This window comes from Mus musculus, chromosome 7 (genome assembly GCF_000001635.26).
Source record: "Mus musculus strain C57BL/6J chromosome 7, GRCm38.p6 C57BL/6J".
Classification (NCBI taxonomy): domain Eukaryota; kingdom Metazoa; phylum Chordata; class Mammalia; order Rodentia; family Muridae; genus Mus; species Mus musculus.
The window spans coordinates 38,365,383-38,486,178 of NC_000073.6; the positions used below are offsets into that span (position 1 = coordinate 38,365,383).

The 120,796-nt window shown below is 41.1% G+C and overlaps 2 protein-coding genes, 1 long non-coding RNA gene, 1 other non-coding gene and 1 pseudogene across 4 annotated transcripts; 2 read left to right on the forward strand and 3 right to left on the reverse strand.

The window, feature by feature from the left end:
- Window positions 1-599: 599 nt before the first annotated feature.
- On the reverse strand, window positions 600-2,492 carry Gm4451 (annotated as a pseudogene).
- An 11,508-nt stretch (window positions 2,493-14,000) lies between these two features.
- On the forward strand, window positions 14,001-77,833 carry Gm28453 (predicted gene 28453). Its single transcript, NR_153827.1, has 6 exons — window positions 14,001-14,071; window positions 19,603-19,802; window positions 43,259-43,405; window positions 51,276-51,484; window positions 76,857-76,926; window positions 77,194-77,833. It is a non-coding gene; the product is annotated as a predicted gene 28453 (long non-coding RNA).
- On the forward strand, window positions 14,967-15,073 carry Gm22638. The gene has a single exon (XR_003946913.1). It is a non-coding gene; the product is annotated as a U6 spliceosomal RNA (small nuclear RNA).
- On the reverse strand, window positions 32,787-42,764 carry Gm6818 (predicted gene 6818). Its single transcript, XM_006540505.4, has 3 exons — window positions 42,496-42,764; window positions 36,632-37,387; window positions 32,787-35,431 (listed from the first exon to the last, which is right to left on the reverse strand). The coding sequence occupies exons 1-3, from the start codon at window positions 42,500-42,502 to the stop codon at window positions 33,627-33,629; spliced, it is 2,568 nt and encodes an 855-aa protein (XP_006540568.1). The 5' UTR covers window positions 42,503-42,764; the 3' UTR covers window positions 32,787-33,626.
- A 3,325-nt stretch (window positions 77,834-81,158) lies between the features above and the next one.
- Window positions 81,159-86,837, reverse strand: Gm6605 (predicted gene 6605). Its single transcript, XM_006540506.3, has 3 exons — window positions 86,629-86,837; window positions 84,277-85,038; window positions 81,159-83,046 (listed from the first exon to the last, which is right to left on the reverse strand). Exons 1-3 carry the CDS (start codon window positions 86,633-86,635, stop codon window positions 81,239-81,241), a joined length of 2,577 nt encoding a protein of 858 aa, XP_006540569.1. The 5' UTR covers window positions 86,636-86,837; the 3' UTR covers window positions 81,159-81,238.
- Between the last annotated feature and the right edge of the window lie 33,959 nt (window positions 86,838-120,796).

Consider the following 120,796-nt stretch of genomic DNA (forward strand, 5'->3'; position numbering starts at 1 on the left):
GTTCAAAAGCCTCATCATGGGTGAGGAAAACATGTTGGACAGAGATAAAGATGTATTTTCAGTCATAAAGAAAATGAAATAGCAGGAAGAGTTCTGTTACAGAATAAAGAGTAAGTGCTGGGATGAGAGGAACTGGTAACAGCTCGAGTGTCTTCAGGTAACAGCATAAATTTTTGGGAAAATACCATGTACAGTGACTAGTACAATGAAAATAAGCTCAAGGAGAATAAATTTATTACCACTATAGCTATTGATGAATTGCTTAATATTAAATATTATCAAAGTTTTATATCATGTGATATATTTATGTAACATATATCACTTGAGCAACCTAGATTTTTAAAAATCAAAGTCATGAGAATAAAAACAAATCCTCTATATACCATAAATTAAAGGATTTACTTAAATTTCTCCAGTAAATATTACTGTTTAAATATTTACAAGTATGATAGAAAATTTGTCTGTCAATTTCTATAAACAAACATTTACATAACTCAGATGTACCCATGTCACTACTACACATTTATATAATACTCATGTATATGTATGTATCAGTGTCTACATTTATCCTTGTCCACACTGAAAGATCTGGGCAGCTCTTACATTGCATAGCCATAGTACCAGGAAATTTCCATATTTTATCCCTCTGGAGAAAAAGCTGCAGTTTCCCAGGAGAGGTGTACTTGGCAGCATTCTCTTGCTCCTGTTGAGCCCTCCTCTTCATGGCCTCCCTCTCTGGCCTCTGCTCTTTTGTGATGGGCTGTGAGACGACTGGTCCCAGAATGTCGACTTTTCTCCATGGAATGGGTTGGCAGCTGAAGTCTTGCAACAGATATTGAGTTTGAGGTTCAAGAGGTGATGGCATCTTCTTCTTGGCAGCAGAAAGAAGCTCCCTCTGGAGGGAAGTCTGAGATGGCTCTCTATAGGATGTAGGCCTCAAGGTGCCTTACTGAGGCACAGTGCTCATGTGGACGATGTTGGTTACATTAGATCATGTGGCACTTGAAGAAATTGGCAGAGCTGGCTTGGCAGAAGCCATCAAAGATTTGCTGATAGAAGGTGGTTGGGATGGCTTGAGTGTAGTAAGCTGAGCTGAGTGAAAATGACACCTCTCAGAGTAAGCTGTAGTGGGCCTGTGTGAAGCCAGATTGAGGGGCTTTCTAGAAACAGGTCTGGTTTGAGGATGGTCCTGGGTTGGGAAAGGCAGAGGTACTAACTTGACCTTCCCAGCTGGGGGCACCTCATACTGAGACTGAGATGGACAGTCCTTGAGAGCACTGCTCTCTGCTCTCTGAACCTTGCCTGGAGTTTTGTCAGGGCCCTGGCTCTCATGTGGCATATCCTGTAGTACTGTTGTGGCTGGGCCTGGCCCAGGATATTTGTTGCTGCTAGAAGTTCCCAGAGCCTGGGAAGAAGTGGTGGCAGGGTTCTTCTCACTCTTCTTCTCAAGAGGGTGGAAGACTTGCACAGACTCCAGCATGTGCATGCCAAGGTGGGTTCTAGGCTTTTTAAAGCTGTTGTGGCTAAGCTCAGGTAGATCCCTCTTTATCTTGGTCTTGGGGATGGTGGGCTTCTCTTCAGCTTTGACTCTGTTCCTTGACTTCTTGAACTCCTCTGTTTTCTTGGAATTATTTTCTCTGATCCATTTGGTCTTGTCTTGCCCTTGTCCCCTAACTCTGCTGGGCATGATGGGTGACACTTTGGGAGCTTTCCCCTCCAAGTCCTTAGCCATGTTGTCAATAGCCCTGTCACTGACCCCAACACTGACCATAGCCCCTTCTTCCTCCATCAGATCCCAGTTTTGGATTTTTGGAATGAGGAGCTCCATCAATCAACTCAGAGGTGTTATGATCTTTCTTTCTCAGCTATTCAGAGAACCCACTGATGACTCTGGAGTTTTCCTGGGCCTGATCCCTCCACATGACTGTGGAGTCTTTGGATTCAGTTACTGTTGAATCTTGGTATTGATCTAGGCCTGTGAGGAAGTTGAAGAGTTGGGGAAGGTGAATATCTGCCACCAATGTAGTGATATCTGCAAAGTCAATAGTGGACACCATCAAAATGTCCAGTGTTCCTTTCTCTTCCAGACCCAGGTGGATGCCCCCCAAGCTGGCATTGTTAGAAGCAAACGTCTGTCTTAGGCTCCCAGTGTCAGTGCAGTGCAGAGGCTGCTGCAAGCCAGGGTGTGAAAAAGGGAGGAATGATGGGTCTTGGTTTTCTTTAGTACCCTCATAGGCATCCCGAGGCATCAAATGCTCAACTTCCATCTCATGCATGTTTTTAATCTCTGTTTGTTCAGAGCTTGGAGTTGGAGGCAAGGCAAGGAATTCTGAAGGGCTAGGGATAGGTGTTGTTAATGGCCCGTCCCCATCAACAGATGGTGTCTTCCTCTGGGAAACCGGGGTGCAAATGATGTAGAATTCTGGACTCTGCAGCAGACAAATTATTTGGGCCCTAGGTGACAATCCCAGGGATGTATCCAGTTCCACCATTGCAAAAGAGGCAAGGAAAAAGTCAGTATATGGTAAATATGATTTTCTCCCTTTGTAGCATTGCAGGAAAATTGGTTCCAGCCTAGTGTGGTATTCCTGTGACAATCTGACCATGTTAATGGAAGGACTTAGGAAGTTTGGGCTAAAAGATCCATTTGGTGTTAAGAGCTCTGTGGGATGTCGTGTAGGAGCTTGGAAGACACTGTTGAGAACAATGCAGAAGATGGAGGCCTGACTTGTAAAATTTCAGTTTTGATTAGCTGGGGCTGGATAATCAGCTGTAAATGTAAATGAGCGAAATACCTAATAAAAAACGGAAAAAAAAAAGAGAATTGACAAATGGGACCTAATGAAACTCCAAAGTTTCTGCAAGGCAAACGACACCGTCAATAAGACAAAAAGACCACCAACAGATTGGGAAAGGATCTTTACCTATCCTAAATCAGATAGGGGACTAATATCCAACATATACAAAGAACTCAAGAAGGTGGACTTCAGAAAATCAAATAACCCCATTAAAAAATGGGGCTCAGAACTGTACAAAGAATTCTCACCTGAGGAATACCGAATGGCAGAGAAGCACCTGAAAAAATGTTCAACATCCTTAATCATCTGGGAAATGCAAATCAAAACAACCCTGAGATTCCACCTCACACCAGTCAGAATGGCTAAGATCAAAAATTCAGGTGACAGCAGATGCTGGCGTGGATGTGGAGAAAGAGGAACACTCCTCCATTGTTGGTGGGATTGCAGGCTTGTACAACCACTCTGGAAATCAGTCTGGCGGTTCCTCAGAAAACTGGATATAGTACTACCGGAGGATCCAGCAATACCTCTCCTGGGCATATATCCAGAAGATGCCCCAACTGGTAAGAAGGACACATGCTCCACTATGTTCATAGCAGCCTTATTTATAATAGCCAGAAGCTGGAAGGAACCCACATGCCCCTCAACAGAGGAATGGATACAGAAAATGTGGTACATCTACACAATGGAGTACTACTCAGCTATTAAAAAGAATGAATTTATGAAATTCCTAGGCAAATGGATGGACCTGGAGGGCATCATCCTGAGTGAGGTAACACATTCACAAAGGAACTCACACAATATGTACTCACTGATAAGTGGATATTAGTCCAAAACCTAGGATATCCAAGATATAAGATACAATTTCCTAAACACATGAAACTGAAGAAAAATGAAGACTGAAGTGTGGACACTATACCCCTTCTTATAAGTGGGAACAAAACACCCTTGGAAGGAGGTACAGAGACAAAGTTTGGAGCTGAGATAAAAAGATGGACCATGTAGAGACTGCCATATCCGGGGATCCATCTCATAATCAGCTTCCAAATGCTGACACCATTGCATACACTAGCAAGATTATGCTGAAAGGGCCCTGATATAGCTGTCTCTTGTCAGAGTATGCCAGGTTCTAGCAAACATAGAAGTGGATGCTCACAGTCGGCTATTGGATGGATCACATGGTCCCCAATGAAGGAGCTAGAGAAAGTACCCAAGAAGCTAAAGGGATCTGCAACCCTATAGGTGGAACAACATTATGAACTAACCAGTACCCCGGAGCTCTTGACTCTAGCTGCATATGTATCAAAAGATGGCCTAGGCAGCCATCACTGGAAAGAGAGGCCCATTGGACACGCAAACTTTATATACCCCAGTACAGGGGAATGCCAGGACCAAAAAAGGGGAGTGGGTGGGTAGGGGAGTGGGGGTGGGTGGGTATGGGGGACTTTTGGTATAGCATTGGAAATGTAAATGAGCTAAATACCTAATAAAAAATGGAAAAAAAAAGAATCTTACTAACAAAAACCAAGACCACTCACCATCATCAGAACGCAGCACTCCAACCCCACCCAGTCCTGGGCAATCCAGCACACCCAAAAAGCTAGACTTGGATTTAAACCATATCTCATGATGATGGTAGAGGACATTACGAAGGACTTCAATAACTCACGTAAAGATATACAGGAGGACACTGCTAAATAGGTAGAAGACCTTAAAGAGGAAGCACAAAAATCCCTCAAAGAACTAGAGGAAAACATGACCAAACAGGTGATGGAACTGAATAAAACCACCCAAGACCTAAGAAGGGAAGTAGACACAATAAAGAAAACCCAAAAAGGCAACTCTGGAGATAGAAAACGTAGGAAAGAGCCATCTTGGTTCCGGGACTCCACTGAAAGTAGTCTGCACAGTTTAGAGTGTGCACTATAGAAGCTCAAATCTCCTGGGGCAGGCAGGAGCCACAGAACTTCTGAGGCAGTGCCCTTTTCGGGCTCCAGACATCGAGCCACCTTCCCGGCCAGAGGACAGGTGTCCGCCCGGCCCGGGAGGCCTTTGTCTGAGGATTGGTGGGAGCCATCTTGGTTCCAGGACTCCTCGGATAGTAGTCTGCACAGGTGAGAGTGTGCACTACAGAAGCTAACAGCTTCTGGGAAAGACGGGAGCCACAGAGCTTCTGAGGTAGCGCCCTTTTCGGCCTCCAGACATCTGGCCACCTTCTCAGCCAGAGGATAGTTGTCTGCCCAGCCCTCGAGGGCTTTGCCTCAGCATTGGCGGAAGATATCTTGGTTCTGAGACTCCTCCGAATGTAGTCTGCACAGAAGAGAGTGTGGACTACAGAAGCTAACAGCGTCTGGACAGGCCAAAGCAACACACCTTGTGGGAAAGGTCCTGTTTTGGGCCTTCGTCTTCAGCTAGGAGGGAGGTCCGAACCCCAGATATCTGTGCACCTTCCCTGTAAGAGGAGAGCTTGCTGCAGAGAGTACTCTGACCACTGAAACTCAGAAGAGAGAGCTAGTCTCCCAGGTCTGCTGATAGAGGGTAACAGAATCACCAGAGGAACAATCTCCAAACAGAGACAACTATAACAACTAACTCCAGAGATTATTAGATGGCGAAAGGCAAACGTACAAACCTACTAACAGAAACCAAGACCACTTACCATCATCAGAACCCAGCTCTCCCGCTTTGCCCAGTCCAGGGCACCCCAACACACCCAAAAAGCTACACCTGGATTTAAAAGCATATCTCATGATGATGGTAGAGGACATCAAGAAGGACTTTAATAACTCACTTAAAGAAATACAGGAGAACACTGCTAAACAGGTAGAAGACATTAAAGAGGAAGCACAAAAATCCCTTAAAGAATTGCAGGAAAACACAACCAAACAGGTGAGGGAATTGAATAAAACCATCCAAGACCTAAAAAGGGAAGTAGACACAATAAAGAAAACGCAAAGTGAGGCAACGCTGGAGATAGAAACCCTAGGAAAGAAATCTGGAAACGTAGAAGCGAGCATCAGCAACAGAATACAAGAGATGAAAGAGAGAATCTTAGGTGCAGAAGATTCTGTAGAGAACATCAGCACAACAATCAAAGAAAATGGAAAATGCAAAAAGATACTAACTCAAAACATCCAGGAAATCCAGGACACAATGAGAAGACCAAACCTTAGGATAATAGGAGTAGATGAGAATGAATATTTTCAACTCAAAGGACCAGCAAATATCTTCAACACAATTATAGAAGAAATCTTCCCAAACCTAAAGAAAGAGATGCCCATGAACATACAAGAAGACTACAGAACTCCAAACAGACTGGACCAGAAAAGAAATTCCTCCTAACACATAATAATTGGAACACCAAATGCACTAAATAAAGATAGAATATTAAAAGCAGTAAGGGAAAAATGTCAAGTAACATATAAAGGCAAGCCTATCAGAATTATACCAGATTTTTTACCAGAGATTATGAAAGCCAGAAGATTCTGGACACATGATATACAGACACTAAGAGAACACAAATGCCAGCCCAGGCTACTATACCCAGCCAAACTTTCAATTACCATAGATGGAGAAGCCAAAGTATTCCACGACAAAACCAGATTCACACATTATCTTCCCACGAATCCAGCCCTTCAAAGGATAATAACAGAAAAAACCAATACAAGGATGGAAACCACATCCTAGAAAAAGCAAGAAGGTAATCCCTCAACTAACCTAAGAGAAGACAGCCACAAGATCAGAATGCCAACTTTAGCAACAAAAATAATAGGAAGCAACAATTACATTACCTTAATATCTCTTAATGTCAACTGACTCAACTCCCCAATAAAAAGACATAGACTAACAGACTGGCTACACAAACAGGACCAAACATTTTGCTGCTTACAGGAAACTCATCTCAGAGAAAAAGATAGAAAGGACCTCAGAATGAAAAGCTGGAAAACAATTTTCCAAGCAAATGGTATGAAGAAACAAGCTGGACTAGCAATTCTAATATCTAACAAAATCGACTTCCAACCCAAAATAATCAAAAAGACAAGGAGGGGCACTTCATACTCATCAAAGGTAAAATCCTCTCAATTCTGAATATCTATGCTCCAAATACAAGGGCAGCCACATTCATTAAAGAAACTTTAGTAAAGCTCAAAGCACACATTTCACCTCACGCAATAATAGTGGGAGACTTCCATACACCACTTTCACCAATGGACAGATCATGGAAACAGAAACTAAACAGGGACACAGTGAAACTAACAGAAGTGATGAAACAAATGGATCTAACATATATCTACGGAACATTTTATCCTAAAACAAAAGGATATACCTTCTTCTCAGCACCTCGTGGTACCTTCTCCAAAATTGACCACATAATTGGTCACAAAACAAGCCTCACCATATACAAAATATTGAAATTGTCTCATGCATCTTATCAGACCACCATGGACTAAGGCTGATCTTCAATAACAAAATAAATAATAGAAAGGCAACATTCACGTGGAAACTGAACAATACTCTTCTCAATGATACCTTGGTCAAGGAAGGAATAAAGAAAGAAATTAAGGACTTTTTGGAGTTTAATGAAAATGAAGCCACAACATTCCCAAACTTATTGGACACAATGAAAGCATTCCTAAGAGGAAAACTCATAGCTCTGAGTGCCTCCAAATAGAAAATGGAGAGAGCACATATTAGCAGCTTGACAACACATCTAAGCGCTCTAGAAAAAAAGAAAGCAAATTCACCCAAGAGGAGTAGACAGTAGGAAATAAACTCAGGGGTGAAATAAACCAAGTGGAAAGAAGAAGAACTACTCAAAGAATCAACCAAATGAGGAGCTGGTTATTTGAGAAAATCAACAAGATAGATAAACCCTTAGCCAGACTCACTTAGGGCACTGGGAAGGCATCCTAATGAACAGAATCAGAAATAAAAGGGAGACATAACAACAGATCCCAAAGAAATCTGAAGCACCGTGAGATCCTTCTACAAAAGGCTATACTCAATAAAACTGGAGAACCTGGATGAAATGGAGAAGTTTCTAGACAGATACCAGGTACCAACGTTAAATCAAGATCAGGTTAATGATCTAAACAGTCCTATATCCCCTAAAGAAAGAGAAGCAGTCATTAATAGTCTCCCAACCAAAAAAAGCCCAGGACCAGATGGGTTTAGTGCAGAGTTCTATCAGACATTCACAGAAGATCTAATCCTAGTTCTTCAGAAACTATTCCACAAAATAGAAACAGAAGGTACTCTACAAACTCATTCTATGAAGCCACAATTACTCTGATAACTAAACCACAAAAAGACCCAACAAAGATTGAGAACTTCAGACAAATCTCCCTTATGAATATCGATGCAAAAATTTTCAATAAAGTTCTCACTAACCGAATCCAAGAAAACATTCAAAGAATCATCCATCCTGACCAACTAGGTTTCATCCCAGGGATGCAGGGATGGTTCAATATACCAAAATCCATCAATGTAATCCAGTATATAAACAAACTCAAAGAGAAAAAAACCACATGATCATCTCGTTAGATGTTGAGAAAGCATTTGACAAAATCCAACACCCATTCATGTTAAAAGTCTTGGAAAGATCAGGAATACAAAGTCCATACCTAACCATGATAAAAGCAATCTACAGCAAACCAGTAGCCAAAATCAAAGTAAATGGTGAGAAGCTGGAAGAAATCCCACTAAAATCAGGAACTAGACAAGGCTGTCCACTTTCTCCCTAAATATTCAACATTGTACTTGAAGTCCTAGCCAGAGAAATTAGACAACAAAAGAAGATCAAGGGAATACAAATTTGAAAGGAAGAAGTCAAAATATCACTTTTTGCAGATGATATGATAGTATATATAAATGACCCTAAAAATTCCACCAGAGAACTCCTAAGCCTGATAAACAGCTTCAGTGAAGTAACTCGATATAAAATTAACTCAAACAATTCAATGGCATTTCTGTACACAAAGGATAAATAGGCTGAGAAAGATTTTTGGGAAACAACACCCTTCTCAATAGTCAAAAATAATATAAAATACCTTGGCGTGACTCTAACTAAGGAAGTGAAAGATCTGTATGATAAGAACTTCAAGTCTCTGACGAAAGAAATTAAAGAAGATCTCAGAAGATGGAAAGATCTCCCATGCTCATGGATTGGCAGGATCAATATAGTAAAATGGCCATCTTGCCAAAAGCAATCTACAGATTCAATGCAATCCCCATCAAAATTCCAACTCAATTCTTCAACTAATTAGAAAGGGCAATCGGCAGATTCTTCTGGAATAACAAAAAACCTAGGATAGCAAAAACTCTTCTTAAGGATAAAAGAACCTGTGGTGGAATCACCATGCCAACCTAAAGCTTTACTACAGAGCAATTGTGATAAAAACTGCATGGTACTGGTATAGTGACAGACAGGTAGACCAATGGAACAGAATTGAAGACCCAGAGATGAACCCACACACCTATGGTCACTTGATCTTTGACATGGGAGCTAAAACCATCCAGTGGAAGAAAGACAGCATTTTCAACAAATGGTGCTGGTACAACTGGTGGTTATCATGTCGAAGAATGCGAATTGATCCATTCCTATCTCCTTGTACTAAGGTCAAATCTAAGTGGATTAAGGAGCTCCACATAAAACCAGATACACTGAAACTTATTGAGGAGAAATTAGGGAAAACTCTCGAAGATATGGGTACAGGGGAAAAATTCCTGAATAGAACAGCAATGGCTTGTGCTGTAAGATTGAGAATCGATAAATGGGACCTCATAAAATTGCAAAGCTTCTGCAAGGCAAAAGACACCATCAATAAGACAAAAAGACCACCAACAGATTGGGAAAGCATCTTTACCTATCCTAAATCAGATACAGGACTAATATCCAATATATATAAAGAACTCAAGAAGGTGGACTCCAGAAAATCAAATAACCCCATTAAAAAATGGGGCTCAGAGGTGAACAAAGAATTCTCACCTGAGGAATACCGAATGGTAGAGAAGCACCTGAAGAAATATTCAACATCTTTAATCATCAGGGAAATACAAATCAAAACAACCCTGAGATTCCACCTCACACCAGTCAGAATGGCTAAGATAAAAAATTCAGGTGACAGTAGATGCTGGGGAGGATGTGGAGAAAGAGGACTACTCCTCCATTGTTGGTGGGATTGCAAGCTTATACAACCACTCTGGAAATCAGTCTGGCAGTTTCTCAGAAAATTGGACATCGTATTACTGTAGGATCCCACAATACCTCTCCTAGACCTATATCCAGAAGATGTCCCAACCGGTAAGGAGGACACATGCTCCACTATGGTCATAGCAGCTTTATTTATAATAGCCAGAAGCTGGAAAGAACCCAGATGCCCCTCAACAGAGGAATGAATACAGAAAATATGGTACATTTACACAATGGAGTACTATTCAACTATTAAAATGAATGAATTTGAAATTCCTAGGCAAATGGATGGACCTGGAGGGCATCATCCTGAGTGAGGTAACCCAATCACAAAGGAACTCAAATGATATGTACTCACTGATAAGTGGATATTATCCCAGAAACTAGAATACCCAAGATATAAGACACAATTTTAAACACATGAAACTCTAGAAGAATGAAGACCAAAGTGCGGACACTTTGCCCCTTCTTAGAATTGGGACAAAGCACCCATGGAAGGAGTTACAGAGACAAAGTTTGGAAGAGAGACAAAAGGATGGACCATCTAGAGAATCCTATATCCAGGGATCCATCCCATAATCAGCCTCCAAACGCTGACACCATTGCATACACCAGAAAGATTTTGCTGAAATAACCCTGATATAGCTGTCTCTTGTGAGACTATTCTGGAGCCTAGCAAACACAGAAGTGGATGCTCACAGTCAGCTATTGGTTGGATCACAGGGCCCCCAATGTAGGAGCTAGAGAAAGTACCCAAGGAGCTAAAGGAATCTGTAACCCTATAGGTGGAACAACAATATGAACTAATCAGTACCCCGGAGCTCTTGTCTCTAGCTGCATATCTATTAAAAAAATGCCTAGTTGGTCATCAGTGGAATGAGAGGCCCATTGGTCATGCAAACTTTATATGCCTCAGTACAGGGGAACGCCAGGGCCAAAAAGTGGGAGAGGGTGGGTAGGGGAGTGGGGGGGGAGGGTTTGGGGGACTTTTGGGATAGCATTGGAAATGTAAATGAGGAAAATACCTAATAAAAATATTATTAAAAAAAAGAAAGAAAGAACGTCCAGTGAGACAGGTCCAACTTGGGATCCATCCTATTGGCCGTTACTAAAACCCGACACTTTTACTGGGGCCATGTTGTACTTTCAGACCGGAGCCTACCATGGCTGCACTCTTAGAGCTTCTACCAGCATTTGACCAAGACAGATGCTTACAACCAACCAGTAAACTGAAATCAGAGACCACTATGAAAGAGTTAGGGGAAGGATTTAAGGTGCTGAAGGGAATGGCAGCCTCATAGGAAGACCAATAGTATCAACTAATACATATAACCCTCAGAGCTCCCAGAAGATAAGCCACCAACCAATAGCATACATGGCTGTTCCATGGCTCCAGTCACATATGTAATAGAGGACTGCCTTGTCTGGCCTCAGTGGGAGAGGATGCACCCAATCCTGCAGAGACTTGACGTCCCAGGGAAGAGAGATGTAGATGTGGGATAGGTGAGAGTTGGTGGGTGAGTAGGTGAGTGTAGAAGTACCCCCTCATAGGCAACATTTGGAATGTAAGTATATATATATATATATATATATATATATACATATGGTTTCGAGAGAAAAATTGGGGGAAGGATATAATTCCTCTTTTTTAGAAACCTAAAAGAAAAATAGCCTGTTGCTATGGGCAGCAGATTCACATATTTTTAAAGGCTAGGACAGATGCTAAATGATTAGAGTCCTTAGTCCCACCAATGTCTGCGTTTTAGAGGCCAAGACCATATACAAGGCAATTGGAAGGGAGAGGCTGCTCCTTTGTGGCAGAAGACAGAGCCCCTGAGACTAAGTAGACATGGATGTCCAGTGAGTCCTGGACTCCCCAGTCCACATTCTGATCAGGAAGACTATGCAATGGTGGATGGCAAGTACTTTGGGAAATATTGGCATAAGAGCAGCATGTCTCTCCTCTGGCAGAGAGGCCTTTGGATTTTTTCTTTTGCATTGTCTTCTGACAAGTAAAAAAATTTCAAGATCACGGCTTTGTGCTGCATATGGCTTAACAGTCTTGTTGGCTCCAGTCCAGAATGCTGCTTCAGGAATGCTGACACAAAGGGCCTAGCCTGCTAGTTTCCCAGTTCCTGCTAAGAGATGTGGTAGTGTGGTTCACAGTTCTGCTCTTAGATCAGGGCCCTCATATTCCATTCCAGAGAGCCACTATTTTTGATGATTTATCTGCCTACCTACTGAGACTCACAAGTCTCTTCTGCCAAGTGTTTTCTATACCCAACTGACAAGATGTAAAAGAAACACTCAAATGCTAATTGTGACAGTGTCCTACACTGCAGCCAGGTCATACACTGACATCCTGTCCTGCTTCTTTGAGGATCCTCTACTGAGGATTCAAAATCATTTGTATTGCAAGATTTTTCTAAGCCTTGTTGGAAGGAAGCTTGAGATATGGATGATATGGGTTATTTAATCAGTCATGACCAGCTTAAAGGGGAAGGGAGCTGGAGTTATTAGGGAAATGAGCCACTCCAGAACTAGAGGAAAGGGGTTTCCAGGAAAGTCAAGTCCTTTGAGGAGGAATTCTGGCAGTGAGCTTCAAAGTCCTCTTTCCTTGGTTTTCAGCCCTGTGGACTCTGTGTGACTGCTCTTGGAGAGGTCTGCACAACCCCATTTGTAGGCAAAAAGTGTGAAGTTTATCTTGGGAGCTACTCACTTTCAGCAACAGACACAGCAATGTCAAGTTACCTGGATTTCTAGGGAAGACTGGGCAAAAACACTTCACAGTTGCATCCTGTCCTGAAAACACTCCAACTTCCTCTTGAGTTGGAGCAGGTACCTCACTGGGCAACAGGTACCTCAATTGTCCTTCATCTGCTGCAGCCCTCTTTCCTGAGGCCCAGTCTCTTCCCTGGGCCATTTGCTGGGTTCTTTTTGCACTATCCAGATAATAAGGAGAAGTCTGAGGCTAACTGCCAACTTTAGGGTAATGTATCAATAGTGGACAGATACCTTCTCTGTGATAATATAAGGGAATCCAAATACAGAACACAGTCTTTGCGGTAGTTTAAAAGCACAGATGGCTGAACGAACCATCATTGATATCAGGACAATTTGTGTTTTTAAAAATATATACGTGTTCTCTCATTTATGGGGAAGTAAATTTAAAGAAGAAAGTGGCCTTTTAAAATTTGGATTTCAAGAATATGTTGTCTTTATGAGCCACAGGTGAAAGCTCTTCCCTACTGCCAAAGCAGAGCTGAAACATCTAAATAGAATTTGTAACATCCATTTATGAAATGGGATGGCAGTGAGAAGAACAGAGAAGCAGCATCAAGACCTGGTTTCAGGTGGGCATAGGCTGTCATTTCCTACACACTCTGATCCTTGATTTCTTTTGTGTACTTTTTATTTATTTATTTATTTATTTATTTATTTATTTATTTATTTATTTATTTATTTACTTACTTATTTCTTATATATATTTTTAAAATTAGGTATTTTCTTCATTTACATTTCAAATGCTATCCCAAAAGTCCTGTGGAAGTTGTCTTGGGACTATGTTGAGATAGGTATCTCTGATCCATTTCACAGATCAGCTTCCAGTTCCCATCGCTCTATACTCTCATCTGGGCCCATTACGAATCTCTCGCCCCATTTATCCTTCGTTATTGGCTAGCTTCTGCAGTACCCTGATGGCATCTTTCTTTTTCAAGGCTCGCTCGTTTTTTGTTTTTTGTTTGTTTGTTTGTTTGTTTTTTGTCCCCCTCCCCCTTTCTTTGCTGTGTTCAGCAACTTTCTTGTTTACATTTCCTTTGGAAAAATCCAATATGCCCAAGAAACAAGGTACGCACAGCACACTGACTTGCTCCAGCCAGCATCAATGAATTGAGATCAGATTTCAGATATGGCGCCTTACTGACGCCACTATATGACGCCATCGATGTGTGTCTGTCTCTGGCAGCACATGCGCCTTGAGGTTACCTCCAGAGCTGATAGAGACCGGTGATTTGACCAGTGGCGGCTGTTCTATGTGGTCAGTTTGCAACTGTCTCTTGCTGGAGCACAAGGGCTGCAGGTCAGAAATAATTAAGTATAGTGAGGCGAGCTGGCATAGGGAGGACGCAAGGGAGATGGGGACGAGGGAGGGCAACATTGGGCCTGCGATATCTGCGGTAACGGCTGTAGTGAGGTCTTGGGATTCTTTTTTTTTTTTTTCCTTAGCAAGAGTGTGACACTGGGTGGCCTAGAATTTACTCCGAAATTATTATTCACACTTTGTTATGGTGGAGTGGGATTTAGTTCTATTTCTGCTACTAAATACTTTTTATGACTTCCTTTAAAGTTTACTTTTCAATGGTAAAAAGAAAGAGTAGGTTTAGTTGGTGTTGCTAGCCAGAAGGTAGACGTGGATTGTTAGTGTAGCTAGTAAAAGTTTATTTTATTATGCTGAGGGTCTTTACACAAGGTTTACACCCTAAATTCTTAACTACAGTCCTAAGCCCATCTCTCCAAGGCTACTTGGTGGTATCATTTATCTTAGCTGAACGTCAGGTCCAGACTCTAGTAGTCTTTGACTCAAGGGTCAGGATCCTGAGGGTGATTCTCCAGTTTCAGGTCAGATCAAGGTGGCATCTCTCCAGATATGCAAAGCAGAGCATATCTTGGTCTCTGCTTATACACTGTCCAGTGGGTATCATGGGATCATAGGAATATGTCTTGTTATCTTGAGTGAGTGATGAAACTGGGTACTGGTTAACAGTTTCAGCCAGAGTTGTGTGTAGTGGGAGTCCTTGACTAAACTGTTTTCAAATGTCTAAAAGGCATTTGTTTTACTGTGCTCACTACAGGTGGCATTGATGGTCCCAGCTCTTCTAAATTTATTTATTTTTTTCACTCTAAAGACAAAGTCTCCTTGTGTCACCCCAAAACCTGCTATGTAGTCAAGGCTGAGCTTGAAAGTGTAATATTCCGTGCTCACTTCGGCCGCACATATACTAAAACTGGAAAGACAGAGAGAAGATTAGCATGGCCTCTGCTCAAGTATGACACGCAAATTCGTGAAGCGTTCCATATTTTTAGACAAGGAGGGGCACTTCATACTCATCAAAGGTAAAATCTTCCAAGAGGAACTCTCAATTCTGAATATCTATGCTCCAAAATCAAGGGCAGCCACATTCATTAAAGAAACTTTAGTAAAGCTCAAAGCACACATTGCACCTCACACAATAATAGTGGGAGACTTCAACACACCACTTTCACCAATGGACAGTTCATGGAAACAGAAACTAAACAGGGACACAGTGAAACTAACAGAAGTTATGAAACAAATGGATCTAACAGATATCTACAGAACATTTTATCCTAAAACAAAAGGATATACCTTCTTCACAGCACCTCATGGTACCTTCTACAAAATTGACCACATAATTGGTCACAAAACAAGCCTCAACATATACAAAAATATTGAAAATTTCCCATGCATTCTCTCAGATCACCATGGACTAAGGCTGATCTTCAACAACAAAATAAATAATAGAAAGCCAACATTCATGTGGAAACTGAACAACACTATTCTCAATGATACTTTGGTAAGGAAGGAATAAAGAAAGAAATTAAGGACTTTTTGGAATTTAATGACAATGAAGACACAACATACCCAATGTTATGGGACACAATGAAAGCATTTCTAAGAGGAAAAATCATAGCTCTGAGTGCCTCCAAAAAGAAATTAATGGACCCTTTTAAAATATCTAGCTTAGCTTTGGGTATCTGTCAGTGTTCTCTGTGATTCTCATAATATCTAGCTTAGCTTTGGGTATCAGTCAGTGTTCTCTGTGATCTTCAGGCGGGTTCTTTAGAGCAATAGTGACACCACAGTTTCCTGTTGGCTAAAATCTTTGCTTTTTAACAAGGATACAGGCTCACTTTGATATTCCAAAAAATCAGTGTATGAAGAAAGATACCTATTAGAATTTTTGTGATTCTTGCTTATGAGAGCAAAGTACTGGGAAAAATATTTGACAGCAATAGACCGAGCAAATGAAGTATGCACTGATTTATTTGATAAATTTATCATGAGGATGATAGTGTACACACCTATAATCCTGCACTCATGAGGCTTGTACAGGATGACAGTTTGAGGCCCTCTTAGCATCCACATCAAGACCCTGTCTGAAAAGGCAGTCAAATGAAAGGTATCAAATTTTTGATTCCTAGGCATCTCTTAGGAGAGTTACCTAGCATAAGAGTCCCCAGAATCTACATATTTTAAAATTTATTTTAAGTCCTTTGGTGTTTTGCCTGCATGTATATATTTATAAGGAGTCAGAATCTCTGAAACTGGGTTACACAAGTGTGAACTGCCATGTGCGTTCTGGGAAATAGAACCTGGGCCCTGTGGAAGAGTAACCAGCGTTCTTTTTTTTTTTCCATTTTTTATTAGGTATTTCGCTCATTTACATTTGCAATGCTATACCAAAAGTCCCCCATAGCCACCCACCCCCTCTCCCCTACCCACCCACTCCCCTTTTATGGCCCTGGCGTTCCCCTGTACTGGGGCATATAAAGTTTGCGTGTCCAATGGGCCTCTCTTTCCAGTGATGGCCGACTAGGCCATCTTTTGATGCATATGCAGCTAGAGTCAAGAGCTCCGGGGTACTGGTTAGTTCATAATGTTGTTCCACCTATAGGGTTGCAGATCCCTTTAGCTTCTTTGGTACTTTCTCTAGCTCCTTCATTGGGGGCCATGTGATCCATCCAATAGCCGCCTGTGAGCATCCACTTCTATGTTTCCTAGGCCCAGGCATACTCTGACAAGAGACAGCTATATCAGGGTCCTTTCAGCATAATCTTGCTAGTGTATGCAATGTAACCAGCGTTCTTAAACTCCAAGTCTTTCCAGCCTCAGAAATGGTTTTCTTTGAGTGTGTGTCTGTGTGTGTGTGTGTCTGTGTGTGTATGTGTGTTTGAGCGCACATGTGTGTGTCACATATCCATAGAGGTCAAAAGAGAACTCAGTTGGATCTGAAGTTACAGGTGGTTTGGTACCACACAGTATAGGGGCTGGAACCTCTGGAAAAACAAGTTCACTTGGCACTTGAACCATTCCCTCAGCCCCCAGGACCTCTATTTTTTAATCACTTATTTTTTCATTTATTTATTTATTTATTTATTTATTTATTTATTTATTTATTTATTTATTTATTTACTTTACATCTTGGTCTCAGGCCCCCTTTCTCCCCTCCTCCCAGCCCCACCCTCACAAATCCCTCCCACCATTATAACCTCCTCTTTTCCTCAGATAAGGCAAAGCCTCCCTGGGATATCAGCCTGCTCTGGAACATCAGGTCCAAGCAGTGCTAAGTAGATCCATCTCATCAAGGTTTGATCAGGCAGTCTAGGTAGAGGGAAGGGATGCAATGGCAGGCAACAGAGTCAGAGACAGCCCTGTTCCAATTGTTAGGGAACCCACATGAATTCCAAGCTCACATTTACTACAAATGTGTAGGGGAGGGCCTAGGACCAGCCTATATATACTCTGGTTGATGGTTCAGTCTCTGTTAGTCCTGATGGATCCAGGTTGGTGTTCTAGTGGTATACTTGACATCTCCAGCTTGCTCACTCCTATCCCTGACTTCCACAAGACTCCTTGAACTCTGCCTGATGTTTGGCTGTGGTCTCTGCATCTGTTTCTTCAGCTGCTGAATGAAGCCTCTCAGGAGACAGTTATGCCAGGTGCCTGTGTGCAAGTATGGCAGAGTAACAGATAACTTGGATTAGTTTATTGCTTCTCTAGTTATTATGGGAGTCTGTAGGCTTGTGTTTATCACAGCACATGTGTAAGGTCTAAGGACATCTATAGCAGTCGATGCTCTCTCTTCAGTATGTATGCCCTTGAACCTGAGCTTTTGTCATTAGGCCTGCCAGGAGGCACTTTTGCCCACTGCTTTAGTTAGGGTTTCTGTACTGTGATGAAGCACCACGACCAAAAGCAACCTGGGGAGAAAAGTATCCCTCTCACATATCCTGAGTCACAGTCCTTTGAGGGAAGCCAAGGCAGGGACTCAAACTGGAAAAGAATCTGGAGGTAGTAGTGGATACAGAGCCCATTGCTTTTTTCATCCTCTTTTCTTTTTAAAGTTTTAGTTATATATTTTATATGTGTGAGTGTTCTTCCTTAATGCACATGAGAAGAAGGAATCATGTCCCATTACAGATAGTTATGAGCCACTATATGGTTGCTGGGATCTGAACCTAGGACCTGTGGAAGTCCTCTTAACCATGGAGCCATGTCACCAGCCAAACTCAGCCTGTTTGATTACAGACCCTAGGTCCATCAGCTCAGGAGTGGCACCACCTACAATGGACTGGACCACCACATCCATCACTAATTAAGAAAATATCTTGCAAGTTTGCCGTCAGCCCAGTCTCACTGAGGCTTTCTCTCAGTTGAGATTCCCTGATCTCAGAAGACTTTCAGCTTGTCTCAAGTTGACACAAATGTAGCCAGAAAGCCCACTGAAACATCTTGCCAGCCCCTTAGTTTTTTTCTTGCTCCTGTGACTCAATGTCTGGCAGAAAAAATGGAGCAAAGGTTTATTTTGACTCATGTTCAGAGATCTGCAGTGTATCATAGCACAGCAGGCATGGTGGAGTTCCTCACTCGATGGCAGTGTTGTATGTGAGAGTGATTGCTCATGTCATGACTGACCAGGAAAATCAGAATGGCTGGAATCATATCTGGAACCTTAAAGGCCACTCCTAATTATCCAGTTTTATTAGGACAGCCGTTCTTTATAAAGTTTCCGCAAGCCTTCCTAAATAGCACCACTAACTAGGGAACAAGTGTACTATACATGAGCCTCTAGGAAACATTGTAGATTCAAACCATGTGTTCCTGTAGTGAATGAGATCCATTCATCCAATGTCTCCTGGTGATGGTGGGAGTAACTTTCTGTAGCCCTCTTCCTTCATTTTTGCATAAGGAAAACATTTCTACTGGATTCCTTGTCACTACATATACATACACATACACATATACATACACATAAACACACACATACACACACATATATGTGTTTGTGTTTGAAATTATCTCCAAGCATGCTATAATAACCAGAATGCATTGTTAATCATTAGAATTATAATCTACTACATTTCATTACTTTATTATTTCATTTTTTGTATGAAATATGTATACACACATGCATGCACGTGCCTCAGGCTGCCCAGTGACAGGCAACAGATCCTCACCAGCATGCCCCATTCTGCATTCTGTTTCTTTTAAATGGTTTTATGTATGTGAGAGAAATGTATGTGAGAGAGACAGGCATTTTTGTGCTTTCACTCAAGAAAGCCTTGTTGTGTAACAGCTTGAGAATAACAACAGGTGAGTATTGCTTATCCAAAATAGTTTGGACCAGAAGTGTTTCATACTTTGGCATTTCCTGTACTTTGAGGATACGTAGGCATGAATTTGATGATAGGATAATCTTAATCTGAAAACTTAAAGCTGGAAATTGATCTGAAATATAAAGGTTTTGCAAGATATTTTAGGCTCTGGGTTACTTTGTATGTTGGACTGGTTATTCTGTGCTTGCTCCATAGGTTGGCTTGGAGACAGCACTGCTTGACAGAAGATACCCTGCTTTCCTAATGCTCGCAAAAGTACAAGGCCCAAGAGTATGAACTTCCTGGAGCTGCTTTGCACTTGATGCAGTCCTGGCCTTAGTAGAGAGGCCTGGCAAGTGGAGCTGGAGGTCTCGGATAGAGGAGAACATGGACACCGTGGTGCCAGCATTCCTCAGGTTGGTTGGTAATTTATAGTGTTTGTGTGTACGCGTGTGTGTGTGTTTACCATGCCGTGTATGTGGAGGTCAGAAGACAACTTACAGTAGTTACATAGTTACTTCCATTATGTGAGTTTAGATCACTGAACTCATGTTGTCAGACTTGAGAGCAAGCTCCTTTACTCACTGATCCAGTTTGATGGCCACATTCTTCCACTTAATAGTGTCTCCTGAAGGCACAAGAGAATCAAAAGGCTAACACTGGACCTTACTTCTCTCTATATATATTTGGTTATGCCACACAATGCTGAGGTTAGAACCCAGATTTACTACTTGCTAGGCAACAGCTCTACTACTGAGCTCTCCCAAAGTTCAATGTTGGCCATTTCTGCTGGGCAAACCCTTTCCCATATTGAATAAATAAACACATAGGCAATAGAAATTTTACATCTGATCAAATTCATCCTCCTACTCAGGAGGCGGCACTGTACTATAATATTTTGAGTATCAGTAGAAGCTATGACACATGTCACGTGTAGCCCAACATCAGTTTTTTGAAATGCAATTCCCTAGTCTTTCAACCTGTGAAAGTCTCTCTTGAAGGATATTTTGACTCCATGTTGAATACAGTAGAGCTTCAATACATTCTCTTTTCAAGGACAGGGTCTCACTCTAGGTCTGACTCCTGAAAGTCATGTCGATCAGACTTTTCTTATACTCAAAGAGATCCACTTGCCTTTTCTTAAGTGCTGTGATTAAAGGAGTGAGCCACTATACCAGGTTGTCAGTAGGTTCTTTAAGTTAGCAGAACTGTCTTGCTGTGAGCTGACCCCCTTGAGTAAAGCTTGGTTTTGTGTGTGTGTGTGTGTGTGTGTGTGTGTGTGTGTGTGTATGTGTGTGTAGGGGGTCACACAAATTTGAGCCTGTTTGGATTGGGAGGGATTCTAGATCCTGGAGGGGTTTCCAGGGCCTTCTCTGTAGGCTGCATGGGCACTCACTCAGTTCACACTTGTACTCCCCTTTCTGAGAAATCCAGTCTCAGAGAAGTAGCTGCTGGCTAAGGTCTCAGATTTCCCTGTGCAGCTTCCATGCTGGTTTATAACGCTGGGAAGTGAGAGAGAAGTGAAGTCAAAATGTAGAGTTTGGCTGTGTTGATGGTGTCCTAAGCCCTGGTTGGAAGGAAGAGACCAACCTTCCATTCAAGTCACCATGGACCTGGGGCTACTTAAGCCTAGTTCTGTGAAGAAGAGTGCCCCCCCAGCATAGCTGCTTACAACAGTTTATTAAAAGGCATGTAACTTCTGAGAGGTGGAAATACTTTTAGCTTGTCCTGCCTCATTTGTCCTTTAGTGTGCAGCATGCAGCTCAAAATTTAAAAACAGTATAGAGGAATATATGCAAAAGAAATGTAGAAGGAAAATATGCAGAAGCAAAAAACTGCAGGTGAGAGCAGGATAGAATAGACCCATCAGACACAGGAAACTGCATGTGAGGCCAGGAGGGGACAGAGCTATGGATGTCCCAGACACCTGAAATGGAAGAAAGAGCCATCAGATACTATGACAAATACATAAAGTAGGTTAGACGAAAAGATGGATTGAATAAATGAACAACTGATACACAAAAATGCTATAGACTGCTCATTGTTCATGATGGTGGCTGAGTGTGTAAAGTTAACACAGTAATAAATAGCAAGCATAAATCTATCTCAAGATCATAGACACACTACAGCTTACACCTGCTAGGCAAGTGTTCTGCAACCGAGATCAATCCGTACTGGGGTTTCTCTGTAGCCCTGGCTGTCCTGGAACTTACTTTGTAGACCAGGCTGGACTCAAACTCAGAAATCTGCCTATCAAGTGCTGAGATTCAAGGCCTGTGCCACCATGCCCGCCTTGTACCTTCCTTTTTTTATATGTGTGTGTTTTATTTTGAGCCCAGGGCCCCTTGCTGAGCCTAGCTTTGAAGCTGTGATCTCCCTGGCTTAGCTTCTGTAGTAGGACAACAGGTTTGCACCATGAGGCCTAGCAACAATTCTGCATGCTCTGAGATCTCTCCCTGGAGAGCTTGGACATGGAAGTGGTCAGCTTGGAAAAATACCAGCAATCAATACTGTAGGAGTCTTCTGCAGTTAGGTGTCCACTAGATGTCAGTGAGCTTCAGGAATGAAATAGAGCTGGATCTTCCAGAGTCAGGGAGTGTTTTCCCTCTCTGCCTGTTAAAAATCGGGTTTCCCCAGGATGTCTGAGGATCTCAGCTGATCCTTGTGAGTAGGAACCTGGTGCAGTCAAGATCAGTTATTTCTGTGTAAACAATGAAGCTGGATTGGGATTTACCACCTCAACAGAGCCAGGTAGCTTCAAGGAGACAGAGGTTAAGAGAAGAGAGAAAGGAGGAGAAGAGGCATGGGTGCAGATGATACTCATGAACTGGTAGCTGCTCAAGGAGGTAGAAAGGCAGGAGTTTACCCCTCCTAGAGGACAGGAGGGCAGGCATATTGCCAACACGGGGCTGCTCCTATGAATGTAAGGGGATTGGCTTGTCACTCTGTCTTTGTCTTGTTTATTTTATTTTTTATTTTTAAAGGGAACCCTCCCCCCTTTTCTATAATAGAATTTTCTGCCCATTGACTTTGCAAATTGGTCGACAACTAGACTAACTCCGTATGTTGCTCCCACTTCTTCCCTCTTAACTGTAGATGAGTTAGCATCCCCTCTGACTAGGTCAGTACATGGGGGCTTGACTTAGCTCAGCTGGATCTAACTAGGGACAAGTTGTTTATTTCGTTTTATTTTGGCAATGGTGCCAGTGGACTGGACTCTGCCCACCAAGGGTGTCCTTAAAGGGCTGCAGGAAGGCAGTGTGTGTGTGGGGACACAGTGTGGGGAGCTCACCCCTGCTTACCACCTCCCTGAAATGGCCTCTTTCACTTGCCAGACTGAGGCAGGCATGCTGAGTTCTGTCTGCTCTTAGCTGAGTTCTCTGTTCCAAGCACTGTACTTTTCAGAGTGTTTCCCTCCCTTCCCTGGAGATGCACATACTCTCTTCTGGAGCCACAAAGGGATATGATTTATAAAATGGCAGAGTGTTGCAGGGGGAGGGGATGCCTTACGAGGCCCATGCAGAGGCATCCTCTCTGAGGTATCAGCCGTAGGACAGGTCTATTATGAAATAAAGTTTATTTGTAAGGACATTGGAGGGGCTCTGGGTAAGGAAATAGAGGCAGATATAACATGTGACACAGACTCACATAGTATTGCTAAGGCAAACTCACATGTTGTTTTGTTGACCTATGGGAGGACATGTGATGTTTGGACAGAACATAACTGAACTCCAAGGATAGTGATGGATGCTTGCATAGCTAGCTTTGCAATGCTTTGTCTCAAGTCTTCGTCTTCACCGATCTTCACTTCATTGGTAGAAGCATGGAAGAGAACTTCTCCTGATGTCCAGGCTGGTCCTGGTCTCTTCTGCTTACTCATGTCACCTCAGTGGAGGCTGTTTCTGCTGGATCAGGGCACCACTGCTGATTTGTTTTTTGTTATCCTGACACTGCTGAACTGGACTCTCAGTTTCCTGACAAAGAGAGATTGGAATCGCCCCGAAGAACTACTGCTTTTTAAATGTTTTTAATGGTTTTTCGAGACAGGATTTCTCTGTGTAGCCTGGCTGTCCTGGAATGCACTTTGTAGACCAGGCTCAGAAATCCACCTGCCTCTGCCTCTTGAGTGCTGGGATTAAAGGCAGGCGCCACCATGCCCGGCTATGTATGTATGTGTTTAAATAATTTATATGTATATCTATCTATCTATCTATCTATCTATCTATCTATCTATCTATCTATACATACATTTGGAAGAACTACTAACATTTGCACATCTCTCATCCTATATACCATCTTTTCTCCCCTACATTTGCAAGGTGGGTTAACAGGGGATTTGACACATTTGAGAAATCGTATTAAAAGTATGTTTTTAAAAAAATCGAAGACAAAGACATAGAGCAGAGAGGGAGTGGAGAGAGGAGAGGAAGAGAGACAGAGAGAGAGAGAGAGACAGAGAGAGAGAGAGAGACAGAGAGAGTGAGAGAGAGAGAGACCATGAAGAGGTTCTGCTAAGGCAGGGATGAAGTCTTCTCTTCTTTAAGCTCCTTCCTGCTGACCTTGGGGCAATGGTTTTATCTTTGAGGAACCTAAGAAGATTGGGATGGGGACGCTGGTCAAGTTCTGGGAAAGCTGGCTCTTTCATTGCTGTCCTGGGTCTGTGGAACCATCTGCTGGTAGGAAAGTGCTGGTCCAGTAGAAGCATCTGTGAGAGTAGACCGGAGCTGTCGTGGATATAGGCTGGAGTAAACACCTGGACTTGGCAAGATGCTGAAACACACACACACACACACACACACACACACACACACACACACACACACACACACACACATTAGAGGCAGTTAAGTAGACTTTGGAGAAAATTTTTGTCTGGTGTATATTTGAAACCCTTAGGTCTTTGTTGTTGGGGGGCGGGGGTCCCCAAACCAGGGGACAGGGGGAGGAATCCCACCCTCTGGAATAGGCAGCAAATGGGTGGCAGGGATTGTTATTCTCTTGGAATCTATTTGGTCCATGAGGTAGATTTGAGTGGGTTTTCTGGAGCTCATAAGAATCTTTTTAAGTTTACAAAAGAGATAATTTTTTTAACAGCATGAAGTCTTTAAGGTGAGTTCATTGAAGACACAAACCCTTTTGTAGTGAAGAAGGGGCAGGAGGGGCTTTTTTTTTTCTATCCAGAAGTCTGAATTATATAATGTACATAATAATAGTGTAATGAGAAACATTTTTATGTTTATATTTAAAGGATAATTAAGGGGAACTCACATATTTGAATTTGTGAATATGATAGTTGATCATATAGATTTAGCATGAGAATACCTTAAGTCTATAGTTAAAGAAAACCAAAGGAAACTCAAAATTTTGAACTTGTGATTAGGAACGTGGATTGTATAGTGGTATATTTATTAGAATTAGGCTAAATTATTAGAATTACAATGATTACTGAAAATAATCTGAACTCTTGAAGTTTTGATATAACAGTAGCATATTGAGGGGAAGAAATCTGAAGCATTTTTATCTTAAATTATTTTCTATCATCATCCAATTGTGTATGCCCTCCAAGCTTTATATGTTATGATTACCGATCTCAAAACATCTTTCTAGACTCTCAAATAATTTTTTTATATATTCACAACTTAAGCTTATATCCTCAGACCTTGCCTGAAGTTTCTACCTTTTTTATTTAATCATTTGCCATGGGACATAAGTGGTTGATCATTGGAGAACAGTCATTGAAAACTGATTTTTTGGAAAGGGAGTAGAAAAAGGTTACATCTTCAAAAGTTTCCCGCTGAAACTTGTGGATCTTTAATCATGAAGCCTGCTAGCAAGGCAAAGCTGTCTCTTTTTGATAAGAGATCTGGTAGTCTTAACTAGTGTTAAGGCCTAGGTAAAATACTAAGGCCTGTCTTAGTTAAGGTTTCTTTCTTTTTTTAAATTTATATACTTATTATATTTAAGTACACTGTAGCTGTCTTCAGACACTCCAGAAAAGGATGCTAGATCTCCTTACAGATAGTTGTGAGCCACCATGTGTTTGCTGGGATTTGAACTCAGGACCTTCAGAAGAACAGTCAGTGTGTTTAACTGCTGAGCTATCTCTCCAGCCCCAGTTAAGGTTTCTATTCCTGCACAAACATCATGACCAAGAGGCATTTGGGTAGGAAAGGGTTTATTCAGCTTATACTTTCACATTACTGTTCATCACTAAAGGATGTCAGGACTGGAACTCAAGCAGGTCAGGAAGCAGGAGCTGATGCAGAGGCCATGGAGAGATGTTACTTACTGGCTTGCTCAGCCTGCTTTCTTATAGAACCCAGGACTACCAGCTCAGGGATGGCACACCGTACAATTGACCCTCCCACCTTTGATCTCTAATTGAGAAAATGCCTTACAGCTGGATCTCATGGAGGCATTTCCTCAAGAAAGCTTCATTTCACTGTGATAACTCCAGCCTGTGTCAAGTTGACAGAGAAAATGAGCCAGCACGAGGCCTAGATGGAACGCTAAGGCCTAAGAGGTTCCTTGCCCAGCAGTCCTGATGGAGACTGGTTAGACAGTCGGGTTGCCTGTTCTTCATTTGCTCTCTTTCCTGTGTTAGGTCTTGAACTGTTTTATTTTTCACCTTCCAGGCTTTGTGATTTTAGGGATTTATTCCAAGTTTTGTTTGTTGTTTTAGCTGGGTTTTATTTTTTATTAGATATTTTCTTTATTTACATTTTAAATGTTATCCCCTTTTCTAGTTTTCCCTATGAAAATCCCCTAACCCTCCCCCTCCCTCTGCCTAAACAACCCACTGGTCCTGGCATTCCCCTATACTAGCGCATAGAACCTTCACAGGACCAAGGGCCTCTCCTCCCACTGATGACCAACTAGGCCGTCCACTGCTACATATGCACCTAGCGCTACAAGTTCCACAATGTGTTTTCTATGATTGGTGATATAGTTTAAGGAGCTCTGGGGGTACTGGTTAGTTCATATTAATGTTCTTCCTATGGGGCTTCAGTCCCCTTCAGCTCCCTGCGTCTTCTGGCTCCTTCACTGGGGACCTTGTGCTCCATCCAATGGATGACTGTGAGAATCCACTTCTGTATTTGCTGGGCACTGGCAGAACCTTGCATGAGGCAGCTATATAAGGTTCCTGTCAGCAGTCTCTTGTTGGCATCTGCCTAGTGACTGGGTTGTTTATGGGGTGAATTCCTGAGTAGGGCAGTCTCTGGATGGTCCCTCCTTCCGTCTCAGCTCCAAACATTGACTCTGTAACTCCCTCCATGGGTATTTTGTTCCTCATCTAAGGAGGAATGAAGTTTACACATTTTGGTCTTCCTTCTTGAGATTCATGTGTTTTGCAAATTATATCTTGGGTATTCTAAGTTTCTGGGCTAATATCCACTTATCAGTGAGTGCATACCATGTGAATTCTATTGTGATTGGGTTACCTCACTCAGAATGATATCCTCCTGATCCATCCATTTGCCTAAGAATTTCATAAATTCATTGTTTTTAATATCTGAGTAGTAATCCATTGTGAAAATGTACCACAATTTCTGTATCTATTCCACTGTTGAGGGACATCTGGGTTCTTTCCAGCTTCTGGCTATTATAAATAAGGCTATTATGAACATATTCGAGCATGTGTCTTTATTACAAGTTGGAACTTCTTCTGGGTATATGCCCAGGAGAGGTATTGCTGGCCTGGTGTACAGAGTGAGTTCCAGGACAGCCAGGGATACACAGAGAAACCATGTCTGGTCTCTGCCAAATTAGGTGCATCCTCTCCCACTGAGGCCAGAAAAGGCAGTCCTGTTGGGGAATGGATACCTCAGACATGGATGTCATAGAACAAGCTGCTTGGAACAAAAGGAATGGGCCTCTCCATTCCCTTCTAAACACTTGTGTTTATGCCCATATTAGTGCAGATGTTAGTTCTGCTGTAACTGCTTCAGTCTGCCTATTGGGTGGACATGTCCTTCCAGTGGTGTTCTTTGCTGATGGAGAGAGTTGCAATTGTTCAGGCTGCAAAGACTCAGTGGCTGTTGTTGTGGTGAGAGGGCAGCCTATTACCCAGAAATGAACTATGCACAAATCAGTCCTTGCAAGACTCAGGGACGGTCAGGCAATCCAGAGTGCCAAAGATGGTGAGAATGGGAGCAAAGGCATACAGCACTATAGCCTAGCGTATCTACTCCATAATACAATAGACAGCCCTCTGACATATTTTAGCAGCAGGTACATTGGATGAATGGAGACTGTAAGTAATTGAACAGATCTGTGCAGTAATTCCTAGGTCTATGGCAGTGGACATAACAGTCCAGAATTCAAGGAGCCATGGAGAGGCCTGAAACTTTGACTTTGCATCCCAGCCTTTACTCAATTCAGACCCTCGTAGTACATGACGTTCCTGGATGCTATAGAATATAAGTGGAGCTTTAACTGAAAGTAGGGGGCTCCCATGTACCACTTTTATCAAGTAGTAAAGTACATTTCCCTGTCTGCACTTCGTGTGGAGTTTTTTCCTTTTAAAGATTTATTTATTTTATTTATATGAGTATACTATAGCTGTCTTCTGACACACCAGAATAGGGAATCAGATCCCATTATAGATGGTTGTGAGCCACCATATAGTGGCTGGGAATTGAACTCAGGACCTCTGGAAGAGCAGTTAGTGCTCTTAACCGCTGAGCCATCTATCCCACCCCCATATGGAGTTTCTTTAAATAAGAAAACCATGACTATTACATATCCCATGCATACTTTACTAATTGAATGAATTAGTGATTTGCACATCAGTGTAGACTGTAGCATTGTCAGCAATATCTGTGTTAGCGCTAGATGTTGATGTCCAACAAGAGAAGAAAAAAGGGATGAGAAATATGCGATATCTCCAACATGGGAACTATTTTCAGCTAAAAAGGTGAAGAAATTCACATTGTTTGCAGGAGATTGTGTGTAACTGGAGACAATAATATTGTGGCCAAATGTATCTAGGCCCAGAAAAAAAAATCTTATGTTTTCTGCCATATGTTGATCCTCCATAATACATATAGAGCTATTTATGATTTGTAGGCAACATTTTGTAGAAGAACGATGACTCAGGGTTGTGGTGAGATTTGAGAAATGGACAGGTCTTGGTAACAGAGTTAGTGTGCTCAGTATCCAATATAGTTCAATGAGAATTAAAATCAATGAACATAATTGCAATATGAGAATAACGTTTTGTTAATTGCTTTAGTAATCAAAATTCTTTTCCTAAAGTTCATTTTATGTTACATAAGTCCGTGGTTCTTAATTTGGAAAAATAAAAATTCAATTAAGTGTATCAAAATGAAGAGATATGCATCAAGTCTTTCATGTCACTCCTAGGATGGAAAGTGATGGCAATGGTCCCATCCCCATGCTTCTTTCTGGAGTTAATGCAGCCCATGGGAAGTGCTAAGACCAGAGAGCTCCATCAGCTACTCCTTCATGGCATTTCCTCGTACTAGCTCCTCCTTGTGTGGTTCATTTGATACAGGGGTAGGGATGTTTCATGCTGGCCTTCTTAGCTTTGTCTAGATGGGTGACCCTGGGCAGCAAATAGCCCGTGTTAAGGTGGAGATTATTGACTCTTGCTAGATGTTGGTCTATACCATGAATATCTATCTGCAGGATGGAGTCAATCATCCAATAAAAAACCATGAAAAGGGGTTTTCATTCCTTTCAAAAGTAGAAATGTATCTTAACATTACTAAGGAAGCAAAAAATACTCTGGATACCTTAAACACACCTCATATGAGGTTAGCGATTCACATCCATATTGCCTACTATAGTCTAGTATAGGCTACTTCTGTCACTAAACAGACGTTTAGATAATTGAATCTGAATTGAGTTCCAGTTAAAAAATATATGCAGTTAAATCCCACTGGGTTTTAGAAAGATTAAGAATGTACCCTCACTAAAACGTGGCCTATTCATCAGATGATGCGGGGAAACCTGGATATCTTTATGTATAGAAGAAACTTGATTCCGCCTGGGGTAGCAGAGTATGCTTGTACTCCCAAAACTCAGGCAAGAAAAGTTTGAACAAGCATAGCAAGCTTAGAAAGGAAAAATATAAAATATATAGTTTGAATAATAAAGGGGTTCCAGGAAGTGAAATGGAGCAAAATCCTGTGTTCTAAGAGATAAAAGGATTAAGGGAGTAGGAACTTGGGGAAAGATCCTACCCAGCTAAATTTAGATCCAGGCATGGTGGTACACACCTTTAATCCCAGGAGACAGGCATGCTGATCTCTGCGTTCAAGGCCAATCTACAGAGCAAGACCCAGGATAGCCACCCTTAGGCAGTGAAGGATTTGGAAAACAGGAAGCCAGTGACAATGTAATAGTAGAAGGGGGGTCATGTTCCAATTCCTGCCAACAGCAGAACTTCTCAGCAGCTTCAGCCATGTGATTCTGGCTCTAGAGTTAAGAATGGAAAGAACGACTGGGACAATTGATGCTGGTTAGCTGGAGCTAAGAAATTAGCAGTGATTATGAAGAAACCAGCATCACTGAGGTGATATCTTCTGGGAAGTGTTTTCTGGGATCACAAAGAAGCTGTTTTCCAGAGAGAGCCAAGCTGCAAGCTGGACTTGGTAGAGTGTAAGAATCACCCAGGTGGTACTGGTTTTGAAGGCATGAAGGTGTCATGAAGAACAGCTGAGGCTTGGCACTGTGAGGGGTCATGGAAGGCCATTGGAGAAGGTATAGCCTCAGCTGTAGTTGATGGCCCAGGACTGAAGGGGTCATGTAAAGGATTTTAGGCTTGGCACCATGAAGAGAGCCTATGAGAGGCTATTGGTGAAGCCTAGTTTGAGTGGAATACCCCAGTGTATTGGTGATGTTAGTACCATGGGATGATCACCAAGAACAGCAGCCATAGTGGAGTGGATCAACCTGAGCATAGAGTTCTACAGAGGGCAGAGATGGAGAAGTGATGCCAGCCCTTAGGAAGAGTCCAAAAGATTAAGTGGAATGCCGGACACTGGAACAAGAAGTTGTAACATTGAAATTGCTTTGGAGACTCAAAGACGTTAAAGATGCTAGAGGCATGGCATGCTGAGGAAAGCTTCTAACAGAAAGTGGAACTAGCCCAGGAGAAAGCAGTTTGTTGCAGTCAACGAAGATGAAAAATGAATGGAGACCACTTTGATATCAGCCATGGTGATGTAGAGTTTGGAATTTGCCCAGCTGGTTTCCTGCCTTGCTTTGGGGATTACAGTTAATTAGTTGGATGAATCTCAGAAGAGGCCTTGAACTTTGGATTTTTTAACATTGTTGAGAATACTATAGACTATGAGGACTTTAAAAGTTTGACTAAATGCATTTTGCATTATGCTGTGTTTAAGTATGCCTCCCCACCCCCGCCCATAGACTCATGTGCTTGAACAAGTCTATGGGGGCCAGGTAGTGGAATGTGATGGTTTGTATATTCTTGAGTCTGGGAGTGGCACTATTTGGAGGTGTGACCAAGTTAGAGTAGGTATGCCTCTGTGGGTGTGGGCTTAAGATCCTCACTCTAGTTGACTAGGAGTGAATCTTCCACTAGCAGCCTTTGGATGAAGACATAGAACTCTCAGCTCCTCCTGCACCATGCCTCCCTGGATGCTGCCATGCTCCCACCTTGATGATAAAAGGACTGAACCTCTGAACCTGTAAGCCAGTCTCAATTAAATTTTGTTTTTTATCAGACTTGCTTTGGTCATGGTGTCTGTTCACAGCAGTAAAACCCTGACTAAGAAACGGGGTAGGATGAGGGCAGGGGCGCTGGTAGGCAGAGGTGGTGGTGGTGGCTGGGAGGTGGGGGGGACAGAAGCATGAGCACAGGCAGAAACAGAGAGCAGAGAAAGAAGAGCAGTGGGACAGAGGCTCAGAGGGGCAGAGAGGGAGAAAAGTAGAGATAGAGATGAAGAGAGGCACAGAAGGAGAGGCAGGGACAGATGGAGGCAGATCCCTGTGAGTTCAAGGATATCTCAGTCTACAGTGTTAGATCTACGACAACCAGGGCTATGTAGTGAGACCCTGTGTCAAGACACTAAAGGGTACACACACACACACAGACACAAAATCAAGCAAACAAATCAATGCATATTTTAGTTTACCTATGCCATATGTCCACTTAGGGACCTAGGTGTGACAAACTTGAAACTCTCATAACAGATTATCACATACAGTTCAAGGTACAGGGATAGGCAAATATATAGAGCCACCCAAGGCATCCTGGCAGAAGTTGACAAATGGCTTCTCAGGTAAGCAAAGTGGTCCTTCCCAGCAAAGGAAGCAGTTACTTGAGGGTACGGCTTAATGAACAAGAGGCAGTCATTGCTGTTATTACTGCAGATGGATTAATATGTAGGTTATTTGCAATTAAACAAAATATCTAAGTCATGTGAAACAAGACAACCCAGTTTGTAAATGATAAATAAAATGGCAGTCCTCAAAGTTTTAATACAGAGCATGAATGCATTAAAAAAGCATGTGGATCCAGGAGTTGGAGCAATGCGTAGTGAAACTTCAGGAGATGCCAAAGTCAATCAGAGAAGGAATGACAAACATCTCTGTGGGAGTGCACAAGACGGAATGCTGTGCTCTGCTGGTGGGGTGTGACATGTTTCTGCCTGTTTGGGTGTCCCAATAATGGGACCTCCTAAAGCCAAAACCTGGCCTACCACATGGCTCAAGCAAACCATTCCAAAACTGGACATATTAGAAAGACCCTTGCCATCAGTGTTGATTATAGCAGTGTCTCCAGTACATTAGGGAACCAAGGTGGTATCCAACATCATTGTCATGGGTGAGAAAAACTTGATGGACATAGGGAGGAAAGCATAAGTCAAAGAAAGTGAAGCTATGCTGTTACAGGACCTGCACTCATCCTGGGCCAGGTGAGATAGCTCTATAGAGAACACTTGTTTTTCTTACAGAGTCCTCAGGCTGAGTTCCTAGCTGCCTGTCAATGTTCCTCAATTCCAGACCCACATGTCTGATGTCATCCTCTGGGCACTGCACACATGTGTTGTTCCAGAATGTATACAGGGGAGACATACATGCAAAATAAATATTAAATGGATGTTTTCTGAAATGGATCCAACGTGAGATAGGCATACTAATCAAATTAAAAACATCTCAGAAAGTTAGTCATCCTGATGTGTTCTCTGTCATATCTAGGTTCTAGATCATGTATGTATACATGTGTACATGAAAGCCTGTTTTTCCTTTCTTGAAACATTAGGAAGTGCTCTGTCCCATGCAAATTATAATTAAGGGCTGGTGTGAGAGGTTTGAAATGGGAAGAACCATGGTGAGAGTGCTAGTGTGTTAAGTTGATAGGAAATCCTTTAGGAAACAGCCCATAATCAGTGACCAGTACAGAGAAATTAAAAGCCAAGGAGAATAATTTTATTACCACCAGAGCTATGATGAATTGCTTTAATAGTAAATATGTATTACTAGAGTTTACATAATATGATGTAGTTATGTAACATATACTATTTTGTCAATCAAAATTAGCAATATTAAAGTTTTGAGAACAATAATAAAGACTTCTCCTATATATACTATGGATTAAAGAACTGACATAAATAACAAAAGCCTCTGTATATGCTATGGATTAAATAACTGACTTAAATAACAAAGCCCTGTATATGCTCAGGATTAAAGAACTGACTTAAATAACAAAGGCCTCCTTTTGTACTATGGATGAAAGAACTGACTTAAATAACAAAGGCCTCCTTTTGTACTATGGATGAAAGAACTGACTTAAATAACAAAGGCCCTGTATATACTATGGATTAAAAAACTGACTTAAATAACATAGGACTCTGTATATGCTATGGATTAAAAACTGACTTATATAACAAAGGCCTCCTTATGTACTATGGATTAAAGAACTGATTTAAGTAACAAAGGCCTCTGTATATGCTCAGGATTAAAGAACTGACTTAAATAACAAAGGCCTCTGTATATGCTATGGATTAAAGAACTGACTTAAATTACTCCAGTTAGTTTTACTGACTTCAAATATTTACAATTATTATAGAAAATTTGTCTGTTCATTTATATAATTACAAACATCTACATATTCATCTACATAGCTACATATTTACTTAGGCATCTACACACTTATATGACCCTTGAAGTTCTATGTATATATCTGTATCTGTGTACCTGTCATTATACACATCACAAGTACTATGTTACAAAGATCTGGCCAGCTCCTACATTGCATAGCCATAATATTGAGAAATTTCCATATCGGTTTCCCTGTGAAGGAAAATCTGTAGTCTCCCAGGAGAGCTACACTTGGCAGCATTCTCACGCTCCTGTTGAGCGCGCCTCTTCATGGCCTCCCTCTCTGGCCGCTCCTCTTTTGTGATGGGCTGTGAGATGACTGGTCCCAGAATGTCGACTTTCCTCCATGGAATTGATTGGCAGCTGAAGTCTTGCAGTCGATGTTGGGTTTGAGGTTTGGGTGGTGATGGTGCCTTGTTCCTGGCAGAAGAAATAAGCTCTCTCTGGAATGAAGTGTGAGAGGATGCTCTGTAGGGTACAAGCCTCATGTAGGACAACTGAGGCATAGCATTAGACTGACTGGTGTTGGCTACATTAGGTTGTGTAGCACTGGGGGAAATTGGAGGAGCTGAATTGGCAGAGGCCATCAGAGATGTGCTGACAGGAGCTGGTTGGGATGGATGAGCTGAGTGGGGATGAAGCCTCACAGGGTAAGCTGCAGTGGGCCTGTGTGAAGCCAGGGGGAGAGGCTTTCTAGAAGCAGGTCTGGCTTGAGGCTGGTCCAGCTTTGGGAAAGGCAAAGGTACTAACTTGACCTTCCCAGGCGGGGGCAGCTCATACGGGGGTGGAGATGTACAGTCCTTGTGAGCACTGATCTTTGCTCTCTGAGCTTTGCCTGGGATTCTGTCAGGACCCCGGCCCTCAGGTGGCATATCTAGCAGTGCAGAGGTGGCTGGGCCTGGGCCTTGATCTTTGTTGTTGGTGGAGGTTCTCAGACCCCCGAAGGAAGGGATGCCAGTTTTCTTCTCAATCTTCTTCCCGAGTGGGTGGAAGACCTGTACGGACTCCAGCATGTGCATGCCAAGGTGGGTTCGAGGCTTCTTGAAGCTGTTTTGACTGAGCTCAGGTGGGTTCCTCTTCCTCTTGGTCTTGGGGGTGGTGGGCTTCTGTTCTGCTTTGACTCTGATCTTTGACTGCTTAAGTTCCTCTGTATTCTTGGAGTTGTTCTGTGGCCCACTTGGTCTTTCTTGCCCCCGTTTTCTACCTCTGCTGTGCCTGCTGGGTGCCTCTTTGGGATCTTTGCCCTCCAGATGCTTTGAGATGTTGTCAATAGCTCTTTCCTTGTCCTTTGCACAGCCCCCACTCCTCTCTCTCCTGACCAGGTCCTGGTGCTGGATTTTAGCCTGAGGAGCTCCATCGAGCAGGTCAGAGGCTTTTAGGTCATTCTTTGTCACCTTTTCAGAGGAGCTGCTCATGACTCTCCAGCTCTGAAGGGGAGGGCCCCAGTCTATGTCTTTGAGGGTTTTGAAGAACTGGGGAAGGTGATCACCTGCTCCCAGTGTAGTGATGTCGTCAAAGTTGTTTCTGGATCCAGTCTCATTCTCCAGCTTCTCTTGCTCTTCCAGACCCACACTGATGCCTTCCATGGTGGCATTGTCAGAAGCAGACTTTGGTCTTATACTTCTTGTATTAGTGAAGTCAGGGTGCACTAAAGGAAGGTGTGATGGTCCTTGGTTTTCTTTAGTGCCCTCATAGGCATCCTGAGGCATTGACAGCTCAGCTTTCATCTCAAGCATGTTTTCATTCTCTCTTTCTTCCAGGCTTGGAGCTAGAGGCAAGGTCAGGAATTCCGAAGAACTGTACATGGGGGCTGTTAATAACCTGTCCCCATTGACAGGTGGTGTGCTCATCTGGAAAACCTCAGTGGAAATATTGCAGAGTTCTGGACTCTGCAACAGACTGACTGTCTGTTCCGAGGGTAACAATCCTTGGGTCGTCTCCATGTGCACCACTGGAAAAGAGTCAAGGAAGAAGTCAGTGCTGATGAGTGAGATGCTCCCCACCCTCCCCCATTTCATCCCACTACAGCACGCAGCCTCTGCAGGAGGGCAGGCTATTCCTATGAGCTGTGCTTGAGCATCCCAGACAGCAGCTCTTTTGACAGACAGATGGTGACTGCTCTGTTTTTGCTGCCCATGCCATGTCATGTTTTCTCAGATACTTTTGTGTTCCTTCAGGTTTGTGTGGTTCTTGAGGCTTAGAGTCTATGGTTAGGCTACAAAATTTTCTTGATATATGCTCCTCACTTGTCTTCCCTTTTCCAATGATACAGTGATTCCCATTTTTGGGGCTTTGTTATTAGGTAGGTTGTCTGGGCCATAATTTTAAAGAAACTACCTGACTCTGACAACTTCTTTCAGTTTAAGGCATTACTCAAAACCCCAGAAGCCTGGCTTTTTATGTGGGTTTAGGCATCCAAAACTAGCTGGGCCCTCCTTTGAGACAAGCATTTGAACAAAAGAGCTTTCTTCCAGCCCTGTATCTTACAGACCTCCTGTAAGCAACATGCAAATTGATGTAAGAAAATGAAATATTTTGGCTTGGTTATGATTCTCCATTAGAGAAAACATCTACATGATCTTATATTGTTGTCAATGGGTCACTTCTGAAGTACTGCATCAGAAGGAAAAAGAAGGAAATTAGCCTTGGCTACCTTAGCAATGGTACATGTTCTGCACCCTACTCTCTCTATAATTTTAAGTGTAAGAAAATGCCAGGAGAGGTGCTGGGATATGAGAGGAATTCTTCCTCCAGGACAGCTTTTGAGTTGCATTGCTCTGGAGAGAGTTTTCAACTGACAGAAAAATCCCAAGTTACCAAAACAAAAAGTCGTCATTGTCATCTCTACCCCAGAGCAGTAGTTGAATGAGTCAGTAACAGTGTGCAGGGATTTGATAGTGACTAACTTGTGCTGTCACATGTGTGAGTGTGGTGTGTTCCTGACACCACTGAATGCAGGATGGACACCACTCACTGTGGCCTTGCATTCTCTATCATTATTAAGTCTGAAGATGGGGATGAAAAGCAGAGCTCTATTTAACCTGTAAAGACTCATAATCTCTGGCTGTGTGGAATATCCACTACCGAAAAGTAGACTTGAGCATCCTTGGACTCTTGATCACGTGCCTTTCCCTCCTGAGTTTGTACTTACCCGGAAGACTGATGTCTGGCATATTTTGACCAGATGTGGAAAAGGAGAAGCCAGAGGGGGAGATTGGTATTAGGGCATTCCTTGGCTGAATCTCCTTTCCCACCATCAGCATCTCTGGTTGAGGGGCAGACTCCTTGCTCACAGGGTAGGACACAGAGCTGTAGGACTGCAGACACTGTCCTAGTTCTCCGGGTATCAGACAGTCCAGGCTGTTGTGGTTGTAGTAGTACACCTGGCTGCCATCCTGGTAGGAAGGTGCCAGGCTGTATCCTTGATCTGGTACCTGTGGTGGTGTAACTTGGACAAAACTGGTTAAAAGTGATGGATGGAAAGGGGCTATGGTAATGGGATCTAAAATTTTATCATACTGGCATGTCACAGACAGGGAGGAGAGTGCAGTGTCCTGGTCAGTGATGGTCATATTGAATTCCTGGATTGCATCTCCCCTATCTTTGCTTTCTGTGAGATCCCACTTGAGAACACCTGGATAGAAGAGTGCAGAGGTTGAGTTCTGGCTCTGGTCAGTCAGCTCCACCTGCATGGTCATGCCAGCATGTGGGTTAAGGTAGGCTCTGCCTGTGATCAGCTGTACAGAAGTGATGGTGTTTGGTGGCAGGATCCATGCTAAACTCACAGCTGGGGTGGAGACACTCGAGGTGTTGCACAACCTTCCTGAGTGTGTAGAGTTGCTCATCACAGGGAGAGAGGACTGAAGAGCACTTTCTGTCCCAAAGAAAGGTGAACTTTGGAAATTTTCTGTAGGGAGGAAGAGGACAGCAGGAAAATAATGAGGTTGATGCTTTCTAGGTTCCTGTGGGGAGCAATGCTATCTCCAGTTTGTACTGGCTGGGATTGTCTAAGACTGAAGTTCTCTCCAACATCCCAAATTGCAAATGAATCAATAGTACTTGATTCTTGGTACTCTTCAGGATGACACTCATTTGATTAGCTGCCTGTTCTTTCTCTGTGGGCAGAGAATTCCTAATTGATCTCATTCAACTTTTGCTCCAATCTAGGCACAGTCCTTCTTTGTCCTGGCTTGTCTTGCTCCCATACCTATGATACTATCTCGTTACTCTGTCCCAGAGCAGAAATGTTTAGAGGCAAGAGAGCCATAGACAGCTTAGGCCTCTTGCTTTGCAGTGTCCTATGCAGATCTCACTCTCTGTAGAGAGACAGGGTCTCTCTAATATATACAGATGGACCTGGGTCTGCCTATGGAGTGCTGCTCTCTTAAGTGAGTGCCAGCTCCACCAGGATTGTCTAGATTGTCTATATTCTATGATTAAAAATTAATGGCTGGGCAGTGGTGTCACATGCCTTTAAGCCCAGGGCTTGGGAGGCAAAGGCAGGAGGATTTCTGAGTTCCAGGTCAGCCTGGTCTCCAGAGTGAGTTCCAATACAGTCCAGGCTACACAGAGAAACCCTGTCTTGAAAAAACAAAAGAAGGAAGGAAGGAAGAAAGGAAGGAAGGAAGGAAGGAAAGAAAGAAAGAAAGAAAGAAAGAAAGAAAGTTTGCAACCCCATTGGAAGAACAATGTCAAACAACCAGAGCTTCCAGGTTCTAAACCACCAACCAAGGAGTACACATGGAGGGATTCATGGCTCCTACTGCATATTTAGCAGAGGATGGCCTTGTCAGGCATCAATGGGAGAAGAGGCCCTTGGTCCCATGAAATCTCAGTGCCCCAGTAAAGGAGAATGCAAGGGTATAGGAGTGGGTGGGTAGTTGGGGCACACCATTATAGAAACAGGAGGAGAGGGGTGGGATAGGGTGTTTCTGGGGGGGGGATTGGGAAAGGAGATAACATTTGAAATGTAAATAAATAAAATATCAAGTCGAAAATGATGCATACAGGATTTTGTGTATGAATACTGTTATTTAACTAATTCTTTCCTCTTCTAGATCCTCCTTTGCCCTCCCATTTCTTTTATAATTGATGCCTTCTTATGATTTAAGTATAAGTCTTACATAGTATGTATATATCACTTTATAAATACTACCTGGTGATAAATTTTCATGTAGCTTGTACTTATTTAGGCCTGACTATTAGGATTTGCAAACTTATTAGAAGGCTTTTTCATGAATAAGATTGTTTCTACCTTTGTAACCTTTGTTAATTTTAATTCTAACAGAATGGGAGCCTTGCTTTTTCATGAATAAGATTGTACTTCCCTTTGTTAATTGTAACTCTTATAGAGTGGGAGCCTTGATAATATCCAACATAGCCAGTGTATACAAGAACCAAGGAACTCTTTCCTGTCTGGGCCAGTGCCCTGAGCAGACCTTGGGTGTGAACTCTGCAGCCAGAACCACAACACCCAGAAGAAGCTCCACTCCCAGGTGCTGTAACACACCCTGGACCACAAGATCCCAGGGTCCCAGGATCCCAGGATCCCAGGATCCTAGGATCCTAGGAGCTTGGTCACAACAGGATCTCAGGGTTCCAGAAGCAGCTTGACTTCCAGGAGCTCTGAAAAACCCAGGATCTTAGGATCACAGGATCACAGAATCACAGGACCACAGAGACAGCTGAACTCTGAGGAGTTCTGACACATCCAAGAACACAGGAAAGATAGGTTCCAGTCAGATATAGTGAGGGCAGGTAGTTCTAGAGATAACCAGATGGTGCGAGGCAATCCCAGCACTCTGGAGGCAGAGGCAGGCAGATTTCTGAGTTCGAGGCCAGCCTGGTCTACAAAGTGAGTTCCAGGAGAGCCAGGGAGACACAGAGAAACCTTGTCTCGAAAAACAAACAAATTGTGTGTGTGTGTGTGTGTGTGTGTGTGTGTGTGTGTGTGTATGCAACAGAATCCAAGGATACATGGCATTATCAGAACCCAATTCTCAGACCATAGCAAGTCCTGGGTACACCATCACACTGGAAAAAAAGCATGATTCTGATCTAAAATCACTTCTCATAATGATGATAGAGGACTTTGAGAAGGACATAACTCCTTTAAAGAAATACAGGATAACACAAGTAAACAGCTAGAAGCCCTTAAAAAGAAAACACAAAAATCCCTTAAAGAATTACAGGAAACCTCAATCAAACAGGAGAAGGAAATGAGCAAAATCATCCAAGATCTAAAAATGGAAATAGAAACAGTAAAGAAATCACAAAGGGAGACAGCCCTGGAGTTAGAAAACCTAGGAAAGAGATCAGGAGTCATAGATGCAAGGCATCACCAACAGAATACAAGAGATAGAAGAGAGAATCTCAGGTGCAGAAGATACCATAGCAAACATTGACACAACACTCAAAGAAAAGCAAAATGCAAAAGATCCTAACTCAAAACATCCAGGAAATCTAGGACACAATGAGAAAAACAAACCTAAGGAAAATAGGTATAGATGAGAATGAAGATTTTCAACTTAAAGGGTCAGTAAATATCTTCAACAAAATTATAGAAGAAAACTCTCCTAACCTAAAGAAAGAGATGCCCATGAACATACAAGAAGTCTACGGAACTCCAAATAGGCTGGACCAGAAAAGAAATTCCTCCTGTCACCTAATAATCAAAATAACAAATGCACTAAACAAAGAAAGAATATTAAAAGCAGTAAGGGAAATTGGTCAAGTAACAAATAAAAACAGACCTATCAGAATTACACCAGACTTTTCACCAAAGACTATGAAAGTTAGAAGATTCTAGGCAGACATCATAAGGACCTTAAGAGAACACAAATGCCAGCCTAGGCTATTATACCTAGCAAAACTCTCAATTACCATAGATGGAGAAACCAAGATATTCCATGACAAAGTCAAATTTACACAATATCTTTCTATAAAATCCAGCCCTACAAAGGATAATAGATGGAAAAGACCAACACAAGGATGAAAACTATACTTCAGAAACAATCAAGAAAGTAATCTGTCAACAAACCTAAAAGAAGATAGCCACACAAACAGAATTCCACCTCTAACAACCAAAATAACAGAAAACAATCAGTTTTCCTTAATATCTCTTAACATCAATAGACTCAATTCCCAAAAGACATAGACTAACAGAATGGACCCAGCATTTTGCTGCATACAGGAAATGTGCCTCAATGACAAAGACAAACACTACCTCAGAGTGAAAGGTTAGACAAAAATTTTCCAATCAAATGGTCCCAAGAAACAAGCTGGAATAGTCATTCTAATATCGAATAAAATTGAGTTTCAACCTAAAGTTCTCAAAAAAGATAAGGAAGAACACTTCATATTGGTCAAAGGAAAAATCTACTAAGATGAACTCTCAATTATCAACATCTATGCTCCAAGTGCAAGGTAAACCACATTCATAAAAGAAACTTTACTAAAGCTCAAAGCACACATTGTACCTACATAATAATAGTGGGAGATTTCAACAGCCCACTCTCATCAATGGATAGATTCTGAAAACAGAAACTAAACAGAGACACAGTGAAACTAACAGAAGTTATGAAACATCAAATGGATTTAACAGATATCCATAGAACATTTCATCCTAAAACAAAAGGATATACCTTCTTTTCAACAAAAGGATGTTACCTTCTCCAAAATTGACCATATAATGGGTCACAAAACAGGCCTCAACAAATACAAGAAGATTGAAATAATCCCATACACACTATAAGATCACCGTGGACTCAGGCTGGTCTTAAATACCAACAGAAACAACAAAATGATATGCAAGACATTCGAATGCTGATCAATGAATACAGTCCTTGGTTTGATCTTCTTGAGGACCTGGATGAACACTGCCCTCCGCACACCACAGGCAAGGTAGTGACATATGTGTGCCAGGTGTTCCCATGAGTGCTTTCCTGCTAGGTTTTCAAGGGGGAAATGTCTCTTGTAATCGTTTAAGTTAGTAGTGATTTTTGTTTCTGGATTATGAACTGCCGGCTACCAGTATGCATCTGTGATTTCTTTCTCATGCATTACATTGACTGTAGAAGTCCAGCAATGTCTGTACAGATGGATAACCATGTATAACTCACAGCTCTGACGTGGCAGTCTCAGCCAAGCCACTCTGAACTGAATGTAGACATTAAACTGCTACTTCAAAGACTTGGCCTCAAGACACTCTCAACATATCCAGTGAATTGGAATAAATATTAAAATGTATAAATGTAATAAAAGCTATTTTTAATACATGATTTTATAATTAGGAATAGAAATATATTTGATGTTTATTCTTTAAAAAAAAGAATCAAGGAACTCTGCACAAGATGAATGTGACAGATTGTACGAGTCAGGGTTCAGAGTGGGGTAGTGCCCTCTGTTTATGACAGGGAACCTGTGCCCAGACAAATTTCAGCAGTGTAGTTGCCAAAATAAGGCTCAGGAAAGGACAAATCCTTAGGCCCTTAGATGTGAAATCTGTGCCTCTCTGCAGCATTCGGTCCTAAACTACCTGTGTGTTCCTTTAGGATCAACTGTACACTTTTGACTTCCTTTATTTCTTTACTTTCTAGCCCCTCATCTTTATATTTTGGATTTTTTTCCTCTTCCCAGTTCCCATGGCTCTGTCCTTCATGTAACAGCCTCAAAGTTCTACAGTAACTGTTTCCTCAGAATCAAGTCCCCTCTTAGTCTCTCCCACATTTACTTGCCTCTTAAGACTCAACAGTTCAGAGCCCAGAGCATAGTGACACTCTAATCCCCCTGAGATGGGTGAAGAAGCACTTGAGAGTAAACTGTTGTGTCCAGAGACACATTCTTAGTAAAAACCAAAGCTAAACATTCAATTTGAGATATTCATTCAAATTGACATTCAATTTGTATGAATATCAATACCTATGGTATCCCTCACTAGTCCTGTATGGATTTTAAACATATATTTAAAAATCACGAAAGTTGGATCAAAACCAATTTTAAAGTTTTGTTACTTACCTGACATGATGTATGATGGAGAGTAACAGTAATACACAGGTGAACCAATCAGAAAAAATGGTTGTTTTTGTCTGATCTGCTGACCAAACCAGAGAGAGTGTTCAGTATCAGACAGCTCACTGGTCACTGGTCACAGGTTACCTGTGATGATCCAAATTTGTTTACAGGCAGCTCCATGGAAACCCCAGGATTCTACTAGGTGCTGGTAGGCTGGGAGGGAGAATGATGTCATAAATCAAGCAGTAGCCAATTGGAAGGTCATATTCTGAGCTCCAAGACAGGATTGGGTGGAGAAGATGCATGCCAGAAGACCAGCTTCATCCATGAAGCCTGAGTTGTGTGCTGATCAAAGAGTTAATCTTGGCATGGCAACCCCTCTTGACATGACTTTTAGCCTCTGAGATTATGGTAGTGCTTTTGATAAGGCTCATTGATGAAGGTCTTTCTAATGTACATATGATATAAAACATTCCAAAAGATTTTATCCCTTCAGTGCCCATTGTATACTCAGACAGAACCCTTCAGCAGGAAGGAGAGGAGCATATAGGTTGGGGCAACTTAGTTGAGAAACCATTTCAGTTAATCTGAGTTGTGAGCTATTAGCATCTCTCTGTGACCAAAGGAAGAGATCAAGAGCTCCATTTTAGCTGTGTTGAAGGGCAGCGTTGTAGAGATTATGAATGCTTCAGTTTCTTCTCCAGGAGTCCTTTCTTCTGTTGTTCTGACCCTGGTTGACCTCACATCTCTCTTCTCTCCTCTGTAGGCTTTGATCCTTGGACCAGCTTGATCCTGCATTCTTACATTAGTGGGTGATAGCACTGAACTTCCAGAAGCAGTGGGCTTCATTTCATCTGACAAATGCTTGTAAAGTGGGTTCTGCCCTTACAAGTAAAGAACAGAGGAGCCAAAGGTAAGGCTGGCTGCATGTGTTCCCTTATTCAGACTTTCGTGCTCTTCTGCCCATTTTCTGCTATTTCTGGGTATTTTTCTCTCCTCTTCTTTTGTTTTCCCAAGTTAGGATTTCCTCTCTAGTTCATGTTCTGGATCTCTCTGTACATCACTGTCTGCCCTCAGACTCAATGGACATTCTTGTTGTCTTTGTCTCCCTGTTTTTGGTATCATGGTTGTGAGCTACCCAAGCTGGCTGCCTTCTCTCTTTGTCCCCACCTGAAAGGAGTGTGACACTTCCTGTACCTTCTTCCTTCTTGTAACAGCCTGTGTAGAATTCTGGTTTCTGCCATGCTTGAGTCTGAGACCCATATAAATAGAGAGGGAGAGGAGAAAGAAAGAGGTGGAAAAAGAAAGAAGTCCTTAATTGGTACAGGATGTTGGGTTACATGAAAAAAAAATAGTGTAGGTATTTTTGTTCATTTGTGAATAAAGATCCAATCTTTTCCCTTTTTTGGTGAAAGAAAGAAAGAAAGAAAGAAAGAGAAGGAGAGAGAGAGAGAGAGAGAGAGAGAGAGAGAGAGAGAGAGAGAGAGAGAAAGGGAGGAGAGAGAGAGAAAAAATAGACTATTATTTGTATTTTCTTTTGTAATCCCATAGTTTCTGTATATTGTTTTAGTATTTTTCAATTAATTTATTTACTTTTTATTGAAACTAGATTATGTTTTCATAGAATATATCATGATGTTTGTTTCCCCTCCCTCTCGTCTGTCTTGCCCATCCCCAATCCCCCTGTCATCAGTATCCATTCCCTGTCTTTCAGTAGAAAAGAACATACTTCTAAGAGACAACAACCAAACAATTCCAAAGAAAATAAACTGAGATGAAGCAAATCTCTCATTTCCAAGTTGACGATGGTTACTGATGGGAGGAAAAAATCCAAAACTCAAAGCTTTTTTTTTTTTTTTAGCATCCACTGAGTTGATTGAATGTTTTGTACCAGTTTGCTTATATGGTGGATTACATTGATAGATTTTTGTATATTGAACCATCACTGTAGCCCTGAGCTGAAGTCTACTTGATCATGGTGGAATTTTGTTTTTGATATACTAGTTGATTTGGTTTGGAACAGTTTATTGATTATTTTTGCATCAATGTTTATAAGGGAAATTGGTCTGAAATTCTTTCTTTTTTGAATCCTTTCTGGCAAAGATCTTTCTAGTTTCTTTATGAATGCACTCACACTATGATCTTTCCTCTTAGTAGTGCTTTCATTGTTTCCACTACATATGTTGTGCCTTCATTTTCATCCAATATTAGAAAGTCTTTTTTTTTTAGATTTTATTCTTTTTTATTCTTTTTTTTTTCTTTCCATTTTTTATTAGGTATTTAGCTCATTTACATTTCCAATGCTATACCAAAAGTCCCCCATACCCACCCTCCCCCACTCCCCTACCCGCCCACTCCCCCTTTTTGGCCCTGGCATTCCCCTGTTCTGGGGCATATAAAGTTTGTGTGTCCAATGGGCCTCTCTTTCCAGTGATGGCCGACTAGGCCATCTTTTGATACATATGCAGCTAGAGTCAAGAGCTCCGGGGTACTGGTTAGTTCATAATGTTGATCCACCTATAGGGTTGCAGATCCCTTTAGCTCCTTGGGTACTTTCTCTAGCTCCTCCATTGGGAGCCCTGTGATCCATCCATTAGCTGACTGTGGGCATCCACTTCTGTGTTTGCTAGGCCCCGGCATAGTCTCACAAGAGACAGCTACATCTGGGTCCTTTCGATAAAATCTTGCTAGTGTATGCAATGGTGTCAGCGTTTGGATGCTGATTATGGGGTGGATCCCTGGATAAGGCAGTCTCTACATGGTCCACCCTTTAATCTCAGCTCCAAACTTTGTCTCTGTAACTCCTTCCAAGGGTGTTTTGTTCCCACTTCTAAGGAGGGGCATAGTGTCCACACTTCAGTCCTCTTAGTAGTGCTTTCATTGTTTCCACTACATATGTTGTGCCTTCATTTTCATCCAATATTAGAAAGTCTTTAGTTTCTTTCTTTATTCCTTTCTGGCCCAGTAGTCATTCATTGAGTAGCCAATTGTTTGGTTTTCAAGAGTTCGTAGGCTTTCTCTTTTCTCTATTGTTGAAGTTCAGTTTTAATTAATGGTGATCATATAAGATGCAAGGAGTTGTTTCAAATATCTTGTATCTGGTGAGGCTTGCTTTGTGATATGGTCAGTTTTGGACCCTGAACCCCACACAGGTCCCATTCTCCTTACCGCTCCTACCCAGGTCTCTACATCTTTTCTAAGAGATTTTTAGCATCCTTACTTGGGCCTTCCTTCTTGTTTATCTATTTTTGAATCTATGGAGTGTAATGCAGGTATGCAGGTATCCTGTATTTATGGGTTATATCCATTTATAAGTGAGTGGATGTCCTTTTGGATCTGGGTTACCTCATTCACAATATTTTCTAGTTCCATTTGTCAGAAAAATTCATGATGTCCTTGTTCTTATTGGTGTAGTGGTATTCCATTGTGTAAATTAACCACGTTTTCTGTATCCATTCTTCAGTTGAGGGACATGTGGTGTAAGGTAGAATCTCAGGGTCATTTGATTAATATTTCCCTGATGACTAAGGACTTTGAACATTTCAAATATCTAGCATAGCTTTGGATATATGCCAGTGTGATTCTCAGATTACAGTAGGGTGTGGGGTTTTATTGTTTTTCTCAGATTCTGTGATTCTCAGATTACAGTAGGGTGTGGGGTTTTATTGTTTTTTGTTTTTTTGTGTTTTGTTTTTTCAGAGTAACAGTGACACCACAGATGGCATGCTTACTAATTTTTTTTCTTTTTAAGAAGGAGCAATTCTAACTTTGTCAGCCTCAGAAAACCACATGAAAAAAGATACCTACTAGAGTTTTTGTGATTGTTGTTTATGATAGTAAAGTACTGGAGGGAGTAGTTGACAGTGATCGACTGAGCAAATCAAGTGTGTACTGATTTATTTGGTCAATTAAGTTTATCACAATAGTGCAGAGTCAGCAGGCTGGGACCAGAGGATAGAGAGGTTGAGGCCCTCTTAGCATACACATGGGGACCTTGTCTGAATAAGCAGACAAGTGAAGGGTTTCAAAAATCAGAGTTACCTAGCAGAAGGGTGCCCAGAATCTCTATACTTTTAAATTTTAGTTTATGTTTATTGGTGTTTTCCCTGCAGTTATGTCAATGTGAGGTGTCAAGAAGCCCTGTAAGGGGAGTTGCAGACAGGTGTGAACTGCCATGTGGGTGGTGGGAGATAGAACACAGGTTCTCTGGAAGAGTAGCAGTAGCAGGTGCTCTTCCCCGGTGAGTCCTTCCAGCCCCAAGAATCTATCTATCTATCTATCTATCTATCTATCTATCTATCTATCTATCTATCTATCTATTTTTTCAAAAGATTTCTTTAATGTACCTCTCCCTTTCTTCCCCTCCCCCCCACCTCTGTGTGTAATGAATTATCCATAGACATCAGAAGAGAACTCCATTGGACCTGAAGTTATTGGTAGTTAGGAGCCACCTAGTGTGGGAGCTGGAAACTTTGGAAATGCAACAAGCGCTCTTGATACCTGAACATCTTCCCAGCTCCCAGAATCTATTTTTTTAATCATATCACATTTTTCATTTATTTATTCACTTTAAATCCTGTCTGCTGCTCCCCCTCTCCTTTCCCAGTCTCACCCTCATATATCCCTCCCCCATCACCCTGTCTTCCTCTCAGCAGAGGCAAAGCCCCTCCCCACTCCCCTACCCTGCCTGCCCTGGGACATCAAGCCACAGCAGGACTAAGTGTATTCTCTCCCACTAAGGCCCAGCCAGGCAGTCCAGCTAAGGGACGGGGTGGGGGGCACTTCCAGTGGCAGTCAACAGTGTCAGAGACAGCCTCCACTCCAATTGCTAGGGGACCCACATGAAGACCAAGCTACACAACTGCTACAAATGTGTAGAGGGCCTACGTCCATCCCCTGTGTGTTCTTTTGTTGGTTTAGTCTCTGTCAGTCCCCATGGGCCTAGGTTGTTAACTCTGTTGGTATTTTTGTGGTGTCCTTGACCCCTCCAGCTTGCTCAAGCCCATTCACAACTTTCCCACAAGACTCCCTAAGCTCTGCCTGATGTTTGGCTGTGGGTTTCTACATCTGTTTTCATCCACTGATGGATGAAGTCTCTTAGGAAGCAGTTATGCTAGGTTCCTGTCCACAAGCATAGCAGAGTATCATTAATAATGTCAGGGGTTGGCTTTCTCCCATGGAATGGGTCTCAGGTGGAGCCAGCCAATGGCTGGCCATTCCCTCATTCTCTGCTCCATCTTTATCCCTGCACATCTTGTAGGTAGTACAAATTTTGGGTTCAAGGTTTTGTGATTATATTGGAGTCCCACTCTCTTCACTGGAAGTCCTGCCTGTCTACAGGATGTGGCCACTTCAGTCTCCCTATACCTCACTGGTAGGAGTCTCAGCTAGAGTCAACCTCATAAACTCCCTGTTTCTCCCTTTTCCCATGTCTCCAGATAGTCCCACAGATGTCCCCCATCAATATCTGTTCTCTCTCCTGGCCCTCTCCCTCTCCATTCCCATATCTTATCCCCATCCCTATTCCCCTGCACACTCGCCTCCTACCCAATCTCCTCCCTCCATACACATCTGAATTCTATTTTAATTCCACTTTTGAGTGAGACTCCACATCCTCCCTTGGGTCCTTCTTATTTCCAAGTTTCTCTGGTTCTGTGGATTTCAGCATGATTATCCTGTACTTTGTGGCTAATATTTACTTAGAAGTGATACCATGTGTATCTTTCTGTCTCTGGGTTACCTCATTCAAGATGGAAGTTCCTAGTTCTATCCATTTACCTGCAACTTTCATGATGTCTTTGTTTTTAATAGCTGAGTAGAAATTCATTTTTTAAATTTACCCCATTTTCTCTATTCATTCTTCATTTGATGTACATCTAGGTCGTTCCCAGTGTCTGGATATTATGAGTAATGTTGCTATGAGCATAGGAGAGCAAGTGTCCATGTGATATGGAGCATCTGTTGGGTATATTCCCAGGAGTAGTATATTTGGGTCTTGAGGTTAGAACTCTTCCCAATTTTCTGAGAAACCACCAAATTAATTTCCCAAGTGTTTGTACTAGTATCCACTCTCACCAGCAATGAACAAGTGTTCCCCTTGTTCTACGCCCTCAACATCATGCGTTGTCACTTGAGTCAGAGTGGTTTTGATTTGCAGCTGATGACTAAGGGCATTGAAAGTTTCTTTAAGTGCTTCTTGGCCATTAGGATTTCTTTGTTGAGAAGCCTATAGAATGGGAAAAGATCTTTACCAACCCAATATACTAGAGAGGAATATATCTATATATCTCTTATTATATCTAAAATATGTAAAGACCTCAAGAAATTAGACACTAACAAACCAAGGAAAACAATTATAAAATCAGGCAGATAAGGTAACAATGTTTTGAAGAATGTTCTCAGGTGAGGTGTTTTTATGTAATTTTGGGGTCCCCTTACATGTTAGGTAGTCACAATTTATAGGATGATTATAAAAATATTAGTAAAGGAACTCAAATTTGAATAGAAAAATATGCAAATACATTAAAAGCTTTTACAAATGGGTGGGGAAATAATTTTGTTTTGCTTATTTAAAAACAAAACTTTTTGATGACAATTACACCTCAATTTTTTTTATAGCAATCAACAGTAAACTTCACATCATGAAATGCATGTATTTTTCTATGAGTGAATCTGAAAGTTTTTTGATAATTTGAAGTAAAATGACACAGTGGTGACTCCACCTATGTCTATTAACTTATCTATGGAAAACTTGAAATAGCATTTGGTGAGATGGCTCAGCAGGTAATGGTGTTTGCCACCCAAATCTGACCACCTGAATCTCATCACCTCGTTCCACCGTGACAGAGAAGGGCTGACTTCAGAGAGTTGACCTTGGACCTCTAGACTCATGCTGTAGCATGTGTGTGCCAGCATTTACACATAAATGCCCACTCCAGTCAGTAGGAGTATGCTTCTAGATCTAACATGTTGGTATATTTGTGCAAGTTCTCTCCCTTTACAATGTGTGTCCCTGATACTGAACCCTTGTAGTCAGGCCTGGGGGCAAGCACATTTACCCACTGTTTTAGTTAAAGTTTCTGTGCTGTGATGAAACACCATGACCAAACACAACATAGGGAGAAAGGGATTTATTACTCTTAAGTATCCTGAGTCACAGTTTATGCAAGGAAGCCAATGCAGGGACTCAAAATTGGGAAAGAATCTGGAGGCAAGAGCTGATGTAGAGACCACTGCTTTCCTAGCCCATTTTCTATTCTTATTAAAAGAGTTATTTATATATATATTTTATATTTGAGTGCTTTTAAAAAAAGATTTGTTTATTTTATGTATATGAGGTACACTGTCAGTCTCTTCAGACACACCAGAGGAGGGCATCAGATCCCATTACAGATTGTTGTGAACCACCATATGGCTGAGATCTTAGCTCAGGATCTCTGGAAGAGCAGCCAGTGCTCTTAACTGCTGAGCCATCTCTCCAGCCAAGTTCAGCCTGCTTTCTTATAGACCCTAGTTCCACCTGCCCAGGGACTGGACCATCTAAAATGGACTGGGCCCTCCCATATCAATCACTAATTAAGAAAATGCCCTGCAGGTTTTCCTTCAGTTGGATCTTCTGGAGGCATTTACTCAATTGAGACTCCCTGCTCTCAGATGACTTCAGCTTGTTTCAAGTTGATACAAAACTAGCACACATAGCCACAGAACCATTTTGCCAGCCCCTTAGTTTTTCTCTTGCTGCTGAGACACCATACCTGGAAGAGACAAGTGAGGAAAGGAATATTTTGACTGGTGTTCAGAGATCTGCAGTGTATAGCAGCAGGCAGGCACTACTGAGTTGAGTTGGTGGTAGCTTGGTGTGTGGCAGTGGGTGCTCATATCATGGCTGACCAGGAAAAACAGAATGGGGAGAACCATGTCAGCACCTTAAAGGCCACTCCTAATTATCCACTTCTGTCAGGGAGGACACTTCCTAAAGTGTCCATAGTATTCCCAAATAGCATCACCAGCTAGGGAAAAGTTGTTCAAAATAGCAGCCTCTGGGAGACATTGCAGATTCAAACCATGGGCTCCATAAGGGAGTGAGGTCAATTTATCTAATGACTCCTAATGTCACTACTGACAGTGCGCGTTACTTTCAGAAGCCCACTTTTAACTTTTGGACAAGAAAAATCAGTTTTTCGGGATTCCTGGTCTAGACTTTAAAAAAATTCAGTATTTAAAAGAAATTATCTCCAAGCATGCAATAATAATCAGAATGCCTTGTTATCATGAGAATTGTAGTCTACTAAGTTTTACTCCTCTTTTATTTCGTTGCTTATATGAAATATGGATATATACACGTGCATACTCATGCCTCAGCCTGCCTACTAACAGGCAATAAATCATCACCACCATACCCCATTCTGTTTAATGGTTGTATGTATATGTGTGTGTGTGTGTGTGTGTGTGTGTGTGTGTGTGAGAGAGAGAGAGAGAGAGAGAGAGAGAGAGAGAGAGAGAGAGGAGTCCTTTTTGTGTCTTCATTCAAGAAAGCCTTGTGTGTAACAGCTTTTGAACAACAGCATATGAGTATTTCTCATTCAAAATGTATGGAACAAGAAGTGTCTCGCACTTCGGAGTCTTCTAGATGCTTTGAATATCAGCATGGATTTTTTGATTGGACAATCCTAATCTGAAAACTTAAAGCTGGAAATTGATATGAAATATAAATGTTTTTCAAGATATTTTAGACTCTGGGTTACTTTGTATGTTGGACTGGGTATTCTGTGCTTGCTCCATAGGTTGGCTTGGAGTACTCAGAGACAGCACTGCTTGACAGAAGATACCCTGCAATCCTAATGTCCTCAAAAGTACAACGCCCAAGAGTATGAACTTCCTGGAGCTGCTTTGCACTGGATGCAATCCTGGTCTAAGTAGAGAGGCCTTGCAAGTGGAGCTGGAGGTCTTGGGTAGAGGAGAACATGGACTCGGTGGTGCCAGCATTCCTCAGGTTGGTTGACTATGTGTTGTGTTTGTGTGTATGCACGTGTGTGTGTTCAACATGCCATGTGTGTGTATGTCAGAGGACAACAGTAGCTACATCATGGAAATTATGTGAGTTTAGAATATTGAACTCAGGTTGTCAGGCTTGAGAGCCAGCTCCTTGACTCACTGATCCATTTTGCTTGCCCCATTCTTCACCTTAACAGTGTCTCCGGAAGCCACAAGAAAATCAAGAGACTATCACCAGACCTTAAATCCCTCCATTTGTGTTGTTATGTTCCACAATGGTGGGGATAGATCCCAGGTTTCCCACTTACTAATCAACAGTTCCACTGTGGAACTTGCCCCAGCTCAACACTGGGCATTTTTCCTAGGAACCCCTTTCCCACATTGAATAAGCAGATACATTGTCAGTAGAAATTGCAGGCCTGATCACATGTGCACCCATGCTCCAGAGGTGGCACCATAGTTTAATACTTAGAATTGTCAACAGTAAAGACCTTGACACATACATGTATAGCCCAACATCAGTTTTTCAATTGTAATCCTGAACCTTTCAACCTATGAAAATTACTCTTGAAGGCTATTTTCACCCTGTGCTCTATACAGTAACACTTTAGTAAATTTTCTTTTCCAGGACAGGGGCTCTGTACCTCTGGATGTCCTGGAACTCACTATGTAGACCATGCTGGTCTTGACCTCCTAGAGTTACGTCTGCCTCTAACTTTTGAGTGCTGGGATTAAAGATGTGAACCACATTCCGGGTTTTCAGTAGGTTCTTTAGGATAACTGAATTGTCTTGCTGTGGGCTGACCTCATTGAGGAATGTTTTGTTAAAGCTTCAACCCCAATAAGCCCATGCAATAAAACACTACTCAATTAATATGAGTTCAAGCTGTACAAATAGATTGGGTAGATCTATCACTATACTACTATATTACCCAGCTATGTGTTGTACAGCACAATGCCTACATGAGAGTCACACTATTAATCCCAATTTTTATGTCAATAAATTCATACCATTGAAAACCTTACATTTGTGTCAAATAAATTGTATACCAATGGAAAGAGATTATAAACTTCAACTTTCTATCAATTATAAAGATTTCTACCAATGTAAGATATAGGTATGTAATGTTTTAAGAGTAAATTTGATAACCTATCCCTATTTGTCTATTTCTCTAACTTCGATGACATTTCTCTATTCCCCCTTTCTCTTCTATCCACTTCCCCTTTACCTGAGAAGGAAGGATAGAGAAGAGGAAAGGAAAGGTAGAAATCCCTGATTTTAAGCTCTCTAGTTCCCTCCCTGTCCAAATCTACATTTATAAAGTACCCCTTAAAAGGACAACATATCTATAATTCATAAAAAAGGCAGAACCATGCCCCCCAACATAAGGAAGTGGGACAACAATCTGCTTTTGTCTGCTTCCAGCTGAAATTGGGGAGAAGAATCTTTTTCTGGGGGCTCAAAGGGAAATAGGAATGTTGGCTTTGTCCAAGGAGAGCTCGCTGGCATCATTTGTCTTCCAGTTGCTCTGTGCTGAGAAAGTTCATTGCTTAGGTGGCATCCTGACTATGACAGTCTGAAAGGCTGGATAGGCAAGCTAGCTGCTTTAGAAAAGTTCTGAAAGCAAGTCTTTAAAAGAAGCAGCTTTGATGTAGTTGAGGCAGAATCCTTCACCGAGTAGCTGGTCTGTGGAAATCTCTCTATTTTGTCATGCTCTCTTCCTCGCCTCTTCTCTCCACCAGGAGAACCATTGAAAATGTGTGGCAGGTTGTAATATTGCTCTTGCCATATCTTCCCAGTCTTGGGGGATTAGTCTATTTTTAATAGTCCAAGAAGTCAGGATTTGTTTTACAGTTGGCAAATGCATTCCAAAAGTAGTGACACTTTCCTTAGATTTCCTCAGTTCTAACAGACCCACAGGTTGCCATTCAAATTCCTGATAAACCTGTGGCTGATCATTGTCTGGAGGTCGTGGTTGTACATGAACTGGATAGACTAAAGTTTGCTTTCTAACAGCCTTTGGTTGGCTTTCTCTAAATTTATCTTCTATTTCTACCTGAGTATTTTCCTTAATTGAAGTTTCATATTCTCCCTTAAGGTCTGTGCACATGCTTCATAGCTCTCCCTTTGTCTCCTCCTGTTCCTTGAGCTCCTGTATTCTCTGCTCAAGGTTCTGCCTCCACATTTTGATTTTGTCTTTATATTGCAATTCTGATACTCTGCTGTCCATTTTATTTTGATTGATTAAAGTGTTGTTCTCCAAGTTTTGCTTCCAATCCTTATTATCTTCCCTTTGATTCTCAGTCTGATCTTCGAGCTGTTGTATCTTTTGTTCTAGCATCTTTTCCAGCTCCTGTCTCCCACCTTCATCTTCTTCTTTCTATCTCTTATTCTGATCCATAATTTCCTGTGTCTTCAACTCTAGTGTTTCCTCTAGGCAACATTTCCAAGTCTTAAATTTCTCTTTCTGTTGTTCATACTGCTCTATAATTTCCTGTGTTTTCTGTTCCATAATCTTACTCCTCTTTATGCTGTCATTCTGATATTGCAGCATCTGCCTTAGTTTGATTTGCTAGGTTTAGTAAATTATCCTCTAGACTTTGCTTACTTTCACCTATAAAATCATGAACCTTTAGTTCTGGTGTTACCTGTAATCTCTTTTCCAAGGCAAAGAATTTCTTATCTAGGGCCCTATCTTTTGAGAAGACATAGTAAATCAAGAGAATATATATTGCAATACCGGTATATGACAAGATACCTATTTCTTTTAAATTTGTCCATGTCAAATCATTCAAAATATCATCCCATAAAAGTTATTTATTGTGTTTCTCATCTTTAAGTATCAAAAAAGTTATATTTCTCTCTTTATTATCAATGTATTACCTGATCTTTAGCGCTTTGTACTCGTGTCTCCCTCTGCTGTTCAATTTGGAACAGTGCAGTTCTGTCTAATTCTTTTATTCACAGGGAGGGGCTGACTGTAGTAAGACTGAGGCTTCTGTGCTTCTGTTTGGATTGCAGCTGGCAGCGTGTGCTTGTGTGTGGATCTCAGGAAGCCTGCAGGTCAAACAAGCAGTCGGGAGATCCAGTCTGGCTGTCCGTTTCCTGTGTAGACTCGGGTAGGTGGGTGGGTAGGGCAATTGAACAAAGAAAGACTCTTCCGGGCATAGATGCCCCCATCAGTTCACTGTGTCTGTCCCAAAACTACCTCCCAGGTAGTTAAGCCGAAGGGACTCCTGTCCCTCCCTGCGATTCTTACAGGGCAGTGCCTAGGTCCAGTTCCAGCCTGGGGTGCTGCTCCTGGCCCTAGCTCTCTGCCTGGGGGTTAGGGTAAAGAGCCTGTCTGCAGTTCTCTGTAGGCCCCTCAGACAGACCCAGTCAGCTTTCAATCCACACACTGCTGCAGCCTAGATCGCTGCTCCAGCTGTGTATTTAGGGGTGGGGTTGGGGGTCAGTGAGCTTTTATCTCAGGTTAGTTGAGTTCTAATTAATATGATGGGTGCTAATTTGTTGCGGTAAAGCTCCAAGTCCCATAAGCCCATGCAATGAAAACACAACTCAATTAATATGAATGTAAGCTGGGCACCTAGATTGGGCAGATTTACCACTGCACTGTTCCCCAGCTATGAGATCCCTTCTAACTTGACTTTTCTCTAGACTACCTGCTTCTGCTCCATTTCCCTTCCATCTTCTTGTCTTCAGTTTTCCTCTCTTTGTCTCTCCCTCCTCCTTTCTCTCCCTCTCTCTCTCTAAAACTTTTTGCTTCACCTTTCCCTTCCACTGCCCAATCATCAGCTTTAGCCTTTATTTTACAAGTAAAATGGGGAGAAGGTTCACATGAAGTCACTTCTGTTCTGAGGCAGCCCCTCTTGGGGACACAGAATTAGCATCAAAATACACAGATCACCAGGACAATCCAACAACAGAGTCTATCTATCTATCTATCTATCTATCTATCTATCTATCTATCTATCTATCTATCTATCTATCTACCTATTATAGGTTCACATCAATTTGAGCTTGTTTGGATTGGGAGGGATTCGAGACCCTGGAGGGGTTTCTAAGGCCCTCTCTGTAGGCTGCTTGGGCACTCACTCAGTTCACACTTGCACTCCCCTTTCTGAGAAATCCAATCTCAGAGCTGCTGACTGTGGTTCTCAGATTTCCCTGTGCAGCTTCCATGCTGGTTTATAATTCTGGGAAGTGAGAGAGAAGTGAAAGCAAAACGTAGAGTTTGGCTGTGTTGATGGTGTCCTAAGCCCTGGTTAGAGGAAGAGAAGAGGCTTCCTTTCCAGCCGCCATGGACCTGGGGCTACTTAAGCCTAGTCCGGTGAAGAAGAGAGCCCCCTCCAGCATAGCTGCTTCCAACAGTGTAAAAGGCATGTGCTTTCTGAGAGGTGGAAATACTTTTAGCTTCTCCTGCCTCATCTGTCCTTTAATGTGCAGCATGCAGCTTAAAAATTTAAACACAGTATAGAAGAATATGTGCAAAAGAAATGTAGAAGGAAAATATGTAGAAGCATGAAGCTGCAGGTGAGACCAGGAGAGAATAGACCCATCAGACACAGGAAACTGCATGTGAGGCCAGGAGAGGGCAGAGCTGTGGATGTCCTCACTTGTGTGAACACCTGCTAGGCAACTGTTCTGCAACTGAGATCAATCCAGACATTCTTTTTTTTTTCGAGACAGGGTTTCTCTGTGTAGCCCTGGCTCTCCTGAAACTCACTCTGTAGACCAGATACCTGACCTGGAAGAAAGAACCATAAGATACTATGACAAATACATAAAGTAGATTAGAGGAAAAGTTGGATTGAATAAATGAACTACTGATACACAAAAATGCTAGACTGCTCATTGTTCATGATGGTGGCTGAGTGTGTAAAGTTAACACAGTAATAATTAGCAAGCATAAATCCACCTCAAAATCACAGACACACTACAGCTTACACCTGCTAGGCAAGTGTTCTGCAACTGTGATCTATTTGTACCTTTTTTTTTTTTTTTTGGTTTTTCAAGACAGGGTTTCTCTGTGTAGCACTAGCTGTCCTGGAACTCACTCTGTACACCAGGCTGGTCTGGAACTCAGAAATCCGCCCACCTCTGCCTCCAAGTGCTGGGATTAAAGGTGTATGCCACGACACCCAGATCGTACCTTCCTTTTTTTATGTGTGTGTGTTTTATTTTGAGCCCAGGGCCCCTTGCCTAGGCTAGCTTTGAAGCTGTGATCTCCCTGGCTCACCTTCTCTAGTGAGACAACAGGTTTGTACCATCAGGCCTAGCAACAATTCGGCATGCTCTGAGATCTCTCCTTGGAGATCTTGGACATGGAAGTGGTCAGCTTGGAAAAATACCAGCAATCAATACTGCAGGAGTCTTCTGCAGTTAGGTGTCCAGTAGATGTCAGTGAGCTTCAGGAATGAAATAGAGCTGGGTCTTCCAGAGTCAGGGAGTGATTTCCCTCTCTGCCTGGTAAAAATCAGGTTTCCCCAGGATGTCTGAGGATCCCAGCTGGTCCTTGTGAGTAGGAACCCAGAGCAGTCAGGATCAGCTATTTCTCTGTAAACAATGAAGCTGGATTGGGATTTACCACCTCAACAGAGCCAGGTAGCTTCAAGGAGACAGAGGTTAAGAGAAGAGAGAAAGGAGAAGAGGCATGGTTGCAGATGATACTCATGAACTGGTGGCTGCTCAAGGGGGTAGAAAGGCAGGAGTTTACCCCTCCTAGAGGACAGGATGGTAGGTATATTTCCAACACGGGGCTGCTCCTATGAATGTAAGGGAATTGGCTTGTCACTCTCTCTTTGTCTTGTTTATTTTGTTATTTTTTTATTTTTGAAGGGAACCTTCCCCCCTTTTCTATAATAGAATTTTCTGCCCAGTGACTTTGTTGTTGTCATGGAGAGATATTCATATCTGCAGCATCTTTGCATTGAACAGTATGTGTGTTTACCATTGAGCACTGTATATGACCATGAGTTCATTAATTTAAACAGCAAGTGTCTTTATCCCATAACAGGCAGACAGATCAGACAGAGGGAACTGAAGTCATTTAGGGACATTGATACCAAACTGAGATGATTTTTCTATTTTGGCACTTAGTGCCTGTATAATGACATTTCCTGGTGCCATCTAGGCTGTGATTGCAGTCTTCCGTCCTCATCATCATGGGAGACGTTTGTGTAAGAGAGGATTAAGGCAGGAGGGATGTCTGGGCCCCTCAGTGCTGATGCAGGGGGCTGTGTTCATGCAATAACTGAGCAGCTGGCCCAAGCTCAGGTAGCTTCCTAAGTGGTGCACTTCCAGGGAACAACATACAGTGCTAGATTCCATGTCTTTATCAGTGTGTTGACAAGTAAGCTATGGTGTCAGGGAATTGCAGGATCCAAGATTCCAACAGCACGGAGGAGATTCCTTCCTCAGGAGAATTACCAGGCTTTCTTCAGGTCTCTATTCTGAAAAGCAAATGTATCTGGAGAGGGTAATAAATAAACCCTGCCATATCAAAAGGCAAATCTGTAGTCTGTGTCAGTGAAAGAGTCTGAATGTGAAGTGGAATAAGGGAGTTGGTAAAGATGCAAATTGGTCGACAACAAGACTAACTCCATATGCTTCTCCCACTTCTTCCCTCTTAACTGTAGATGAGTTAGCATCCCCTCTGACTAGGTCAGTACATGGGGGCTTGACTTAGCTCAGCTGGATCTAACTAGGGACAAGTTGTTTATTTCCTTTCATTTTGGCAGTGGTGCCAGTGGACTGGACTCTGCCCACCAAGTGTATCCTTAAAGGGCTGCAGGAAGGCAGTGTGTGTGTGTGGGGACACAGTGTGGGGAGCTCACCCCTGCTTACCACCTCCCTAAAATGGCCTCTTTCACTTGCCAGACTGAGGCAGGCCTGCTGAGTTCTGCTTGCTCTTGGCTGAGTTCTCTGTTCCAAGCACTGTACTTTTCAGAGTGTTTCCCTCCCTTCCCTGGAGATGCAAGCACTCGCTTCTGGAGTCGCATAGTACACACGAATTTCTCACTGTTCTTTCAAGGTGTCCACTGTTATTGCTGAATGTCAAGCAGAGAACCAGCCTCAAGGGGTATGAGTGCTGCACAGAAATTCATTCTGATGATCAGAGAGGCTGTTCTCTTTAATTAGATAACTGATGAGTACCATTGAGTAGAAAAAGTTATGCTTTGTTGACCATATTCCTGGATTTCAATGGGTGATATTATTTTTTAGTATATGAGCACTGTGATAGGCACTATTAGGAAGGGATAAAGCTGTGTGATGGATCACAGTGTGAAATCTAAGGCAGACACGTCGTTAACAGGTGTCCAGGAGATTTTTTCTTTTACCTATCTAGTTAACAGATACTGAAGTGGGCACTCATCCCTGGTAGCTTGTCGCTGAACACTGATGTTTAAAAATTGCTCCCCTGCTGAGGACCAGCCTCAGTCATTTTGGGGGTATCAAGTTGGATCAGTGTGACATCGTAGTTTTGGGCAATGATGCAGGTGCATGTGGACAGGGGACTCATTGTTCTGAACCTGTGCTTGGAGACAGCTTTCAGGTTTTCTCTCTGAGTTCACCTCAGTCTTTTATTGATGACACACTTCCTTGTTATAAAATAAAATCAAAAGGCTTTTAAAATACTTTTCCCCAAAAAATCCCTATGTAAATATGTCACCAGAAAGCACAGTGCATACATAAATTCATAGTTCAGTGTCTGCAAAAGCAATTTGTACATTAACTTTAATTCTCAGAAAAGCCTGCAAATCATAGATCATCTGGGCATAAAACTTGCCATTACGGCACTGGCATGAAAACAGAAAGGTGCTAAACAGTTCAGAGAAATATTCATATTTTTAGCATGTCTAAATTTGCTAAATCTCTCCTGCCAGTTTGTTAAGCTCATCCAAATATCTATTTGTACAGTGCTTTTCAAACTCTTTTCCATGTTCAATGTTAATTCCTCTGGCAGCTTCCCCCAGGGTTCCTCACAAGACTGAATTCAATCTCTTAGAACTTGCACCCTAATTTCCTTAGGCAGGGGATGCCAGGGGTTCAAATCAGTGTGTTCTCATCTTTCCAGGAAGGTCAGTTCCCTAATCCAACAGCTCCTGTGCAGGGTCTAAACCCTTTTATCCATCTATCATACATATATCTTCCCATTTTCCCCAATATTTCTGGATCATACTTTCTGTTATTAGAGATCACTCCTTGTCGGGGTTCTCACCATTGCTCACTATTTCAGGAGACCCAGCTATTCCTTCTTCTATCTTGTGCCTTGCAATTTCTGTGGACATCCCTGTCCTTAGTGGCAAGGCCCAATGTTCATTTTCTTTCATTTTCGATGTTCAATTTTCTAAATTACTAAAGCTTCAGATTTCTTAAAAAACATTTCCTGCTTCAGATATTTCCTGGAAAGTATACAATCATCATGAGTTGGCTGAAGTTTCACAGAGAACATTTAACACAGTCAGCCTCAGCATCCAGGGCTGCTTGTCCCGATATGCCTGGGTTGACTGCTTGAATGGCCAGCACCAAATAAGTCTGTTCTTTATAGACATCGGAGCCATTTCCTTCTCTCGTACCACCCTCAACCCCTTTCCCAGACATTTTTACCAGAGTTGTATTTGAGGAGAAATATGGTAAAGAAAAAGGCCAAACAAACAAGCATACAAGACAGAGCAACACGGTCTTTCACCAGAAAGACAGAGATGCATTATTCAGGTTGACGGTGCTCCAGCAGCTAACACTGTGACATGCAGTTGCATTTGCAACCATGCTATACCTGACATTCCCCGATGACACATGAATGCCCATTTATGTTTTTAGGGCTCTAATGACAAGAAAATGAAAGCAGAGCTGACAGCAGCCACTGCCCCTTCTGTTTCAGAAGGAAGCCACCTCACCCCAACGCCCAGTGTGCCTTTTCTTGCCCAAGCCCTACATTTTGTCCTCATTGTGAGAAAAAAAAGTTGAGAGGTGACAATTGAATTGAAGTATCAAGTATACAAAGTCAGAGATAGTTCAACATTAAAGGTAGCAACAGGGTTTAATCTGAGTGCTGACCAATTGTGGCTCTCTCTCTCTCTGTCTCGTCTAAGAGAGGCTTGAGGAATTGTCACTTTCATGAGAAATACTTATAGGTTGAAGGGATACAAGCAATGTTTTGACAGCTGGTTGGGAAGTGGGTGGGAAGGCTGAATGTTCAGGTGCAATGACCTGGTCTTAAATGGCCCTCTAAGCCCCATGTTAAAGGCTTGTTGGGAGGGCACTGCTGGGGGAATGACCTATGAGGTAAGCAGTGCCTTCTGTCTCTGCCACTCTGCACACCTATCATAAACACAAAGTGCAGGGCCACATAACCTGGAAATAGAACCTTCAGAATATTAAGCTCGAAAATGAACTTCTAAATATTATAAAGTAGATTTCTGTCCCTCACCGAGTATAATGTTCAAATACAAATGCACCTAAGATTTTAATATAATACTTGAAACTGTTGAAGAAAAAAAATTGAAGGAAGCTCTTCAAATATAGAGCAAAGCAAAGACTGAAAGGACCTCCTGCATTCAGGAGATGATGCCAGCCATTAACAAATGCAATCTCATGAACTCAAAAAGCTTCTGCCAAGCAAGAGAAATATCAGTGAAGTGGCTGGCCACAGAATGGAAGAAAGACCATATATTGTTACATCTGATAGAGAGGATTAATATCTAGAGTGGAAGGAACTAAAACAGTAACAAATAATAACCTAATTAGTAACTGGGATCACCAATTAAAAGCTTGTTCAAGAAAGATGAAAATCACCTGGCCAAAAGAAAAAGAAAAGCATGTTCAACCTCACTGTTCATCAAAGAAGTACAAATAAAGGCTAAATCGAGATTCATTTTACCCAAGTCAGAATGGCACTACTTAAATGAAGACATGGCAAATTCTGTCAAGAAAATAAACTGAAGAAAAACCTCCTGCATCACTGCTGAGGATATAAGCATTTTCATCATGTATAGATGTTCAAACAAGTCCTCAGACATTTACATACCTGATTCCATGCTGGACCCCATGTGAACCTTAGAACCCGGCAAGTAGGCCCCCCAACACCTGCAAAATGGCAGCAAATACCTAACCTGTTAAACACCCAGTCCACAGTTCCAGGATCCAGGAAAGTACCTGAATGTGCCAGCCTTGCCTTTCGGCTTCTATAGGTCTGCTTCTTGATAACTGTTCTAGCTAACTGAAGTGTCACTCAGGATATAGCTGTTGTACTTAAAAGTCTAAAGACAGTGAGATTCAGTGATGCACCATTTGCACAAGTTCCCCATGCAGCAGCTGGTTAGTAGTATAGTTTTTATTCACCTTTAAGAGAGACCATGTGTTTTCATTGCTAGAATTATCACACGGTAGAATCATAATCGTGGTTCTTCAAACAACTAAAATTGAATCTACCATTTGACCTAGGTAATACCACTCCTGGGTATTTATTTACAAAAAGGATTTTAATTCACTATATTAGAGACTTATTTGCCTGTCAGTGTTGATTGTAGCACACCTGTACTTGACTCTCATATTGCATAACCAGAATCTATTCAGGGTTTTCTAGAGGAATAGAACTGATAGAATGAATGAATGATAGAATGTGTGTCTGTCTGTCTGTCTATAGAAAGGAGGATGATTAGATTGGACTACCAAGCTATGGCTTAGCTTGTCCAAAAATGGCTGTCTAGCACCAGACATTCCAAGAGTCCAGTAGTTGTTTAATCCATCAGGCTGTCTCAGCTGGTATCTGATGTACTCTGTCTAGATTCCAAAAGAAATGGTCTCTAATATCAGTGAAGGCATGGACTTTCCAGCAAGAGCGAAGGAGAGCAATCAAAGAGCATAGTGCTCTCTTCTTCCACATTCTTTATATAGGCTACCACCAGATGGGTTAGCCCAAATTAAAAGCAGACCTTCCTACCTGAAAAGATCTAGATTAATGTTGGCTATTTCTACTTTAAATAGTTTAATATATTTTAATTTTAAAAAATCCCTCACTGGTGTACCCAATAAATTAGATTTTAGTTAATTCCAGGTGTAGCCTGGTTGACACCAAAAATAGCCATTGCAACAGTTCACTGCAGCTACATTAGGGAAATAGCATGTGTGTCAACAACATAGAAGGGGAGAAAGAAAATGGGATGTGTAAACATAATGGGAAATTATTTATTCATAAAAATAAAACTATGCTGTTTTCAGGAAAACAAAAACAGTGGAGATTAGCATATGAATTAAGTTGGCTAAAGTTAACTACATTTTCCTTATTAAGTGGGTCCTAGATTACACTTGAAAAATGGAATCCTGGTTGTATGTGTTTTGTGAACTTGAACAGAAATCTTTGTAGCAGAAAAATGATTGATAAGGGCTGTGATGAGTGATAAGAAATATGCAGATCTATGAAAATGGAGGGAAAGTGTGCCCAATATTCAGTATGTACTTCAAGATATATCCTGTCCAGTGAATGAAAAACTTAACAATTATTTCAATACAAGTGTAGCATATTTTCAATTGATTTACTATTAAGTATATTTCTCAAGTTCTATTTCATATATAATAGGATAAAATTAGATTATCAATGTTAACAGAAACATCAGAATACAATTATATTAGCCACAAATAAAATAACCAACTTAACAGTTTTTAGTAGTTTACTAACTATTCAACTATATGTGGATATATTTTGTCTGTCATTCTATAAATACTTTAATCTTCTATATTCCTACACTTGTACTTATGTATATGCAAATTTATATATGGATTTGCATACATCAGTGATTATCTCTTTCCTTGTCCACACTGACAGCACTTTCTTGCAAAGACGTAGCCAGCTCTTGCCTTGCATAGCCATAATATTGAGAGATTTCCATATCCTTCTCCTCCTGAAGGAAAAGCTGCAGTTTCCTAGGAGAGGTACACATGGTGGCATTCTCTTGCTCCTATTGAGCCTGCCTCTTCATGACCTCCCTCTCTGGCTTCTGCTCTCTTGTGATGAGCTATGTGGTGACTGGTCTCAGAATGTCAACTTTCCTCCATAGGATGGGTTGACATCTAAAGTCTTACTGCAGATTATTAGGTTTGTGGATTGGAAGGTGATGACATCTTGTTTTTGGTAGCAGAAAAAAGCTCCCTCTGGAATGAAGTATGAGATGATGTTCTGTACAGTGCAGTCATTAAGGCTGGGGTGGCTGGGTCTGGCCTAGGATCTTTGTGACTAATGAACGTTCAGAGACCCCTGAAAGAGGAGATGCCCGTTTTCTTCTCACTCTTCTTCCCCAGTGAGTGAAAGCCCTTCATGGAATCCAGCATATGCTTGCCAAGGGGGATTTGAGGCTTTTTACAGTTGTTGTGGCTGAGCTCAGGTCGATGTTGGTCTTGGGGATGGTGGGCTTCTCTTTTGTTTTGACTCTGTTCTTTGACTGCTTACATTTCTTTGTTTTCTTGGAGTTGTTCTCTGGTCCACTTGGTCTTTCTTGCCCCTTTCCTCTAAGTCTACTGTGCCTTCCGGGTGTTTCTTTGGGAACTTTACCTTTCAGGTGCATTGTGATGTTGTTGATAGCCATCTCACCTGCCCTAAATCCCACAGCTCCTTCACCATTCCCCAATCCTCGTAATGGATTTTGAGCTGAGGGGCTCCATCAAGCAGCTTAGAGGCTTTAAGGTCATTCTTCCTCACTTTGCCAGAGTGACCACTAATGAGTCTCCAGTTTTCATGGCACTGATTCTGTTCTATGACTGTGAGGGTATTGACAAGTTGGGAAATGTGAATATCTGCCTCCACTGTAGTGATGTCCTCAAAATGATGCTGAATCCCATCTTGTTCTGTATCTCCCCTACCTCTTCTAGATGCAGCCCGATGGTTCCCAAACTGGCATTTCGAGAAGCTGACTTCTACCTTCGGCTCCCAGTATCAGTGAGGTGAAGAATCTTCATCATGGCACAGTGTGCTAAAGGGAGAAGTGATGGGTCTTGGTTTTTTTTTAGTGCCCTCATAGGCATCCCATGGCATTGACAGCTCAGCTTTCCTCTCAAGCATGGTTTCATTCTCTCTTTGTTCCAGTCCTGGAGCTTAAGGCAAGGCCAAGATTTCTGAAGGACAGTGGGTAGGGGCTGTTGATAACCAGTCCCCATCGACAGGTTGGGTCTCATCTGGTAAACCTGGGAAAGGATGTTGGACTGTTCTAAACTCTGCATCAGACAACAGTGTCTGGCTTGAAGGTGGCAATCCCAGGGACTTCTCCATTTCCACATCTCAGAGTCAAGGACAGTTAAGGCAGTCAGCGCCTGCACTGTGAGATGCTCCCCTACCACAATTCTTATAGCACCACAGCAGTCAGCACCTGCATCAGTGGGAGGGCATTCGTATGAGCCCTGCTTGAGCAACAGGGAAGCACCTCTGTTGGCAGACAGATGGTGACTGCTCTGTTTCTGCTGGCCATGCTATGTGATGTTTTCTCAGATACTTTTGTGTTCTTTGGGTTTGTGTGGTGCGTGGGGGCATAGCCTCCATGGTTAAGTTACAGAATTTTCTCAATGTCTTCTCTTCATTGCCTTACTGTTTGTCTGTGATACAGTACCTCTCATTTCCTAGAAAGTTTACTCTTAGGCAGGTTGTCTGGTCCATAATTTCCAGGAGCTTACCTGCCACTGCCAACTTCTTTCAGTTTAAGGCATTACTCACAAGGTCTAGATCCCTGACTTTTGATGTGGGTTTAGGCATCCACAGTTTGGTTCTCCTGCAAGTCAGGCTTTTCAACAACTGAGGCTTTTCTCCAGCCCATGTTTCACAGATTCCTTATAAGTGATATGAAAACTGATTTAAGAAATCAAAATATTTTGACTCAGGTGTGAATCAGTAGTAAAAACCATGTCTATATGATCTTATGTCCTTGGTTATCTCTGAAGTACCAAAACAAATGAAAGAATAAAAAAAGATGAGCAGCTTTAGCCAACATAACAATGGTACCTGGACTGCACCAGACAACCCTTGTAAAGTTTTAAGATTAAGAAAATTCTAGAACAGGCACTGGGGATCTGGGAAAAGTACTTCTTCCAGGACAGATTAAGAGTTGCATTGCTCTGGAGAAAGATTTTACCTCTTGGAAAATCCAGTGTTAACTAAAACAAAAAGCCATTATTGTCTTCTATCCCCAAGAGCAATAAATCCAGTGTGTTGGTGCACAGAACTGATTATCTTGGGTAATTAATTACATGCATGTCTGTTGTGTCCTCCATGGATATCATTTAATTCAGGATGGATACCACTCACATTAACCTTTCTCATGACAGAGTCTGAAGGTAGTGATGGAAAGCCAGAGCTGGACCTAACCAGTCAAGACTCTCATTCTACCCTTGTGTCTACTATTGAAAGACTTCAGTCTCCTTAAAATGCTTATCCCACTCCTTTCTTCCTGGCTCTGTACTTACTGGGAAGGCTGGTGTCTGACATAGCTTAAGCAGATGCAGAATAGGAGAAGACAGATGTGGGGAGTGGCATTTGGATATTCCTTGAGTTAATCACCTTTAGCACCATCACCATCTCTGGTTGGGAAGCAGAGGTCTGACTCACAGGGTTGGGGACAGAGCCACAGACCTGCAGGCACTGGCACTGTCTGAGTTCTGCAGCTCTCAGAGGGCCCAGAACATTGTGCTCATAGTAATAAACCTGGCTTCCCTTTGCACCTGTCATGGTGTGGCCTGGATGAAGCTGGATGACAGCATTTGATAGAAAGGGGATATGATATAGTGATCTAACATTTTATCACACTGGGATGTCACAGACAGGGAGGAGAGTACAGTGTCCTGGTCAATGATCGTCACATTGAATTCCAGAAGTGTATTTTCTCATGTCTGTGCTTCTTGTAAGATCCCACTTGGGAGTGCCTGCATAGGAGAGTGCTAAGATGGAGTTCTGTCCATAGTCAGTCAGCATTGTTTAATGGCTGTGCCAACATGTAGAATGAGGTAGGCACTGTCAGTGAGCAGTGGGAGAAGAGTGCTTGTGGCTGATGGCAGGAGCCATGCTGAACTCAAAACTGGGATGGAGACCCTGGTGAAGATTCACACTTTCCTGCTGTGTGCATGGAGTTGCTCAGCACAGGCATGGGGGATTGCATGGCACTTTCTATTCCAAAGAAAGCTGTGCTTTGGAAATTCTCTATAGGCAGGAAGAGGGCAGTAGGAAATGGTGAGATTGATGCTTTCTAGCTTCCTGTGGGGAGTAGTGCTATCTCCAGTTTGTACTGTCTGGGATTGTCTAAGAATATTTTTCAGTTTTCTAGCCACTCATGATGGTTTATATATGATTGGCCCAGGGAGTGGCATTATTAGGAGGTATGACCTTGTTGGAGTAGGTGTGTCACTGTGGGTTTGGGCTTAAGACCCTCACCCTAGCTGCTTGGAAGGCTGTATTCCACTAAGAGCCTTCAGGTGACGATGTAGAACTCTTGGCTCTACCTGCATCATGCCTGCCTAGATGCTGTCCTACTCCCACCTTGATAATAATAGACTGAACCTCTGAACCTGTAAACCAGCCCCAATTAAATGTTGTCTTTAGAAGAGTTGCACTAGTCATGGTGTCTATTCACAGCAGTAGAACCCTAACTAAGCCAGAAGTTGGTATCAGGAGTGGGATATTGCTTTTATAGGCTTGACCATGCTTTTGTTTGGAAGACTGTGGATTTTGGGACCTAGATTTGGGAAGCAGTAGAATGTTTTAAATGGGGTTTAGTGGGCTATCCTAGTAGGAATATGGAATACTTTGTTACAGAGAATGACTTGAATTTTGCAGACCTGGCCCAAGAGGTTTCAGCCTAGAGACTGCTCTATAATATTTTGGTAAAGAATGTGGCTACTTTTTGTAACTTGTCTGAAAAGTGTACCTGAGGCTAAGGAGAAAAGACTCAGATTAATTTCATTGACAAAGCAAGTCTCAGAAATGCCCATCATAGACTTTGTTCTCGGATTAAGTCCTGTGGAGTGCATTTTAAACAAGTGTAGCAAGCTGAGGAAGGAAAAATACAAAATGTATGGTTCAAGTATTAAAGGGGCACAAGGAAGTGAGATGGAGCCTTATCCTGTGTTCTAGGAGATAGTAGATTAAGAGAGTGGGACTTTGCAGTATACTCAGCTAAGTTTAGATCCAGGTGTGGTGGCACACACCTTTAATCCCATGAGACAGGCATGCAGATCTCTGAGTTCAAAGAAAGTCTACAGAGAAAGTTCCAGGACAGAAAGAGTCTGAAAATAGAAAGCTGATGATAATGTAATATCCCAAGAGGGGGTAAGCTACAGCACCAGGAAGCAGCAGAATTCAGCAGCTTTGGTCATTTCTGGCAGCTTTTGGGAGAAAGGAGAGTACTGGGACAATTGATGCTGGTTAGCTGGAGCTATGAAATTAGCAGTGATTAAGAAGAGACCAGCGTCACTGAGGTAAAATCTTCTAGGAAGTGTTTTTTGAGAGCACAAAGAAGCTGTGTTCCACAGATAGGCAAGATTTAAACATACTAAAACTAAGGAAAGATGTGATCAAAACAAATGTTTTAAAGTTTGGTTCCTATCTGGCACAGTTGGTGGTTGTGGGAGTAACAATAATCTACTGGAGAATGGAGCAGGTAGATGGTCAACTTTGTCTGATCTGCTGACCAAACCATGCAGTGTGTTCAATATCAGACAATGCTCACTGGCCACTGGTCACTGGTAACCAATGATGATACAAATTTTTTTTGGCAGTACCATGGAAACCCCAGGATTCTCAGGAGGTGATAGGGTGATTGGAAGAGTTATGTAATCAATCAAGCAATAGCCAATTTTAAGGTCAGATTATGAGCTACATAAGAATCTGATAATAGTGGATGAACAAGATACCATAAGACCAACAGCAGCCATGAAAGTCCGTGTATGTGCTAATGAAGAAAATTAATCTTGGCATATCTGACCCCCTTTCCAGGAACTTTAGCCCAGGAGATCATGGCAGTGACTTTTATAAGGGTCATTGATGAGGCTATTTATGATGTGTGTATCATGTATCACATTCCAACAGATTGCACCACATCAGTGCTCACTGTCTTACAGTTTTACTGCTGTGAATACAAACGACGCCCATAGGAAGGAATAAAGGACCAACATTGTGACTGTGTTGAAATGTAGGACTGAGGGCATTAAATGCACCTTGTGAGAAATTATGAATGCCATCTCTTCTTTTCTGGTTTCTTCTCCAGAGGTCCTTTTTTCCACTGTTCTGGATCATATTGGACCGTCCATCTCTCTTATTTTTATCCACTCTTTCTAGTCTTTGATCCTTGAACCAACTTGACCCTGCACCCTTACACTAGTGGGTGATATCACTGTGAACATCCACAAGCAGTAGTCTTCATTTCATTAAGCACATGTGTGTAAAGTGGGTTCTGCCCTTACAAGTAAACAACAAAAGGTCTGCATGCATCCCCTCTTTCAGCATTTGTTGCTGTTCTCCTGTCAATATTCTATTACCTCTGGAATTTTACTCTCCTCTTTCATTTACCTGAGATACGTTTGCCTCTGTAGCTCAAGTTGTTCTGGAATTTACTGTAAATGCTCCTCGGGCTTCAAAAAAAAAATACTGACATGAAGCAAATCTGATATTTCCAAGTTGAACATGCTTAACTGATGACAGGAAAGGAGTCATAAATCAAAGGTTGTGTCAGCATCACTAAGGTGCTCAAACACTTGTATTTCTTTCTTTTTGTTTATATAGTAGGTTATATTGATGGTCTTATGTATATTGAACAATCCCTGTATTCCTAAGATGAAGCCAACTTGAACATGTTGGATGATGTTTTTGTGTGTGCTCGGATTTGGTTTGCTCATATTTTATTAAATATATTTGCATCAATGTTCATAAGAGAAATTGACCTGAAATTATTTTTCTTTGTTGAATCCTTGTGTGATTTAGTATCAGGCTGACCGTGGCCCCATAGAAAGGGTTTTGCAATGTTTCTTCTGTTTCTATTTTCTGGAATAGGTGATGAGTATTAATGTTAGGTCTTTCTTGAAAGTCTGGGGTAATTTTGCACCAAAACCATCAGGGTCTCGACTTTTTTTGATTAGGAGACTTTTATTGACTGCTTCTATTATTGTAGGGATTATAAAACTGTTCAGATTATTTACCTGGTCTTAATTTAACTTTGGTAAGTAGAATCATTCCAGAAAATTGTACATTTCATTTTCCAGTTTTGTGGAGTCCAGGTTTTGAGAAAGACATAGTGATACTTTGAATTTCCTAAGTCTCTGTTGATATGTTTTGCCTTTTGGATTTTGTTAATTTGGTTATTGTCTCTCTGCCTTTTAGCTAGTTTGGCTAATGGTTTGTTCATTTGCTTTTTTTCTCAAGGATCCAGCTGTTGGTTTTGTTGCTTCTTTGAATTGTTGTTTTTGTTTCTAATATATTGATTTAAGTCCTGAGTTTGATTATTTTGCGCTATCTACTCCTTTTGCCTGTGCTTGATTCCTTTTGTTCTATGGCATTCAGATTTGCTATTATGAGATCTCTCTAGTTTATTTTTTTCCAGCTCCAGCTCTTGTATGCCTTTTGAACCACTAGGTCAGTCCCTGGGAGCCCCAAAGGGTCCAAGTAATTGACTTTGTTGGTCTTCTTACCGAGTCCATATGCCCTTTGGATTCCTCCATCCCTTCCACAACCAACTCTTTCACAAGATTTCCCATGCTCCCTCTAACGTTTGGCTGTTGGGTTTTGTGTCTGTTCCATCAACTAATGAATGGAGTCTCTTAGAAAGCAATTATTCGAGGTTATTCTCTATAAGCATAGCACAGTATTTTTCTGCATTTTTATTTCTTTATTTTATTTTTTTAAATGCTAAAGTTATTTTTTATTGGATATTTTCTTTATTTACATTTCAAATGTTATCCCTTTTCCTGGTTTCTCTTCCTCCTGGAAACACCCTATCACATCGTCCCTTCCCCTGCTTCTATGCAGGTGTTCCTCCAACCACCCACCTCCTCACCCTCGATTCCTTTGCACTGGGTCATCTATCAAGCCTTCATAGGACAAAGGACCTCTTCTTCCATTTATGCATGACAAGGCCATCCTCTGCTACATATTCAGCTGGACCCATGTGTACTCCTTTGTTGATGGCTTAGTCCCTGGGATTTCGGGGGGTCTGGTTGGTTGATGTTGTTGTTCTTCCAGTGGGGTTTCAAAAGTCTTCAACTCTTTCAGTCCCTTCTCTCTCTCTCTGCATTGGGGACTGGTTGTTCCTCATAACATGGATTGCAAGTTGGGCCAATCATAGACTGGCCATTACTGCACTCTCTGCTCCATCTTTGTCCCTATACTTTTTGTATGCAGGAAAAATTTTGGGTCAGATGTTTTGTCAGTGGGTTGGTATGATTGTCCTTTCACAGGTAGTCCTCCCTGCTACAAGTCTCTTTCACTTTGAGAGCACTTGGTGCTATAGCTTTCCTCTTGGTTATGTTGTGCCTTCATATTCATTGAATTTTAGGAACTCTTTAATGTTTTCTTTACTTCTTCCTGTCCCAGTGGTCACCGAGTAGAAAGTTGTTCAGTTTCCATGAGTTTGTAGGCTTTCTGCTGTTTCTTTTCTTGTTGAAGTCCAGCTTTAATCCATGGTGATCTAATATGATATAAGGGATTATTTCAATCTTCTTTATCTGTTGACAAAGGCTTGCTTTATGACTAACTATGTTGTCAGTCTTGGAGAAGGATCCATGAGGTGCTGAGAATAAGGTACATTGTTTTGTACTCGGGTAAAATGTTCTATAAATATCTGTTAGGTTCACATGATCATAACCTGTTACCTTCATTATTCTTTGTTGACTTTGTTTTCATGATAACCTGTTAAATGTTAAGAGTGGGGTGTTGAAGTCCCTCACTATTAATGTGTGCTGGTGTGATTTTAAGCTCCTTTCTGCAAGCACTTGTTGGCATCCACAATAGTGTCTGAGTTTGGTGACACTCTATGGGATGGATCCCCAGGTGGGGGGCAGTCCATGGATGGTCTTTCCTTCAGTTTCTGCTCTACACTTTGTCTGTTTATCTCTTCCCATGGGTATTTTGTTCACCTCTTCTAAGAAGGACTGAAGCATCCAGATTTTGGTCTTTTTTCTTCTTGAGCTTCATGTGGTCTTTGAATTGTATCTTGGGTATTCTGAGCTTCTGGGCTAATACCATTTATCAGTAAGTACACACTATTTGTGTTCTTTTGTGATTGGGTTACCTCACTCAGGATGGTGTTTTCTAGTTCCATTCACTTGCCTGAGAACTTCACCAATTGGTCGTTTTTAATAGCTGAGTAGAACTCCATTGTGTAAATGTAGCATATTTTTTGTATCCATTCCTCTGTTGAGAGACATCTGGGTTCTTTCCAGCTTCTGGCTATTATAAATAAGGCTTCTATGAACATAGTGGAGCATGTTTCCTTATTACACATTGCAGCATCTTCTGGGTGTATGCCTAGGAGTGGTATAGTTGGGTCCTCAGGTAGTACTATGTCCAATTTTCTGAGAACCCACCAGACTAATTTCCAGACTGGTTTTACCAGCTTGGAATCCCACCAGCAATAGAGGAGTTTTCTTCTTTCTCCACATCCTCTCCAGCATCTGCTGTCACCTGAGGTTTTTATCTTCACCATTTTGACTGGCTAAGACACTGAGTTGGCCAATTCAGACTCTGGGCCTTGATTTATTTTGTGTACTGAGTCAGTTTCCTGAAAGTTGTCTTGGGATCCCTGATTCATTTCACAAACCAGCTTCCAGGCCCGTTTCCTCTGTACTTTCATTTTGGCTTAATTCTGGTGTCTCTCATCCCAGTTACCCTTCATTGTCGGCCAGCTTCTGGAGAACTCTGACGATGTCTCCTCCAGGACTCACTCATTCTTTTCCCTTTCTTAGCCTTCTTTGGCAGCTTTCACCCACAAGAACTTTTTCTTATTTAAATTTCCACTGGGGGAAAATCTCTTATGCTCAAGAAACAACATAAACACAGTACATAGACTTACACTAGCCAGCCTCAATGGAACACAACCAGATTTCAAATATGGTACCTGGGAGTCATGCTATCCAGACACCGTCAATGTGTGCGTTTCTGACAGCACATGCACCTTAGGGTTAGCTTCAGACCTGAAGGAGGGCGGGCTATGCAGGCCTGCACTCTGTCGAGTGGCAACTTTTTTCTGAGGCCCCGTTACTTTGCAGGTCAGGATTAATGAAGTATAGGGAGGAGGCAAGGTGGCCTAGAGAGGACAACAGGGAGATTGGGGACTAGGGAGGGTACAAGTGGGCTGGTGATATTGGCAGTAATGGCTGTAGGATTCCTTTTGCATTCTGGGCTTGTTTATTTATTTTTTGTTGTTTTTGTTTTTGCATAAGGGGCTCACTGGGTGGCCTTGTGTGGCCTAGAATTCATTCCCCAGTTTATTAGTCAAATCCTTTATGATGGACCAGGATTTACTTCTATTTCTGCTACTAAGTACTTTTATGACCTCATTTAAGGCTTTCTTTCTTATAAGTAAAACACATATATGTTTAGCTGGCATTGAAGCAAGAATCTAGGTATGGGTAATTAGTATAGTAACTTTTAAAAATTTTATTTTATTATGCTGAAGATCATTACACAAGGTTCCTACCCTAAATTCCTAACTGCAGTACTAGTTGTACCTCCTGAAGGATACTAACCCATGTGATTTAGCTTAGCTGAAGGTCAGGTCCAGTCTCTAATAGAAGGATTTTAATCTTGGGGGAAGACACTCCAGATGCAGTGCAGATCAAGGTGGTATATCTTTCCAGCATTGCAGGGAAGAGCACATTTTGGTCTTTAGTTATAAACTGTCCAGTGGGCATCCTGGAGGTCTAGGATGTATCTGGTTATCTCCAGTGATGTTTCTGGGTTCTGGTTATCAGATGTAGCCTTGGGTGTTGTGGAGTTCCTTGCCTAAGCTGTTCTATGTTTTTGTTGTTGTTGTTGTTGTTGTTTTACATTGTTTTTAAACTATGTTCAATACTGCTTTCTCTGGTGGTCTTGGAGCCTTTGGTTTTGTTTGTTTGTTTGTTTGTTTGTTTTATTTTGTTTTGTTTTTTGTTTTTTGATTTGATTTATTTTTTTCTCTCTGAAGACAGTCTCCCTATGTCTCCCAGATACTTGCTGTGAAGTCTAGGGTGAGCTTGAAAGTGTAACATTCCTGTCTGAGCTTCTGGAGCATTGGCATTTATAGTCTCTCTTATTGCATCCAATCCAGAAAGCACTCTAGGCATTTGGAACATTGGGTTCTATCACTGTGATAAAAGACAAAAATGATTCCTGGGGCTGAAGATCTGGGACAAAAAGGCCCAGCCCAGTCAGAGGCTAAGTCTATTTCACTTATTAGGAGTCTCTTAATTGTCTCTCTTCAAATATGTAGCATGACCTTGGTTATCTGCCAGTGTTTCCTGTGATTCTCAGATTACAGTATGATGGTGGGTTCCTCAGAGCAACAGTGATACGACAGTTGCCTGATAACTGAAATTTTGCTTTTTGCTGAGGATACACTCAGTTTTTCAGCTTCAGAAAGCAGTGTATGAATTGCGATTCTTGTTTGCTAAAAAAGTACTGAGAACAATATTTGACACAGAGGGACTTAGCAAATGAAGTATATGTTTTTGCATTTGGTAAATTAAGTTTATCACATGGACAATAGAATATATAATATAACCTCAGCACTCAGGAGGATAGAAAGCCTGAGGCCCTCTTAGCATACACATCAAGACCCTATCTGGAAAAGCTGACAAAGAAAAGGTTCAAATTTTTTGATTTTTGGCATCTGTTAAGAGAGTTATCTTGGAGAAGGTTCCCCAGAATCTACACATTTTAATTTATTTTTATGTTCATTGATGTTCTGGCTTCATGTGTGATGCATGTGTAAGATGTCACAAGCCCTAGCCCTTGATTTACAGATAGATGTGAACTGTCATGTGGGTGCTGGGAAATTAACTTTGGTTCTCTGAAAGAGGAGCCAGAGGTCTTTATTCACTGAACCATATCTCCAGCTCCAGGAATCTACATGTTTTTAAAAAAGATTTTAAAAGTGTGTGAGTGTATGTGTTTGTGTGTGTGTGTATGTGTGTGTGTGTGTGTGTGTGTGTGTGTGTGTGTGTGTGTGTGTGTGTAAGTATCCATAGAGGGCGGAAGAGAACTCCATTGGATCTGAAGTTACAGGTTTGGAGCCACCCAGTGTGGGAGCTGGAACCTCTGGAAAAGCAACCCGTGCTCTTGATCCCTGAAACATCTCCCTAAACCCAGAACCTGTATTTTTTTGTGTGTGTGTTTCTATTTTTTATTCCCTATATCTCTTAAAGTTTTAATGCCCAAGTTTGGCAAATGCTAGAAGTTTATACATACACACACTTACATATGTACATCTTTTAAGATTGGAGCCCGAGCTTCATTGTTAAACTCTCTGTTAAAAAGAGGTTAAATGGCAAGTATACATATATAAGATTTAGGGAAAAATGAAATAACCCTAATGTATAACTTTTGCTTTTATGAACTACAACCTTTTTGAAGCAAATCTCCTTGTTAAGCTACTACAGCCTCATATTCTTTTTTTATATTTTTTATTATTACATATTTTCCTCAATTACATTTAGAATGCTATCCCAAAAGTCCCCCATACCATCCCCCCCCACTTCTGTACCCACCCATACCCATTTTTTGGCCCTGGCATTCCCCTGTACTGGGGCATATAAAGTTTGCATGTCCAATGGGCCTCTCTTTCCAGTGATGGCCAACTAGGCCATCTTTTGATACATATGCAGCTAGAGTCAAGAGCTCCGGGGTACTGGTTAGTTCATAATGTTGTTGCACCTACAGGGTTGCAGATCTCTTTAGCTCCTTGGATACTTTTTCTAGCTCCTCTATTGGGGGCCCTGTGATCCATCCAATAGCTGACTGTGAGGATCCATTTATGTGTTTGCTGGGCCCCGGCATAGTCTCACAAGAGACAGCTATATCAGGGTCCTTTCAGCCAACGCTTGCTAGTGTATGCAATGGTGTCATCGTTTGGAGGCTAATTATGGGATGGATTCCTGGATATGGCAGTCTCTAGATGGTCCATCCTTTTGTCTCAGCTCCAAACTTTGTCTCTGTAACTCCTTCCATGGGTTATTGTTTCCAATTCTAAGAAGGGGCAAAGTGTCCACACTTTGGTCTTCATTCTTCTTCAGTTTCATGTGTTTTGCAAATTGTATCTTATATCTCGGGTATACTAAGTTTCTGGGCTAATATCCACTTATCAGTGAGTACATATCATTTGAATTCTTTTGTGATTGTGTTACCTCACTCAGGATGATGCCCTTCAGGTCCATCCATTTGCCTAGGAATTTCATAAATTCATTCTTTTTAATAGCTGAGTAGTACTCCATTGTGTAAATGTACCACATTTTTTGTATCCATTCCTCTGTTGAGGGGCATCTGGGTTCTTTCCAGCTTCTGGCTATTATAAATAAGGCTGCTATGAACATAGTGGAGCATGTGTCCTTCTTACTGGTTGGGACATCTTCTGGATATATGCCCAGGAGAGGTATTGCGGGATCCTCCAATAGTACTATGTCCAATTTTCTGAGGAACCGCCAGACTGTTTTCCAGAGTGGTTGTACAAGCTTGCAATCCCACCAACAATGGAGGAGTGTTCCTCTTTCTCCACATCTTTGCCAGCATCTGTTGTCACCTGAATTTTTGATCTTAGCCATTCTGACTTGTGTGAGAAGGAATCTCAGGTTTCTTTTGATTTGCATTTCTCTGATGATTAAGGATACTGAGCATTTTTTCAGGTGCTTCACAGCCATTCGTTATTCCTCAGGTGAGAATCCTTTGTTTAGCTCTGAGCCCCATTTTTTAATGGGGTTATTTGATTTTCTGGAGTCCACCTTCTTGAGTTCTTTATATATATTGAATATTAGTCCCCTATCTGATTTAGGATAGGTAAAGATCCTTTCCCAATATTCTTACAAGAAAAGTCCTTATGTACTCTGTGGCTTGACAAACAAGTTAAGTTTTTATTATGAACAGTCAAAAGCCAGCGATTCAAATTCAAGTTAAAGGCATCCACTTTACAGGATCATTAGAATCTGAAGCAAAGTCCTTCAGCTGTATGCTTTTAAACTGCTACACAAACACATCACAGCAATGTTCAGGTTGTAGCTGAAAATTTTCCAGTGCACTTCTGGGACTTGAAATCTATGCATTTTAGGTAAGCGCACTAAACTCAATTCGTTGTTGAGGCTACTGCCAAGAACATGGTCTGCTTGAAAACAGAATATATCGCTGATTATCTCATGCTGGAATCCCCTCTTTTTGCAGATAATTACCGTGTATCCGAAGCTGCTTTATTTCATAATAAGGAAGGTGGGCCTGGATAACCACAGAAGAGGTAAACTCCTGCAGAAAATGTTGTCAGAACCTGTATTCTTAAGAGATGTTCTCAGGTGAGGTGTTCTTATATAAGTGGGGTCTACTTACAGGTTAGATAGTCTTAGTTTTTAAGATGGTTATAGAAATATTAGTAAAAAAACCCAAATATATACAGAAAACATGCAAATATATTGAAAGTTTTTACAAATGGATGGGGAAATATCTTTTTGGTTACTTCAAAAATTATTTGACGAGAATGACATCTTATTTTTTTCCTTGTTAATAGCAATGTACAGTAAACTTTGCAACTTGGAAATGCATTTTTCCATGAGTGAATCTATGAAAGTTGTTTCAGAATTTAAAGTTCAGTGACACAGTGGTTACTCCACGTACCTTTGGCAACATGTTATGGAAAACTTGAAGGACTGGCAAGATGGCTCAGCAGGTAAAGCTGTTTGACACCAAAATCTGACCTCCTGTATTCCATCACCAAATTTAACTGTGACACAGAAGGACTAACTTCAGAGAGTTGACCTCTGAACTTCCCACTCATGCTGTGGGTTTTGTGTGCCAACACTCACACACATAGCTGCCTACTTCAGTCAATGACAGTGTGCTTTTAGAGCTAACATCTTGCTACATTTGAGAAGGTGTCTTTTGTTTGCTGCCTTGAAGTCTTCAAGCTGTCTTATGGAAGACTGAAGAATATTTTCATACAGAAATTCAAGAATAAGCTTCAGTTATTAAACAATGAGTATCTGAAAATCAGAATATGATTTGAATTAGTTACTTTCTCTTATGCCTTTTACAGTTGTGTGTTTGTTGGCCTCTGCCACAATCATTGTCATCAGGTCTGACCATAAGCACATTCACCATTATTTTACTTAGAGTGTTTATGTCACTAATTAAACACCATGACCAAAAGCAACCTGGGAAGAAAAAGCTTTATTGATTACTCTTAAATATCCTGAGTCACAGTCCATTGAGGGAAACCAAGACAAGGACTAAAAATGGGAAGCGATCTGGAGGCAGGACCTGATGCAGAGGCCATGGATGAGTGATGTACACTGGTTCCTAAGCTTATTTTTTAAAACGATTTATGCATGTATTATATATATGTGAATGCGTTTTTTATTACATATTTTCTTCATTTACATTTCAAATGCTATCCCCAAAGCCCCCTATACCCTACCCCCGCCCTGCTCCCCAGCCCACCCACTCCTGCTTCCTGGTCCTGGCGAATGGTTTTTTAAATGCACATCAGAAAATGAAATCAGATCCCATTATAGATGGTTGTGAGCCACCATTTGGTTTCTGGGAATTGAACTCAGGACTTTTAGAAGAATAGCCAGTGCTCCTAACCAATGAGCCATCTCTCCAGCCACACTCAACCAATTTTCTTCGGGGCTCTAGGTCCACCGGCCTAGGAATGGCACCATGTAGAATGGAATGGGTCCTCCCATCTCAATGACTTATTAAGAAAATGCCCTGAAGTTTTGCTTTCAGCCTGATTTTCTGGAGGCATTTTCTCAATTGAGATTCCCTGGGCTCAGATGTCTTTAGCTTGTTTCAAAGCTAAAGTTGACACAAAACTAGACAGCATCCACTGAACACTCTCTACAGCCTTTTAGTTTCTTTCTTGCTGCTGTGACACAATACCTGGCAGAAACAAGAAGGGGAGGTTTGTTTGTGCTCATGTTCAGAGATTTGTAGTGTATCACAGCAGGGCAGGCATGGTGGAATGGCACAGTTAATAGCAGTGTGGCGTATAGCAGTGGCTTTTCATGTCATGGCTGACCTGGAAACAGAAAGGCCAGAACCATTTCTAGACTATAACTTTAAAGGACACTTCTAATTATCCACTTCTGCTAGGAAGGCTGTGTTTCCTGAAGGTTATGTAGCCATCCCAATTACTACCACCAACTAAAGAACAAGTGATCAATGGCACTAATTGAGTCAAGAAATGACAAACACTGTCAAGTTTGGAGAAAAATCTTCTGTATCACTGGTAAGGATATAAGATTTTACATCATGTATAGGAGTTGTAACAGGCCCCAGATCTTAGCACAACTGAGACTATGCTGGAAACACCATGCTGACCTTAGAATCCAGCATGTAGACCCCTACACCTGCCAAAAATGACAAGAAAGTCTTAACCATCAAACACCTAGGACATAGTTCCTGGATCCAGGAAAAGCCCCTAAATGTCCTATCCTTGCCTTTTTGCTTCTATAGTTCTGCGTCTTGATAACTCTTAATGATAACTGAAATGTGTCAGCTCAAGATATAGTTTTTGTGCTTAAAACTCCAAGTCAGGCTAGAAAGATGGCTCAGTGGTTAAGAGCACTGGGTGATCTTCCAAAGGTCCTGAGTTCAATTCCCAGCATATTATGGAGGCTCAAAACCATCTATAATGGGATTTGATACCTTCTTCTGGTATGCCGATGTACATGCAGATAGCATACTCACATACATAAAATAAACAAATTTTTAAGGAATTGTCCAAAGGTAGTGTGACTCAGGGCTACATGATTTCCATAAGTTCTTGATGGAGCTGCTGACCAGAAGTACAGACTCTCTATTGACCATTATAAGTGTCCATGAAAGCCAAGCATGGTGGCACACACCTTTAATCCCAGCACTCAGGAGGCAGAGGCAGGCAGATTTCTGAGTTCGAGGTCAGCCTGCTCTACAAAGTGAGTTCCAGGACAGCCAGGGCTATACAGAGCAACCCTGTCTCAAAAAGCAAAAAAAAAATGTGCATGAGTGTTTGCTAGAATTACTACACAACAGAAACATAATGGAGGGGAGGCTCTTCAAAAAATTAAAAATGAATCTAACATATGGCCCAGGTAATACCACCCCTGGGTATTTATAAAAAGGAATTCAATTCACTATATTAGAGACATATTTGCCTTCAGTGTTGATTGTAGCACACTTGTACTTGGCTCTCACTTTGCATAGCCAGAATATCTAGTTATAGTTCCCTAGAGGAACAAAATTGATACAATGAATATCTATGGAGAATCTATCTATCTATCTATCTATCTATCTATCTATCTATCTATCTATCTATCTATCTATCCATCCATCCATCTATCATTTATCTATCTATCTATCTATCTATCTATCTATCTATCTATCTATCTATCTATCTATCTATATGAATGACTTGCAGGCTGTGGTCTTGCTAGGTCAGTAATAGTACAATAATGGCTGTCTAAGACCAGTCCTGTAGTTATTCAATCCATGTGGCTATTTGAGCTGGTCTTCAGTATACATTGTCTGGAATCCTGAAGAATGAGGCTGTAATGCCAGTAGAGGAATGAACTGGAAAGCAAGTGCAAGGACAAGCAAGCAAAGAACAAAATGCTTCCTAATCCACATTCTTTATATAGACTGACACAAGGAAGTTTGGCCCAAATTAAAGGTATATCTTCCCACCATAGAAGATCCAGATTAATATTCAGTATTTGCACTTCAAATGAGTTAATAACTTTTAATTAAGAAAACCCCTCACAGGTATACACAATAAATTGAGTTTTAATTAATTAGAGATGTAGTCAGGTTAACACCAAAAACAGATATTACCATGGTCCTTAGCAGCTATTAGGGAAATAGCCTTAGTGTCAACAACAGAAAAGAGTATAAAGGAAATGTGATGTGTAAACACAATGGGAAATTTATTCATAAAAATGAAATTATGTTGTGGACAGGAAAACAATTTAGTGGAGACTACCATGTCTTAACCAGGCTCAATTCGTTATATTTTCTTCCATGTATGTGTCCTAGACCATACTTCTATAAGTGAAATCCTGCATGTATATGATGCATAAATTTGAAAAAAAATCCCTGTAGCATAAAAATGAATATGAGCTGTGTTGAGAGGTGAGAAATGTACAGTTTTGTGGAAATGGAAGGAGTGTGTGCTCAATATTCAGTATGTAATTCAAGATATACCATGTCCAGTGAATGAAAAACTCGAAAATAATTTTAGCACAAGTGTAGAATTTTCTCAATTGATTTAATGTTAAATACCTATTTCTTAAGATATGTTCGGATAGAATATAATAAAAATAAATTCATCACAGTTAAGAGAAACAGAATAAACTAGCCAACTTAACATTATATGGCAATTTTACTAACTATTAAATTTCATGTGGGTATGTTTTTTTCTATCTATCTATATACTTAGTCTTCTATATTCCTGCACATGTACTTGTGTATATACATATTTATATTTTTTCTTTACTTTTATACATCTGTATCAGTGACTATATCTCTTCAAGTAAATGTTGGAAAGCACTTTGTTGCAATAATCTGGCAAGCTGTTACATTGCATAGCCATAATATTGAGAAATTTCCATATCCCTCTCCCTCTGAAGGAAAATCTGCAGTTTCCCAGTAGAGGGGTTCTTGACAGCATTCTCACACTCTTGTTGAGCACGCCTCTTCATGGCCTCCCTCTCTGGCCTCTGCTCTTTTGTGATGGGTTGAGAGACAACTGGTCCCAGAATGTCGACTTTCTTCCATGGAATGGGTTGGCGGCTGAAGTCATGCAGCAGATATTGGGTTTGAGGTTTGGGAGGTGATGGTGCCTTGTTCCTGGCAGCAGAAACAAGCTCTCTCTGGAATGATGTGGTAGATGATGCTCTGTAGGGTACAGGCCTCGAAGTGGCCAACTGGTTCATAGCACTAGACTGGTTGGGGTTGGTTACATTAGGTCCAGGGGAACTGGAGGAAATTGGAGGAGCTGGCTTGGCAGAGGCTATCAAAGATGAGCTCACAGGAGGTGGTTGGGCTGGCCTGAGAGTGGTAGGTTGAGCTGAGTGAGAGTGAGACTGCACAGGGTAAACTGTAGTGGGCCTGCATAAAGCCAGGGAAAGTGGCTTTCTAGAAGCAGGTCTGGATTGAGGCTTGTCCAGAGTTGGAAAAGGCAGAGGAACTAACTTGACCTTCCCAGCTGGGGGCAGCTCATACTGGGATGGAGATAGACAATCTTTGTCAACACTGCTCTCTGCTCTCTGAACCTTCCCTGGGCTTTTGGGTGGACCCTGGCCCTCACATGGCAGGTTTAACACTGTTGTAGTAACTGAGTCTGGACCTGAATCTTTGTTGCTGGTGAAGGTTCGCAGACCTCTGAAAGAGGAGATGCCAGTTTTCTTCTCACTCTTTTTCCCCAGTGGGTGGAAGACCTGCACGGACTCCAGCATGTGCATTGCAAGGTTGGTTCGAGGCTTCTTGAAGCTGTTTTGACTGAGCTCAGGGGGGTTCCTCTTCCTTTTGGTCTTGGGGATGGTGGGCTTCTCTTCTGCTTTGACTCTGTTCCTTGACTGCTTAAGCTCCTCTGTTTTCTTGGATGTGTTCTCTGATCCACTTGGTCTTTCTTGCCTCTGTTTTCTAGCTCTTCTGTTCTTGCTTGGGGGCCCTTTGGGAGCTTTGCCCTCTGGGTGCTTTGCCATGTTGTCAATAGCCCTGTCACTGGCCCCAGCAACACTCACAGCCCCCTCTCCCTCCACCAGGTCCTGGTGCTGGATTTTGGCCTGAGGAGCCCCCTCAAGCAAATCAAAGGATTTATGTTTGTTCTTCCTCACCTGGTCAGAGGGGCCACTGGTGACTCTCCAGTTTTCACAGGACTGATCTTGGTCTATGTCTGTGAGGGTGTTTAGGAGTTGGGGAAGTTGAATGTCTGCCCCAAACCTAGTGATGTCTTTAAAGTCGAAGCTGGATCCAATCTCCTTCTCTAGCCCCACAAGCTCTTTTGGACCCATGTAGATGCATCCCAAATGGGCATTATCAGAATCAGGCTTCTGCCTGAGGCTCTCAGTGTCAGTGCAGTGCAGAGGCTGCTGCAAGTCAGGGTGTTCCAAAGTCACGATTGGTGTGTCTTGGTTTTCTTTTGTGCCCTCTTTTATCTCAGGCATGGTTTTGTCCTCTGGTTGTTCCAGGCTTGGAGCTGTAGGCAAGGCCATGAACTGTGAAGGACTGTAGATGGGGGCTGTTAATGCCCTGTCCCCGTTGACAGCTGGTGGCCTTATCTGGGAAACCTGGACACTGGTGTTGTAGAGTTCTGGACTCTGCAGCTGATAGTGTGTCTGGCCTGAAGGTGGCAATCCCAGGGACGTCTCCATTTGAACCACTGGAAAAGAGTGAAGGAAGAAGTCAGTGCCTCGGGTAAATGAGATGCTCCCCACCCCCAACCCCATTTCATAGACCACAGCATTTGGCCCCTGCAGCAGTGGGAGGACATTCCTATGAATTCTTGATGAAGAGCTTGGATGCTACCTCTGTGGGCAGACCGATGGTGACTGCTCTGTTTCTGCAGACTATTGCATGTCATGCTTTCTCAGAGATTTTTATTTTCCTTCCTGTTTTTGTGGTTTGTGGAGGAAAACCCTTAGTAGGTCAGTTACCAAATTACCTGGACGTGTGCTCCTCACTTTCCTTCCCCTTTGTCTTTATTAAGAGTGCCTCTCATTTTCGTGGAACTTTGCTACTAGGTAGGTTGTCTGGTCCATAATTTCCAAAAACTTACCTGACCCTTTGAATAGTGTCCTTACTCACATGACCCCAGAATCTTGTTTTTTTTTTTTATGTAGGTTTAGGTATCCAAACCCACCTAGGCACTCCTGCAAGGCAAGCATTTAAACAACCAATGATTTTCTCCCACCCCATGTCTCACAATCTTATAAGTGGAATGGAAAATGGAATGAGAATTAAAAGTGTTGGGCTTGGGTGACATTCAGTAGTAGAGAACATGTCTACATGATGTTATGTTCTTGGACATGGGTTACCTTTGCCATTCTACAGCAAAAGAAAAACAAAACAAAACAAACAAACAAATAAAAAATGAGCAGGCTTAGCCAAATTAGAAATGGTACTTTGACTATGCCATACTCTCTATAATTTTAAGTGTCAGAAAATTCCAGAACAGGTGCTGAGAATCTGGGAGGAATTCTTCCTCCAGGACAGATTCTGAGCTACATTGCTCTGGAGGATTTCAACTCATGGAAAATCCCATGTTACCAAAACATTTCCTCAGTGTCTTCTAGACACAAGGTCAATGATAGGTCAGGAAGGGGTCTATTGCAGTGTATTGGTGGATAGGACTGATTATTCTGTGTAGTTAGTTACATGTGTGACTATGGTGTGCTCCACGGATATCATTTAATACAGGATGGATGCTACTCACTGTGGCCTTGCATTCTCTCTTTTGATAGAGTCTGAAGTTGGTGGTGGAAAGTCAGAGCTGTACTTAACCTGTCAGGAGACTCATTCTCCCTCTGTGTGGACTGTCCACTACTAAAAGGTAGAGGTCAGTTTCTTTGGAGTGCTGATCCCACTACTTCCCTCCTGGATCTGTACTCACCGGGAAGACCGTTGTCTGGCATGGTTTGAGCAGATGTGGAATAGGAGAAGGCAGAGGTAAAAAGTGGTATTTGGATATTCCTTGGCTGAATCTCCTTTAGCACCATCACCATCTCTGGTTGGAGCGCAGAGGTCTGACTCCCAGGGTAGGACACAGAGCCATGGGGCTGTAAACACTGCCCAAATTCTCCAGCTATCAGAGGGCCCAGGTTGTTGTGCTCATAGTAATAGACCTGGCTGCCTTCCTGGAAGGAAGGTGCCAGGCTGTATTCTTGACTTGGCATCTGTGGTGGTGTGACCTGGACAAAGCTGGCAGGCAGTGTTGGATAAAAAGGAACTATGACATTGGGATCTAAAATTTTATCATACTGGTTTGTCACAGCCAGGGAGGAGAGTGTAGTGTCCTGGTCAATGAGGGTCATATTGAATTCCTGGAGTGCATCTTCCCTTCCATGAGTGCTTCCAGTGCAATCCCACTTGAGAGCACCTGGATAGGAGGGTGCCGAGGTGGAAATCTGGCCCTGCTCTGTTAGCACTGTCAGCATGGTTGAGGAAGCATGTGGGTTAAGATAGGCATTACCCATGAGCGGCTGGAGAGAAGTGCTGGATGCTGATGGTAGAAGCCATGCTGAACTCACATCTGGGGTGGAGACCCTGGAAAAGTTGCACACCGATCCTGCAGGCTGTATGGAGTTGCTCAGCAAAGGCAGAGAAGGGTGCAGAGTGCTTTCTGTCCCAAAGAAAGGTGAACTTTGGGAATTTTCTGTAGAGAGGAAGAGGACAGTGGGAAAATGGTGAGGTTGATGTTTTCTAGGTTACTGTGGGGAGCAGTGCTATATCCAGTGTGTACTAGCTGTGACTGACTAAGACTGAAGTTTCTTCCAGCATCCCAATTGCAAGTGCTCAGGTTGATTCTTGGATCTAGCCATAATGACACTCCTTTGATGAGCTACCTGATCCTTCTCTGTGGGCATGGAATTCCTGGTTGATCTGGCTCAACCTTTGCTCCAACTTAGACATTTTCCTTCTTTGCCCTGCTTTGTCTTGCTCTCATACCTGCTGTAACATTGCCTCCAAACTCTGTCCTACAGTAGCTGTGTTTAGAGGTAGGAGAGCCTTAGATAGCTTCTCAAGCTACTGCCTTTTCCCTGTCCTGTGCACATCTATGTAGAGAGACATGGACTCTTTACTTAAGAGTAGGCTGGACTTGAAATCACAAAAACCAACCTGCCTCTGGATCTGACATGCTGCTATTATAGTTGAGTACCAGGACCACCGAGCTTATCTATACTCTGTGGGTATTTTTGTTTTTTAAAAATTACATGTCAGGGAGTTTATATATGAATATTCTATTTACTTAATTTACTTTGCTACCTCCTCCTTTGTCCCTCTCACTCCTGTAACTGATGATATCTTATATAACTCTTAAACACCTGTGCGTTTATGACTTTATATATACAACCTACTGGTCACATTTCATGGTGTGTACTTGTGTTTACGGCTGACCCTTTGGGATTTGGTAACCTATTAGAAGGTTGATCCCTGAATAACATTTACTCTTCCTCTGTTCCTGTTAATTGCATGAAACTTTTGTACAGGGGAAGCCTTGTGAAGATTTCCCACCTGTGTCAGTTAGTGTTGTACAAAGAACAACTGAGTATGGAGTTCTCAGCCCCAACTGATAGTATCCAACACAACCAATGCATACAAGAATTAAAAAACTCTGCACAAGATGTGGTAAAATCTGTGAACCAGAGTGGGATAATATTCTCTATATATGACAGTGAACTTGTGCCAAGAGGAATCTTAACAATATGGTTGCCTGAACAAGGCTTGGGAAATGAAAATGCCTTGAGACTTTTGATTTGAAATGTGTGATTCTCTGCAACATTCTGTCCCAAACTATCTTTGTGTTCTTTTAAGATCATCTCTGCAGGTTTGACTCCTTCTATTTCTCTGTTTTCTAGCCCTTCATCTTTAAACTTTGGATTTTTTTGTCCCCCAGTTCTTGTGAATCTGTCTTTCATGTTACAGTTTCAACATTTCTTTCACTAGAAGAACTACCTTCGCAGAGTCTAGCCCCCTCTTAGTCTCTCCCACATTCCTTCTCTTTTAAGATTCAACGGCAAAGAACACAGACCATAGTAACACTGTAATCTCTCTGAGGTGGATAAAGAATCCGTTGAGAGTAAACTGTGTCTCTAAAGTCACATTCTCAGTAAGAACAAAAGTTAGTATGACTTTCAACGTGAGATATCTATATCCATGTCATCCCTGGTATTCTAAAGATTTGAACATATTCTAAAAATTAGGAGAGTTGTGATCAAAAATATTTGAAAGTTGCTTTCCTTACCTGACATGTTTGGGGGGGGGCTCTGTATGGGGAGTAACAGTACTCCACCCCACAATTGAGCCAGATAAATGGTAGTCTTTGTCTGATATGCTGACCAAACCCGCAAGTGTGTCCAGTATCAAACAGAGCTCACTGGTCACTGGTCACAGGGTACCTGTAATGATCCAAATTTGTTTACAGGCAGTACCATGGAAACCCCAGGATTCTACTAGGTGCTGGTAGGCTAAGAAGGAGAATGATGTCATAAATCAGTCAGCAGCCAATGGGAAGGACAGATTCTGAGCTGCAAGAAAGGATTGATTGGGCAAGATAATAGAGAAATAGTAGCCCTGAATGCTGAGATATGTGCTGGTGAAAGGAGGTAATCTTCATGTGGCTGTTCCTTTTGCCTTACCTTTTAGCTTAGGAAATCATATCAGCGTTTCTTACCAGATTCATGGACTGGTATTAATAATGTGCATATGATCTGTCACATTCCAACAAACTGTATCCCATCAACGCACATTAAACATAGGGACAGTAGCCTTGGGCAGGAAGGAGAGGGTCACCTAGGTTGAAGCAACTAGGTTGAGAAACTGTCTTTGAGTTGTGAGCTGTCTGCATCTGTCCATGAACAAAGGAAGAGATCAAAGGGCTCCTTTGTGTCTATGTTGAAGGGCAGGGCTGAGTGTATTGAAAGCACCTTGTAGGAGATTTGAATCCCAAGACTGTGGCTCTTTTCTGGTTTCTTGTCCAGGAATCTTTTTTTTTTTTAAATTTTTTATTTGTCTATTCTGGCCTAGGTTGGACTCAGATCCCGGTTCTCTCCTTTTCATCCCTGCGTTGTAGCCTTTGATCCTTGGACCAGCTTGCTCCTGCATCCTTACACTAGAGTGTGATAGCACAGTAAATTTCCCGACACAGTAGTCTTGATTATGTCTGGCAGATGCATGTAACATGGGTTCTGCACTTATCAGCAAACAACAGAAGGACTGATGATGAGGCTGACTGCATGTGTTCCCTCTTTCAGCATTTGTTGCTGTTCTCCTGCCCACATTCTGCTTCCCCTGGATATTTTCTCTACTCTTCTTTCATTTTCCAGAAACAGGTTTTTCTCTTCAACTCATGTTGTTTTGGAACTGACTGTGTATCTCCCTCCAGGCTCAGACTCATGGACATTCTTTATGTCCATGGCTTTCTCTCTGTGGAATCATGATTGTGAGCTACCAAGTCTGGGTGTCTTAAAAGGAGAGTGGCAGTTAGTTTAGCTTCTTCCTCCTTGCAACAAACTCTGTAGAATCTTGGGCTTCTAGCATTGTCTGCCCTTCTTGGATCTGAGATCCGCCTAAGGCAGAGACAGTGGAACAGGTAGAGAACAAAGAAGGCCTTAGTTTGTACAGGGTGTTGGACTAAATGGAAAAAGAAAGTAATGTAGGTATTTTGGTTTATTTTTCAATAAAGAACCAACCTTTTCACCATCTCAGGTACCTTCATGCAGAGGAATGCACCTGGTATTTTGTTGATACACAGAGAATTCTCTGTCTTTCTTCATTTTATCCTATGTTGCACCTCCCATTTTTGTCACTCCCTGGTAAGTTCATAGACTGTTATTTGACATATGTCTAATATGAATTTATACACATTTTGTACTCTATCTGTCTCACAAAGCATTAACTAATACAACAGTGTTGATTAGTTTTTTATTAAAAATTATATTAGAGCCATTTTAACTATCCTCCAGCAGTCACATGAGGTTCTAGAATGTTTACTCAGGGGCTTTTACTCTGAGATAGTGCTGTTTCATGCAGCTGCATGTCTAGTTCTGTACAAATGTCCCTCCATATAGACAGTGGAAAGTTGTTTAGTTCTGGACAAATTTCTGCAGTGAGAATCTCATTTTCCACATGAGGTCAGAAATGAGATTCACTCCTCTTCTGTCAGCTGTTAAATAATTTGACACATTTGCCAAGATCATGCTTGAAAGTATGCTCCTGGTTGTAGATGGCACAGGGAAAAAGCATTGTCCTTCTGTAGCACTGTAGACTCAAGATGAGTATTGCCAGGACTCTGAAATTAAGCAGATTGAGAGAAGAGATAGATGGAGAAAAGGATGGAGAGGAAGAAGGAAACAGAAAGAGAAACACAAGAAACACATGCACACCGTGAGAAAAGACGAGTAGATACAGAGAGAGACTGTAACTTGTACTTTTTAATCTCATAGTTTCTGTTTATTCATTTAAAATTTTGTACACTGATTCATTTACTTTTCCCTTTTAGAATATATCCTGATTTTAGATTCATTGACCTCTACATTCTTGCTCATTCCTAACCCCTCACTCCTCAGTTTTCCTTCAGTTTGCATCTTTCATTAGGAAAGAACAGGCTTTACAAGGACAACAAACAAACAGAACCAAATAAAAATATACTGAGAAGGAGGAAATCTATCATTTCAAAGTATAATATGGCTAACTGATAGGAGTAAAAGAGGCCCACGTGCAGTCATCAAAAAAAGAGACCTACTTGTCCTCATAGCTACTATTCTCATAAAAATACTAAACTAATATTGAGATGATATATATGCAAAGGACCTGTTCCAGACATATGTAGGGACTGTGCCTACCACTTTAGTGTCTCTCAGCTGGGAAGAGCTTTTATTTTTTAATTTTTTATTTATTTTTTATTCAGAGGAGCTTGTTTACTTGTCTACCACACCACCTGGCTCATATATTCATTTCACCTGCACAACTGTGTGCTTCTCTTAGATCTGAGGGAAGGCATCTGATGGAGACCTATCCTTTAGAATTCCTCTCCCATGATGTCTGGCTGTTACCTAAACTGCTTTCTAAGAATCTCTCTGATGGTAGCAGGTTAAGGCACTCAACTAAGATGTATAGCAGAATATTATCAGGAGTCATTTAATTGATATATACTTTGGTTAAATGAACATGTTTTTTGTTTTACCCTATGTCTATAGGCTATCTAGTTTCTGGTTCTTGGTTACACAAGCATTGTTGACTATAGATTCGTTCTTGTGGAGTAAGTCTTAAGTCAAATCAGAAGTTCATTGCCTACTTCCACAAGGTCATTGTTTCCATTGCCCTAGAACATTTTGTAGGGATGACAGGTTGTAAGCCAAGGGTTTTTTTGTTACTGGTTTCCATGTTTCTCTTTCAGTGTCCTATGCATCAGGAGTCCCTAAGCACTGCAAGGGCACTAAAATGTATTGGTGAAGGCTCCATGTTGCCACCCCCCCAAACTCTTGATGTTCAGTGAGTGTGTGGATGTTATCTTCAGCCATGGGGCCTTCTCTGGTGATAGATAGCACCCTTTTGTCTAAGTAACAGACTGGTTTGTTGAACTACATGGGACATATGGCCAAACCTCAAGAGAATTTTATGAAGTTTTTGTCACTGGAAGTCTTACAAGGACAAGAAATGGGATAAGACTTTATACCCCCATTACTAGAAGGCCTTATTTGGATGCCCTTCATAGATTTGAGGAAGTTTCCCTTGAGTGAGTTCCCATATCACACCCATAATAGCCTCTCTGTACCTGTGTTCACTTCCTACACTCTCTTCATCCACCCCATATCCCGTACCATCTCAAGCATCACTTTTAATCCCATCCCCCTTATACCTTTAGAATCTACTCTCTTATTGTATAACCAAGATACACATGTGATCTTCCATATAGACCCCCCCCCATCTTTACCCAATATCTCAAGATCGACTCACTGTAGTAAATGAATTTCACAGGTGTCTTTATGGGTTTTCATTACCTCACTCAGGATGATTTTTTCTAGTTCCATTCATTTTCCTGCGCATTGAATAATATACATTGTTGTAATAGCTGAGCATGACTTCACTGTGTTAGCATGACTGTCCTTCATGTTGGATCGATCATCCATTTGGTATTTGATCAAGAGTAGGATGCGTGGACCTGCAGGTAGATCATCTTAACTTACTGTGGAACTGCCATTTTAATTTCAATAGTGGCTGTAGAAGATTGCATACTAACTAGAAAGGGAGTGTTTCCTCTGCTCTACATCCTCACCAGCATGATATGCTGTGTTACTGGTCTTAGGCATTCTAACATGTTGAAGATGGTAACTCAAGGTGGTTTTGATTTGCATTTCCCTGACAACCAATGATGTGCAACATTTCTATAAGTGTTTCTCAGCCTTTGAATTTCCTCTACTGAGTATTTTGTTCAGATATGTATGCAATTTTGAAACTGGATGATTTGACCATTCGAAATGCAGTTTCTTGACTTGTTTATATATATTTCGAAATTTACTCCTTGCTTTGGTAACCATATTACAGGATATGGAGAGAGGAAAACACTTTTTGCATTCTGTAGTCTTTATCTTTGTCCAGTTGACATGTTCCCTACATTATAGAAGAAATTCAGTTATATGAGATCCCCTAAAGAATTTTGGAACTTCTTTATTTGAATTCAGAGGACCTTGTTTTCTTATCTTCAATGCAGTCTGGCTCATACATTCATATCACCTCTGCAACTGTGGGCTTCATTGATCTCTGAGGGAAGGCATTTGATGGAGACCTATCCTTTAGACTTCCTCTCCCACAATGTCTGGCTGTTAGTTCAACTGCTTTCGGAGAAAGGCTCTGATGGTGGCAGGTTAAAACACTCAACTAAAAAGTATAGCAGAATATTATCAGGAGTCATTTCATTGACATACATTTTGACCAGGTTTTTGTTTTACACTATGTCTATAGGCTATCTAATTTCTGGTTCTTGGGTACCCTAGCAATGTTGACTATACATTCCTTCTTGTGGAGTGAGTCTTAAGTCAAATCAGAAGTAGAATTGAAGCACCAGAAATTAATCCACACACCTATGGACACTTGATCTTTGACAAGGAACCTAAAATCGTCTAGTGGAAAAAAGACAGCATTTTCAACAAATGATGCTGGCACAACTGGCAGTTATCATGTAGAAGAATGCAAATTGATCCATTTCTATCTCCTTGTACAAAGCTCAAGGCTCAAGTCTAAGTGGATCAAAGACTTACACTTAAAACCAGAGACACTGAAATTAATTGAGGAGAAAGTGGGGGGAAAGCCTCAAAGATATGGGCACAGGGGAAAAATTCCTTTACAGAACAGAAATGGCTTGTGCTGTAAGATGAAAAATTGACAAATGGGGCCTAATAAAATTGCAAACCTTTTGTAAGGCAAAAGACACTGTCTATAAGACAAAAAGGCCACCAAGAGATTGAGAAAGGATTTTTACCAATCCTAAATCTGATAGGAGACTAATATCAAATATATACAAAGAACTCAAGAAACTGGACTCCAGAAATTCAAATAACCCCATTAAAAAATGGGATACAGATCTAAACAAAGAATTCTCAATGAGGATTACCAAATGGCTCAGAAGCACCTGAAAAAATGTTCAGCATCCTTAATCATCAGGGAAATATGAATCAAAACAAACCTTGAGATTCCACCTCACAACTGTCAGAATAGGTAAGATCAAAAATTCATGTGACATCAGATGCTGGTGAAGATGTGGAGAAAGAGGAACACTCCTCCATTGCTGGTGGGATTGCAAGCTTGTACAACCACTCTTGCAGTCAGTCTGGGGGTTCCTCAGAAAATTGGACATAATACTACCGGAAGATCCAGCAGTACCTCTCCTGAGCATATACCCAGAAGAAGTTCCAACTGGTAATAAGAACACATGCTCCACTATGTTCATAGCAGCCTTATTTATAATAGCCAGAAGGTGGAAAGAACCCAGATGTCCCTCAACAGAAGAATGGATTCAGAAAATGTGGTACATTTACACAATGAAGTACTACTCAGCTATTAAAAACAATGAATTTATGAAAATCTTTGACAAATGGATGTATCTTGAGGATATCATCCTTAGTGAGGTACACCAATCACAAAAGAAGTCATTAAATATGCACTCACTGATAAGTATATATTGTCCCAGAAACATAGAACACCCAAGATACAATTTTCAAAACATAAGAAAATCAAGAAGAGGAAAGAATAAAGGGAGGATACTTCATTCCTCCTTAGAATAGGGAACAAAATACCCATGAAAAAAGTTACAGAGACAAAGCTGGTGCTAAGACAAAAGGATGGACTATTCAGAGACTACCCTACCCAGAGATCCATCCCATAATCAGCCACCAAACCCAGTCACTATTGGATATGCCATCAAGATTTTCCTGAAGAGACCCTGGCATATCTGTCTCTTATGAGGCTATGCCAGTGACTGGCAAATACAGAAGTGGATGCTGACAGTCATCTATAAGATGGAACACAGGGCTCCCAATGGAGAAAGTAGAGAAGGCACCCAAGGAGCTGAAGGGGTTTACCACCATATAGGTGAAACGACTATATGAACTAACCAGTACCCCCAGAGCTCATGTCTCTAGCTACATATGCAGAAGAAGATGTCCTAATCGGCCATCATTGGGAAGAGAGGCCCCTTGGTTTTGCTAACTTTATATGCCCCAATATAGGGGTACAGCAGGGCCACGAAGTGGGAGTGGGTGGGTAGGAGAGTAGGGCGGGGGAGTGTATAGGGGACTTTCGGGATAGCATTTGAAATGTATATAAAGAAAATATCTAATACAAATATTATAAAAAAAGAAGTTCATTGCCTACTCCCACAAGTTCATTGTTCCTATTGCCCTAGAACATTATGTAGGGATGACAGGTTGTAGGTCAAAGGTTTTGTTGTTGTGCTAGTTTCCATGTTTCTCTTTCAGTGTCCTATGCATCAGGTGTCCCTTAGCATTGCAAGTGCACTAGAATATATTGCCGAAGTCTACATGTTGTCATCCACCATCTTCCCGATGTTCAGTGAGTGTGTGGATGTAATCTTCAGCAATGGGGCCTTCTCTGGTGATAGAGAGCACCCTTTTGTTTAAACAACTGCCTTGTTTTGTTGATCTACATGGGACATATGGCCAAAACCTCAACAGAATTTTGTGAAGTTTTTCCGTTTGACGTCTTACCAGCACAAGAAATGGGATAAGACTTTATACCCACCATTAATAGAAGGCCTTATTTAGATGCCCTTGATCGATTTGTGGAATGTCCCCCTCAGTGGGTTCCCATATCACACCCAAAATAGCCTCCCTATACCTGTGTTCACTTCCTGCACTCTCCTCATCTATCCCATATCCGAATCTACCATCTCAACCATAATTTCCATTCCCAGACAACACTTTATACCTTTAGAATCTACTCTGTTACTGTACAACCAAGAGACACATGTGTTCCTCCATCTGGACCCCTCTTCATTACCCAGCTTCTCAGGATCTCCTGATTGTAGTACATGCCTTCCACAGGTGTCTTTATGGGTTTTCATTACCTCACTCAGGATGGTTTGGTTTTTTTCTAGTTCCATACATTTTCCTGCACATTGCATAATATATATTATTGTAATAGCTGAGCATGACTCCACTGTGCTAGCATGACTGTTCTTGTTGGATGTGTCATCCATTTCGGTATTTGACCAAGAGTGGTATGCCTGGATGTGCAGGTAAATCAGCTTCAACATACTTTGGAACTATCTTTTTAATTTCAATAGTGGCTGTACAAGTTAGCATACTCGGTAGAAATGGAGTCTTTCCTCCACTCCACATCCTCGCCAGCATGATTTGTTGTGTTACTGATCTTAGGCATTGTAACATGTTGAAGATGGTAACTCAAAGTGGTTTTGATTTTCATTTCCCTGATGACTAAGGATATGCAACATTTCTATAAGTGTTTCTAAACTTTTTGAATTTGCTCTATTCTTTTGTTCAGATATGTACACAATTTTGACATTGGATGATTTGACCATTTGAAATCCAGTTTCTTGAATGTTTATATATAATTTTAAAATTTAGTCCTTTCTTTTGTAACCATATTACAGGATATGGAGGGAGGAAAACTCTTTTTGCATTCTGTAAGCTTTAGCTTTTTCCAGTTGACATGTTCCCTTCCTTAGAGAAGCTTTTCAGTTATATGAGATACCATTTAAGAATTGTGGAACTTCTTTATTTGATTCAGATTAGCTTGTTTACTTGTCTTCCACACAGTCTGACTTGTGTATGCATATCACCTTTGCAACTGTCAACTTCACTGAGCTCTGAGGGAAGGCATTTGATGGAGACCTATCCTTTAGACTTCCTCTCCCTTAATGTCTGGCTGTTAGCTCAACTGTTTTCAGTGAAAGCCTCTCATGGTGGCAGTTTAAAGCACTCAACTAAGAAGTATAGCAGAATATTATCAGGAGTCATTTCATTGATATATATTTTTGTTAAATGAACAGTTTTTTTGTTTGTTTGTTTTACCCTGGGTCTATAAGCTATCTAGATTCTGGTTCTTGGTTACACAAGCATTGTTGACTAAAGATTCATTCTTGTGGAGTAAGTCTTAAGTCAAATCAGAAGTTCATTGCCTACTCCCACAAGATCATTATTTCCATTGCCCTAGAACATTTTGTAGGGTCAACAGGTTGTAGGTCAAGGGTTTTTTGGTGTTTCTGGTTTCCATGTTTCTCTTTCAGTGTCCTATGCATAAGGATTCCCTTAGCATTGCAAGGGCACTGGAATGTATTGGTGAAGTCTCCATGTTGCCATCCACCCAACTTCTAGATGTACAGTGAGGGTGTGAATGTTATTTTCAGCAATGGGGCCTTCTCTGCTTATAGACAGCACACTTTTCTCTAAGAAACAGCCTGGTTTTGTAGATCTACATTAAACTTATGGCCAAAACATCAACAGAAATTTATGAAATTTTACCACTGGAAGTCTTACCAGGACAAGAAATGCGATAAGACTTTATACCCCCATTACTAGAAGTCCTTATTTGGATGCCCTTCATAGATTTGAGGAAGTTTCCCTTGAGTGAGTTCCCATATCACACCCATAATAGCCTCTCTGTACCTGTGTTTACGTCCTACACTCTCTTCATCCACCCCATATTCCCTACTATCTCAACCATCATTTTCATTCCCATCCATCCCTTTATGCCTTTAGAATCTACTCTGTTACTGTATAACCAAGAGACTCATGTGTTCCTCTGTCTGGACCCCTCTTCTTTACCCACCTTTTCAGGATCTATTGATTTTAGAACATGCATTCCACAGGTGAATTCATGGTTTTTCATTACCTCCCTCAGGATCTGTATTTTCCTAATTCAATTCATTTCCCTGCACATTGCATAATATTTATTTTTGTAATAGCACAGTATGACTCCATTGTGTTAGCATGACTCTCCTTGTTGAAACGATCATCCATTGGGTATATACCCAAGAGTGGTATGCTTGGATCTGTAGGTAGATCAACTTTAAGTTACTATGGAACTCCCCTTTTAATTTCAATAGTTGCTGTACAAGTTTGCATACTCACTAGAAAGGGAATGTTCAGCTCTGCTCCACATCCTCGCCACGATGATTTGTTGTGTAACTGATCTTAGGCATTCAAACATGTTGAAGATGGTAACTCAAAGTGGTTTTGATTTGCATTTCCCTGATGATTAAGGATGTGCAACATTTCTATAAGTGTTTCTCAACCTTTGAATTTCCTCTACTGAGTATTTTGTTCAGATACGTACGCAATTTTGAAATTGGATGACTTGACCATTTGAAATCCAGTTTCTTGACTTGTTTATATATATATTGAAATTTAGTCCTTGCTTTGGTAACTCCATTACAGGATGTGAGGAAAACTCACCTCCCCCTGCTACCTGACCCACCTCCTCCCACTTCTTGACCCTGGTGTTTCCCCTGTACTGGGGCATATAAAGTTTGCAAGACCAAGGGGTCTTTCTTCACAATAATGGCCAACTAGGTCATCTTCTGCTAAAAATTCAGCTAGAGAAATGAGCTCTGGGGGTACTGGTTAGTTCATATTGTTGGAACTTTTTTATTTGATTTAGAGTACCTTGTGTATTGTTTTCCACATTGTCTGACTTGTGCATTAATATCATCTCTGCAACTGTGGTCTTCAGTCAGCTATCAATGAAGGCATTTGATGGAGACCTATCCTTTAGATTTTATCTCCCATAATGCCTGGCTGTCAGCTCAACTGCTTCAAGAGAAAGCATCTGGTGGTGGCAGGTTAAGGCACTCAACTAAGAAGTATAGCAGAATATTGTCATGAGTCTTTTCCTTGATATATATTTTTTGTTAAATGACCAGATTTTTTGTTTTACCCTATGTCTATAGGCTATATAGTTTACCGTTCTCGGTTACCTTAGCAATGTTGACTATAGATTCCTTCTTGTGGAGTGAGCCTTAAGTTCAGAAAGTTCATTAAGTTCAAATCAGAGGGTCATTGCCAACTCACACAAGTTCATTGTTCCCATTGCCCTAGAACATTTTGTAGGGACAAGAGATTGTAAGTCAACGTTTTTCTTGTTCTGCTGGTTTCTAGGTTTCTCTTTCAGTGTCCTATGCATCAGGAGTCACTTAGCATAGCAAGGGCATTAGAATGTATTGGTGAAGTCTCCATGTTGCCATCCACCCAACTTCTCGATGTTCAGTGAATGTGTTGATGTTATCTTCAGCAATGGGGCCTTGTCTGGTGATAGAGAGCACCCCTTTGTCTTAGCAACAGCCTGGTTTTATTAATCTACATGGGACATAGAGCCAAAATCTCAACAGAATTTTAGGAATATTTGACTCTGGTAGTCTTACTAGCAGAAAAAATGGTATAAGACGGTATAACCCCCAATACTAGAAGCCCTTATTTGGATGCCCTTCATAGATTTGAGGAAGTTTTCCCTTAGTGGGTTCCCCTATCACACCCATAATAGCCTCTCTGTACCTGTGTTCACTTCCTACAATTTCTTCACCACCAAATATCCCCTATCATCTCAACCATCATTTTCATTCCCATCCACCCCTTTATACCTTTACAATTCACTTTATTCCTGTATACCCAAGAGACACATGTGTTCCTCCATCTAGACTCCTCTTTTTCACCCAGCTTCTCAGGATCTAGTGATTGTAGTACATATATTCCAAAGGTGTCTTTCTGCATTTTCATTACCTCACTCAGAATTATTTTTTTCTAGTAACATTCATTTTCCTGTACAAATCAGAAGTTCATTGCCTACTCACACAAGTTCATTGCTCCATTGCCCTAGAACATTTTGTATGGATGACAGGGTTTAGGTTAAGGGTTTTGTTGTTGTTTTTGTCTCTAGGTTTCTCTTTCAGTGTCCTATGCATCAGGAATTTCTTTATATTGCAAAGGCTGTACAATGTATTGGTGAAGGCTTTATGTTGCCATTCACCCAACTTCTAAAATATCAGTGAATGTGTATTTTTTCTTTTCAGCTATGGGGCCCTCTCTGGTTATAGAGAGCACCCCTTTTCTTTTGCCTTGTTTTGATATGAACAGACACATGGTATTTTTCTAGATGTTGTCTGGTGAAAGGGAATGTTTGTTTTGCTGGAGTGGACACCTGAGGAGTGCATGATGCTTGGAAAGAGTGTAAGTATAACCCAACAGACACTGTGTTAAGATCTTTCATTGGTTCATCTTGGATCTTGTTGCTGGTTATTATTCCTCTTTTATAATGCTGTTTTCCCCTGACAACACTCTTGCATTGGTTCTCCTTGCTTTCTTTCCTGATCTTCACTTACTGTGACTTGGTAGAGAGAAATGCACCGAAGGAACTTCTGGTGGTATTTTTGCTGGTGCTTGGTATATATGTGGACTCTTGCTGATTTTCTGAGCCTTTCAGTTTTTTTCTGGATCAAGATCTTGGCATTTATTTGTTTTTGTTTGTTTGTTTGTTTGTTTGTTTGTTTGTGCTTGTCAAATGGACTGGAGTGCTGACAGTGAAGATTGGAATTGCCTCCCCAAAATATTTTGGCAGCCCCATAACCAGTTTCCTATTAACCATTAGTTCTTTTTACCTACCTCTTTTAGGAGGTGGGATAGAAGGCAGATTGAAGTGTTAAAGAACCATGCTTTAAAGTGGCCTTTGAAAACTCTAAGCCGACAGGTTTCATGTTTGTTGTTAGCATAGAATTGATAGTCTCCCCCATTTTCTTAATGTAGTCACTCATTACTACGAACTTCCCTCTTAGCACTGCTTTGTGTCCCACAAGTTTGTAAGTACTGTTTATCATTTTTTCTTAAATTCTAGTAAGTCTTTAATTTCTTTCTCCCTGTCTTGAAATATTTTTTTCATTCAATAAAGGTGTGTTGAGTTTCCATTAGTTTTTAAGCTCCCTGTTGTTTCTGTTGTTTAAATCTGGATTTAATCTATGGTGGTCCAGTGGGATGCATGGGGTTATTTCAATGTTCTTGTGTCTGTTGGTTCCTACTTTGAGTCAAGACTATGTGACCAAGTTTAGGGAAAGAACTATGTGTTACAGAAATGAGGGCATATAATTATGTGTTTGGAAGCAATGTTCTGTAAATGTATGTTAGTGTAAAATCTTAATACCTGACAATAATTCTAATATATTGCCTCAACCTTCATTTTGTAGCTTATGATCTTAACCTGTCCTAATGTTTCTTGCCCTGACCATAAAGTCTTATTGTTGTTCTTTGTCACAGAGCCTGGTGGACTCTGGAAATTTCTTATCCTCACCACCTCTAGACCCACCCAATCAGCTTTAATGGCAGATAACACTACTTTGTTTAGATAGCTTAAATGTTGCAAATGTACCTGTTTATAATTTTCCTATGTAAAAACTGGCCCTGATAAGTAACTGCCGATGGTTGCATCTTGTTCCCTATTCCTGGCTGTGTTATTGATTAATCTGTCTTGAATATGTGTTCAATAAACGAAACATATCTGACTGAGATCATTGCCTGGGTCGTTTGTGGGACTAATGCTGAACCTCACTCAGCATTTCGTGATGTGCTGTCCAGAAAAGTGTCAAACCATCTACTACCCCTCAGTCAGTATCAATGAGCACCGACAAGCCAGTTGGCCCTTCTGAACCTAGGTAGGTAATTTTTTTTTTTTTTTGGCAGGAGGGGATTGGTTTTGTTCTAGTGATTTATACCCTTTGTTGGATTAAAGAAGAGAAACTGAAAGCAATATTGGGATGCCTTAATTCTCCATTAGGTAAAAGGGCTCAGATCTCAATCTCCATCTTTGCACTTGGGAGGGAAACCCGACCAGGTCCTTTCCTTAACTCCCATTTCTGCCACAGCTTCTGCCTTGCTTTCCCATTGTTTCTTAGTCCTGTTATTCTCTAATTCGTTTTTCAATCTCTTCTTCATCCTGCTATTCTTCTTCACTCCTCATTATGGGCCAGTCTTCCTCAACTCCTGACATCCTTGTTGAAGCTTTTCTGGGCCATTTCAAAAATTTTCAAAAGGTCACTGCTGTTTTAGATACCCAAGTTTTTCCTGGGAGGCTCCATACTCTCTATGAGCTCAAATGGCCATCTCTTGTACTGGTTGTCCCCCAGAGGGCTGATTTGACTCTGCTCTTCTTCTTACCATACAAGCTCTAGTTCTCCACCACGCCGGGAGACCCTGATCAGATCAACTATGTCATGGCCTGGCATTTTCTTCTCTTTGACCCACAGAGGAGGAGAAGGCATCTGCACTTTCTGGGAATTTTCAAGACCAGATCGGACAGACAATGGCGATGATCTAAGCCATTAAGGAGGCTGTCCAAGACTGCATCAAATGAGGTTCTCCAATCCTAACCCTATTGGGTGACAAAGATCCCATGCTTCCTCCTTACTGAGTACTCTAAGAAGCTTCACACCTCTGCCAAGCCACTCCTCTTCCCTCAGCTCTCCCTTCCCTTCCTCACTTGACTGTCTCCTTCCATACTAGGTCAGGCACTTCCTTCCATCTCTCAGAGGAAGCACCTTCCCTGCACATCATAGCAGTTCCCTGTGCTTTACATGAGAGACCTTTTATGGTCTACCAGTCCTTCTCCACCTGTGATATTCATAACTGGAAGGCTGATAATCCCACTTTTTCTGAGAAACCTCAGGTTCGATTTCTCTTCTTGAGACTATATTTCTCACTCACCATCCTTCTTGGGAGGGCATCTAACAATTCCTTCAGATGCTGTTTACTACAGAGAAACAGAATCACATTGTGTGGGACCCACAAGTTGGTCCCAGAAAAGGACAGCAGATGTTCCAAGAATCCAGTAGGGAGTTGATGCTGCCTTCTCTAAGACCATTCCTGCCTGGGACTCCAATTCAGCTGAAGGTAAGGAAGCACTTAAAAGTTTTAACAAGATTCTTATGAGAGTTATCCAGGTGACAGCCAGGCCCACTACAAATTTATTAAAGGTGGGTGAAATAGTACAGAGCCCCCAGTCAACTTCCTGGAGTGACTCATGGATGCCTACAGAACTTACACATTGATTGACCCAGATGTGACATATAATCAACAGGCCATCAATGTGGACTTTGTAGGTAACTTGGTTCCAGATATCCACAAGAAGATCTAGAAGATTTAAAGCTTTGAAGGTAAGAATTTGTCTGAAATAATGGAGATTGTTCAAAAGACGTTAACAACTGGGGATGTCCAGTGGACAAGTAAGCTAAGAAATTGTCATGGATGTGGGTGGCAGCCAAGGGACAACAGGGAGGATGGTGAAAGGCTTCTACTGACACTAGGTCAGCTCAAATAAGCCTGGTTATTCACCACATTCAAGGATCCTTAGAGACCAATGTGTATCCTGCAAGTAAATGGGGCACTGGAAGGATCAATGCCACCAGAATCCTGTGAACTTCTAGGAGTTAAAGCCTATTCTGGTACTCTCTGACTAATAGAATTGGGAGTTGAAATCCCCTCCATAGCCCAAGGTAAACTTAGAAAGATGACAGTGCCCAGTGAACACTCTGTTGGATACTGAGTCTCAATATCCAGTCTTCTAGAGGCCTCTGTGACTCATGATGACCCAAACTACCCTCAATCAAGGTTCTATGGGTACCTACACTATCAAGCAGTGTGTAGACTTGGGCAAAAAGACTATTATTCACTTTTCCTGGTGATTCTGGAATGCACTTATCCCCTGTTAGTGAGAAACCTCCTGACTAAAACGGGAGCTCAAATTCACTTTTATCCTGGAGGCAAGAAAATGGACCAGGAAAACCCACCTCTGTTCTGTGTCTTTTCTTTGAAGAATGAATACCTGCAGCGGCCAAAGAAAAGTAATGGAGCCCTTTGCCATCCCCCCCAGAATAATATATTGCCCTGATACCTCTAACCTAGCTTCTCACCTATGCCCAGTTGTGGTATATCTGAATGTTATGATACCTCTGTAAGAATAAGCAAGTACCTTTGTTCACTGGAAGCCCTTCAGGGTTTCTAGCCCCTTATTAATTGACTTCAAGAGTGTAGAATCCTCATTCCATGTCAGTCTTATAGAATATACCCCTGATATAGATGTCTCTTGTAAAACTAGGCCTGGGCTTAGCAAACACATAAGTGGATCCTCACAGTCAGCTATTGGATGGATCACAGGGCCCCCAGTGGAGGAGCTAGAGAAAGTATCCAAGGAGCAAAAGAGATCTTCAACCCTGTAGGTGCAACAACATTATGAACTAAGCAGTACCGCAGAGCACTTGACTCTAGCTGCATATGTATCTAAAGATGACCTAGTCGGCCATCACTGGAAAGAGAGGCAGATTGGACATGCAAAATTTATATGCCCCAGTACAGGGGAACGCCAGGGCCAAAAAGTGGGAATGGGTGGGTAGGGGAGTCGGCGGAGGGTATGAGGGACTTTTGGGATAGCATTGGAAATGTAATTGAGGAAAATACATAATAAAAAAAACTTTAAACAGGGGTGAAAAAAGCATGGAGGGAAAGACTGTAGATCAATCAAGACCTGAGGTAGGTGATTAAGATGGTAGGAGACATTCATCCAACAGTCCTGAATCCTTGTTCACTTCTGAGTTCCTTACCACCTGTAGTGGCTATTCCTGGTTGTCAACTTGACTATATTTGGAATGAACTACAATCCAGAATTGGAAGGCTCACCAGTGACCCTTATCTGGAGGCTTGGAGATCCTTATCTGGATCTTGGTTTGGAGATCTTGAGCCATAGTGGCTATGGATTCCAGAAGATTGAATCTCCGAGTTTAAGGAACACACCTTTAATCTGGGCTACACCTTTCATCTGGGATTAAAGGTGTGGTGGAACACACCTTTAATCTGGGCGACACCTTCTGGAGACAATATAAGGACATTGGAAGAAGGGAGTCTAGCTCTTGCTCTTGCTCCTTCGCCTGCTTGCTGCGCGAGACTGAGTAACTGCTAGATCCTTGGACTTCCATTCACAGCTGTGACTGAACCATTGTTGGGAATTGGGCTGCCGACTGTAAGTCATCAATAAATTCCTTTACTATCTAGAGACTATCATAAGTTCTGTGACTCTAGAGAACCCTGACTAATACACCACCCAACAGGCAAATTTACAAAGACTTGGACTTAAATGGCACCTTCTTTAATATTCCCCTAGATAAAACAGCCAACCACTTTTCACCTTCAAGTAAAAAGATATGGAAAACAGGTTCACTGTACAGCTAATCTGGACAAGACTTCTGCAAGGATTTAAGAACTTGCCCACCATCTTTGACAAAGCTCTCCATCAGGACTTATGTGAGTATTGACATGCCATGCCCCATATTTACTTCAATATGTAAATGATTTTTTTCTGACTGCCACTGATACAGACTCTCACATGAAGACAACTAAAGTCCTCTTAAAAATTACACTATGATTGGGATATAGAGTCTCAACGGAAAGAACACAGATTTGCATAACTGAAGTAATCTACTTAGGGTTCAATTCAAGGGTTGGGGGCAAAGAAGCCTGTCCCAAGTCTGTAAGGGTACCTACCATCCTAGACATCCTGACAAAGACTCAATGCCTAGTGTGAGAATTCTTGGCATCAGGTGGATTTTGAATGCTCTGGATCCCCAGCTTTGCTGAAATAGCTAAGCCACTCTATGAGGCTACCAGAGTAAAGGGTCTGTAACACTCTCCATGACTAGTATCATGTATAGATTCATTTTATTATGTTCATGGCTAAGACGTACAGAGCATTCAGTATTGGAGATTTCATAATTGAATCTTGGGGTAATGTAAAATAATCATGATTTTGGAGGTGTTTTGCATTCGAATAAAAACATTTTACATTATGAGATAAACATGAGCTATTGCTGGCTACATAAAAAAGGTATGAATTGACTAAGTATCTGCCAGAAGCTCTTGTGCTTGAAAATTGATTATGAGAACATGGTGCTACTAATGGGTCTTAGTGTAAGAGGTGACGAAGTTAGTCTGAGACATTTATGTCATTGAGTGTGTGCCCAAAGTGTGGGATCTTGGGTACCATTTCTTTTATATGAAATTACCTCTTCATGCTTTTGCTTTATGTATGCTTTTTCTAGATTATGACACTCTTTTGGAAGGTTTTAGAATCTTTATAAGATGGGTTCTAGGTGGTCAAAATAAACTACTGAACATATTACTTTTAGAGAGATAGTTATTTTTGGAGTTGATTTCTGTTGATCCTTGCTTCTATCAGTATATCCCAAAATAATGAAATGTTTGTGTCTTAGTTAGGGTTTTACTGCTGTGAAAACATACCATGACCAAGGCAATTCTTATAAGGACAGTGTCTAATTGGGACTGGCTTGCAGGTTCAGGGGTACAATCCATTATCCTCAAGATTGTAGCTTAGAAACATCCAGGCAGGCATGGTGCAGGAGGAGCTGAAAGTTCTACATCTTCATCTGAAGGCTGTTAGCAGAATAGTGGGTGCCAAGCAACTAGGGTGAGGGTCTTAAAGCCCATACCCACAGTGACTTCCTACAACAGGGCTATACCTTCTAATAATGCCAATCCATTGACTGAGCATATAGAAACCATCACATTCCACTTCTTGAACCCCATAGGTTTATCCAAACATATTAGTCTATAAGAGCCATACCTAAACATAGCACAATTCAAAATACATTTAGTCCAACTTCTAAAGTCCCCAGAGTCTATAATAGTCTGAACAATGTTAAAAGTTAAAAGTCTTTTCTGAGATTCATACAATCACATATCTGTAATCCCCAAAGCAAGACAGGAGGTCATCTGGGCACACTCCAGACTCTACATCTCCATGGCTGATGTCAAAGCAGTCTTCAGATCTCCAACTCCTTTTTCATCTTTGTTGACTGCAATAAACTTCTTTCTCCTGGGCTGGTTTCACTCCCTACTAGCAGATTTCCTCAGCAGAAAGTCAATGGCTTGATGGCTCTGGAATCTTGAACATCTTGGGGTCTCCAAGGCAACTTCAATGTTACAGCTTCCTGTTTCAATGTCTGTGATCCATACATGATGTTCTGGGCTCTGCCAAAGGGTTGTGGCCATTTCTCCAGCTCTTCCCTCTGTAGCATTCTAAGCCCAGGTTGATCTACTCTACTGCCACTGCTGTTCTTGGTGATCTATCCAATGGTACTGGCATCTCCAATATACTGGATTCTTCTACTGCAACTAGCTTCACCAGTAGTCTCTTATCTGCTCTCTTTATGGGGCCAAGCTTCAACTCCTTTGTATGACCCCTTCAGTCCTGGGCCATCAACTGCAACTGAGGCTGTACCTTCACAATGGCTTCCCATTGACTCAGAGTTACTTTCCAATTAACTTCCTGATGCCCCTTTAATACTCAAACCATATATTTTACATTTTACTTTTCTCAGTTTGCTATACTTGTTTAAAATGTTCTTTATGAAATTTAACCAGAGAACAAATTTTATGATGGGTGGTTCTGAGACTTCCTTTGTCAATGCATTTAATCTGAGTCTCTTCCCCTTAGTCTCAGACTCTTCAAACAATGGCAAAAAGTAGCCACAATCTTTTTCAAAATACCACAAAAACTGTCTCTAGGCCACATACTGAAGTTCTTTTCCACTGAAACCTCTTAGGCCAGGTCTGCATAGTTCAAATCACTCACAGCAACAAAGTCTTCCATATTCCTACTAGGATAGTTCATTAATCCCCATGTTAAATATTCGATGACTTTCTAAATCCAAAGTCCCCAAGTCCCTATTCTTCCAAACAAACACATGGTCAGACCTATCACAGCAATACACTAGTCGCAGGTACAAATTTCAGTCTTAGTTAGGGTATTACTGATGTGAACAGATACCATGACCAAGGCAATTCTTATAAGGACAACATTTAATTGGGGCTTGTTTATAAGTTCAGAGATTCACCCAGTATGATCAAGGCATGAGCATAGCAACATCCAGGCAGTCATGGTACAGGAGGAGCTGAGAGTTTTACATCTTCATTTGAAGATGGATAGCAGAATACTGGCTGCCAGGCAGCTAGGGTGAGGTTCTTAAAGCCCACACCCACAGTGACACACTACAACAGAGCCACACATTCTAATAGTGCCACTTCTTGGGCTGAGCCTATACAAACTATCACAGTTTGATACATATTCTTGCATACAATAACAAAGTGCTAATTCTGCAATTTATAGAAAATTGGTAAGACAGTGTAATATTAAAATTGAATTGGTGATGAGGTCATATTTCCTCAAATTCATCTTGTTGATTTCTCCCGATAAATATGTGGGCTAATTATCAGCTTTTTCTCTGAGAACTGTGAGGAAGAAGGGGAGCAGGAAAAGAGAATGAGTGGGAGTAGTGGAAAGATTTTCTCATACATCTGTAGGGTAAAACATAATTTCTACTAGTTAGTTCCAAACTACTGTGGACAAAGTAAACATAATCCTTAAGGAGGAAAAGCTTATTTGGTTTAGTCTCCAAGAGTGAGCAACGTGTGGTTAATCAATAGTGGTGAGAGTTTGTACTGGATACTCCCTAGTATTTGGTGGACCGGTATTAAGAGTGTGGGACCAGTATGAGGAGAAAGATATAACCTTCAATATACTATCCAATATCTATTTTATTTCCTATTCTGAGAAAGATTCAAAATCCTCCCTTAGGCCCTCCGTGTTACGTAGCTTCTTTGAGTACTGGATTGTAGCTGTCCTGTATTTTGTGGCTAATACACACTTATAAGTGAGTACATACTATGTGTGACTTTCTGGTGTTTAGTTAACTTACACAGGATTTATTTTCTAATTCCATCTGTATGCCTGCAAATTTCATGATATCCCTGTTTTAATAGCTGAGTAGAATTCCATTGTGTTAGATATACCACATTTTCTTTATCCATAGTTCAGAAGAGGATCATCCAGGTTGTTTCCAGTTCCTGGATATTATGAATAGAGCTGCAATATACATAGTTGAGCAAGTGTCCTTGTTTATAGTGGGATATCTTTTGTGTATATATCCAGGGGTGGAATAGCTAGGTCTTGACGTTTCTGAGAAACCAGCAAATTGATTTCCAGAGTGATTTCACAAGTTTTCCCCCACACCTGAAATTGAAGAGTGTTCCCTTTGTTCCACATCCTCTTAAGCATGAACAATCACTTGAGATTTTATCTTAGCCATTCTGACAGGTGTATGATGAAATTTCAGAGCCACTTTGATTTGCATTTCTCTGTTGACTTAGGATGTTGAACATTTCTTTTTAAGGCATTTTTATTAGATATTTTCTTCATTTACATTCAAATGCTATCCCAAAAAATATGGTACAGAGCTAAACAGAGAATTTACAACAGAGGAATCTCTAATGGCTGAGAAGCACTTGAAGATGGCCTAGATGGCCATCAATACAGGAGAGACCCTTGGTATTGCGAAGATCATATGCCCCAGTACAGGGGAATGCCAGGTCCAGGAAGCAGGAATGGTTGGGTTGGGGAGCAAACAGAAGAAGAAAACAACAACAACAAAAATATTGGCCTGTCCTTCACTATCTGATGACAACATTCTCTTCTTCAAATTCCACTCAAGGAAGTGCTGGTTCTCCAAAAAGGAAATCTCCTAATTCTCCTCCACTTGTTTGGCTTCTGTCTACAACAACCCAGCCTCCCCATACACGGCAACTCAGAAGTCGTTCTACAAAATCTTTTTTTTTAATTTTTTAATTAGATATTTTCTTCATTTACATTTTAAATGCTATCCCAAAAGTCCCCCAGATCCTCCTCCCACCCCACTTCCCTTACCCACCCACCCCACTTCTTGGCCTTGGCGTTCCCCCATACTGAGACATATAAAGTTTGCAAGACCAAGTGGCTTCTCTTCCCAATGATGGCGGACTAGGCCATCTTCTAATTCATATGCAGCTAGAGACATGAGCTCCATGGGTACCGGTTAGATCATATTGTTGTTCCACATGTAGAGTTGCAGACATCTTTAGCTCCTTGGGTGCTTTCTCTAGCTCCGCCATTGGGGGCCCTGTGTTCCATCCAATAGCTGACTGTGAATATCCACTTCTGTGTTTGCTAGGCCCCAGCATAGCCTCACAAGTGACAGGTATATCAGGGTCCTTTCAGCAAAATCTTGCTGGTGTATGCAATGGTGTCAGCGTTTGGAAGCTGATTATGGGATGGATCCCTAGGTATAGCAGTCTCTAGATGGTCCATCCTTTCATGTCAGCTCCAAACTTTGTCTCTGTAAGTCCTTCCATGGGTGTTTTGTTCCCACTTCTAAGAAGGGGCAAATTGTCCACGTTTTGGTCTTCATTCTTCTTGAGTTTCATGTGTTTTGCAAATTGTATTTTGTATTTTGGGTATTCTATGTTTATGGGCTAATATCCACTTATCAGTGAGTACATATCATGTGAGTTCTTTTGTGATTGGGTTACCTCACTCTGGATGATGCCCTCCAGGTCCATCCATTTGCCTAGGAATTACATAAATTCATTTTTTTAATGGCTGAGTAGCACTCCATTGTGTAAATGTACCACATTTTTTTTGTATCCACTCCTCTGTTGAGTGTCATCTGGGTTCTTTCCAGCTTCTGGCTATTATAAATAAGGCAGCTATGAATATAGTGGAGCATGTGTCCTTCTTACCAGTTGGAACGTCTTCTGGATATATGCCCAGGAGGGGTATTGCGGGATCCTCCGGTAGTACTATATCCAATTTTCTGAGGAACCGCCAGACTGATTTCCAGAGTGGTTGTATAAGCTTGCAATTCCACCAACAATGGAGGAGTGTTCCTCTTTCTCCACATTCTTGACAGCATCTGCTGTCACCTGATTTTTTTTTTTACCTTAGCCATTCTGACTGGTGTGAGGTGGAATCTCAGGGTTGTTTTGATTTGCATTTCCCTGATGATTAAGGATGCTGAACATTTTTTTCAGGTGTTTCTCAGCCATTCGGTATTCCTCAGGTGAGAATTCTTTGTTTAGCTCTGAGCCCCAGTTTTTAATGGGGTTATTTGATTTTCTGGAGTCCACCTTCTTGAGTTCTTTATATATATATATTGGATATTAGTCCCTTATCTGATTTAGGATTGGTAAAGACCCTTTCCAAATCTGTTGGTGGCCTTTTTGTCTTATAGATAGTGTCTTTTGCCTTAAAGGAGCTTTGTCATTTTATGAGGTCCCATTTGTCGATTCTCCATCTTACAGCACAAGCCGTTGCTGTTCTATTCATGAACTTTTACCCTGTGTCCATATCTTTGAGGCTTTTCCCGTCTGTACCCTATTTTAAGTTGGGTTATTTGCTTTGGTGGTGTCTATTTTTTTGAGTTTGTTATATATTTTGGATGTTAGTCCACTATTGGTCCTAGGGCTGATGGCTTTTTTCCTATCTTTAGGCTACCTTTTTGTCCTATTGATGGTGTCCTTTGCTTTACATGGCTTTTCAGTTTCAAGAGGTCCAATTTAGTCATTATTGATCTTAGTGTCTAAGCTTTTGGTGTTCTGTTGAGGAAGTTATCTCCTGTACCAATGCATTCATGTCTATTTTCCAATTTTTCTTCTATCAGGTTGAGTGTGCCACTTTTTATGTTGAGGTTTTTGGTCCACTTAGACTTGAGTGAGTTTTGTGCAGGATGATAAATATGGATCTATTTGCATTCTTCTACATGTAGACATCCAGTTAGACTTGTACCATTTGCTGAAGATGCTTTCTTTTTGCTGTGTATGTTTTGGGCTTCTTTGTCAAAATTCAAGTGTCCTTATGTATGTGTGTTAATTTGTTGACTTTGATTTGATTCTATTATCAACCTGTCTTTTTCTATACCAGTAACATGCAGTTTTTAATACTACTGTTCTGCATACAGCTTTGAATCAGAGATGGTGATGCTTCTGGGTATTCCTATATTGTACACGATTGTTTTTGCTATCCTGGGCTCTTTGTTTTTCCATATGAAGTTGAGAATTGCCCTATCAAGGTCTATAAAGAATTGCATTGGAATTTGAATGGATTTGTACTGTACATGTAGATTGCATTTGGTAAAATGACCATTTTTTACTATGTTATTCCTACCAATCCATGAGCATGAGAGATCTTTCCATCTTTTGATATCTTCCTAAATTTCTTCCTTCAAAGACTTCATATTGGTTTTTCACATGCTTCGTGAGAGTTGCCTCCTGGTATTTTGTGTCCTACTGTAAAGGATGTTTTACAAATTTCTTTCTCAGCCTGTATATGGTTTGTATACAGGAGGGCTACTGATATTTTTTTTTAGTTAATTTTGTATCCAGTGGCTTTGCTGAAAAGATGAAGTAGAAATTTCTGGTTTCTTTGGAAACCAAGTTGTGACATGAAATGCTGTTTTGTGGAAGTTGTCTTATGAGAAGATGTGACATGTGAAAGGATGTTTTGCTAGGCAGACATGCATGAGGATGTTTTGCTGAGGCAGACACATGAGAGGCTGTGTGATGTCTGAAAAGAGTGTAAGCACAACCCAATAGACCCTGAACAGTACTCTTGCATTGGTTTGCCTTGCAAAGCTTTGCTGGTTTTTGCTGATCTTCATTTCTCATGACTTCATAGAGAGAAACGCACAAAAGAACTTTGAGTTGCATTCTATTCTACTTCAGTGAAATGGACTAGTAGTGATTTGGTGGCGCCTTGCAGGTTCTTCTGGATCAAACTGTTGCTACTAATAAATATTTGGTCTTTGCCTATTGGACAAGGCCAATGCTACTGATTTATCTTTGATATTTAGGACTGTACTGCTGATATACTGACAATGAAGATTGGAATCATCTAAAACAAGTACTTCTAAATAGGTGTACCAATGGGCTAGAAATGAGGTTTGAAGCATTTAAGAACGCTAACTAAAGTCAGTTTTGAAAAATCTAAGCCATCAAAGGGTAACACATTTTCTTTAACCATTTTTCTCAGTTCCCCTCAACTGAACATTTAGGTTGTTTCCAGATTTTGACTATTACAAAGAATGCTACTATGAACATAGTTGCGGAAGTGTACTTGCATGGTGGAGCATCCTTAGGGTATATGCCCAGGAGTGGTAGAACTGAGTCTTGAGGTAGATCCATTCCCAATTTCCTGAGAAACTACCAAATTGATTTCCAAAGTGACTTTATAAGTTTTCTCTTCCACCAGCAATGTAGGAGTTTTCCCTTCGTTCCACATCCTCAACAGCATGATCTGTTCCTTGAGATTTTACCATGGCAAATCTTATCATTGTAAGATGTAATCTCAGAGTAGTTTGACTTGCATTGTCCTGATTGCTAGGGATTTTGAATGATTATTTAGCTGCTTCTTGCCCATATGAGATTTCTTTGTCAAAAATTCTCTGCTTAGATCTATACCCCATTTTTTTCTTGTTGTTTCATACATCTTTTTCTTTTTTTTTCATTTATTTATTCACTTAACATCAGAATATTACTTTCCTCTCTACCCATTTCCCCCTTACTCTCTACTCCAAGAAGGAGTTGTCTCCATCCAAGGCACCACTACAGTCTGGCACATCAAGTCACTGCAGAACCAAGCACATCCTACCTAACTTAGGCCAGACAAGGCAGCCCAGCCAGGGAGATAGGAACCATAGGGGAGCAACAGGTTAAAAGGCTGACCCTGCTTTACTAGTTGGGGGACCAACATAAAGACCAAACCCCACATCTGCTACATATGTGTGGTGGACCCATGCCTAGCCCATGCTCCCTCTTTGGTTGGTGGTTCAGTCTCTGGGAGCCCCCAAGTATCTAGGAGAGTTGACTCTTGGTCTTCCTATAGAGCTCCCATTCTCCTTGGGTCTTCTCAGTCCTTCCTCCAACCCTTCCACAAGACTCTCTGAGCTTATTCTAATGCTTAGTTATGTGTCTCTGCATTGGTTTCCATTGCCTGCTGGATGGAGCCTGTCGATATATCCTTGATTTCTTAACTGGGTTATTTGATTTGTTAGTGTCTGGTTCCTTGAATTCTTATTTTGAGTTATGTATTTTGGATATCAGGCTTCTGTTGGATGGAGTGTTATTGTAGATCTTGTCCCATTCTTCAGGCTGCCATTTTGTCTTTTGATAGTGCCTTACAAAAGATTTTTTAGTTTCATGAGGTCCCATGAGGTTAATTTATTATGAATTAAAAATGATTTCTTATTGATCTTAATTCTTGAGTTCTTGGTGTTCTGTTTAAAAAGTTGTCCTCTCTGGATATGTGTGTGTGTGTGTGTGTGTGTGTGTGTTTGTGTGTGTGTGTATATCCCACTTTCTCTTTCATCATATTTAGTATATCTGGTTTTATGTTGAAGTCTTTAATCTATGGAGATTTTAGTTTGGGAAAAGGAGATGAATATAGATGTATTTGCATTCTTCTACAAGCAGATATCCAGTTTGATCAACACTATTTGTTGAAGATGCTTTCCTATTTTCTACTGTCTAATTTTGGCTACTTTGTCAAAAATAAGTATGTGGATTTATTTCTTGGCCTTCAATTCAATTCCATTGTTCAACCTGTCTGTTTTTATGTGAATGCTAGGTAGTTTAATTACTATTGCTCTGTAGTACAGCTTGGTGTCAGGAAGGATGATAACTCCATAAGTTCTTTTATTGTACAGCGTTGTTGTAGATAGTATATGTGATTTTTGTTTTTCTATATAAAGTTAAGTAGTGTTCTTTCAAGGTCTGTAAAGAAGTGTGTCAAAATTTTGCTTGGAATTGCATTGAATCTGCACATTACTTTTGGTAAGATGGCCATTTTTTACTGTTTTAATCCTACTGATCACTGGGCATGGAGATCTTTCCATCTTCTTCAATTTTTTTCTTCAAAACTTGAAAGTTCTTGTCATTTGGATCTTCATTTGCTTTTGTAGAGATACTGCATATTATTTATAGCTATTGTGAAGGGTGTTGTTTCCCTAATTTGTTCTCAACCTATTCATCGGTTGTATATAGGAGAGTTACTGTTTTGTTTTTTAGTGAATTTTGTATTCAGATATGGCACTGAAGGTATTTGTCAACTGTAGGATTTCCCTGGTAGAATTTTTGGGATCACTTGTGCATACTATCATATTCTGCAAGGAACAACACTTTGACTCCTTCCTTTCCAGTTTGTATACACTTGATCTCTTCTAGTTGTCTTATTGCTCTTACAAAGACTTCATGTATTATATTGAGTCAAAATCATCGTCTAGTGAGATGATAATTTTTTTCTATTTCAGATAGTCTATATCGTGTTTACATTGATATATTTGTATGTTGAAGCATCCCTACATCTCTCCTTTGACTCTGACAGGGTGTTTCCCCCACCCCCTCACACATCCACTGCTAACTCACTTGCCCAGCATCCTCGTTCCTTGGAGCATCAAGTATCTATAAGATTAGGGGCAACCTCTTCCACTCAGGCCAAGCAAGGCAGTCTACTGCTACATATGTGCCTTGGGCATGGAACTTCCTGTATATGTTCTTTGGTTGTGGCTTTGTCTTATCCCAGAAGGCCAGGAGGATTAATGGAAATATGCAGCTTCAGGGGGTTAGGGGTCACCTCTAGAAAGTCCCAGAGTCCTTGGATGTGGGAGGCTCCCAGGACACAATGGGGATGACCTTTGCCAAAGTGCTCAGCAGTGTTGGAATGTAACCTGAAGAGACCACCTTCAGTAGTTAGACACTGCCCTCAGTGGAGAGATGGGAACACCAACCCACCTTCATACTTTTTGACCCAGAATTATTCTGTCTAAAAGAAATGCAGGAACATAAATGGAACAGAGACTAAAGGAAAGGGTGACCAGTCACTGCTCTACCTGGAATCCATTCATGGGCCAGCACCAAACCCTGACACTATTACTGATGCTATTTTGTACATGCAAGTAACAGCTTAATATGGCTGTCCTCTGAAAGGCTCTACCAGCAGCTGACTTTAAACCAACCACTGGGCTGAGATCAGGGACTCTTATGGAACAGTTATGAGAAGGATCAAAGGAGCTGAAGGGTGTGCCAACCCCAAAGGAAAAACAACAGTATCAACTAACCAGGACCTCTCAGAACTCAGTATAATTTTTTATACCCACACTCTTGTGTCTGATTTTGTGAGTTTTGATATTCTCTCCCCACTGTTTACTTAGTTTGCATAAGTGTTTGCTTATCTTGCTAATTTTCTCAATGAATAGCCTGTGATTCATTGATTCTTGGTTTGTTCTTTATATTGGTTTCACTGATTTCATCACAAAAAGTGATTATTTCTTACAGTCCCTCTTGGATGTGACTTCTTTTTCTTGTAGAGATTTCTTGTGTGCTGTTAAGTTGCTAGTGTCAAATAGTTCTACTTTATTTATAAAGGCACTTGGTGCTATGAAATTTCCTCTTAGTACTCTTTTCATTGTGTCCCACAAGTTTGAAAATGCTGTTTATTCATTTTCATTGAAAGTCTTTAATTTCTTTTTTTGCCTGGCCCATTTTTCATCCAGTAGAGAACTGTTCAGTTTCCATAATACTTTAAGCTCTCTGTACTTTCTGTTGTTTATATCTAGCTTTAATCAGTGGTGATCTGGTAGCATATAGAGGATTATTTCAACATTCGTGTATCTGTAGGGAGTTGCTTGCTCTCTCAGAGTATGTGGCCAGGTACTAGTATTCTGCTTTATGTGGTAGGATGGAAGAAAGAGGAAGAGGCTATGTGAGTCAGTTTTTACATACCCTCCTTTTGAAGAAACCACTTATTACCTACACAATTCTAATGCATATGAGATTTCCTGGTTTGCCAGGTATGCCTCTAAACTAAGTTATACAAAGGCTCTGAGAATCCTTCAAAGGGACAACTCCATAAAATCTCAAATAACAATCACTGAAGAGGGCTACTTCGAAGCCTATAGGTCATCACTCTGGAATTCATGCCACATATGATGGCTCTTCTAAAATTCTGCTACATTTCCCCCTTTTGTCTAAGCTATGCTTAATTATGTTGAGGAGATTATTGTTTAGCTGGTGAGTTTCCTTACCTGGCTCTGCACTTGGACTGCTAGTAGAGTTTGGTCTTGAATTTATTTTAGATTGTACACTATTTAATATTCTTTTAGAAATGACTTTCCATTGGCATTGTTTTACAGGTTGGGTATTAGTATAAGTAAACACCATGAAAGCAAATTTCTCTGTATCTTGTTCCTTTAAAAGGATAGTGAAAGAAATAATCATGAAAAAATAACCATAATAGGCAAATCTTTAGGTAATAAAGAAAGTAAATGTATCCCATGCTATAAAGACAAACTTGATTGAATTACTTTGTTTACAGCTCTCAAATCAGTTGACAGTCTTGATTTTCCAGATTTCTTTTTTATTATAAATTCAGAAGAATTGAAAGACTAGAAGTTTCCTCTAAATGATTAGCTTCTAACTGTTCTTTTATTAGCTGCTCAAACATATGTAATTTCTTGTTAGTCAAGGGTCATTGGTCTACCTAAACAGGCTTACAAGTTAACGATTTTAAAGGGAGGGCAGTTGGTATGTGAATCATGGCTCCTACTCTAAATTTGGAAAGCCAATTCCTATTTTTTTCTGCTGTTGGACAAACTGTGTAGGCTGTGATATTTTGATAATTTTTATTTTTAAGGAATGTATCCCATTTTTTATCATTTTATGAGTTGTTTCTGAAATTGAAGGTGTGATTTAAGCCTCAGATTCCACATGCAAAAGATCTGATGTGGAAGGGTAATTCAGGGGATGGGATATGCAGAGGGTGTCTCTGAGTGTGGGTGAAAGGAAAAGAGAACAAGAAAAAGAGGCACTGGCTTTTTATAAGGTGAGTAGTACATGTGATTGGGAGGATACATGACTCATGGTGACAGTGAAAATGTGTCACATCTTGGCCACTAGTGATAATGTATCCTGCTGTCACTAGGTCCCTGAGAGCAGGCTGGTAGAAATGCCTGCTAACATCCCTATTTTTGTTTATTATTTTACAAAATGTAGAATCTGAGACAGGTGATGTTAAGGCAGGGAATGAGAGTGCTGTGCTCCTTATACTACTTCCTGCTGTCATCTTCAGGGCAATGTTGATCCTCACCATCAGAGAATATTCAAGACAAATTCAGTAATCATGTGCCTCCAGCTGTTACAGGATATTTGAACCTGTTTTAAAAGTTAGGGTGTGGCTTACCTCTTAGCACATAACTTTAGTCACTCTGACAGCAATACACATAAACCCTTAGAAATTACCTTTAATCCCAAATAATGAAGGAAGTAACCATATTTGAAAATGAAGCGTGAATAGCAGGAAAAGTGATGAATCAGTGAAAGGTTTGATAGAATAGGACACACCCAACTCTCATGGGAAGAGAGACGAGGGAAGCTACTTAAGGGAGAGACATATAGTACAGGAAAAGAGAGTACAATAGAGGAATACAGTAAAATTCATGAAGAACAGTTGATTTGAGAGGTAGAGAACAGAGCAGCACAGACATGAGGAAGAAGGCAGTCTTACCAGTAGAGTTTTAAGGAGACAGATTGAAGAGAGAACAAGCTAGATAAAGGTAACCAAAGAAAGAGAAGGAGCCAAAAGATTAAAAAAAAAAAAGATTTTTAGAATTTTTGAAGTCAAGCAAAGCAATTCAAAGGAGGAGAAAAAAGGCCAGATTTGTAATTCAGCTGGGAGATGAGTTTGAGCTAGAACACATGAGTTAAATCAGCCAGTCAGAAATCAAAATGTCTCAGAGGCTGAAAATGTTCTAGGCCTAGATGAGATTTTACAGAGGCTAGAAGCTTTTAGGACTAGACCAAGATTAGCTGATAGAGGCAGTAAACCTTGTAGAAAACACAACAGGAAAATAAATGTTACTATTACGTCCAGCTTTGCCTAGTGTTTGGTAGTTCTATAATTATAACTGATTGTTTAGGGATTTGTTTTTAATTAGTCATTGGAAAATGTAGAGAAGAAATTTCTAAAGCATGGTTTGATTAGTAAAAGCAGAAAAATGAGAAGGGTCAGGAAAAGAAGTGTTCACTTACATATAGGGTCCTCAAATGTCCAGGGCCTGGACGGATTGAGTTGTGCCTTACCTTTTTAGAGGTTTGTTTGTTTGTTTGTTTGTTTGTTATTTTGTTTTTACTAAACCTGATTGGTTAACATGGAAGCAGCATTTCTCAGGGAGGAAGAGACAAAGGCCATCTTTTTCAGCTATGAGAAGATCTAATCCCCTTTAGTTTTTGGAATACCTCTGTAGCCAGGGATTCAATTTGTCCTTGAAAGTGAGTATGGTTTGGCCCACCTGTTACAGTTCCTAGATGCACTGGGAAGAAAACAAATGATACATTATCCACAAAATGGACAGTCCTGCTGTCCATGTGACAACACATGCAGTTATTTCTATGACAGCCAGGAGAAGCAAGATTTAAGCTGCCTTTTTATTATGTCATGCATCAATTGAGTCCAGGACGGGAAGTGGTACAGCCTCTTCTCCATTTATCCCCCCCCCCCCCAATTTGGGGAAGATAAATAGTATGATGCAACAAACTAGCAGCGCAATAATAAACTTGAGTACCATAACAATCAAGGTATTATGGACTGTAGGGCACTGGGGATAATAAGGTATCAAGAGTTAAAGTTTTATGTAGTCTAGAAGATTTAATGTCCCTACAAAGTGTGTCCTGAATGCCTTGAAGCAGGTTGCCATGCCAAAGAGGGTAAATTGAAAAAGGTAAGGAGTCATGACAACATAGGGATCAGGGAAGTTGGTGAATGGTAAGGTAAAGAGTTATAGAAGAAGCTTTAAGTGACAGTTGTGAGCTTGTTTCAGGAGGAACAGATTGCCAGAAATCTCCAAATTGGCAAGGTTGTGTGACATTAAGGAGCCAGTAGGCCAAGATTAGAGTCAAAAGCAGGAGATAAAATGACGGGTTTATATTATTTATGATAAAGTGTTAAAGAGGTAATAACCTTGGTAGTATGTATAATTATGTCTTCTACTCCTATATTCATGGGTTGAGTAATTAGGATATTCTCTGGATATTGATCATGCTTACTGGATCCCAAATGTTGAAGAAACAGTAGAGTTTACCAGCAATACCTGTTTCCTACTTAGGATTGTATCGGTCTTGGATATAGAGGTAGAGAGTACCCTCTTTTCAACAGAGGAGGGAATCAGAGTGAGGATGCACATGTGACAAATAGTATTGACAAGACCACTGTGGGAAGCCTCTACTCTGTCTGGCTATTCTTTAAAATAACTATTTGTCTGGTCACAGAGGACAAAGACAGAAAAGTCATTAAATGAAGGAAGGGGCATGGATACAGGAATAATGGGAATTCTAATTGTTCTATAGAAAAATTCCCAAGACCTATTTGGAAGTACTTTTTATTATAAGTGAGGGATTTTCAATCCTCAGATCTTAATATGTAACAGTTACCCTAGACAGATGCAAACGGGGGGTGGAGGGGAATCTATGGCCAATCCAGTAGAGTTGAGCATAGCTTATAGAGTAAAGCCTCATTTTTCTGGAACTGGGGAAAAGGCGTTTGATCTTGGTGTCCTCTGAAACATAAGGGAGTAGGGAAATTATCTTGAGATGGAAAGAGATCACATGGCGATAGTACATGGCCTGAGAAGAGGTAGCAGCAGGTTTACCCAACTAGGGTGAAGTTCTTGGGACAGTTTGACAAAGATTATTTTAAAGAAGGAGATAGTTTGTTCTGCCTTTACAGGGTACTGGGGATGTCAAGATATGTTAAAGGATTTAGATAAGTTTTGAGAAATATGAGAAGTGAATTCAGGGCCATTCCAATACCTACTACAACAGGAACATTCAGGGATCAAAGCCATCCAGATGATTAAAGTCCCTTGAAATGACATAATCCATAAAAGCCAGAGCAATATGATATCTTCAGAGCCTAGCTACCCTAGGCAAGCCCAGAATATACTAACACAAACAAAGCACAAGAAAATGACCTTAAATCAAATTGTACCTAAAATATGTAAAATAGGTGTTAAGACAACCTTTGTTACAATATGGAGTCACACACACATACACACTAACACCACCACCCTCAAAATAACAGCAAATCACAATGGACATTAATATTTCTCAACATCATAGACTCAATTCCCCAATAAGAATATATAGACTAATAGAATGGATGCAAAATACAAGATCCATTATTTTCCTCCATACAAGAAAGACACCTCAGTAATAGACATAAACATTGCCTCAGAGAAAAGGTCTAGAAAAAGTTTTTCAAGCAAAGGAACCAAAGAAGCAAGCTGGAGTTACCACTCTAGACTTTCAACCAAAATTAATCAAAGAGAGGTAGGGATGCACACATTGTACTCATCAAAGAAAAAGTATATCAGGATAATATCTCAATTCTGAATATCTATGCCTCAAACACGAGTCAACCCACATTTGTAAAAGAAACATTGCTAAATCTTAAACAATATATCAAACCCCACATAATAATGGGAGACTTCAACACCCCACTCTCACCAATTGACAGATCATCTAGACAAAAGCTAAACAGAAAGAATGGAACTAACAGTCATTATGAATCAACTGAACCTAATAAACTTTTACAGAATATTTCACCTAAACACACACACACACAAATGTGCCTTCTTCTCAGCACCTCATGGATCCTTCTCTAAAATTGACCATATATTTGGTCACAAACCTCAACAGACACAAGAAAAGTGAAATAAGACCTTGTATCTTATCATACTACCATGGATTAACGTTGGACTTCAACAAAAACAAAACATCAGTCCTGGAAACAGTCATGGAAATTAAACAACTCTCTCCTCAATAAGCAGAGGAAGGAATAAATAAAGAAATTGAAGACTTTATGGAGTTCAGTGAAAATGAAGGATAACATACCCAAATTTATGGGACACAATGAAAGCAGTGGTATGAGGAAACCATAAAGAGATTAGAAAGTTTCATACCAGCAATTTAAATGTACACCTGAAAGCTCTAGAGAGAGAATAAAGCAATTACACTAAAGAGAAATAGAAGTCAGGGAGTAACCAAACTCAGGGCTGCAATCAGTTAGAAATAAAACAATACAAAGTGTCAATGATACCAAGAGCTTGTCTTTGAGAAAATCAACAAGATAGACAAACCCTTAACCAAAATCCAGAGGGACACTATTCATATAAATTCAAATGAAAAGGGAGACATAACAAACACTGAGGAAATTCAAAGAATTATGTGCTCTTACATCAAAAGCACCGGGGTACCATGCCAGTGCCCATAACTGGAGTTAAAGCAGCACATAAGAAATGATATAATTAAAGATCTCCCTAATTTATGGCTTTCCATCATTCTCTTCTACCAAAATTTTCCCTTATGAGGATAATGTGTTCAAGTGGTGGGATCTTTAATGTTGCCCTTGTTAATGTTCCCTCCAAGGGTTGCTCTGGACAGCAAATATCTCTTGTTATACTGGACAGTATTGGGCCTTCACAGATGTTGTCAATTTGATATTTTGAAAATACCTAATCTATGAAAATCTATCAAAGTTTGGATACTATCAGCCAGTAAAATTCCAATGTCATTTTTCCCAGAAGAAAAGCAATCAGCACTAACAGAAAGTGCAAAATATCCTGGATAGAAAACTGGCACCCCATATGAAGTCATTTTGTCACTGCCATGGTAAGTAGGACAGCCTACTAATGGCATAAAAGAGATTTTAGATAAATGTATCTGAGTTGACTTCCAGTTGTAAATACATTAGTTAAATCTCTTATGTTTTTTAGATAGATAAAAAATGCATTTTGGCTAAAATATTACCTCTTTCTCAAATGATGTGAAAATTGGATATTCTTATATAAAGAAAGAAACGTGATTCTGCATGGCATGGTGGAGTATTCCTTTAGCTCCAGCCCTCTGGAGATAGGAGTACAGGCCATGTTAGGCACAGAAGGAGGCAGATTCCTCTATGTTCAATACTATCCTGGT

Excerpts from the sequence above, each read along its gene's own strand:
- Gm6818 (XM_006540505.4), bottom strand. Across the intron at positions 35,432-36,631 it reads GCCAGACATCAGTCTTCCGG|TGGTGCACATGGAGACGACC; the intron begins GTAAGTACAAAC and ends ACTCTTTTCCAG.
- Gm6605 (XM_006540506.3), bottom strand. Across the intron at positions 83,047-84,276 it reads GCCAGACAACGGTCTTCCCG|TGGTTCAAATGGAGACGTCC; the intron begins GTGAGTACAGAT and ends ACTCTTTTCCAG.